Below are 144086 nucleotides of genomic sequence, written 5' to 3'. Positions count from 1 at the left end.
CCGGTCAATGCAGTGCCTATCACTGCTTGAGGTAGGGGTGGTTCATTTCTATGATTGACAAGACATTGTTGTCTTGTATAGAAAACGTCGCTTTTGCAATATCTCGTCTCATTCATGTAGGAGCAGTTTGTCCTGTATAAAAATCGTCATTTGCAATTTTCTTTCCCATGAATCAAGTTGCCCCGTTGTAATTTTGTACTCTCTTTCGTAATATAAGAGTGTTTTTGACACTACTTTAGTGTAAAAGAATGCTTTTATATTATAGGACGGAAGGAGTAGTATACTAGTGTCTAATTCACGCCTAGGCGCGCCTCTGTGAGACATGTGATGGATCACACGCTAAAATGTACTCCTTCTGTTTCTAAAAATAAGTCTTTTTAAAGATTTTAATATAAACGGCATACAAATGTATATAAACGTAATTTAAAGCGTACTGAAAAAGGGTTTCCTCCAGCTTTGTATTTCAAAGCACCAACACCGATCACAGAGCAAACGCTGGGGCGAACAACACAACAAGCCAAAGAAAAAGAAGAAGAAACAATGCCAACACCCGCAGGATGACAAAGCGCGGATGACCCACTACCGTTGCGCCCTCCGAAATCAACCCACCACGATCCAGGGCTCTGATCCTCCGCGTACCAAGCAGAACCTCCAAGAAGGAATGCGACGCCGACGACGCTGCTACCCGGACGTGTCCTAGGGTTTCCCCGACATGCGGAGCATAGTGGGGAATGAAGACCACCGACACCCTCTAGGGAGGAATGGTGGCACCCGCAGGTGTCACCGCATCGGAGCCGGAACACCCGGCAAGGATTTCTCCCAACTCCAAACACCACCGCCCAACCGGATCGGAGCCTACCAGCCAACTTGCCGTCCACCAGCATGCGCCACCACGGTCGCAACGCCACCCACGCTGCCTCACTGAGATCACCACCACGAGGACAAGAGAACGAGGAGAGGAGGCGTTGTTCGACGGGAGCAGCAGCGCCGTAGCCGCGCGGGAGGGAACCACCTCCACCGCCGTTGTGCAGGAGGCCCGTGCCTCCGGCACCGTCGCGGTCGCTGTCCGGACGCAGCAGCAGGCCATACCAGGCCACCCCTGGCCCGGCTAAACCCCACCGGCCACGATGTAGCAGGGCGGCGCCAGCACCGTCAGCACCCCAACGCCCATCGCCGCTCCCCTGCCTCCTGGAAGCCACACCGCCGAGCCGCCGCGCCGTCGGCCCGCCCAGACCCAGATGGGGCCCGAAGGGCCCAGATCTGGGCCGAGCGGGCGCCGCCTGGCCGTGCCACCCCACCGCCAACGGTGACGCCTCCGTCCAGCCGATCTCCCACGCCGCGCCAGGAAGCCCCGCTGCCACGCCGGACCGCCGCCGCCTAGGGAGCACCCCCCGGCGCCCTCCGCCCCACGCCGGAGAGCAACCGAGAGGGGAATGGCCAGGGGCCGCTGCCGCCAGCGTCGCCCGGGCCAGGCCTGGCGGTGGCGGCGGGGAGGGGGGGAGTGAGGGATAGCTGGCGGAGGAAGGACCGGAGCGCGGCCGGTCGCCCACGGGGGCGACGTGGTCGCGAGAGCCCGAGTCGCGGGTCGGCCGATTCATTTTAGAGCGTAGATTCACTTGTATTACTCCATACGTAGTTTATATTAAAAACTAAAAAAAAGATATATTTAGAAACGGAGGAAGTGCATCAGCTACGCCAACTGGTTTTGATTAGGTTTTTGGTTAAGATAAGCCTGTGCAATTGCTTGTTTGGACAACGAAAATAAGAGAATAGATTATGCTGTCCGCTCGGAATGACGACCGACGCTCGCGGCACACCCATCCTACGCCAACGACACCACAGCCCCCGCTACTTGTATCAACGCTGCCAAGTGCTTTCAGCCCGTCGCCGGTTGTCGTATACGGCCGGCGTCCTCGGGAAGAACCACGGGCTCGCGTAAGGAAGCGGCCGTCTCCACCTGTCTGGATTACACCGTTTTTCAGGGGCGGGCCTAGGATTTTAAGTGTGTGTATTTGAAATTTCAATGCAGCAGCTAATCTCTACTTTCCAGCATTTTGTCAACACGTGAGGAAGGGGTGGTGCTTCATTTTTGTGATTGACAAGACATTCTTGTCTTGTATAGATAGAAAACGCCGTTGTTGCAACCGTCTATCTTGTGCGCCCAGTTGCACAACATCTCGTCTCATTCATGCAGGAGCAGTTTGTCCTGTATAGAAATCGTCGTTTGTAATTTTCTGTCCTGTGACCCAAGTTGCCCAATTGTAACCGTGTGGTATATGGTTCATTTCCTCTGCATGCAGTTCTGGTCTATGCACTTTGTGTAACGGTGAATGCGAGCCGAGCCGAGAGCCTGCCTCGAGCTCGCTCGGCTCGAGCTTGGTGCAACATCCCCAATGTAGACATGGCCTGAAAGTAGTGGCATGCAGGTAGCACGTCAGCGTGGGTGGGCAACAGTCGAGCAAAGCTGGAGGCACCCAACCCTGGCGACGAATTTCCTTTTTGGGGTGAAACAAACTTTATTCAGCAAAAACAGAGAATGTGGAATAGTGTTCTGGCATGAGATTGGTCAAGCGAAATGTGACGTCCCTGTTGACGTATAATGTGCTGTCTAGTCTCTTCCATCATATCGGTCTTTTGGTTGCATTGGTTAGAGCATGCACTTCTACATGGTATCAGAGCCAAGAGGTCTTGATCAAGACCCGGCTGGCGCAATTAAAATTGCAGCCCGCTTTCGGTCCACGTTTAGGCCTGAGGGAGCCACACGTGAGGGGAGTGTTGACGTATAATGTGCTGCCTAGTCTCTTCCATCAGATCGGTCTTTTGGTTGCATTGGCTAGAGCATGCACTTCTACAGTCCCAGATTTGAATAAAGCGAAAATCTAGTTGGACTATGTGCTTCAGTATTAACAACACGACCCTTGAAGGAAAAAGGGTTGCTATACAGCCGACACTTTATTCACGACACCCAGCCGACATTTCACATGATTTGTTGATTTCCATCTTGTTTTCAATCTGCATGGTCCATTTCAGTGTCGTTCAAGAATCGTGTAGGGCAGTATCATGTGCACACCATTTTCGTGAAGGAAAAGATACAATCTGAAAAAGACCCTAGCGACGAGTGTGGAAGTGCTGGGTGGAGGACTTCGGCATCATGGGAGGGACTGATAGGAGAGGATACATGTTTCCGGCTTCTTGGGCTATTGCCAGCTAAACGCCTACGAGATGGCTCGGCCCATGGCAACAACCAGCCGAAGAAACTAAGTCAGCACGGATTCCTCACTTATCAGGCCAAGCCGTTCCGTGCTCGAGCCGACAGCAAAAGCCCGAGTGGGTAGAACCCTACGTTTCACGAGTTTCCTAAAAAAACTTATGTTCGTGAAAGCTATATCTCGCTTACTGCAACACTCGTGACTAGGCCAGCCCATTCAAGCGGTTTTAGGAACCTTACACATGAGCGCGGGGCTGGTTTTTGTTGAGGAACGCAGTAATTTCAAAAAAAAATCTACGCACACGCAACATCCATCTAGGTGATGCATAGCAACGAGAGGGGAGAGTGATGTTTACGTACACTTTTAGACCGAAAGCGGAAGTGTTATGACAACGCGGTTGATGTAGTCGTATGTCTTCACGATCCGACCGATCCTAGTACCGAAAGTACGGCACCTCCGTGATCTGCACACGTTCAGCTCGGTGACGTCCCACGAACTCTCGATCCAGCCGAGTGTCGAGGGAGAGCTTCATCAGCACGACGGCGTGAAGACAGTGATGATGAAGTTACCGGCGCAGGGCTTCGCCTAAGCACTGCAACGGTATGACCGAAGTGGATTATGGTGGAGGGGGGGCACCGCACACGGCTAAAACAATTCAACTAGTGTGTTCTAGGGTGCCCCCCTGCCCCCGTATATAAAGGAGCAAGGGGGGAGGCCGGCCGGCCCTTGGGGCGCCCAAGGAGGGGAGGAGTCCTCCTCCTAGTAGGAGTAGGACTCCCTTTTCCCTAGTCCTACTAGGAGGGGGAAAGGAAGGAGGAGAGGGAGAAGGAAAGGGGGGCGCCGCCCCTCCCCCTTCCCTAATCCAATTCGGACCCAAGGGGGGGGGGCCTGCCCTAGCTGGCCCTCTCTCTCTCCACTAAGGCCCATCTAGGCCCAATAGTTCCCGGGGGGGGGGGTCCGGTAACACTCCGGCACTCCGGTTTTCTCCGAAATCACCCGGAACACTTCTGGTGTCCGAATATAGCCGTCCAATATATCAATCTTTATGTCTCGACCATTTCGAAACTCCTCGTCATGTCCATGATCACATCTGGGACTCTGAACTTCCTTCGATACATCAAAACACATAAACTCATAATACCGATCGTCACCGAACGTTAAGCGTGCGGACCCTACGGGTTCGAGAACTATGTAGACATGATCGAGACACGTCTCCGATCAATAACCAATAGCGGAACCTGGATGTTCATATTGGCTCCTACATATTCTACGAAGATCTTTATCGGTCAAACCGCATAACAACATACGTTGTTCCCTTTGTCATCGGTATGTTACTTGCCCGAGATTCGATCGTCGGTATCTCAATATCTAGTTCAATCTCGTTACCGGCAAGTCTCTTTACTCGTTTCGTAATGCATCATCCCGTAACTAACTCATTAGTCACATTGCTTGCAAGGCTTATAGTGATGTGCATTACCGAGAGGGCCCAGAGATACCTCTCCGACAATCGGAGTGACAAATCCTAATCTCGATCTATGCCAACTCAACAAACACCATCGGAGACACCTGTAGAGCACCTTTATAATCACCCAGTTACGTTGTGATGTTTGGTAGCACACAAGGTGTTCCTCCGGTATTCGGGAGTTGCATAATATCATAGTCAGAGGAACATATATAAGTCATGAAGAAAGCAATAGCAATAAAACTCAACGATCATAATGCTAAGCTAACGCATGGGTCTTGTCCATCACATCATTCTCTAATGATGTGATCCCGTTCATCAAATGACAACACATGTCTATTGTCAGGAAACATAACCATCTTTGATTAACGAGCTAGTTAAGTAGAGGCATACTAGGAACACTCTGTTTTGTCTATGTATTCACACATGTACTAAGTTTCCGGTTAATACAATTCTATCATGAATAATAAACATTTATCATGATATAAGGAAATATAAATAACAACTTTATTATTGCCTCTAGGGCATATTTCCTTCAGTCTCCCGCTAGCACTAGAGTCAATAATCTAGTTCACATCGCCATGTGATTTAACACCAATAGTTCACATCACCATGTGATTAGTTCACATCGCCATGTGACTAATACCCAAAGGGTTTTACTAGAGTCAATAATCTAGTTCACATCGCTATGTGATTAACACCCAAAGAGTACTAACGTGTGATCATGTTTTTCTTGGGAGAGAAGCTTAGTCAATGGGTCTGCCACATTCAGATCCGTATGTATTTTGCAAATTTCTATGTCTAAAATGCTCTGCACGAAGCTACTCTAGCTAAATGCTCCCACTTTCAATATGTATCCAGATCGAGACTTAGAGTCATCCAAATTGGTGATAAAGCTTGCATCGACGCAACTCTTTACGACGAACTCTTTATCACCTCCATAACCGAGAAATATTTCCTTAGTCCTCTAAGGATAAATTTTGACCAATGTCCAGTGATCTACTCCTAGATCACTATTGTACTCCCTTGCCAAACTCGGGGCAGGGTATACAATAGGTCTGGTACACAGCATGGCATACTTTGTAGAACCTAGGGCTGAGGCATAGGGAATGACTTTCATTCTCTCTCTATCTTCTGCCGTGGTCGGGCTTTGAGTCTTACTCAACTTCACACCTTGCAACACACAAGAACTCCTTTTTTGACTGTTCCATTTTTGAACTACTTCAAAAACTTGTCAAGGTATGTACTCATTGAAAAAACTTATCAACCGTCTTGATCTATCTCTATAGATCTTGATGCTCAATATGTAAGCAGCTTCACCGATGTCATTCTTAAAAGAACTCCTTTCAAAGACTCCTTTATGCTTTCCAGAAAAATTCTACATCATTTCCAATCAACAATATGTCATACACATAACTTATCAGAAAAGCTGGAGCGCTCCCACTCACTTTCTTGTAAATACAGGCTTCACCGCAAGTCTGTATAGAACTATATGCTTTGATCAACTCATCAAAGCGTATATTCCAATTCCGAGATGCTTGCACCAGTCCATAGATGGATCGCTGGAGCTTGCACATTTTGTTAGCACCTTTAGGATTGACAAAACCTTTTTGGTTGCATCATATACAACTCTTCTTTAAGAAATCCATTAAAGAATGTAGTTTTGACATCCACTTGCCAGATTTCATAAAATGTGGAAATTGCTAGCATGATTCACACAGACTTAAGCATCGCTACGAGTGAGAAAATCTCATCGTAGTCAACACCTTGAACTGGTCAAAAACCTTTTTCGACAAGTCTAGCTTTGTAGATAGTAACACTACTATCAGCGTTCGTCTTCCTCTTGAAGATCCATTTATTTTCTATTGCTTGCCGATCATCGGGAAAGTCAACCAAAGTCCATACTTTGTTCTCATACATGGATCCCATCTCACATTTCATGGCCTCAAGCCATTTTGCGGAATCTAGGCTCATCATCGCTTCCTCATAGTTCATAGGTTTGTCATGGTCTAGTAACATGATTTTCAGAACAGGATTACCGTACCACTTTGGTGCAGAACGTATTCCGGTTGACCTACGAGATTCGGTAGTGACTTGATCTGAAGTTTCATGATCATTATCATTAACTTCCTCACTAATCGGTCTAGGCATCACTAGAACTGATTTCTGTGATGAACTACTTTCCAATTCGGGAGAAGGTACAATTACCTTATCAAGTTCTACTTTCCTCCCACTCACTTCTTTCGAGAGAAACTCCTTCTCTAGAAAGGATCCATTCTTAGCAACGAATATCTTGCCTTCGGATCTGTGATAGAAGGTGTACCCAACAGTTATTTTGGGTATCCTATGAAGACGCACTTCTCCGATTTGGGTTTGAGCTTATCAGGATGAAACTTTTTCACATAAGCATCGCAACCCCAAACTTTAAGAAACGACATCTTAGGTTTCTTGCTAAACCACAGTTTTTACGGTGTCGTCTCAACGGATTTAGATGGTGCCCTTTTTAACGTGAATGCAACTATCTCTAATGCATAATCCCAAAACGATAGTGGTAAATCGTTAAGAGACATCATAGATCGCACCATATCTAATAAAGTACGGTTATGACGTTGGGACACACCATTATGCTGTGGTGTTCCAGGTGGCGTGAAACTATTCCACATTGTTTCAAATGAAGACCAAACTCGTAACTCAAATATTCGTCTCCGCGGTCTGATCGTAGAAACTTTTTCTTGTTACGATGATTTTCCACTTCACTCTTAAATTCTTTGAACTTTTTAAATGTTTTAGACTTATGTTTCGTCAAGTAGATAAATCATCTGTGAAGGTCAGAAAATAACGATACCCGTCGCGAGCCTCAACACTCATCGGACCGCATACATCAGTATGTATTATTTCCAATAAGTCAGTTGCTCGCTCCATTGTTCCGGAGAACGGAGTCTTAGTCATCTTGCCCATGAGGCATGGTTCGTAAGCATCAAGTGATTCATAATCAAGTGATTCCAAATGCCCATCAGCATGGAGTTTCTTCATGCGCATTACACCAATATGACCTAAACGACAGTGCCACAAATAAGTTGCGCTATCAGTATTAACTTTGAATCTTTTGGCTTCAATATTATGAATATGTGCATCACTACGATCAAGATTCAACAAACCATTTATATTGAGTGTATGACCATAGAAGGTTTTATGCATTTAAATAGAACAACAATTATTCTTTGACTTAAATGAATAACCTTATTGCACTAAACATGATCCAATCATATTCATGCTCAACGTAAACACAAAATAACATTTATTTTAGGTTCAACACTAATCCCGAAGGTAAAGGGAGTGTGCGATGGTGATCTTATTAACCTTGGAATCACTTCCAACAGACATCATCACCTCGCCCTTAACTAGTCTATGTTTATTTTGCAACTCCCGATTTGAGTTACTACTCTTAGCAACTGAACCAGTATCAAATACCGAGGGGTTGCTCAAAACACTAGTAAAGTACACATCAATAACATGTATATCAAATATACCTTTGTTCACTTTGCCATCCTTCTTATCCGCCAAGTATCTAGGGCGGTTCCACTTCTAGTGACCATTTCCTTTGTAGTAGAAGCACTCAGTTTCAGGCTTGGGTCTAGCTTTGGGCTTCTTCACGGGAGTGACAACTTGTTTGTCATTCTTCTTGAAGTTCCCTTTCTATCCCTTTGCGCTTTTCTTGAAACTAGTGGTCTTGTTAACCATCAACACTTGATGCTTTTCTTGATTTCTACCTTCACCGATTTTAGCATCACGAAGAGCTCGGGAATCATTTTTGTCATCCCTTGCATATTATAGTTCATCACGAAGTTCCAATAACTTGCTGATAGTGACTAGAGAACTCTGTCAATCAATATTTTATCTGGAAGATTAAATCCCACTTGATTTAAGCGATTGTAGTACTCAGACAATCCGAGCACATGCTCACTCGTTGAGCTATTCTCCTCCATCCTGTAGGCGAAGTACTTGTCAGAGGTCTCATACATCTCGACTCGGGCATGAGTCTGAAATACCAATTTCAGCTCTTGGAACATCTCATATGCTCCATGGCGTTCAAAATGGTTTTGAAGTTCCGGTTCTAAGCCGTAAAGCATGGTGCACGATGTTGGGGAACGTAGTAATTTCAAAAAAAATCCTACGCACACGCAAGATCATGGTGATGCATAGCAACGAGAGGGGAGAGTGTTGTCCACGTAACCTCATAGACCGAAAGCGGAAGCGTTAGCACAACGCGGTTGATGTAGTCGTACATCTTCACGATCCGACCGATCAAGTACCGAACGCACGGCACCTCCGAGTTCAGCACACGTTCAGCCCTATGACGTCCCTCGAACTCCGATCCCGCCGAGTGTTGAGGGAGAGTTTCGTCAGCACGACGGCATGGTGACGATGATGATGTTTTACCGACACAGGGCTTCGCCTAAGCACCGCTATAGTATTATCGAGGTGGACTATGGTGGAGGGGGGCACCGCACACGGCTAAAAGATCAATCGATCAATTGTTGTGTCTCTAGGGTGCCCCCTTGCCCCCGTATATAAAGGAGCAAGGGGGGAGGTGCGGCCGGCCAGGAGGGGGCGCGCCAGGAGGAGTCCTACTCCCACCGGGAGTAGGACTCCCTCCCTTTTCCTTGTTGGATTAGGAGAAGAGGGGGAAAGAGGTGGAGGAGAAGAAGGAAAGGGGGGCGTCGCCCCCCTCTCCTTGTCCTATTCGGACTAGGGGGGAGGAGCACGCGGCCCTTGCCCTGGCCCCCTCTCCTCTTCTCCACTAAGGCCCACTATGGCCCATTAACCCCCGGGGGGTTCCGGTAACCCCTCCGGTACTCCGGTAAAATCCCGATTTCAGACGGAACACTTCCGATATCCAAATATAGGCTTCCAATATATCAATCTTCATGTCACGACCATTTCGAGACTCCTCGTCATGTCCGTGATCACATCCGGGACTCCGAACAACCTTCGGTACATCAAAACATATAAACTCATAATATAACTGTCATCGAAATGTTAAGCGTGCGGACCCTACGGGTTCGAGAACTACGTAGACATGACCGAGACACGTCTCCGGTCAATAACCAATAGACGAACCTGGATGCTCATATTGGTTCCTACATATTTTACGAAGATCTTTATCGGTCAGACCGCATAACAACATACGTTGTTCCCTTTGTCATCGGTATGTTACTTGCCCGAGATTCGATCGTCGGTATCTCAATACCTAGTTCAATCTAGTTACCGGCAAGTCTCTTTACTCGTTCCGTAATACATCATCCCGCAACTAACTCATTAGTTGCAATGCTTGCAAGGCTTAAGTGATGTGCATTACCGAGTGGGCCCAGAGATACCTCTCTGACAATCGGAGTGACAAATCCTAATATCGAAATACGCCAACCCAACAAGTACCTTCGGAGACACCTGTAGAGCACCTTTATAATCACCCAGTTACGTTGTGACGTTTGGTAGCACACAAAGTGTTCCTCCGGTAAACGGGAGTTGCATAATCTCATAGTCATAGGAACATGTATAAGTCATGAAGAAAGCAATAGCAACATACTAAACGATCAAGTGCTAAGCTAACGGAATGGGTCAAGTCAATCACATCATTCTCCTAATGATGTGATCCCGTTAATCAAATGACAACTCATGTCCATGGCTAGGAAACTCAACCATCTTTGATTGACGAGCTAGTCAAGTAGAGGCATACTAGTGACACTATGTTTGTCTATGTATTCACACATGTATCAAGTTTCCGGTTAATACAATTCTAGCATGAATAATAAACATTTATCATGAAATAAGGAAATAGATAATAACTTTATTATTGCCACTAGGGCATATTTCCTTCTGTCTCCCACTTGCACTAGAGTCAATAATCTAGTTCACATCGCCATGTGATTTAACACCAATAGTTCACATCACCATGTGATTAACACCCATAGTTCACATCGGCATGTGACCAACACCCAAAGGGTTTACTAGAGTCAATAATCTAGTTCACATCTCTATGTGATTAACACCCAAAGAGTACTAAGGTGTGATCATGTTTTGCTTGTGAGAGAAGTTTAGTCAACGGGTCTGCCACATTCAGAGCCGTATGTATTTTGCAAATATTCTGTGTCTACAATACTCTGCACGAAGCTACTCTAGCTAATTGCTCCCACTTTCAATATGTATCTAGATTGAGACTTAGAGTCATCTGGATCAGTGTCAAAACTTGCATCGACGTACCCTTTACGACGAACCTTTTGTCACCTCCATAATCGAGAAACATATCCTTATTCCACTAAGGATAATTTTGACCGCTGTCCAGTGATCTAATCCTAGATCACTATTGTACTCCCTTGCAAAACTCAGTGTAGGGTATACAATAGATCTGGTACACATCATGGCATACTTTATAGAACCTATGGCTGAGGCTTAGGGAATGACTTTCATTCTCTTTCTATCTTCTGCCATGGTCGGGCTTTGAGTCTTACTCAATTTCACACCTTGTAACACAGCAAGAACTCTTTCTTTGACTGTTCCATTTTGAACTACTTCAAAATCTTGTCAAGGTATGTACTCATTGAAAAAACTTATCAAGCGTTTTGATCTATCTCTATAGATCTTGATGCTCAATATGTAAGCAGCTTCACCGAGGTCTTTCTTTGAAAAACTCCTTTCAAACACTCCTTTATGCTTTGTAGAATAATTCTACATTATTTCCGATCAACAATATGTCATTCACATATACTTATCAGAAATGTTGTAGTGCTCCCACTCACTTTCTTGTAAATACACTCTTCATCGCAAGTCTGTATAAAACTATATGCTTTGATCAACTCATCAAAGTGTATATTCCAACTCCGAGATGCTTGCACCAGTCCATAGATGGATCGCTGGAGCTTGCACATTTTGTTAACACCTTTAGGATCGACAAAACCTTCTGGTTGCATCATATACAACTCTTCTTTAATAAATCCATTAAGGAATGCAGTTTTGTTTATCCATTTGCCAGATTTCATAAAATGCGGCAATTGCTAACATGATTCAGACAGACTTAAGCATAGATACGAGTAAGAAACTCTCATCGTAGTCAACACCTTGAACTTGTCGAAAACCTTTTGCAACAATTCTAGCTTTGTAGATAGTAACACTACTATCAGCGTCCATCTTCCTCTTGAAGATCCATTTAATCTCAATGGCTCGCCGATCATTTGGGCAAGTCAATCAAAGTCCATACTTTGTTCTCATACATGGATCCCATCTCAGATTTCATGGCCTCAAACCATTTCGCGGAATCTGGGCTCATCATCGCTTCCTCATAGTTTGTAGGTTCGTCATGGTCAAGTAACATGACCTCCAGAATAGGATTACCGTACCACTCTGGTGTGGATCTCACTCTCGTTGACCTACGAGGTTCGGTAGTAACTTAATCTGAAGTTACATGATCATCATCATTAGCTTCCTCACTAATTGGTGTAGGAGTCACAAGAACCGGTTTCTGTGATGAACTACTTTCCAATAAGGGAGCAGGTACAGTTACCTCATCAAGTTCTACTTTCCTCCCACTCACTTCTTTCGAGAGAGACTCCTTCTCTAGAAAGGATCCAAATTTAGCAATGAATATCTTGCCTTCGGATCTGTGATAGAAGGTGTACCCAACTGTCTCCTTTGGGTATTCTATGAAGACACATTTCTCCGATTTGGGTTTGAGCTTATCAGGATGAAACTTTTTCTTATAAGCATTGCAATCCCAAACATTAAGAAACGACAACTTTGGTTTCTTGCCAAACCACAGTTCATATGGTGTCGTCTCAATGGATTTAGATGGTGCCCTATTTAACGTGAATGCAGCTGTCTCTAATGCATCACCCCAAAATGATAGTGGTAAATCGGTAAGAGACATCATAGATTGCACTATATCCAATAAAGTACGGTTATGATGTTCGGACACACCATTATGCTGTGGTGTTCCAGGTGGCACGAATTTGTGAAACTATTCCACATTGTTTTAATTGAAGACCAAACTCGTAACTCAAATATTCGTCTCCGCGATCAGATCGTAGAAACCTTATTTTCTTGTCACGATGATTTTCCACTTCACTCTGAAATTCCTTGAACTTTTCAAATGTTTCACACTTATGTTTCATCAAGTAGATATACCCATATCTGCTCAAATCATCTGTGAAGGTCAGAAAATAACGATACCCGCCGCGAGCCTCAACACTCATCGGACCACATACATCAGTATGTATGATTTCCAACAAATCTGTTGCTTGCTTCATTGTTCCGGAGAACGGCATTTTAGTCATCTTGCCCAAGAGGCATGGTTCGCAAGCATCAAGTAATTCATAATCAAGTGATTCCAAAATCCCATCAGCATGGAGTTTCTTCATGCGTTTTACACCAATATGACCTAAACGGCAGTGCCACAAATAAGTTTCACTATCATTATTAACTTTGCATCTTTTTGGCTTCAATATTATGAATATGTGTATCACTACGATCGAGATCCAACAAACCATTTTCGTTGGTGTGTATGACCATAGAAGGTTTTATTCATGTAAACAGAACAACAATTGTTCTCTAACTTAAATGAATAACTGTATTGCAATAAACATGAACAAATCATATTCATGCTCAACGCAAACACCAAATAACACTTACTTAGGTTCAACACTAATCCCGAAAGTATAGGGAGTCTGCGATGATGATCATATCAATCTTGGAACCACTTCCAACACACATCGTCACTTCACCCTTAACTAGTCTCTGTTTATTCTGCAACTCCCATTTCGAGTTACTAATTATAGCAACTGAACTAGCATCAAATACTTAGGGGTTGCTATAAACACTAGTAAAGTACACATCAATAACATGTATATCAAATATACCTTTGTTCACTTTGCCATCCTTCTTATCCGCCAAATACTTGGGCAGTTCCGCTTCCAGTGACCAGTTCCTTTGCAGTAGAAGCACTCAGTCTCAGGCTTAGGTCTAGACTTGGGCTTCTTCACTTGAGCAGCAACTCGCTTGTCGTTCTTCTTGAAGTTCACCTTCTTCCCTTTGCCCTTTTCTTGAAACTAGTGGTCTTGTCAACCATCAACACTTGATGTTTTTCTTGATTTCTACCTACGTCGATTTCAGCATCACGATGAGCTTGGGAATCGTTTCCGTTATCCCTTGCATATTATAGTTCATCACGAAGTTCTAGTAACTTGGTGATAGTGACTAGAGAACTCTGTCAATCACTATCTTATCTGGAAGATTAACTCCCACTTGATTCAAGTGATTGTAGTACTCAGACATTCTGAGCATATGCTCACTAGCTGAGCAATTCTCCTCCATCTTGTAGGAAAAATATTGTCAGAGGTCAAATACCTCTCGACACGGGCATGAGTATGAAATACCAATTTCAACTCTTGGAACATCTTATATGTTTCGTGGCGTTTCAAAACATTTTTGAAGTCCTGGTTCTAAGCCGTAAAGCATGGTGCACTAAACTATCAAGTAGTCATCATACCGAGCTTTTGTCAAACATTCATAATGTCTGCGTCTGCTCCTGCAATAGGTCTATCACCTAGCGGTGCATCAAGAACATAATTCTTCTATGCAGCAATAAGGATAATCCTCAGATCACGGATCCAATCCGCATCATTGCTACTAACATCTTTCAACTCAGTTTTCTCTAGGAACATATCAAAATAAAATAGGGGAGCTAAACGCGAGCTATTATTCTACAACATAGATATGCTAATACTACCAGGACTAAGTTCATGATAAATTAAAGTTCAATTAATCATATTACTTAAGAACTCCCACTTAGATAGACATCCCTCTAATCCTCTAAGTGATCACGTGATCCAAATCAACTAAACCATGTCCGATCATCACGTGAGATGGAGTAGTTTCAATGGTGAACATCACTATGTTGATCATATCTACTATATGATTCAAGCTCGACCTTTCGGTCTCAGTGTTCCGAGGCCATATCTGTTATATGCTAGGCTCTTCAAGCTTAACCTGAGTATTCCACGTGTGCAACTGTTTTGCACCCGTTGTATTTGAACGTAGAGCCTATCACACCCGATCATCACATGGTGTCTCAGCACGAAGAACTTTCGCAACGGTGCATACTCAGGGAGAACACTTATTCCTTGATAATTCAGTGAGAGATCATCTTATAATGCTACCGTCAATCAAAGCAAGATAAGATGCATAAAAGATAAACATCACATGCAATCAATATAAGTGATATGATATGGCCATCATCATCTTGTGCTTGTGATCTCCATCTCCAAAGCACCGTCATGATCACCATCGTCACCGGCGCGACACCTTGATCTCCATCGTAGCATCGTTGTCGTCTCGCAAATCTTATGCTTCTATGACTATCGCTACCGCTTAGTGATAAAGTAAAGCATTACAGGGCGTTTGCATTGCATACAATAAAGCGACAACCATATGGCTCCTGCCTGTTGCCGATAACTCGGTTACAAAACATGATCATCTCATACAATAAAACTTAGCATCATGTCTTGACCATATCACATCACAACATGCCCTGCAAAAACAAGTTAGACGTCCTCTACTTTGTTGTTGCAAATTTTACGTGGCTGCTACGGGCTTAGCAAGAACCGTTCTTATCTACGCACCAAAACCACAACGATAGTTTGTCAAGTTGGTGCTGTTTTAACCTTCACAAGGACCGGGTGTAGCCACACTCGGTTCAACTAAAGTTGGAGAAACTGACACCCGCCAGCCACCTGTGTGCAAAGCACGTCAGTAGAACCAGTCACGCGTAAGCGTACGCGTAATGTCGGTCCGGGCCGCTTCATCCAACAATGCCGCCGAACCAAAGTATGACATGCTGGTAAGCAGTATGACTTATATCGCCCACAACTCACTTGTGTTCTACTCGTGCATATAACATCAACGCATAAAACCTGGCTCGGATGCCACTGTTGGGGAACGTAGTAGTTTAAAAAAAAATCCTACGCACACGCGAGATCATGGTGATGCATAGCAACGAGAGGGGAGAGTGTTGTCCACGTACCCTCATAGACCGAAAGCGGAAGCGTTAGCACAACGCGGTTGATGTAGTCGTACGTCTTCACGATCCGACCGATCAAGTACCGAACGCACGGCACCTCCGACTTCAGCACACGTTTAGCCCGATGACGTCCCTCGAACTCCGATCCAGCCATGTGTTTAGGGACAGTTTCGTCAGCACGACGGCGTGGTGACGATGATGATGTTCTACCGACGTAGGGCTTCGCCTAAGCACCGCTACAGTATTATCGAGGTGGACTATGGTGGAGGGGGGCACCGCACACGGCTAAAAGATCAAACGATCAATTGTTGTGTCTCTAGGGTGCCCCCTTGCCCCCGTATATAAAGGAGAAGGGGGGGTGCGGCCGGCCAGAAGGGGGCGCGCCAGGAGGGAGTCCTACTCTAGGACTCCCTCCCTTTTCCTTGTTGGATTAGGAGAAGAGGGGGAAAGAGGTCGAGGAGAAGAAGGAAAGGGGGGGCGCCGGCCCTCTCTCCTTGTCCTATTCGGACTAGGGGGGAGGGGCGCGCGGCCCTTGCCCTGCCGCCTCTCCTCTTCTCCACTAAGGCCCACTATGGCCCATTATCCCCCGGGGGGGTTCCGGTAACCCCTCCGGTACTCCGGTAAAAAATCCCGATTTCACCCGGAACACTTCCGATATCCCAATATAGGCTTCCAATATATCAATCTTCATGTCTCGACCATTTCGAGACTCCTCGTCATGTCCGTGATCACATCCGGGACTCCGAACAACCTTCGGTACATCAAAACGTATAAACTCATAATATAACTGTCATCGAAACGTTAAGCGTGCGGACCTACGGGTTCGAGAACTATGTAGACATGACCGAGACACGTCTCCGGTCAATAACCAATAGCGGAACCTGGATGCTCATATTGGCTCCCACATATTCTATGAAGATCTTTATCGGTCAAACCGCATAACAACATACGTTGTTCCCTTTGTCATCGGTATGTTACTTGCCCGAGATTCGATCGTCGGTATCTCAATACCTAGTTCAATCTCCTTACCGGCAAGTCTCTTTACTCGTTCCGTAATACGTCATCCCACAACTAACTGATTAGTTGCAATGATTGCAAGGCTTAGCTGATGTGCATTACCGAGTGGGCCCAGAGATACCTCTCCGACAATCGGAGTGACAAATCCTAATATCGAAATACGCCAACCCAACAAGTACCTTCGGAGACACCTGTAGAGCACCTTTATAATCACCCAGTTACGTTGTGACGTTTGGTAGCACACAAAGTGTTCCTCCGGTAAACGGGAGTTCCATAATCTCATAGTCATAGGACACATGTATAAGTCATGAAGAAAGCAATAGCAACATACTAAACGATCAAGTGCTAAGCTAACGGAATGGGTCAAGTCAATCACATCATTCTCCTAATGATGTGATCCCGTTAATCAAATGACAACTCATGTCTATGGCTAGGAAACTCAACCATCTTTGATTAACGAGCTAGTCAAGTAGAGGCATACTAGTGACAGTATGTTTGTCTATGTATTCACACATGTATCAAGTTTCCGGTTAATACAATTCTAGCATGAATAATAAACATTTATCATGAAATAAGGAAATAAATAATAACTTTATTATTGCCACTTGGGCATATTTCCTTCACATGAAACTATCAAGTAGTTATCATACCGAGCTTGCCAAACGTTCATAACATCTGCATCTGCTCCTGCAATATGTCCGTCACCTAGCGGTGCATCAAGGACATAATTCTTTTGTGGATTAATGAGGATAATCCTCAGATCACGGACCAAGTCCGCATTATTGCTACTATCATCTTTCAACTTATTTTTCTCTAGGAACATATCAAAAATAAACTGGAAGCTACATCACAAGCTATTGATCTATAACATAGATATGCAAATACTATCAGGACTAAGTTCATGATAAATTAAAGTTCAATTAATCATATTACTTAAGAACTCCCACTTAGATAGACATCCCTCGAGTCATCTAAGTGATCACGTGATCCATATCAACTAAACCATGTCCGATCATCACGTGAGATGGAGTAGCTTTCAATGGTGAGCATCACTATGTTGATCATATCTACTATATGATTCACGCTCGACCTTTCGGTCTCACTGTTCCGAGGCCATATCTGCATATGGTAGGCTCGTCAACTTTAACCCGAGTATTCCGCGTGTGCAAAACTGGCTTGCACCCGTTGTAAGTGAACGTAGAGCTTATCACACCCGATCATCACGTGGTGTCTCGGCATGACGAACTTTCGCAACGGTGCATACTCAGGGAGAACACTTGTACCTTGAAATTTAGTGAGAGATCATCTTATAATGCTACCGCCGAACGAAGCAAAATAAGATGCATAAAGGATAAACATCACATGCAATCAATATAAGTGATATGATATGGCTATCATCATCTTGTGCCCTTGATCTCCATCTCCAAAGCATCATCATGATCACCATCGTCACCGGCTTGACACCTTGATCTCCATCGAAGCATCGTTATCGTCTCGCCAACTATAGCTTCTACGATTATCGCTACCGCTTAGTGATAAAGTAAAGCAATTACATGGCGATTGCATTTCATACAATAAAGCGACAACCATATGGCTCCTACCAGTTGTCGATAACTCTGTTACAAAATATGATCATCTCATACAATAAAATTTAGCATCATGTCTTGACCATATCACATCACAACATGCCCTGCAAAAACAAGTTAGACATCCTCTACTTTGTTGTTGCAAGTTTTACGTGGCTGCTACGGGCTGAGCAAGAACCGTTCTTACCTACGCATCAAAACCACAATGATTTTTCGTCAAGTGTGTTGTTTTAACCTTCAAGAAGGCCCAGACGTAGCCACACTCAATTCAACTAAAGTTGGAGAAACAGACATCCACTAGCCACCTGTGTGCGAAGCACAGCGGTAGAACCAGTCTCATGAACGCGGTCATGTAATGTCGGTCTGGGCCGCTTCATCCAACAATACCGCCGAATCAAAGTATGACATGCTGGTAAGCAGTATGACTATTATCGCCCACAACTCTTTGTGTTCTACTCGTGCATATAACATCTACGCATAAACCTGGCTCTGATACCACTGTTGGGGAACGCAGTAATTTCAAAAATTATCCTACGCACACACAAGATCCATCTAGGTGATGCATAGCAACGAGAGGGGTGAGTGATGTCTACGTACCCTCATAGACAGAAAGCGGAAGCGTTATGACAACGCGGTTGATGTAGTCGTACGTCTTCACGATCCGACCGATCCTAGTACCGAAACTACGGCAGCTCCGCGATCTACACACGTTCAGCTCGGTGACGTCCCACGAACTCTCGATCCAGCTGAGTGTCCAGGGAGAGCTTTGTCAGCACGACGGCGTGATGACGGTGATGATAAAGTTACCGGTGCAGGGCTTCGCCTAAGCACTGCAACGGTACGACCGAGGTGGATTATGGTGGAGGGGGGCACCGCACACGACGAAAACAATTCAACTTTTGTGTTCTAGGGTGCCCCCGCCCCCGTATATAAAGGAGCAAGGGGGGAGGCCGGCCGGCCCTCGGGGCGCCCAAGGAGGGGAGGAGTCCTCCTCCTAGTAGGAGTAGGACTCCCCTTTTCCTAGTCCTACTAGGAGGGGAAAGGAAGGAGGAGAGGGAGAACTGGGAAGGAAAGGGCCTGTCGTGGTTCTAAGTTTGACAGTAGAATGGGGGGTAGGGATGTAGAGGCAAGATCCTAGCTATGGAGAAGCTGTACGCACGAGTTTTATGAGTTCAGGCCCTTCTCGGAGGAAGTAACAGCCCTACGTCTCGAAGCCCGGAGGCGGTCGACTGGATTATATGCGTGTGTGTTACAGGGGGTGCGAACCCTTGTGCATGTGGAGGGGGGTGGCTTATATAGAGTGCGCCAGCACCCCGGCCAGCCCACGTTACAAGGGATTTAAGGTACATCAAGAGGGGGGCGTTGCTGGTAACGTCCGTAATAAAGTGTTATAAATGGCTATTAAGTCTAGGAGTTAATGCTCGACCGTTGCTGTGTAGAGTGACTTTAGGTCTTCTGTCCGTCGAGTGTTTCTTGTTACGGTCGAGTGATCTTGACTCTTCCGAGTGGAAATGTTTCTGGTCGAGTGGGTGATGGTACCCCTCGAATGCTTCTGGCTTTAGAGTGATGTCCTTGGGGAAGGTATTTAGGTCAGGCCTGTGACCCTACCCTAGGTACATGTCTTCATCATTAGCCCCCGAATGGATTGGGGTTTGAGTGGAGAAGGAGTTGAAAATACTTCCGACTCATTTTTCGCGCTTCGGGTGTGTCTTCTTTTGGATCAACGAACCGAGGTGGTGACACCAACTTCTTTTTCAGTCGCCTTGATCCATTCCTGGATTTGTCGAGTGAACTTTTGCTGGAAGAGATCCGAGTGCTAATGTGGTGGCGATCTTCCGTCTGACAAGTTGTTCTGCTGCCCACGGATCTCGCGGGATTTGAATTTCGGGAAGCGCGCGGGGCGGAGGAGGCCGCAGTAATCGGGCTGGATAAGGCAAGGCCGCCTCAATTCCCGCGCTGCCTTTTTTGCCACGTATCACGCGCGCGACTGTTGCGGGATTTGATAAGATTGCCCGGGCCTACTGGTCAGTCACTCGGAAGCAACCCTATATAAGGCACCGGACCGGGGTTTTTGAACAGTGCGTCCTCATTCTTCTTCTTCCTTCTCAGTTTCCCCCCACTGCGCCTGCTTCTGCCCCAGCGCCGCCGCTCCGTTCGAGCTCCGCCCGCGGCGATGGGGAAAGACAAGACGGTGGCTCTGGAGCACGCGAAGAAGGCGACGGCGAAGGCGAAGGGGAAAAAGTCCAGCCGGGGCGGATCTTCGTCGCGGTCCGGTTTGCCGCGCGGCTGGATCCAGGGCGACTGGATCCGGTCGACGATCAGCCAGCACGACCTCGACGATCTGGCGGAGGAGGGGCTGATTACTCACGGATCAGCGCGGCTCCCGGAGGATGAGACCGAACCTCGACCGCGGGAGGGTGAGTGCGTCCTCCTTGCCACTCACATCGACCGTGGATTTTCTCTGCCTCCGCATCCTTTTTCCGGGCTTTCATGAATTTCTTTGGAGCACAACTTCATCACTTTTCCCCCAACACCATCATATATCTTGCTGCTTTCGTGTCTCTGTGCGAAAACTTCTTGGGTTGTCGACCACACTGGGGTCTCTTCAAGCACATTTTCACGTGTCGCTCCCAGTCGGTCAAAAAGGCTAACCCGAGTGACGAGAGGACTCAGGTGATCCAGATGTGTGGGGGTCTTGGGATTCAGCTGAGGGGTAAGAGCTCTTTCCCAGCCATAACTCTTCCTGAGTCAGTACGAGGATGGCAGTCGACCTGGTTTTACTGCAAAGATCAGCCGACTCCAGGTCAGTCGACTGGACTTCCTCCTTTTTCTATGGCTCGTGTAGAGAAGCCCTCCGCCTTGAAAGTGACTCCAGGGGAGAAAGCGGAGGTGAAAGTGCTGGTTGAGCGAGTGGTCTATCTCATCCGTGAGGGTGTAACTGGAATGGATCTGCTGGAAGTCTTCCTCAGATGACGCATTCAGCCACTTCAAGCCCGCGACCATCCGATGTGGATGTATTCGGGCATTGAAGATTCCACTCGGGTGCACCCAGAAGAAGTCGACGAGGATACGATGGAGAAGTGGTTGAGGAGCATCACTGGCAACAAGGATAACCCCAGAGGAGCCAGGAGAATCCCTCCACTTGACCAATCCTACGAACCAGACAAGGTCTGATTCTGAATTACCGAGTGGCATATTGATTTAACATGCAACTGTTTATGCTTCACCGATTGACTTTGTCTTGCTTGTTTTCTTCTAGGCCCTTACTGAAATGTATTCCATGCCCAACTAAGAGCAGGAGCAGGACCCGGAGGGGGAGGCAAGCGGAGGTGAAAGCGGCGAGTGGCATTCCAATGGAGAGGGGCACGAGGAGAGCGACGACCCAAGTGACGAAGAAGAAGTCGACTCTCCTCCCCGCAGGGAAAGGCGATCCAAACTTACTCACAACCCGGCGAGCGCCCGTGACAAGGCGACTGTTCGGACCGGGCAGTCGTCAAAGCGTCCTCGGACGTCCTCTCCGGCACCAACTGAAAAAGCTCCAAAGCAGTCCAAGGTTGTAGTGCAGAAGACTCGGAAGGCGCTGCCGAGAATCAAAATTGACGTTCCTGTTGCTTCTGCGTGGGTGTTCTTCTTTCGCTTTTACTCGACGTTCTCTGTTGTTTATTTTTCCCTTGGTTTGACCGAATTGTTGGGGAACGTAGTAATTTCAAAAAAAATCCTACGCACACGCAGGATCATGGTGATGCATAGCAACAAGAGGGAAGAGTGTTGTCCACGTACCCTCGTAGACCGAAAGCGGAAGCGTTAGCACAACGCGGTTGATGTAGTCGTACTTCTTCAAGATCCGACCGATCAAGTACCAAACGCACGGCACCTCCCAGTTCAGCACACGTTCAGCCCGATGATGTCCCTCGAACTCCGATCCGGCCGAGTGTTGAGGGAGAGTTTCGTCAGCACGACGGCCTGGTGACGATGATGATGTTCTACCGACGCAGGGCTTCGCCTAAGGACCGCTACAGTATTATCGAGGTGGACTATGGTGGAGGGGGGCACCGCACACGGCTAAAGGATAAAACGATCAATTGTTGTGTCTCTAGGGTGCCCCCTGCCCCCGTATATAAAGGAGCAAGGGGGGGAGGTGTTGCCGGCAAGGAGGGCGCGCCAGGTGGAGTCCTACTCCCACCGGGAGTAGGACTCCCTCCCTTTTCCTAGTTGGATTAGGAGTGGAGGGGGAAAGAGGAGGGAGAGAGGATGGAAAGGGGGGGCGCCGCCCCCTCTCCTTGTCCTATTCGGACTAGGGGGAGGGGCGTGCGGCCCTGCCCTGGCCGCCTCACCTCTTCTCCACAAAGGCCTACTATGGCCCATTAAGCCCCCGGGGACCCCTCGGTACTCCGGTAAAATCCCGATTTCACCCGAAACACTTCCGATATCCAAATATAGGCTTCCAATATATCAAGACTCATCGTCATGTCCGTGATCACATCCGGGACTCCGAACAACCCTCGGTACATCAAAACATATAAACTCATAATATAACTGTCATCGAAAAACGTTAAGCGTGCGGACCCTACGGGTTCGAGAACTATGTAGACATGACCGAGACACGTCTCTGGTGAATAACCAATAGCGGAACCTAGATGCTCATATTGGCTCCCACATATTCTACGAAGATCTTTATCGGTCAAACCGCATAATAACATACGTTGTTCCCTTTGTCATCGGTATGTTACTTGCCCGAGATTCGATCGTCGGTATCTCAATACCTAGTTCAATCTCGTTACCGGCAAGTCTCTTTACTCGTTCCGTAATACGTCATCCCGCAACTAACTCATTAGTTGCAATGTTTGCAAGGCTTATAGTGATGTGCATTACCGAGTGGGCCCAGAGATACCTCTCCGACAATCGGAGTGACAAATCCTAATCTCGAAATACGCCAACCCAACAAGTACCTTCGGAGACACCTGTAGAGCACCTTTATAATCACCCATTTACGTTGTGACGTTTGGTAGCACACAAAGTGTTCCTCCGGTAAACGGGAGTTGCATAATCTCATAGTCATAGGAACATGTATAAGTCATGAAGAAAGCAATAGCAGAATACTAAATGATCAAGTGCTAAGCTAACGGAATGGGTCAATTCAATCACATCATTCTCCTAATGATGTGATCCCGTTAATCAAATGACAACTCATGTCTATGGTTAGGAAACATAACCATCTTTAATTAACGAGCTAGTCAAGTAGAGGCATACTAGTGACACTCTATTTGTCTATGTATTCACACATGTATCATGTTTCCGGTTAATACAATTCTAGCATGAATACTAAACATTTATCATGATATAAGGAAATAAATAATAACTATATTATTGCCTCTAGGGCATATTTCCTTCAGTCTCCCACTTGCACTAGAGTCAATAATCTAGTTCACATCACCATGTGATTTAATACCAATAGTTCACATCACCATGTGATTAACACCCATAGTTCACATCGTCATGTGACCAAGACCCGAAGGGTTTACTAGAGTCAATAATCTAGTTCACATCGCTATGTGATTAACACCCAAAGAGTACTAAGGTGTGATCATGTTTTGCTTGTGAGAGAAGTTTAGTCAACGGGTCTGCCACATTCAGATCCGTATGTATTTTGCAAATTTCTATGTGAACAATGCTCTGCACGGAGCTACTCTAGCTAATAGCTCCCACTTTCAATATGTAACCAGATTGAGACTTAGAGTCATCTGGATCGGTGTCAAAAACTTGCATCGACGTAACCCTTTGCGACGAACCTTTTGTCACCTCCATAATCGAGAAACATATCCTTATTCCACTAAGGATAATTTTGACCGTTGTCCAGTGATCTAATCCTAGATCACTATTGTACTCCCTTGCCAAACTTAGTGGTAGGGTATACAATAGATCTGGTACACAGCATGGCATACTTTATAGAACCTATGGCCAAGGCATAGGGAATGACTTTCATTCTCCTTCGATCTTCTACCGTGGTCGGGCTTTGAGTCTTACTCAATTTCACACCTTGTAACACAGGCAAGAACTCTTTCTTTGACTATTCCATTTTGAACTACTTCAAAATCTTGTCAAGGTATGTACTCATTGAAAAACCTTATCAAGCGCTTTGATCTATCTCTATAGATCTTGATTCTCAATATGTAAGCAGCTTCACCGAGGTCTTTCTTTGAAAAAATCCTTTCAAACACTCCTTTATGCTTTGTAGAATAATTCTACATTATTTCCGATCAACAATATGTCATTCACATATACTTATCAGAAATGTTGTAGTGCTCCCACTCACTTTCTTGTAAATACAGGCTTCACCGCAAGTCTGTATAAAACTATGCTTTGATCAACTCATCAAAGCGTATATTCCAACTCCGAGATGCTTGCACCAGTCCATAGATGGATCGCTGGAGCTTGCACATTTTGTTAACACCTTTAGGATCGACAAAAACTTCTGGTTGCATCATATACAACTCTTCTTTAATAAATCCATTAAGGAATGTAGTTTTGTTTATCCATTTGCCAGATTTCATAAAATGCAGCAATTGCTAACATGATTCGGACAGACTTAAGCATAGATACGAGTGAGAAACTCTTATCGTAGTCAACACCTTGAACTTGTCGAAAACCTTTTGCGACAATTCTAGCCTTGTAGATAGTAACACTACTATCAACGTCCGTCTTCCTCTTGAAGATCCATTTAATCTCAATGGCTCGCCGATCATTTCGGCAAGTCAATCAAAGTCCATACTTTGTTCTCATACATGGATCCCATCTCAGATTTCATGGCCTCAAACCATTTCGCGGAATCTGGGCTCATCATCGCTTCCTCATAGTTCGTAGGTTCGCCATGGTCAAGTAACTTGACCTCCAGAATAGGATTACCGTACCACTCTGGTGCGGATCTCACTCTGGTTGACCTACGAGGTTCGGTAGTAACTTGATCTGAATTTACATGATCATCATCATTAGCTTCCTCACTAATTGGTGTAGGAGTCACATGAACAGGTTTCTGTGATGAACTACTTTCCAATAAGGGAGCAGGTACAGTTACCTAATCAAGTTCTACTTTCCTCCCACTCACTTCTTTCGAGAGAAACTCCTTCTCTAGAAAGGATCCATTCTTAGCAACGAATATCTTGCCTTCAGATCTGTGATAGAAGGTGTACCCAACAGTAACTTTTGGGTATCCTATGAAGACGCACTTTTCCGATTTGGGTTTGAGCTTATCAGGATGAAATTTTTTCACATAAGCATCGCAACCCCAAACTTTAAGAAATGACAGATTAGGTTTCTTGCCAAACCATAGTTCATACGGTGTCGTCTCAACGGATTAGACGGTGCCCTATTTAATGTGAATGCAGCTGTCTCTAATGCATAACCCCAGAACGTAGTGGTAAATCGGTAAGGGACATCATAGATTGCACTATATCCAATAAAGTACGGTTATGACATTCGGACACACCATTATGCTGTGGTGTTCCAGGTGGCACGAATTTGTGAAACTATTGCACATTGTTTTAATTGAAGACCAAACTCGTAACTCAAATATTTGTCTCCGCGATCAGATCGTAAAAACTTTATTTTCTTGTGACGATGATTTTCCACTTCACTGTGAAATTCTTTGAACTTTTCAAATGTTTCAGACTTATGTTTCATCAAGTAGATATACCCATATCTGCTCAAATCATTTGTGAAGGTCAGAAAATAACGATACCCTCCGCGAGCCTCAACACTCATCGGATTGCATACATCAGTATGTATTATTTCCAATAAGCCAGTTGCTTGCTCCATTGTTCCGGAGAACGGAGTTTTAGTCATCTTGCCCATAAGGCATGGTTCGCAAGCATCAAGTGATTCATAATGAAGTGATTCCAAAATCCCATCAGCATGGAGTTTCTTCATGCGCTTTACACCAATATGACCTAAACGGCAGTGCCACAAATAAGTTGCACTATCATTATTAACTTTGCATCTTTTGGCTTCAATATTATGAATATGTGTATCACTACGATCGAGATCCAACAAACCATTTTCGTTGGTGTGTATGACCAAGAAGGTTTTTATTCATGTAAACAGAACAACAATTGTTCTCTAACTTAAATGAATAACCGTATTGCAATAAACATGATCAAATAATATTCATGCTCAACGCAAACACCAAATAACACTTATTTAGGTTCAAATACTAATCCCGAAAGTATAGGGAGTCTGCGATGATGATCATATCAATCTTGGAACCACATCCAACACACATCGTCACTTCACCCTTAACTAGTCTCTGTTTATTCTGCAATTCCCGTTTCGAGTTACTAATCTTAGCAACTGAACTAGTATCAAATACTGAGGGGTTGCTATAAACACTAGTAAAGTACACATCAATAACATGTATATCAAATATATCTTTGTTCACTTTGCCATCCTTCTTATCCGCCAAATACTTGGGCAGTTCCACTTCCAGTGACCAGTTCCTTTGCAGTAGAAGCACTCGGTCTCAGGCTTAGGTCCAGACTTGGGCTTCTTCACTTGAGCAGCAACTCGCTTGCCGTTCTTCTTGAAGTTCCCCTTCTTCCCTTAGCCCTTTTATTGAAACTAGTGGTCTTGTCAACCATCAACACTTGATGTTTTTCTTGATTTCTACCTTCGTCGATTTCAGCATCACGAAGAGCTTGGGAATCATTTCCCTTATCCCTTGCATATTATAGTTCATCACGAAGTTCTAGTAACTTGGTGATAGTGCACTAGTAGGAAAAGGGGCTTTTACCCCGGTTTGTAAGGGCCTTTTGTCCCGGTTTTCGAACCGGGACTAAAGGGTCGTTACTAAAGCCCTAACCCTTTAGTCCCGGTTCTTACACGAATCGGGACAGAAGGTCCTCCACGTGTCCGCTGCTGCCAGCCCAGGCAGGGGGGCCTTTGGTCCCGGTTGGTGCCACCAACCGGGACCAATAGGCAGGGCCTTTTATCCCGGTTGTTGTCACCAACCCGGACCAATAGGCATCCACGCGTCAGCATTTCAGGGGCTGGGGTTTTTGTTTTTTTTTGAAGGGGGGGGGTTGGGGGGGTTAATTTAGGTGTTTCATATATTGTGTTAGCTAGCTAATTAATAGAGAGAAGTGTCCTCTCTTATCTCCGTGCTTGGTCGACGCTACGTACTATATACGTATGGAGAGGACTAGACACGCTAGCTAGTAAGCAAATGAAGGAAACGGAAGATCGTCATGAACATATGGATACAAAGAGAAGTGATATCGACCACCTCTCCTTCTCCGAGAGATTGGTCGAACAACAAGTTCTCGTATATCTATCTGACACTACCGGCTACATATATACAATAATTATCTCTTACAATATAATGTCCTAATTAAATTGTAAGAACACAGGGTCCACATAGTATTCTCCGTTTTCAGCGATCACGTGGTCAAGGAAGAATGCCACCAATTCCTCTTGAATTCCTCGCATACGATCTGGTGCTAGGAGTTCATCACGCATCTGAAAGATCTAATTTGAAGAAGGGGGTCAATACATATTAGTCCAGGTTATGAATAAATGAAACTCGACAAAAATAATGGTAATAAAATAAAATTGTGAATATTATTGCTTACGCACTTCATATTGTTCGTCAGAGTAGCCCCGCTCACAGGTCGTGTGGGGGATGGACTCGCAAACGTAGTATCCACAGTAACTATTCCCGGGTTCCTGCCACGACCACTTTACAAAAAATAGAGGTCAATCAAACTGATGAAACTAGCGCTTGAATCACTAGGAGATGCGCGGAACATGCTACTATAGTACTTACTTTCGGGTGTTTAAATTGCAGCTTCTTCGGCAGTCCCGGAGCTTTTGTGGTGAATTTTCTCCAAACCCTGCCAGACAAAGAAAACAATTACTTGATATCAGGAAATGAACAAAGTTGCTGATATGGTGGATAATGATCGATTTAACTTACTTCTCGAGCATTTGAGTCATGTTCGCATAGTCCTAGGGATCTTTTCGTCTCGAGTCTAAGACGGTTACTACTCCCTGCTCAAGCTTAATCTCTAGGAGAATATAGTGGAAGCTGCGCATGCATGCATAAGTCATCAATTACATTACCATAACCTGGACTAATAATGGAAACCGAATATGCACAAGACAGTAACACTCACTTGAAGTTGTAAGGAAAGAGTATTATATCTTTGTTTTGATTTAATACCAACGATCGTAGCAAGTTGGCCTCGGCTTCTTTGGCATGTTTTTCAACCGTATATGCATCTATGAGATTTGTGTTAATGAACCCAATATCACCGATTTGTCTTTTCTTCAATTCGGCGATCTTCAATCTGAATAATATAGTGAGGATAATTATAAATACATGCAATGAAAGAGCTGACCTATATAGAGAGACTTAATGACAGAAGTAGTACTACTTACAGACAGTAGCAAGTGATCGTTGTTTTATCGAGGGCCTTTTGATTGAAAAACTGGAAGAAATCCTCAAATGGAACATTCAGCAGTTCAATTCCAACGAGGTCATGCTCCGGTTTAACTCTCAGCGTCAAAGTATTCATCCCATCAGACTCTCCGCAGGTTTTCATGTACCAATCATGTAATCTTCGCATCATCGTTGTTAGAGATCTTTCATCTTTGACGAGAGGCTTCCCGTAATGGTATTTGTGTTCGTCCACCTCCATGATTTCATAATGTACATCATCGGGCAGGTAATCTCCAAGATTGCTATAACCGGCCACCATCCTCGGATCATTAGCGACGATGTCTTTTGACACCTTGAGCGGGGGGCACGATTGGTTCGCTTGTTCGCCGAGCTGGGCAATTTTTTTCCCAGCTCGTCGTTCTTTTAACCTTTGATCACTGACAGTACTTCCCGACCGCTCCGCTTCGGCATATGTCTTTGCAAGAATGCGCTCATAGTTGCCTCTCGGCGGAGACTTTGGTGGTTTTGTCAGGGCAGCCAGAGTGCGCTTTGCTTTCACCGGATCTACCTTCTCCTCCGGAGGTGGATGTTTCTTTGCTTTCACCCCTTCAAAGAAGTTTGTCACTTCGGCTCGCACGATCTTCCTGGTTTCCTCCTCGGTCCTCTCGTATGGTAACTTCTCTGGAGTCTTCAAAGAAGGACCGAATCTGTATTGCTGGCTGCTCTGGCGCGCCGGCGCAGGCGGAGAAGGAGGCGGACTGCCGCCACGCGCCGGAGAAGGAGGCTGAGTGCCCTGATCACTTGCCGGAGGAGGAGGCGGAGTGCCCTTACTCTCCGGAGCCGTCCAGTTCGGAAGGTTGATGAGCTCCTTCCGCCATAGGCATGGAGTCTTCAGAGCAGAACCCAGCCGAGTCTCCCCTTCACTGGTAGGGTGGTCAAGCTGGAGGTCCTCAAATCTCTCCGTTATTTCATCCACCATCACCCTAGCATATCCTTCTGGAATCGGCCGGCAGTGGTAGGTTGCGCCGGGTTCAGGAGGTAAAACAGAGCCAACAGCCGCCTTGACTTTGAAGTTCTGCCATTGCGCCATAAGGTGGCAATGTTGAGACTCCGTGATAGCATCCACAGGGTAGCTAGCAGGAGCCGTCAAGACATGCTCTGGCTGAAGCAGCTCGGTGGAAGCCACGCTGCTTCTCCGCTGAGATGGCGGTGTAGTTTCGGCATGTCGATTACCGTCTCGTTCCTCTAGCGCTTGAACCCTTTCGTGCAGCTTCCGAATTTGGATCTGCTCCACTTTTTTCCTCCTCTCCTGGCTTTTGTAACCGCCCGCGTCCGGAAAACCAGCCTTCCACGGAACGGAGCCTGGCGTGCCTCGTGTCCGTCCAGGGTGCTCAGTATTCCCGAGGGCCATTGTGAGCTTGTCGTTCTCTCTGTCTGGAACTAACGTCCCTTCCTGCGCTGCATCGATATATTGCTGAATCTTCTTGACTGGTATTCTCAAAAGCTCGTTCGTCCAAACGCACCTCCCTGATACAGGGTCCAAGGTTCCGCCAGCCCCAAAGAACCAAGTCTGGCAACGGTCTATCCAGTTCATTGTGTGTGGTTCGATCCCTTTTTCAAGCAGATCATTCTCAGCCTTGGCCCACTTAGGCCGGGCTTTGAGGTAGCCACCTGACCCCGTGCGATGGTGAAGCTTCTTCTTCACAGCATTCTTCTTGTTTGTTGCTGACATCTTCTTACTCTTTTCCGATGTCTTGTGGGCCACAAATGCGGGCCAGTGATCTCTGATCTTCTCATACCGGCCGATGAATTCTGGTGTCTCTTCTTTGTCGACAAACGTTTTCAGCTCATTCTTCCACCTCCTGAATAGGTCTGCCATCTTTTTAAGAGCATGAGACTTGATTAATTGCTCTTTAACTGGCTTCTCTGGATCCTCCTCTGGCGGTAGGGTGAAATTTGCCTTCAGCTCAGTCCAAAGATCTTCTTTCTGCATATCATTGACATAAGACACCTCAGGGTCTTCCTTCTTAGGCTTATACCATTGCTGGATGCTGATCGGGATCTTGTCCCTAACTAGAACCCCGCACTAAGCAGCAAATGCACCCTTTGTCTGGATGGGTTCAATCGGTTGGCCGTCGCGCGCGATTGCTGTGATCTCAAACCTTTCATCCGAGCGGAACTTTCTCTTCGGGCCTCATCTCTTTACCGAAGTTGTGCTCGATCTGGAGGGCTAGAAAAAAGAAGAAATACGAGTGTTAATTAATATGTGTACATACCAAAACAATGAATGCATCAATTAGCTAGTCAGCACAGGCTTAACTAATATATTTACCTAGCCGGACTCTGTTCGGTCACCGGAGCCGTCACCACGGGCTCCTTCTTGCACCAGCATTGGGTCACCGGAGCCATCATAATCATGTCTTTCCTCCTCCACTCTTCGATCACCGTAGCCTGCTTGTTCACCCTGTTCTTCCACACCATCATTGTCGTTAAGATACGACAAGATATCACCTCCGGCTAAGATTATGTCCCCCAACACCTCTTCTGCTTGCTCGTCTCGTCCGTGCTCCATTGTTTCTGCAAATATTACAACATGGCAATTATTACACAAACGTAGACCTAGCTTATTCCGGGTTTGGGGTGGCCTCGGCAGCGCTTCAAGGGTAGGGGCGCGGCGGGAGGGGGTAGGAGACCGACATCGTTTTTTTCTAGGGTTTGTGTGTCCTCGAGAGTTTTGGTCGAGCGAGAGGGCCGGGGGGTGCTCCCGTGGTATAAGTTATCACGGTCGAGAGGGGGTATAAATATCGACCGTCCATCATGTCGAAGTTATCTGGGAGGGAGTTATATATATCGACAACGACGACATACATACATGGGAAAATAATGTTATCGGGGAGGGGGTATATCGACCCCCCCCCCACGTGTTCAAGTTATCGGGAGGGGGTTATATCGACAACGACAATGAACGTACATGGGAAAATAATATTATCGGGGAGGGGGTATATCGACCCCCCCCTCGTGTTGAAGTTATCGGGAGAGGGGTATATCGACGACGACAGACCCGATAAAACATAAGAAAACGAAGAAGAAACAAAAAGAGGAGAAGAAGAAAGGAATAGAGGAGAAGATCGAAGAAAAAAAAGAAGAAAAAAAAGAGGAGAAGAAGAAAGGAATAGAAGAGAAGAAGAAAAAATAGAAAAAATTCCTTTCTTCTTCTCCTCTTCTTTATCTTCTTTTTTCCTCTTCTTATTTATTTCTCCTCTTCTTCCCCACTTCTTCTTCTCCTTTCTTCCTCTTCTTATTTTCCTTTTTCCTCTCATTCATAAAAAAATGTTCAAATAGAAAATTTCGAAAAAAATTAAAGGTTTTGCCTAATGCATTGTTCATATGAATATACAAACATTTGCATATTCTACAATAATTAATATCACCTAAAAAATCTATGAACAGGAAAAAATCCTAACTTTTCTAAATCTATCTTTTGCATATATACATGAACATATATATACACAGAGAACATATATACATACATATATACATTTTTATAAAAATGCAAAAAAAAAGACAAGGAGGAAGGGGGCAGTGCCGGCCCTGACCAAGGCGACGGCGGCGCGTCGGGGCAGGGGCAGAGGCGACGGCGGCGTGGTCGGGGCAGGGGCAGAGGCGTCGGCGGCGTGGTCGGGGCAGGGCGAGGCAGAGGCGACGGCGGCGTGGTCGGGGCAGCTGGGGCGACGACGACGTGGTCGGGGCAGGGGCGCGCGGTGTGGTCGGGGCGGGCCGCCGGCGGCGTGCTCGGGGAAGGGGCAGCTGCGCGTCGACGAGGCAGCAGAGGGCGCCGACGGGGCGAGCTCGGGCAGCCTGGCGGCGGCGTCGGGGCGGGGGAACTGATGCAGAGATGAATCTGAAAAACGCTAAGTGTTTTCTTATATACTCAGAGCATTGGTCCCGGTTCGTGGCACCAACCGGGACCAATGCCCCCCTTTAGTCCCGGTTGGTGCTACCAACCGGGACCAAAGGCCTCTTTTCAGCAGCCCAAAGGGCGGGAAGCGGCGGCCTTTGGTCCCGGTTGGTGGCACCAACCGGGGCTAAAGGGGGGCATTGGTTCCGGTTGGTGTCACGAACCGGTACCAAAGCACCCCTTTAGTCCCGGTTGGTGCCACCAACCGGGACCAAAGGCCTTGCACAGCGGGGTGGTGGTGGGAGTTTAGTCCCACCTCGCTAGTTGAGAGGGGCGCGCAGTGGTTTATAAGCCCCACTGCCGCACCCCACTCGAACTCCTCTCTATAGCAGGCTTCTGGGCCTAACTTTGGCGCGCTGCCTGTTGAGCCTTCTAGCCCTTCTAGGCCTGTATTTGCAAACCCGAGGGTTGGAAGGCCCAGGGGGCAGCGCCCCAACAATTTTTTTTGCTGTATTTAGTTTTTTTGTTTTCTTTTTTGCTTTATTTATTTTGTTTTGTTTCTACTTACAACAAAAACTTATTTATTTTATTTTATTTTGTTTCTTATTACTTATTTATTTTACTTTATGATAATTCTTTTTGCTATTAAAGTTTCTATCAAAAAAAGTTCTTTATGAAAATTCTTTTTGCTGTATTTAGTTTTTTGTTTTCTTTTTTGCTTTATTTATTTTGTTTTGTTTCTACTTACAACAAAAAACTTATTTATTTTATTTTACTTTGTTTCTAATTACTTATTTATTTTACTTTATGATAATTCTTTTTGCTATTAAAGTTTCTATCAAAAAAGTTCTTTATGAAAATTCCTTTTGCTTTTAATGATTTTGAACAGAAAATACTTCGATAATTTTAGTTGCATCAATTTTATATGATTTTAGTGTCCATAATACTAGAGGTTTCTTATAATGTTTTGAACAGAAAACACTTTGTTAATTTTAGTTTCATAAATTTTATTAAAGTTTGTTTTATTTTGTCGTAACACAAGAAGTCCGGAGTTGTAATAAGTTATTAAAAATAAAAAAGAGGCGCAATGCTCGTTGATTAGCTTCAAGCCTTTCGGAATAGTGTAGACTGCACTGCACATAGCTCCATGCAGTCTACCTTATTCCTCAAGGCTTGAAGCTAAGCAACGTGAAGGTGAGCATTGCGCCTCTTCTTCATCGTCTCTGCACTCAGGGCTTATAAACCGCTCCTAGTGCCTCTCAGCTAGCGAGGTGGGACTAAAAAACTGCTTAGTAAAAACTCTAGTACCGGTTCGTGCCACGAACCGGTACTAAAGGTGCTCGTGGGGCCACAGCCTCATTAGTACCGGTTCGTGGCACCAACCGGGACCAAAGGGTGGAATTGGTCCCGGTTCGTGCCACCAACCGGGACCAATGGCCTTGCACAGCGGCGTGGTGGTGGGAGTTTAGTCCCACCTCGCTAGCTGAGAGAGAGCCGCACCTGTTTATAAGGTGCGGTGCGCCTGAGCTGTCGAGCTCCTCTCTAAAGCAGGCTTACGGGCCTAACCTCTCTGTACATGCCTGTGGGCCTACTGGGCCTTCTGCGGGCCTGAATCCTGGCCCATGGATGGGTTTCTAATCGTATTCAGGCCGTGGTGGCCCAGTAGGTGGCATAATTTTTAATTTTTGGCCTGTTATTTTTCATGCATTTACTAATTATTTTGAGCTATAAGACCCTAAAATTGAAAAGCATTTCAAATGAACTCTGAAAAGGTTGAAAGTTGGCATGGTATCATCATTTCATCCACATAGCATGTGCAAGAAAGTTGAGAGGGTTACGGCAAAAACTAGATGCACTTCGTGTACAAAACGGACAATGGTATCATACTCGTCTGTTACAAAGTTGGCATGGTATCATCATAATAGTTGCGGGAGAAAGTCTTCACTTTTTCTTCGCTTGTGTCATTTGCTTATTGCGCCGTAACCATGGATAATCTTCATCGTTTATCAGGATGCTTGGGTCAGCCTTGACTTTGAAGGGAGGAATTTCATGAAACTTTTCATAATCTTCAGACATGTCTGTCTTGCCCTCCACTCCCACAATGTCCCTTTTTCCTGAAAGAACTATGTGGCGCTTTGGCTCATCGTATGATGTATTCGCTTCCTTATCTTTTCTTTTTCTCGGTCTGGTAGACATGTCCTTCACATAGATAACCTGTGCCACATCATTGGCTAGGACGAACGGTTCGTCAGTGTACCCAAGATTGTTCAGATCCACTGTTGTCATTCCGTACTGTGGGTCTACCTGTACCCCGCCTCCTGACAGATTGACCCATTTGCACTTAAACAAAGGGACCTTAAAATCATGTCCGTAGTCAAGTTCCCATATGTCCATTATGTAACCATAATATGTGTCCTTTCCCCTCTCGGTTGCTGCATCAAAGCGGACACCGCTGTTTTGGTTGGTGCTCTTTTGATCTTGGGCGATCGTGTAAAATGTATTCCCATTTATCTCGTATCCTTTGTAAATCAATACAGTCGAAGATGGTCCCCTGGACAACGAGTACAACTCATCACAAACAGTGGTGTCACCTCTGAGACGTGTTTCCAACCAACTGCTGAAAGTCCTGATGTGTTCACATGTAATCCAGTCGTCACACTGCTCCGGGTGTTTGGAGCGCAGACTGTTCTTGTGTTCATCGACATACGGGGTCACCAAGGTAGAGTTCTGTAGAACTGTGTAGTGTGCTTGAGACCAAGAATATCCGTCCCTGCATATTATTGAGTCCCCTCCAAGCGTGCCTTTTCCAGTCAGTCTCCCCTCATACCGCGATTTAGGGAGACCTATCTTCTTAAGGCCAGGAATGAAGTCAACACAAAACCCAATGACATCCTCTGTTTGATGGCCCATGGAGATGCTTCCTTCTGGCCTAGCGCGGTTACGGACATATTTCTTTAGGACTCCCATGAACCTCTCAAAGGGGAACATATTGTGTAGAAATACGGGCCCCAGAATGACAATCTCGTCGACTAGATGAACTAGGACGTGCGTCATGATATTGAAGAAGGATGGTGGGAACACCAGCTCGAAACTGACAAGACATTGCGCCACATCACTCCTTAGCCTTGGTATGATTTCTGGATCGATCACCTTCTGAGAGATTGCATTGAGGAATGCACATAGCTTCACAATGGCTAATCGGACGTTTTCCGGTAGAAGCCCCCTCAATGCAACCGGAAGCAGTTGCGTCATAATCACGTGGCAGTCATGAGACTTTAGGTTCTGGAACTTTTTCTCTGGCATATTTATTATTCCCTTTATATTCGACGAGAAGCCAGTCGGGACCTTCATACTGAGCAGGCATTCAAAGAAGATTTCTTTCTCTTCTTTCGTAAGAGCGTAGCTGGCAGGACCTTCATACTGCTTCGGAGGCATGCCGTCTTTTTCGTGCAAACGTTGCAGGTCCTCCCGTGCCTCAGGTGTATCTTTTGTCTTCCCATACACGCCCAAGAAGCCTAGCAGGTTCACGCAAAGGTTCTTCGTCACGTGCATCACGTCGATTGAAGAGCGGACCTCTAGCTCTTTCCAGTAGGGTAGGTCCCAAAATATAGATTTCTTCTTCCACATGGGTGCGTGTCCCTCAGCGTCATTCGGAACAGCTAGTCCGCCGGGACCCTTTCCAAAGATTACGTGTAAATCATTGACCATAGCAAGTACGTGATCACCGGTACGCATGGCGGGCTTCTTCCGGTGATCTGCCTCGCCTTTGAAATGCTTGCCTTTCTTTCGACATTGATGGTTGGTCGGAAGAAATCGACGATGGCCCAGGTACACATTCTTCCTGCATTTGTCCAGGTATATACTTTCAGTGTCATCTAAACAGTGCGTGCATGCGTGGTATCCCTTGTTTGTCTGTCCTGAAAGGTTACTGAGAGCGGGCCAATCGTTGATGGTTACAAACAGCAACGCGTGCAGGTTAAATTCCTCCTGTTTGTGCTCATCCCACGTACGTACACCGTTTCCATTCCACAGCTGTAAAAGTTCTTCAACTAATGGCCTTAGGTACACATCAATGTCGTTGCCGGGTTGCTTAGGGCCTTGGATGAGAACTGGCATCATAATGAACTTCCGCTTCATGCACATCCAAGGAGGAAGGTTATACATACATAGAGTCACGGGCCAGGTGCTGTGATTGCTGCTCTGCTCCCCGAAAGGATTAATGCCATCCGCGCTTAAACCAAACCATACGTTCCTTGGGTCAGCTGCAAACTCAGCCCAGTACTTTCTCTCGATTTTTCTCCACTGCGACCCGTCAGCGGGTGCTCTCAACTTCCCGTCTTTCTTACGGTCCTCACTGTGCCATCGCATCAACTTGGCATGCTCTTCGTTTCTGAACAGACGTTTCAACCGTGGTATTATAGGAGCATACCACATCACCTTCGCAGGAACCCTCTTCCTGGGGGGCTCGCCGTCAACATCACCAGGGTCATCTCGTCTGATCTTATACCGCAATGCACCGCATACCGGGCATGCGTTCAGATCCTTGTACGCACCGCGGTAGAGGATGCAGTCATTAGGGCATGCATGTATCTTCTGCACCTCCAATCCTAGAGGGCATACGACCTTCTTTGCTGCGTATGTACTGTCGGGCAATTCGTTATCCTTTGGAAGCTTCTTCTTCAATATTTTCAATAGCTTCTCAAATCCTTTGTCAGGCACAGCATTCTCTGCCTTCCACTGCAGCAATTCCAGTACGGTACCGAGCTTTGTGTTGCCATCTTCGCAATTGGGGTACAACCCTTTTTTGTGATCCTCTAACATGCGATCGAACTTCAGCTTCTCCTTTTGACTTTCGCATTGCGTCCTTGCATCGACAATGACCCGGCGGAGATCATCATCATCGGGCACTGGTTCCTCTTGATCTTCAGCAGCTTCCCCCCTTGCAGCATCATTGGGCACATCGTCTGGTTCCTCTTGATCTTCAGCAGCTTCCCCCGTTGCAGCATCACCGTATTCAGGGGGCACATAGTTGTCATCGTCCTCTTCTTCTTCGCCGTCTTCCATCATAACCCCTATTTCTCCGTGCCTCGTCCAAACATTATAGTGTGGCATGAAACCCTTGTAAAGCAGGTGGGTGTGAAGGATTTTCCGGTCAGAGTAAGACTTCGTATTCCCACATATAGGGCATGGACAACACATAAAACCATTCTGCTTGTTTGCCTCAGCCACTTCGAGAAAATCATGCACGCCCTTAATGTACTCGGAGGTGTGTCTGTCACCGTACATCCATTGCCGGTTCATCTGCGTGCATTATATATAATTAAGTGTGTCAAAAACCATTACAGAACATCATGAATAGATAATTAAGTGACCAAATTAATAGAAGTTCATCATCACATTAAAACCAAAGTACATACATAGTTCTCATCTAACAACATATATATAGCTCTCCAGAGCATCTAATTAATTAAACCATACATTGAAACTATGTAAAACATTTCAATGCGAAAACAAATGCGATCATAATCGCAACCAAGGTAACAATTGATCCAACGGCATAATGATACCAAGCCTCGGTATGAATGGCATATTTTCTAATCTTTCTAATCTTCAAGCGCATTGCATCCATCTTGATCTTGTGATCATCGACGACATCCGCAACATGCAACTCCAATATCATCTTCTCCTCCTCAATTTTTTTTATTTTTTCCTTCAAGTAATTGTTTTCTTCTTCAACTAAATTTAACCTCTCGACAATAGGGTCGGTTAGAATTTCCGGTTCAACCACCTCCTAGATAAATAAAATCTATGTCACGTTGGTCGGTATATTTGTCATAAACAATAAATGAACCAAATAGTTATAAAAAGATAATATATACCACATCCGAATCATAGACAGGACGAGGGCCGACGGGGGCGGATACCAAAACCATCGCACTATGTAATAAGAAGGAATAATAAAAGTAACAAAATTAGACAAGTATCTATCTAAAGTAAGAATTTTTTCCTTTCAGAAAGAAGATAAGAACAAGAGGCTCACCACGGTGGTGCTGGCGACGAGATCGGCGCGGGCGATCGACGGCGGTGAAGACGGGGACGGGACGTGACGGACCGCTAAACCTAGACAAATCTCGGGGAAAATGGAGCTCGGAGGTCGAGTTTCGAGAGGAGAAAGATTAACTAGTGTGGCTCAGACATTTCATCGAACACCTCATGTGCATAGGAGGTGAGCTAGAGCACCCAAATGCCCTCCCCTCGCCGGCCAGAAAAAACAGAGCACTGTGGAGTGCTCTGCTGTGGCGATGGGGTATATATAGGGAACTCATTGGTCCCGGTTCGTGGCACCAACCGGGACTAAAGGCCTTTGGTCCCGGTTGGTGCCACGAACCGGGACCAATGACCCCCTTTAGTCCCGGTTGGTGGCACCAACCGGGACCAAAGGCCTTGTGCTGCCCCGCGTCAAAAGTTTAGTCCCACCTCGCTAGTTGAGAGGGCTCGAGAGTGGTTTATAAGCGCTGCTGCGCCCACCCTCTCGAGCTCCTCTCAACTGCAGGCTTTCGGGCCTAACCGTTCTCTTTGCCTGTGGGGCCTACTGGGCCTTCTGCGGGCCTGAATCCTGGCCCATGGATGGGTTTCAAGTCGTATTCAGGCCGTGGTGGCCCAGTAGGTGGCATAATTTTTTTCTCTGTTTTTTGTTTCTCTTTTGCTTTATTTGTTTTGTTTTGTTTCTACTTACAACAAAAAACTTATTTATTTTATTTCTAATTACTTATGTATTTTACTTTAATTATTTTATTTTTATTTATTTTACTGCTGCTATTTTTATTTAATTTATTAAGGTTTATTTATTTTAGTTACTATAGTTTATTTTATTTTATTTTATTAAGGTTTATTTATTTTTATTTATTTTATTAAGGTTTATTTATTTATTTACTATAAAAAATGAACATAGATGCGCCTATAGAGAAAATTCAACCTAAATTCATAATAAATTTCTATGAAATTCAAAGAAATTTACTGTGAATTTAGGTCAAATTCCCTGTATAAGGGCATCTATTTTCACTTTGAGAGGAGCTCAACAAGGCAGAGAGGGACGGGCTTATAAACTGGTGTGAGCGCCCTTCGGTTGGCGAGGTGGGACTAAACACTGGCCGCAACTAGGACCAGCCCTTTAGTCCCGGTTTGTGGTATGAACCGGGACTAAAGGGCTGTGGGCCAGGAGCGTGGCCCATTGGTCCCGGTTTGTCCCACCAACCGGGACCAAAGGGTCCGGACGAACCGGGACCAATGCCCCCACGAGGCCCGGCAGGCCCCTGGCCGCACAAACCGGGACCAATGCTCACATTAGTCCCGGTTCGTGACTGAACCGGGACTAATGTGAATATTGCCCTGTGACCAAAGCCCAGTTTTCTACTAGTGGTGACTAGAGAACTCTGTCAATCACTATCTTATCTGGAAGATTAACTCCCACTTGATTCAAGTGATTGTAGTACTCAGACATTCTGAGCACACGCTCACTAGCTGAGCAATTCTCCTCCATCTTGTAGGCAAAGTACTGTCAGAGGTCTCATACCTCTCGACACAGGCATGAGTATGAAATACCAATTTTAACTCTTAGAACATCTTATATGCTCTGTGGCGTTCAAAATATTTTTGAAGTCCCGGTTCTAAGCCGTAAAGCATGGTGTACTAAACTATCAAGTAGTCATCATACCGAGCTTTTGGCAAACATTCATAACGTCTGCATCTACTCCTGCAATAGGTCTGTCACCTAGCGGTGCATCAAGGACATAATACTTCTGTGCAGCAATGAGGTAAATCCTCAGATCACGGACCAAGTCCGCATCATTGCTACTAACATCTTTCAACTTAGTTTTCTCTAGGAACATATCAAAATAAAACAGGGGCGCTAAACGCAAGCTATTGATCTACAACATAGATATGCTAATACTACCAGGACTAAGTTCATGATAAATTAAAGTTCAATTAATCATATTACTTAAGAACTCCCACTTAGATAGACATCCCTCTAATCCTCTAAGTGATCACGTGATCCATATCAACTAAACCATGTTCGATCATCACGTGAGATGGAGTAGTTTCAACGGTGAACATCACTATGTTGATCATATCTACTATATGATTCACGCTGGACCTTTCGGTCTCCGTGTTCCGAGGCCATATCTGTTATATGCTAGGCTCGTCAAGCTTAACCTGAGTATTCCGCGTGTGCAACTGTTTTGCACCCGTTGTATTTGAACGTAGAGCCTATCACACCCGATCATCACGTGGTGTCTCAGCACGAAGAACTTTCGCAACGGTGCATACTCAGGGAGAACACTTATAATTTGATAATTTAGTGAGGGATCATCTTATAATGCTACCGTCAATCAAAGCAAGATAATATGCATAAAAGATAAACATCACATGCAATCAATATAAGTGATATGATATGGCCATCATCATCTTGTGCTTGTGATCTCCATCTCCAAAGCACCGTCATGATCACCATCGTCACCGGCGCGACACCTTGATCTCCATCGTAGCATCGTTGTCGTCTCGCCAATCTTATGCTTCTACGACTATCGCTACCGCTTAGTGATAAAGTAAAGCATTACAGGGTGATTGCATTGCATACAATAAAGCGACAACCATATGGCTCCTGCCAGTTGCCGATAAGTCGGTTACAAAACATGATCATCTCATACAATAAAATCTAGCATCATGTCTTGACCATATCACATCACAACATGCCCTGCAAAAACAAGTTAGACGTCCTCTACTTGGTTGTTGCAAATTTTACGTGGCTGCTACGGGCTTAGCAAGAACCGTTCTTACCTACGCATCAAAACCATAACGATAGTTTGTCAAGTTGGTGCTGTTTTAACCTTCGCAAGGACTGGGCGTAGCCACACTCGGTTCAACTAAAGTTGGAGAAACTGACACCCGCCAGCCACCTATGTGCAAAGCATGTCGGTAGAACCAGTCTCGCGTAAACGTACGCGTAATATCAGTCCGGGCCGCTTCATCCAACAATACCGCCGAACCAAAGTATGACATGTAGGTAAGCAGTATGACTTATATCGCCCACAACTCACTTGTGTTATACTCGTGCATATAACATCAACGCATAAAACCTGGCTCTGATACCACTGTTGGGGAACGCAGTAATTTCAAAAAAATTCCTACGCACACGCAGGATCATGGTGATGCATAGCAACGAGAGGGTGAGTGTTGTCCACGTACCCTCGTAGACCGAAAGCGGAAGCGTTAGCACAACGCGGTTGATGTAGGCGTACGTCTTCACGATCCGACTGATCAAGCACTGAACGCACGGCACCTCCGAGTTCAGCACACGTTCAGCCTGATGACGTCCCTCGAACTCCGATCCAGCCGAGTGTTGAGGGAGAGTTTTGTCAGCACGACGGTGTGGTGACGATGATGATGTTCTACCGACGCAGGGCTTCGCCTAAGCACCGCTACAGTATTATCGAGGTGGACTATGGTGGAGGGGGGCACCGCACACGGCTAAAGGATCAAACGATCAATTGTTGTGTCTCTAGGGTGCTCCCCTGCCCCCGTATATAAAGGAGCAAGGGGGGAGGTGCGGCCGGCCAGGAGGGGCGCGCCAGGTGGAGTCCTACTCCCACCGGGAGTAGGACTCCCTCCCTTTTCCTAGTTGGATTAGGAGCGGAGGGGGAAAGAGGAGGGAGAGAGGAAGGAAAGGGGGGTGCCGCCCCCTCTCCTTGTCCTATTCGGACTAGGGGGGAGGGGCGCGCGGCCCTGCCCTGGCCGCCTCTCCTCTTCTCCACAAAGGCCCACTATGGCCCATTAAGCCCCCGGGGGGTTCTGGTAACCCCTCGGTACTCCGGTAAAATCCCGATTTCACCCGGAACACTTCCGATATCCAAATATAGGCTTCCAATATATCAATCTTCATGTCTCGACCATTTCGAGACTCCTCGTCATGTCCGTGATCACATCCGGGACTCCGAACAACCTTCGGTACATCAAAACATATAAACTCATAATATAATTGTCATCAAAAGGTTAAGCGTGCGGACCCAACGGGTTCGAGAACTATGTAGACATGACCAAGACACGTCTCCGGTCAATAACCAATAGGGGAACCTAGATGCTCATATTGGCTCCCACATATTCTACGAAGATCTTTATCGGTCAAACCGCATAACAACATACGTTGTTCCCTTTGTCATCGGTATGTTACTTGCCCGAGATTCGATCGTCGGTATCCCAATACCTAGTTCAATCTCGTTACCGACAAGTCTCTTTACTCGTTCTATAATACATCATCCCGCATTCATGAGCATTGGTCCCGGTTCGTGCGCTAAAGGCATTAGTCCCGGTTCAAATGAGCCCTTTAGTCCCGGGTTGAGACACGAACCGGGACTAAAGGGTGTGATGCCCTTTAGTCCCGCTTCGTATCTCAAACCGGGACTAAAGATTAGACCTTTAGTCCCGGTTTGAGACACGAAACGGGACTAAAGGGTGCAATGCCCTTTAGTCCCGGTTTGTGTCTCAAACCGGGACTAAAGGTCCCATTTTCAAACTCTACCTCCCCCCCGGTGGATCGCCTTTTCAGTTTTGTAAAAAGCAAAAGAAAATGATAAAAACTTCAAAAATTAAAATCCTTTGAGATGTAGTTATGTTACTACATCTACTAGTTAGGAAAATTTAAAAACTTAAATTTGGACATGTTTTGCAAAAAGTGTAGGGAAAATGTAAAACGGCTATAACTTTTGCATACGATGTCGGAAAAAAACGTATAATATATCAAAATGTTCAAAACGAAAATCCGCATCCAATTTTGATGGCCTACGGCCTGTTTGCAAATTTTTAGAATCCTCAAATTACAAAAGGAAACAAAGATATGCTCAAATTTCAGTTCTTTTGAATTTTGGTTAAATCTGGTCAAACTATGGTCAAACTACTTGTTCAAAAAGTATTAGTGTTATTAAATAATTATTCAAGAATATTAGTGTTACTAAATAATTATTTCAATTTTTTTGAATTTTGGTCAAATCTGGTCAAATTGTGGTCAAATTGTGGTCAAACTACTTACTCAAGAAATATTAGTGTTACTAAATAATTATTCAAGAATATTAGTGTTACTAAATAATTATTTCAATTTTTTTGAATTTTGGTCAAATCTGGTCAAACTATGGTCAACTAGTTATTCAAGAAGTATTAGTGTTAGTAAATAATTATTCAAGAATATTAGTGTTACTAAATAATTATTTCAAATTTTTTGAATTTTGGTCAGATCTAGTCAAACTGTGGTCAAACTATGGTCAGACTACTTACTCAAGAAATATTAGTGTTACTAAATAATTATTGTTTTTTAGATTAATAGTTTCAAACTCAAACAGTGAAACGTGTGACTTCATGCTCAAGCTAAACTTCTGAGGGTTAATACGATTGACATCTTACTATTGTCAGGAAAACAACAAGTGTAGACTTGGAAACGAGGGGGAATAGAACCCGGAAGTTAAGCGTGCTCAGGCTGGAGTAGTGAGAGGATGGGTGACCGTTCGAGAAGTTGGATGATTTGGAATGATGAGGGGTGATTAAGATTAGAGGTTAAATTGAGCAGTGATGAGGGGTGATTAGAGATTAGAGGTTAAAATAATTCAGAAATTTGATAATCGGGAAAAAAATTCAAAAAAAATCGTAAAATTTCCGAGACAAAATTTTAGAGATTAGAGGCTTTAGTAACGACCCTTTAGTCCCGGTTCAAGAATCGGGACTAAAGGCCCTTATGAACCGGGACAATGGGCATTTTTCTACTAGTGGTGTCCAACCCACTTCATGGTGTATTTAAGCACACATCCATTACTGAGTGCACGCATGCCTACCTTTGCACTAAGATCCACCATTCTCTCCCAGCTTCCACATATTCCACAATATCCAAATATTGATAATTCCCACCACCTTCTCCCCAGGCACGACAAGATCTACTCCACTGTTAGTAGGAGCCTCTCCAACGATCTTTATAAAATTCAAAGTAAAAAATAAATCCACAACTTCCCATCACAATAATGCCTTTGTCCAATCATACTAACTCACGTAGCACCACCATGACCTTACTAAACCGCACCAATACATATCACTCAAAATCACTATCTCAAAGTGTGAATGCTCTATACACTCATACAAACCTGTCATAAATAAGACGCAAAAATACAAGACCACTCTAGCGGATAAAAGTTCCACTGTATTCTTAGTTAACAGTCGAGTGGACTACCGTGTGCAAAAAAAAGACAGTTGAGTGGATTAGTTTTGGACGGTTTCGGAGTTGAAGAATGAAACTGTGCTCAGGCAATACTAGTTGAGATAACCGGAAATAATATAGTTTTCTCCTATGTTAAAATACAGAGGCCAATTATTTGTTCATCAGCAGTATGTGTTTTGAGTCTTAAGTTTCCCCGTGTGTAGCTAGCATTTGGATGTATAACCGCTAGTGTCACGGACATTCACAAGCTAGGTGGGGCAACCGGCCAACCACCATCTGTGCAATCTGCCCAGCCAGCCATGACCACGAGGCCTGGATATTCCATGAACGAGATCCATACTAGCTAGCGCCATATACACAAAATAATAAAAGTATCGCTAGTTGTTAGTTGGCCTCTAGCTTTAGTTTTTCCACACGAGCTGACAAAATTTGGTAATAGCACGCCGCACTACCAAACAAGCATTCGACAATAGGAGGGTTAATTGACATATTTGACTTTTTTAGTGGGAACTTTGCGGTTTATAATTTATTCATAACGTTCAGCGATTACAATATTGGATACACACTCTAATGGTTCATGCAACCATGATTTGCACAGATTATTGCCACAACACACTTTACCTAAGACATGTGTCACTTCATTTACCGTTTGCCCCTCCCACTTCACCTAAAGCCTTTCTCTGGACCTTAGCAAGTCCTTGATCTCCTCAATGAGCGGCTCGTAGACCGACCTGTTCAACTCCTCCTCCGTTAGGGATCTTGCCGCAATTTGTCATCTGTCTCCAGCACCACCATAGGCAGGCCAGTTCAAGCAATAACTAAATAGCCCACCTGCATGCCAACAAGTGAACTCCTGAGAAGAGACTAATGGGGAAAACTGACAAGCTCTCAATCTGCTCCATCCCCAGAACTCTTCCAACTGCGCCATCAACGTTAACCTTAATCCACTCCTCCTCCGGCGCACGCCAGAGCTGCCGAGGTTGGCCGGGACAAGCCTGTCTAGCCACTTTGACCACTCCTCCTACAGCCTTCGGGCCTGGTCAGGGACCTATGCAGGATCCTCTATACCGTTGCCATCTCTTGCATTGTTTCGAGCAAGCCACACTTGATATATGGTCATTATCATCATTGATCGCTCGTTTCACTTAGATGGTCCAAATACCAATTTCACATATAATATGCACTATGTTTCATAAGATTGAATTGTTTGGCGTTTATATAAGATTCAATTATTTGAATATTATTTGATATTTTTTTAAAGCGCTTGCTGCTTCGGCTGGTATCATTAAGAATTAACATGACCTCCGACACCAGCTGAAAAAATCAGGAAAACCTAGGTTTCTACGTGTTCCATCCACAACAGCATATATAAGAACTACATGCAACAGGAAATGAGATGATAGGGTTCTTTCCAAATTGACCCAACTCCTTAGATTTCTTAGCATTTGCGCGGTGAGACCTCATCAAAATCCAGGATTAGATCAGACTGGGTATCCTAATCCTTTACCATTTCTATTAGTCTGATTTTTTTTTAAAAGTATTCTGAATGAGCCCTACGAGGCAATTGGTCGCACATGACAGATAGTTGCAACCCAACCCACGGTTGCTATACAAGATAACTGCATAAATGAGAAGATATGCAACAAGTGGGCAACTAGGCGCACGGAACAAACGGTTGCAAGCGACGTTTTCTCTACAAGACAACAATGAGCTATTGGTGCAAGCACCCACAGCCCACAGGTAGTGATAGCTATTGCATTGACCCGCGTCTAGTCTTTTCCACACGTGTTGACAAATGCATGGATTTCTCTGTACTTTTTTTATCCAGTGACTGTCATCTCTACCTGCAGCTAGCCGTCGGTTTTGTGCCCGTGAGCGATGTAATTTTTCTGTAGCTGAGAGAAATGGCGGGCGTTGCTTGGTTTATTCATTGCTTTTGTGTGGGCGGGTCCCGAGTTGCCGCCACTAGTGAGCATTTATCTGATTGTCTCTTAGATTTAGGGGCAAGGGAGGTGTACCCAAGCATGGGTCTTCAGTGACAAGTTGTAGCTGATCGACTCGACCAGTCCAAGTCCAAGTTAGGCATGTATGCATGCTGCTATTGGCATTGCATATACCCCAATTTTGGTTGCACTATCGTACGGCTTGCTGTGCCTGCTGTCACAGTGTCACTTGCACAAAGAAAAATGTAGCACCTTCATCTTGCCGTTGGTCCCGGCTATAAATTCCAGCCCGCCTGTGATCATTCCCAACTCATCAGCTCGATCATCATCGTCTCCTCAAGGCCATAGCTAGCTAGCTCCACTATACAGACCACCGAGGGCGCATGGCGCTGACGAGTCACCTCCTGGTCGTCCTCCTCGGCATCGCAGTGCCGCTGCTCTTCTTCTCCCGTGCAGGTAATCGTCATGGAGACGTTATCCTGATTATCGTATGTTTTTCTGGAAACATATATACGCTGTAGGTGTACGATATAACTTTTTTATTTTTGAGAAAGAACGATAAACCCTTGCCTCTGCATCGAAGTGTACGACTTAATTGTGATGTTTCTTGTTGTACACGCACGTACTGCAGAGGGGGGCGAGGTAGGCGTGTGCTATGGGAGGATGGCGACTAACCTGCCTGACCCGGCGACCGTGGTGCAACTGCTCAAGAAGAACAGCATCACCATGGTGAGGATCTACGACACCGACCCGACGGTGCTGCGCTCGCTGGCCAACACCGGCATCAAGGTCACGGTGGAGCTAACCAACGAGGAGCTGCCCTCCGCTGCCACGGACCAAAATTTCGCTGATCAATGGGTGCAGAACAATGTCAAGGCGTACTACCCTGCCACACTGATCAATGGCGTGACGATCGGGAACGAGGTCTTCAAAGAGGCTAGTCAGTTGAACTCTCAGCTCGTCCCGGCCATGACGAAGGTGCAAGCGGCGCTGGCTCGCCTGGGCCTGGCGGACGCCGTGAAGGTGACCACGCCCATCGCGTTCGACGCGCTCAAGATGTCATTCCCGCCGTCTGAGGGCGCGTTCCGTGACGACATCGCGTTGTTGGTGATGAGCCCCATGGTCAACTTCTTGCAGGAAACCGGGTCGTACCTCATGATGAATATCTACCCGTACCTTGCGTACCTGAGTACTCCGGGCATGTCCATCGACTATCTCTTGTTCCGCCCCAACGTTGGCGTTGTTGACAAGAATAGCAAGCAAACGTACTTCAGCCTCCTCGACGCGCAGCTTGACGCTGTGTACTATGCGATGGAGAAGCTGCCGTCCTCCAGCCTGCGTGCTGGGGGGATGAGGAAGCTCACAGCAGGGGGCGGAATACTGGAGGTGAAGCTTGGTGAGAGTCACCACCCAACCAGAGGCCACCATGGCGTGGGAACAAGAGCCAACGCCCAAGCGTTCACCGATGGTCTCATGAGCAAAGTGCGTGGCGGTAACTCCGGCACCACCTCAAACAAATATAACCGGCTCGCCACCAGTGCTGTCGGCACCCCGCACCGTCCCAACGCCGATCTTGACGTGTACATCTTCGAACTCTTCAATGAGGACAACAAGCCCGAAGACGAGCAGGACTTCGGGTTGTTCTACCCAAACCAGCAGCCCGTGTACCAAGTCGACTTCGTCCATGGTGCCGGCCCCGTGCAACCGAGCTACTGCACCGCGAAGGCCACAGCCGGGGACGCGGCCCTGCAGGCGGCGCTGGACTACGCGTGCGGCCACGGGGCGGACTGCAGCGCCATCCAGCCAGGCAAGCCCTGCTACAAGCCCAACACCAAGCTTGCGCACGCGTCGTACGCCTTCAATGACTACTACCAGAAGAACGGCCGGGCCAGCAGCGCGTGCGACTTCGGCGGTGCCGGCACCATTGTCAACCAGGCACCATCAGGTGAGTCCTTTGGTACGACGACTATCCACTCTACAGTCTACACTAGTGGCCAGCCATGACGATTCCATTGCTTGCGTAGGCCGCTGCGACCTTAGCCCGAGCTGGTGTGTCGCGAACGCAGCGGTGGGCGCCGCACGGCTGCAGAACGCGCTGGACTACGCCTGCGGTCATGGCGCGGACTGCACTGACATCCAACCTGGAGCACGGTGCTTCGATCCCGACACCAAGGTCGCCCATGCGTCCTTCGCGTTCAATGACTATTACCAGCGCCATAACCAGGCCGCCGGAACGTGCGACTTCGCCGGTGCCGGTACCATTGTCCGGCAGGCACCAAGTAAGTTCTCTGCTTTGAATTTCTCGTTCTAGTTTCACGAAGCAAAATGTACGCGTCTGTTTGTTAATGGTGATTTCGTTCCACTCTTTACAGAGATAGGCAACTGCGTGCTGCCGTCAAGGGCCTGAACTGAAGAAACTGTAGCCAAAGCGAAGCTTTACTACCACGAGATTAAGCAATAATCCCGACAGATTATTGTCTGCTGCCGGCAAAGTCTAGTTTTCAAATGTAAAACTGCATGCTTTTCATCAGGTGCTTAGAGCAAGTACAATAATGGGCTTATAGCCTGGTTACGTGTCACTTTTGCCTATGTGAAAAGGAGTGATGTGGAAAAATAGTGGGAGAGGACTCTCATATAGAGCCTAGCTCTATGCTTACTCCTAGGCAATTGCAATAAATATGAAGAAAGTGATATAAAGAGATGAAAAAAAAATATTCTTATAGCTAACCTTATTGCATGAGTGACTATACAATAATGCTAAACATACAAAGAGTTACACGCAATTACATGCGGACTAGGATTCTTTCCTCCATGAAAAGAGCCAAACAATGAGGTTTATGCCTGCTATTGTAGGCAAGAGTATTATGAGAACCATGCCTGGAGCACTGTACTTTCTCCCTGTACAATTTGAGATGACTCATGTTATGCCAGACGAGTGTAGCAGACATGAACTGAAATATCACAAGATTACACCCTGCACAATTTGAAATGATTATAGGGAAATGGACACTGGTTGATTCTTTAGAGTTTGAATATAACAATTTTCAGGAATTTTTGTTTCATCTATGCCTAAATATATATAGAGGGAAGCAGAGCAATGAGCAGAGGAAATGTCCATATACTTTACTCAAAGTTAAGAGCTCACCCTCTGCTGTCGCCGATGCAGGAGGCATGGGCGCTCCAGAGCTCGGCGACGTTGCTGGCAGCTGCACCATCACGGGGCCATTGATGAAGGGCTTGGTCTCGTACTCGAAGCTGCATCGGGGACCAAGAAGCCTGCCCCCGATACTGTCGGTGAACTGCACCGGCAACTGCGCGATCAACTGAGCGAGGCAGTCCCGGCGTGAGGTCGGGGGTGCACTGCGCCCAGCTGTACACCTTGGGGAACTCCCGGTCGAGGTCGGCTTGGCCGGTGGCGTACCGGCGCGTGGAGTTGTACGCGGCGTAGTCGGCGGTGGCGTTCATGAGCGTGGCCACGGCGCGCTGGTACCGGGCCGGCTCCGACGTGGCATTGGCGTCGTTGCGGACCGTGTAGGTGAGCTCCACGCCCAGGGGTCCGGAGTCGTCGGCGGAGAGGAACTGGATGTCGGAGTAGCGGAGCATGCAGGCGTCGTAGTAGATGACGGCTTCCTTGGAGCCGGGGCAGACGTTGGGGAGGTTGGCGAAGGCGTTGGCGAGGCAGCTGGAGCAGGCCCTGGAGTTGGCGTCGCCGCGGCAGAGCGCGAGGGCCGTGACCTTCTCCGGGACGGCGCCGGCCTCGCCGGTGGCGAAGAGGTTGGGCGACGCCGAGGCGTTCTTGGGGAGCGCGGCGGCGACGAGGTTGAGCTTGGCCAGGTACTGGCTCTTGTCGTCGTATTCGCCGCTGTCGCCGCACACTGACCACGGCTCTCCTGCGACGAGGCCGCTGGGCGCGAGCAGTGGGACGGCAAGGATGAGAACAGACAAGGCGACATGGTGAGCCGCCATTGAGCAGAGCAGCACGGTGGACGAGCAAAGGTAGCTTTTGGAAACCGGGAAAATTAATAGCAATTGGAAGTCGCCATCCACTCGGTGCAACTAGGGAGGGTCGTGTTTAATGTCTCAACGTTTACATGTAGCCGCTTGACGTTTAATTTCCCTTGCTTTAACATCTTTTGCACAAATCATCTCATTTAACAGTTTTTAACTTAACTCAAACTATTCCATTTAGCAAAAGTTTTGCTGGTTTTTAACCCATTTAGGTCATGGTTTGCCAGTTTTTGCCTCATTTAATGATATATCACATGATTATCGTCCGTCAGGTACACTAGTGATCAAACCCTTTTCAAAAAACTAGTGATCAAACCCTACATTTGACCCTTCACTATCTCGCTGTTGCGGATTAATATTTCAGTAGGAGGCAATGTTTTACGTTGTAATCGTTGTTTCTACATTTCAAAATTCGAATCATGTATCAGTATTCGTGAACTCACGTCATGTAATTTTCAAAGGATACGACATTTGATATCATCGGAAAAAAATGATGGTAGATCTGATGACTATTCCGCTCGACAAATGTAATGTCTTCTACTATATTAGCAACAAAAGTTGGAAATTCTTCTGCATATTTCATGACATAGCTATCAACCTATTTTTTTAACTTGTTATTAGCATTCAGGAAGAAACCCTGAGACAAGGGAGTAACTAAACTTCAGCCGAAAACTGTAACCAATAGAAAAAGTGACACAATAAGGTGATCGATTTAAAACCACTCTAGCGGATTTGCCATGGTATCAATCGCCGTCCACTGTATGGAGTGCCCTTCATAATAATATAAAGGCTACCGAGGCGATGCACAAACCCATAATAGCTATAATTATACCCTCCAATTTATTTTACCATGTGAAACCTCTTTCTTGGCCACCCCAATAATTCAATTGTTTCCATACTAGATTTGCATTTGGATTACAATTAGGATTTGAACAACCATTTAACACAATTCTTAACTAGAATTTGAACTATGGGCTCTTCTTCCATTTGGAAGTGACCTCGCTCTTGGGGGAGGTTTCTACTGACGCGACTTAAGCCGCCACATGATCGACGAATACTTGTGCATCATGGCCGTGGGATAAGGCCATACTTTTACATCATGGCCGCGCTCCAGTGGGAAAATGGGGGCGAATTTCATGCACACGGGGTGGGAATCGAGTGTGAAATACGGCTGCAACAATTAATTGACGCCCTTCTCAGTGGAAAAGCGTCTACTCCATTGTGTTGCAGATGGAGGCCACTCCATATAAGCAGCCCCAACCTCCAGATGCAGGCACGATTTGAAGCGCCCTCCATAAATTATGCAGTCTGAGAGACATACAACAACTTTACTAGAACGTTTTTGTTTCCTTTTTACTGCAATCGTCATACAGATGATTATTCCGACAATCAATCTCATATGATAACTCTGCTAGAGTTGATTTTAGGTGATAAGGGCATCTCCAATGCGAATAGCCTACAATTGTCCAGACCACACGGTCTAGACATGTTTTGCCATCCAACGCAATTATATATCGGTCCACTGATTGGTTCAGACCTACTTTTTCCCGCAAACCGGAAACAAAGTGGGGGGGGGGGGGGGGGGGGGCTTTGCGGGCATCCCTACCGCTACCACGCAAGTGTTCAACAATCCTGACCCACCCAAAACCCTCTCCCTCACCCGCGTGCTTTCCCGCCTGACGCCAGCAACCCGCATTCATGCCGCTCTAGTATGGCCAATCCGCATTAACGTCGGCCCAAAGCGGACGTGACCTCACGCTGGCGCCAACATTGAAGCGGCTTGCTGGCCGAGGACGCGGCCCGCAGTGCATCCTCGGTGTCCGTGCTTGCTTGTTCAACACCGAAGAGATGTTTTCTAGACGGGACATGAAGGATATCTACCACGCCCATTCAATGCCCGTCCGTCCGTCCGCCGCCATCAAACAGGCTCCCCGGCTGAGGAACCAACTCTGGCTTCCACACATTGACGCACCCAGACGCTTGGCCTCATCGAAATCCACTATTTAAAGGTGGCCATACCAACTCTGTTGTTCCGTGAGCGCGAGTGGGAACATGTTGTGGGAGAGGCTGTCGACGGAGCAAAAGCACGAGGTGGCCGCCCTTATAGCTGCCTGGTAGAGCCGCAGGCAGATCGAGACCGACATGTCGGCCAGCTCGCCCGAGGTCTCCAACGACGACCCCACGAAGGAGACGGACTCCAATACCGTTCCTGTGCATGCCGACTTGACCATGGAGTAGGCGCAAACACACTTCGTCGCCATGGCAGAGGAACAGCCCGCGCCGGCACCTATGTCGGTGTTCTAGCAGGCACAGGAGGAGCAGTGGTACAACATGTTCTTCCTCGAGAAGAACCTGCTGGTAGAGGGCTAAATCTACGGCAAGCGCGTGAGCAGGGTGGTCGTGGCCGCCATGACCGCGGCGAACCCCAACATCGTCGCCGAGCAGTGGGCGCTCTACGAGGCCGCGCGTGCTCAAGTCGCTACTCGCAACGCAGAGGTGGCATAATCGGATGCGGAGGCGACGCTGGTGGCACAGGCGATCGAGGACGAGAACGCTGCCAGCTACGCGTCCTATGTGTCACCACCGAACTTTTGGGGGCGCATGTGGCAGGAGGACGACAGACAGACCAGCCACGTCCATCATCGACCTCACATCCACCGGCACCGGTGATGGACAGGTTGCAGACTCCGCCAAGAATGAGTAGGGCATGGGAGGCGGTGGGGGCTCGAATCCCAAGTGGGAAGGTTCGTCTCCTATGTTTTACTCTTCCTCCCGGTGACCACACCTTCACTTAATGGGTCTTGCCCCCGCCGCTCATTGAGACGATAGATGTGGACGTTGTCGCCAATGCGGAATAGAAAGGAAGTGGACGACGGGCGCCGCCATAGGCTAGATTTATGTCCAACCCCTTATTTTAATGAAAAATATCCGAAATATAATGAATGTACTCCACTTTATATGAAAATCATCTGGTTTGTATGAATTTGGTTCGGTTTGTTGAAATACACATTAAATTATACGGGGATAGTTTTAAATGACCGGCTTTCACATCAGTATTCGTGGACTGTCCCGTGTTCATGGACGGATGAGGAGTCTGATTGAGGTGTGGTTGGAGATGCCCTAAGGGTGTGTTTGGTTGCCTGGATGAGGCCCAACCAGACCCGTGCGGGAAGGAAACGGGCTGTTTGGCTGGCTGCATACACTGTTTGCCCTGTATAGCACGGAACTTCAATCACCTCTGGGCCTGACTCACTGGAAACACTCAGATCGACAGTTTCTTGTGAGCCAGGCCGAGGCGAGCGCAAGCGAGCGGGCCCTTGCACGAGTGGAGATGGGAGGGATGCGAGGTGATTACGTGAGGTCTTCTTCAACCTCGAGTAAGCTTCTCTCTAATCTCCTCACTTCCTGGTCGTCCCTCTGATCTACACAACGGTGTTTTGATTCGAGGTAAGCTCTACATGAAAAAGATGCACCTCGATGCTACATTTCCATTCACGTGATCGGTTCTTAGTTTCGTCGGCCGGAAGTTCTTTATTTCGTGTTCCCGTTTGGAGCTAATCTCAACGAATTTTGTCAGATTCGTCGCGCATGATCGATCGTTTGAAATTTCCTTTGACCAGCAGCCTAATCTCGCAGTTCCGCACAGCATTCGTATTGTAAGTTTTTGGTTTCGACGATCTTAGCTTCATCTCTCCTTGAATAGCAGTCTAGTGCACTCACGCTGCCGTGTCGAGCTCCTCTGTCCTCTGCTCAGAGCCCTCCTATTCGCCCCTCTCGACGCCGATGCCCTTCCCCTTGATTTCCTTGCCCGCGTCCTACTGCACTAGAGTCGTTTCCGGCGTCGCTCATCTCGGCCTACTCTCTGTCGTCCTCCTACTGCACTAACGCTGCAATGGCGCGCGCACTGCTTTCTTTTGTCCTCTGCCTCCGTGCACACTGCAGTTCGCCGCGCCGCCGACGGGGTCGATCATCTTGGCCTCCTCTCTCTCTCGTCCCACTACACTGGAGTCGTTTCCGGCGTCGATCATCTCGGCCTCCTCTCTCGTCCTACTGCACGGACGATACCATGGCGCGATCACTGCATTCTCCTCCTCTGTCCACTGACTTTGCGCGAGCACCGCAACTAGTTCGCCGACGGTGTCGCTCGTCGTGCCGCCGCCGGGGTCGCTCGCCCACGACTCCATGCTCGTCATGTCGGACACGGCACCACGGCCACTATCCACCGTAGTCGCCATGGTCCGGCGCACACTGCATTTCTTCTCCCCCTTCCTCTGCTAGCTCTTAACCCTGTGTGTTAAGTGCAAGTGCTAGCTCTTAATCATACCCCATGCGGGCAACCAAACAAGTGTAGTTGTATGCGCCGAGACAATGCAGGCAACCAAACAACGTGCCAAAGTTGATCCCCTAATGCAGGAAGTTCATATGCAGGCAATCAAACAACTTGCAGATGTCGCATATGAGGCTGTTTTTCTACAGCCAGGCTGAGTGGAGATGGGTATGCAACGCAGGTACTGTAGCCGACGGAAATATTCAATTAATGTTGTAACTACTTCAAATAATTCAATCTCATGAACTACTAGAAATATGCTCCAAAAGCAATAATAAATATTCAAATAATGTTGTAACTACTTCAAATAATTCAATCTCATGAACTACTAGAAATATGCTCCAAAAGCAATAATAAATATTATTATTTCCGTGCCTGTAATTAATATTTATTTTTTGTGCTATATGCAATGGTTCTTGATTCAGGATACAAACAAGATTCAGAGAAAAACCGTTGCATGTGTGGAACAATAAACACTAGTAGATCCCTTTTGTTGCCTCTAAAACTAGCACTTGTATGTTGATGATCTTGCATTCCTAATTTTTGGCCATTGTCAAAAGTAACAACGATGCCGACAATAGTGAACACATTTATATTGAATAATGGTGTTGGACAGACCCAACTTAATGACTAACTTTCTCCATTCCAATGAATAAGGCGTGCATGCATGCAAAATTTCAGCTTTGGCCATAAATTAGACATACCAAATGAGGATTTTGTGTGATAAAAATTATATCGTTAAATTTGTGTTCAAAAGAAGTTTTCAATGGCATAATTTTCAAGTCACAAAAGTATATACTATTAATCTAATTTACATTAAATTGGATTTTGGAAAGCGTGCGCATCTTATATACTGAAATGGAGGGAGTACTTCGATGTCACATCGTCAAATAGTTATAAGTATCATCATACAAATGTTTATGTATACTCACTTCCTTACACCATGAGAGTATCAAATACCATCATGCCAGACGGGTGTACTTTGGGATTCGTCAAATGTTACACGTAATAGGGTGATAATAATGGTAGCTTGAGGAGCTTGGGAGGTAGTCCAGGAGCGGATGCAGATTGTGGTCTGCATCGGCGGCATCTGGAAGATGGTGGATCGTGTGCTGGGTTCATGGTTCGCAGATGTGGTTTTCTCCTCCGGCGTCTTAGTCGTGTGGAGGTGCCGGATCTGGAGTTCGACGGCGTGTTCGGGGTGTTGCCCCGGTCTAATTTGTTCAACGGTAATTGTTTCGCTTTTGGTGAGCCACCTTGGAGATCCGCAAAGCTACTTATCAGCGATGGAGCCGCTTCGAGCTCGGGTGTGAAGGTGATCCGTCATTTTTTCCTTTGGTGGCTGCTATGTGGTCCGCAAAGTTAGACGATTTGGAATGACCGATCCACAATTAAGCAGTTAAGAGGGGTGATTAGAGACTAAATCATTAAATAATTCAGAAAATTAAAAAAATCAATTTTTTTACCAAAATTTTCAAAAAAAACTTTAGTAGTGGGCCTTTAGTGGCGGTTCGTGCTGAACCAGTACTAAAGGGTGGGGGGTTTTAGTCTCCATCCTTTAGTGCCGGTTGCAGAACCGGCACTAAAGGCCCTTACGAACCGATAATAAAGCTTCGTTATCTACTAGTGAAACATGCCTAAATATCTGCCTACGACCGTCGTGCTGCTGGTGTCTATCTAGCCATACCTTGAGCTTGGACTTTGGTCTTTGGAGTCCACGTAGTCCGCCGGACGAGCCGGCACGGCACGCTAGGAAACCATTGGAATTCCCAAGTGGCATTAGGTGTAGACGCAGAGCGGAGACCTGCGCGGTCAAAGTCCTCAAGGCAGGCGGCTACGAATCATCCGTCAGCCAAATATTCTCCCAAGTGTTGAGAAATCATCTTTGGCTGGACTTCACCGGCGACGACCTACACGACACCGCAATTGGCGATGAAATTTGACGTTTTCCATTTTGGCCATCTATGCAGAAATGGCCAGATCTTTGTTAAACAAGTCACATCATCCCGTTTGCGCCAAGACCACGGGCTGCATATATCTTGCCGAAACTTTGTTTTTACACGGATGAGTTTACCACTTGCGCGGGCGGCTGATCAACTTTGACTCGTCGTTTCTAATGGAAAACAAGCGCGTCGAGGATTGTGGTGGAGCCAGTGGACTGGTGCGAAAATGAATGAAACTGGCTCTTTTTTGAAACTTCAATACAAAATGGCTCCAATCTGAAAATATTTCTGGAACTGGCCCTTTTGCATGACACCAGGGGGTAGGGCACCATGGTATTTGGCATGACGCCCTAACCCGGGGCGCCATGCTATACGTCGGTACCATGGCGCCCTAGTCCGGGGCGTCATGCTATCTAGCATAGCGCCCCAGCCTTGGGCATCATGCAAAAAAAGAGCCAGTTTGTAAAATATTTTCGGATAGGGTTATTTTGTGTTGAAGTTTCAAAAAAGGGCCAGTTTCGTCGATTTTCATTGGACCGGTTGTGTGGCCAGGGTAGGGTGAGCATGGTGGTGGGGACATAAGAGCATCTTCAACTCGACTTTTCAAACCGTCTATATGTTTGGACGGATAGTCTGAACATTGATCTGTGTGCTCACTTCCAGTCCGTCGAGGCTCTCTTAAACAACTCTTACAACTCCCATCTCTCGAGTAGTTGTATATATGGTGGACACTCTCTCATTGGTATTTCGACTCTCGGTGATGGTCGAGCTGGTGAGCCCATCATGCGTCACCAAGGTATCACATGATGAACTCGCCCAGATCGACCGTCCATGTCAGAAGTCGATTTCTTTCCTTCGGGAACATTTCTTACAACTCTCATCTCTCATGTGGTTGTATATATGTTGAACACCCTCTCATTGATATTTTGACTGTCGGTGATGGTCGAGTTGGTGAGACCATCGTGCATTACCAAGGTATCACATGACGAACTCGCCCAGATAGACCGTCAATGTCAAAAGTCGATTTCTTTCCTTCCAGAACATCTCTTACAACTCTCATCTCTCAAGTCAACCATAAGCATAATTATGCAGTACATAGATAACCATTACATAATTAAGCAGTACTAGGATAGACCGTTGTTACTAGGGCATACTACTCTAGTAGATCATTACAAACCATAACCCATAAGGAACTCTCTCGGCCGAAATAGCCGCCTCCTCAGCGTCAGCGTCTGCCCTCTCGGCCGCAGCAGCCGCCGCCTCAGCGTCTACGGCCGCCCTCTCTGCCGCAACAGCTACCACCTCAGTGTCAGCGGCTACCCTCTCAGCGTCGGTGGTTGCGCTCTCGAGAGTTACAACCACCCTAGAGGGGGCCTCAATATCCCTAACAACTGTCTCGACGACCCCATTTTTGTCCTTCGCTAGTGAACACTCGGACCTAAGTAAATAACAACATTTTTGTCTCTCGTGCTCCTCACCTTTTCTATCCTACCACCTCCTATCAGTATGGGCCACACGCCAGATTATTGGGCTTTTGGCCCATCTCATGAACAAGACCGGAACAAACAAGACAAAAAATTTCCTGGCTCTCAGGATCTTTGGAGGAGTGATAACTCGCTTGGAGGAGCCGGAGCGCAGGATTCCGTGGAGCCGGAGGACTACCGAACATTCTCAAGATATAATTTAATTTCTTAATGCATACCTTAGGATTAGGTGGGTGTTAGAACAACACCTGACATTACTTGCAAGTTACTCTCCAAGAGCCACGATATTAGTGTTAGCACAAAGTTTGTGACATCTTCATTCTCTATTATGCACGTGCAAATAAAAAAAATCATGAATCTATGAGATCATGACACAAAGACACATTCTAGAATTAGTCGATAATACACAAAATTTAGCCAACACGGAATATGTGTGATATGCATAAAAACCTAGTTATAAAGAGCAACTACAAGAATAAATCCTTGAAGAATCAGATAACAATCGATAAGTTATTTCATGAAATATGGCACTATATACATGACATATTTAGATAGCAATTGGTAATCGAAGATTGTGAATCAAACTGCCAATTTAATTTTCATATGAAGACTAAAACTACAACTAACTGAAATATAGTTGTGAATTTCATAAATCAAATAATATCTGTTACATGTAAAGTTAAATATAAGTTGGATTTCTTAATGCATAGCTTAAGATTAGGTTGGTGATAGAACACCATTCAACATTAATTGCAATTTAGTCTCAAATGTCATGATATTGCTGATGCACAAATTTAGTTGCATTTCATTGTCGATTATGCAGGTTTAATGTAAAAGGGAAGCATGAGATTATGAGATGTTGACACACATACATATATTGTTTGCTCACAATTGCAAAGTGATCAAAATGAAATAGTATTTTTTATGTTCTAGATAATTAAGGTAAAAATGGTTAATATAAACTATAACACAATGGTCAAGAGAAACGGCATCACCATGGTGAGGATCTACGACACCGACCCAACGGTATTGCGCGCCTTTGCCAACACCGGCGTCAAGGTCATGGTGGAGCTAAACAACGAGGAGCACGCCGTGAAAGTGACCATGCTAATTGTGTTTCACGCGCTCAACACGTCGTTCCCACCGTCCGCAGGCATGTTCCGGGACAGCATGGCGCTGTTGGTGATGGCCACATGCTCGACTTCCTGGAACGGACCAAGTCGTACCTCATGATGAATATCTACCCGTACCTTGCATATCTGAGTACTCCAGGCATGTCTATCTATTGTGTGCCGAACTCGGCGGCCGGGGACGCGGCCTTGCAGGCTACGCTGGACTACGCATGTGGCAACGGGGCGGACTGCAGCGCCGTACAGCTAGGCAAGCCCTGACATGAGCCGAACACCAAGCTTGCGCATGCGTCGTACGCCTTCAACGACTACTACCAGAAGAACGGCCGGGCTACCAGCGCATGCGACTTCGGCAGTGCCGGAACGATTGTCAACCAGGCACCATCAGGCGAGTCCTTATATACTCCTAGTTGACGACGACTATCTGCTGTGCACAGGCACCCAGCCATGATGATTCCATTGCATGTGTAGGCCTCTGCGATCCAAGCCCGAGCTGGTGCCTGGCGAATGAGGCGGTCAGAGCCGTGCGGCTGCAGATGGGGCTGGACTACGCATGTGGCCACGGCGTGGACCGCACAGACATCCAGCCCGGTGCATGGTGCTTCGACCCTAACACCAAGGTCGCGCATGCGACCTTCGCATTCAATGACAATTAAAGTGTTGTGGCCGGCCGCCGGAATGTGCAACTTCGCCAGTGCCGGTTCCATTGTCCGGCAGGCACCAAATGAGTTCATTTCTGAGTTCCTGATTCTATTTTAAGAACAGAAAATAAAAGTTTATGTTTGTTAATGGTGATTTCGTTCCACTCTTTACGGAGATCGGCCACTGCATGCTGCCGTCAAGGTCCTGCCAAGACCAAGCTTGATATACGAGCTTAAGCAATAATCCCATATTATCCTCTGATGTATAGTTTTCAAATGTAAAACTAGATAAATAAATATCCATGTGCTTTTCATCTGGTGCTCACAATACTTTTGTATTTTTGAGAAGAAACAATAAGTAGAGGAGGAGATGCAGAAAGAAACAGACGCATTAAGATTTCCTTTTTCTTTCACCCTATGGACGATCATCATGTACTACTGGAAATCACTCTACACCGAGTGCCGAAAATACATGACGAAGGGCCAAATAAACTCGGCAAAGGCTTTGCCGAGAATTCCTCTCGGCAAAGAGTACTCGGCCTACACCTCTCAGGCAAACAGAATTTCGCCGAGAGCCATCTGTCGGGCACTCGACAAACTGTTTGCCAAGAACCAAATAGTAACTCTCGGCAAAATAAAGCGACTTGATGGCCAGTGGTGCCGTTAGGTCTTTGCCAAGAACTAACAAAGTACTCAACAAAGTTATGCACATTGCCGAGAGCCAGTGCTCGCCTTATCTAGAGTAAGTAGTTCCCAGCAACTCTCCTTTACCGAGTACCTTTCTCAGTCTCTCGGCAAAATGAAAACCAAGCTGCCAACGTATGCCACATGCCCACTATCCCAAGCGTTGTACTCGGAAAATGTAACTTTGCTGAGTGGTGCTCTTGGCAAAGATGGATTGTCAACATGATTTCTTCTTTTTCATGTAACCCTACAACAAAAACAAATATAACAGTAATATCCACTTAGAGAAACTTTGTATACTATATAAGGATCACATACATAACAACAAACTCACAAAAGCATTATATAGGGTCCACACAAGCTTCATATGAAGTCACTAAGTAGTTATTTAGCAAGAGTGCCTTCTCACTAAATAACAAAATGGTCAATGCATGTTTACATACGATCACCTGATAAAAGCAACACCATAACTTGGACGAACTGAAAGAGGATTATCAAGTTCATCAATCCACGAAACCCAATAAGCTGGTTTGCACCATTTCCTAATTCACGATTTCTCTTCTCACTGAACACATACTGATTGTAATGATTCTCAGCCTCCTCTCTACTATTGAACAAATCGAAGGAGCTACCATTGTAACGAAGCGCTTGTTCATTGCATGCGGACTATGAATCCTACACTCCTGGACACCTACCTCTGTACACTGCATACCACTTCACCTACAAAGAAAGAGAAAAAAAAGTCAAGAACGAATGCAAATTCAAAATAACACATGATACATAAGCCATGCAAGCATTCATCACTCATATACTGAAAAGCATCAAAAGTGCTATCCAAGTCCACATTAGCAGCTACATAACTATATCACTAAATCAAGGTCAAACTATCTAGGTGGACTCTGAGATGTAATCAGTGAAGCCAATGATCATGGAGTCGGAGCAGGTGGGGATAGCCCACACAGTGGAGGAGCAAGCGTAGTTAGGAATGATGGTCGGTGGACTCAATGGCATCGGAGCGTCGCTCTCCTTAGGTGGCGGGCCCTCGCTCACCTTAGTTGGCAGTTTCTTCTTGGTCAGATCCACAAAATACTTTAGTACGATGAGTAGTGGGTTCACTTGAATGAGCGCCGCCAACGGTTCCTTATTAGTGCGCTCCTCCTTGACCACAGAGTCGACCCTAACGGAAGCTGCGTCATCGGAGGAAGCCATAACTACGAGATCGATCGGTGTTAACACCTTTCAGCACACAATGAAAACAATAATATAAGAATCAAATATCAAAGAATACTTCTAATCTATTCATCGCAAGCCTACAAAGCGACCTTGGTAATGCACTTGGGAAAGAAGGAGAAGCGGCCATCATCGACAGTCGAAATACCAGTCAGAGAGTGGACCCTTCCTCCAAGAACATCGAGCAATCACAAAGGGAGCCCCATGGGACTACAAGTCAACATAAGCATAATTATGCAATACAAAGATAACCATTACACAATTCAAAAGTATTAGGATAGACCGCCGGTTCTAGGTCATACTACTCTAATAGATCATTAGAAACCATAACCCCTAAGGAACTCTCTCGGCCGCAGTAGTCGCCGCCTCAGCGCCAGCGTCTGCCCTCTCGGCCACAGCAGCCACCACCTCATCGTTAGCAGCTGCCCTTTCGGCCGCAGCAGCCGCCGCCTCAGTGTCAACGGCTGCCCTCTCGGCCGCAGAAGCTGCCGACTCAATGTCAGCGGCTGCCCTCTTAGCGTCGGCGGTTGCCCTCTCGAGAGCTGTAACCACCCTAAAGGGAGCCTCGGTCTCCCTAACAAAGCGTGGAGCTGGTGGATTACCGAACATGCTCTAGTTATAATTTAATTTTCTTAATGCATAGTTTAAGATTAGATGGGTGTTAGAACAAGACCTGACATTAGTTGCAAGTTACTCTCCAAGAGCCATGATATTAGTGTTAGCACAAAGTTTATCACATCTTCATTCTCGACTATCCACGTGCAAAGAAAAAATGAATCATGAATCTATGAGATCATGACACAAAGACACATTCTAAATGAGTAGATAATACACAAAATTTAGCCAACACGGAATATATCTGATGTACATAAAAACCTAATTATAAAGAGCAATTAAAAAACAAATCCTTGAAGAATTAGATAACATTCAATAAGTTATCTCGTGAAATATGGCACTATATACATGACATATTTAGATAGCAATTGGTAATTGAAGATTATGAATGAAACTGCCAGTTTAATTTTGAAATGAACATTAAACTATAACTAACTGAAATATAGTTATGAATTTCATAAATCAAATAATATATGTTACATGTAAAGTTAAATATAAGTTGGATTTTTTAATGCATAGTTTAAGATTAGGTGGGTGATAGAACAACATCCAACATTAAGTGCAAGTTAGTCTTAAATATCATGATATTGGTGATGCACAAATTTAGTTGCATTCCATTGTCGCTTATGCAGGTTTAATGCAAAAGGAGAGCATGTGGTTATGAGATGTTGACACAGACACATATATTGTTTGCTCACAACTGCAAAGCGATCAAAGTGGTTAATATAGACTATAACACAAATTTATAATAATATATGTGAGCCCGATGCTAAAAGTAACATGTATAAATTCTAGATTTTCTACGGTTGGTTTGAGTTCTTATGGAGGAGTAAATGATTACTAATAGTAGTTGTGAATTTTAAATAAAGATAAGAAGTACGTAGTCTTAAAAAATGCTCTTATATTATGGGACGGGGGGAGTAGAACATTGGGATGTTGCCTTCGCATGTGTGCGTGCTGCTGTGCTAGTTAAGATAAAATTGCCTTAATAACTAGTATATTTGTGCTGAGTGCTGATACATATCTGCCACCGGCACCAAATCAAAAAGAAAAAGAGGCAACAGTAATCATTGATTATGATGCTAACACTGCACCGCCAGCGTGCGACAAACAAACAAATCAATCCATCTGCACTGAAAAATAAGTGTACTACTCCCTCGGTTCCATAACGTAAGAGCGTTTTTGACACTGCACTATAAGACGGAGGGAGTATCATTCATCTTGAGCGGCTTAAGACAGTGATTACAAGACTCACTTTTTTTTCTTTTTTTGAAAAGGGGGGGGGGAGTCTGTCGTACCGGCATGGCCCCACTGATTTGTTTTCGATCGGAGCATCAAGCAGCGCAACCCGGGTCTTCGGCTTACCGAGAGGGGATAAGTCCACGCGAGTCACCCAGGGTCTCAAAAAGGTCTTAGCTAGAGTCCTTAGGGAGCTCCTACAGGGCTTCACATTATATCATGCATATATCATAAAGAAGGAGTATGGAGCCGGTAGTGGGAATCGAACCCGCAACCCCAAGGTTATGAGCCTTATGAGCTACCAAACTGCTCTATACTCTTAAACTAAAGAGGGGTAACTAGCTCCCCGGCCTCTGCATCAGAACGATGCATACGGTCAAATATATAAATAAGCAATTAGGTTCAACAAGGTCTTAAAGTCTCAAACGAAAGTAAAGGAAAGCTCACAAAGAGCCAAAGAGCCAATAACAAACTAACCAAAAAGCCACAACCGGCTGGCATAAGAAAGATAGGAGAACTAATTGCCTATCCTATTACATGACCGCCATCCAAACCGGTTGAAGATATCCCGTGCTGCCATCTCCCACCGGATAGATCCAGTAACCAAACGCTCCCTGGCCTCCGTCGGAGTGAGTAGGGACCACATACGGATTAACGCACTGGCTCGGAAGATAACCTGAAAAGAATGAATATTTGTTGTTCTGTTAAAAACCAAATCATTTCTGCAGTTCCAGACTGCCCACAATAAAGCACATACTCCTACGCGAATGTGTCTCACTGTTTCGGACTCTATCCCGTTAAGCCACGTTCCAAATAACGTGCTGACAGAATTCGGAGGAGTAATGTTAAAGGCTATGTGCACCGTCCGCCATAGAACTTTGGCCAACGGGCAATCAAGTAAAAGGTGTTTGATAGTTTCATTCCGATCACAAAAACTACACCTAGTAGGTCCTGTCCAGTTACGCTTTGTCAAGTTGTCCTTGGTTAAGATGACTTGTTTATGTACAAACCACATAAACACTTTAATTTTCAAAGAAACTTTGACTTTTCAAACATATTTGGAACTAGGAATGGAGCTGGAATTGATAACATCGAGATACATTGATTTAACTGTAAACCCTCCAGACCTAGTAAGATACATTGATTACAAGGCTCACGATGAAGATATAAACCTAATCCGGCCTACTGGCCTCCATTATGACAAAACATGACATGGCCACTTCAAGAATCCAAATCGTATGTCACCTAGGATATGGCTCAGTAATTGTAACCCCATTCCAAGATACGTCATCTTCCGGTACTAGATTAGATCGAGATCTGCCATGCATGTAGCGGCGTTGCCCATATCGTGGAGAAGCTGGAGATGGTGATTCTGTTCCAAAAAAGAATGCAGGTTGTGCCGGTGGCTGAAGCTCCATGGTGTCCCTTGTTAACATGAAAATGACGGTCGATATTTGAGGCCTGTCGTCAGGGTCCGGTTGGACACACAGTAGCCCGATGTGGATGCACCGTAGCGCTTGGCTTCGAGGGTATCCATTGAGTGATTCGTCCATCATTTGTGATATTGTTCCTTTTGTCCAGTAATTCCACACCTGGTAGATGGTTAACATGGATGATGCTTTTAGATACAATAATATAAATGTTACTGTGTTCAAAGACACTAACAACTGATGAAAATAAAGTAAATCCAGCACTTACATCACTAATGAGGTTCACGGTATCCCCATAATCTGAACTGCAGTTCCTTCTCCTGGTTATAATTTCAAAGACTAATACACCAAAACTGAAAATATCGATCTTGGTTGACACACTTCCGTGTATTGCGTACTCCGGTGCCATATAACCGCTGCAGAGGATGAGCAATTAGGCTTGGAAACGCACCTTCACTAAGTGAAATAGTTCATAATTACAAGTATCTTTTTTGTTCTTGCAAACTTCATTATACGCATTTGACTTACAGTGTTCCGGCAGCTCTAGTGGTTTGAGTATGAGTGTGACCTTCTTGTAGCAGCCTTGCCAATCCAAAGTCTGCGATCTTAGGATCCATCTCCTCGTCAAGAAGAATATTATTAGCTTTAAGGTCCCTGTGGATTATCCTTGGGCTGGAGTCCTCGTGAAGATACAGTATTCCCTTGGCTATTCCAAGAATGATGTTGTACTGTTGCTCCCAGTTTAGAGTATTAACCTCACTAGTATCTGTTGCCGAAAAGAATATGTTCAACTTACATTAATTGATGCCGAAAATAATCATAAATAAGGAACAATCATAAGAACTCACTTGGCTGAAGAAGTTTGGAAGAAAATAAAACGGTGTATGAATCTTAGTTGTGCAAAATTTTTTTGCTGGAAATACTACAGTAGTGATTTTATTTCAATATAAAGGACATTTTCACTCTCGATACAACCGCACCGAGCGCATATAACGACCCAGAGTAGTGAATGGAGGGGAAAATAAATACCGAATAGAAAGTTGTCGAGGCTCCCATTCTTGATATATTCATAAACAAGCAACGTATCGCCCCGATGCGAGCAAAACCCCTGTAATCTGACAAGATTCTTGTGCTGAAGCTCCGCCAATAGCAGCACCTCATTGCGCAACTGATGCAAACCATGCTCAGTCGCTCCCAAAAGCTTCTTCACTGCTATTTCTTGCCCATCCGGCAGTATTCCCTGAAAGAAATTGTTTTTTCAGAAGATGCCCAAATGCGCAATATATCCGACTCTTTTTTCACTCACTTTCTTGCTTGTTTTCATACTGTTTGCCCGTCTTAATTCATCAGTTCGGACTTTTGGATGAGCTGGCTTGAGCATAAATTCAATACGAGTATACGACATACCTTGTATACAATTCCATAACCACCTTCTCCAAGCTTATTCGCTTCTGAAAAGTTCTGGGTTGCCTCTTGCAGTGCCGTCAAATCGAAAATCAGGGCTCTCGCCATCTTCTGAAATGCTGGTTTCATATGAAAAGCAAGAATGTTGTCAGCAAACGGCAAGTCCAGCTCTAGAACGAACAGATGACTTTGCTAGATGCAAGATTCTACTCACGATTATCGTCCTCGGCGGCCTTAATTTTTCTCTTGAAGCGGATGAAAGCGAAAACTGATAGTAGAATCAATAACAAGACAACAGAAGAAGCAATGCCTGCATAGATTCCTGATGCATTCCTTGTCTTTGCTGAATGGCGAGAAAATAAAAGATTGATAAATGCTTTGTTCAGATAAGAAGAGAAATGTAAAGTGTGCTAGATACTACCTGCTCCATGCTTGGGAGTAGCCGAAGGAGATGGCGGTGGCGGCGCCTGAAGCTGAAGCATTGCCTGGCCGTCGTAGTCGTAGATGGGCCGCACGCTGTACCTCAGGATGCACCACGCTGAACCAGCCTCGATCCATCCGGGGTTAGTGCCGCCATCCAAGTAGGGCGTTGCCTCATCTTGGAGTCTCCGGAGGCAGCCGTCGCACTGCGCCGGCGCCAGGTTGGGCATGCACTGCGCGAGGCCGTAAATCCTGGGGTTGAAGGCCACCTCGCCCGTGGCGAAGAACTTGCTTCTGATTGTCGAATTGCTGCTCGCCGCCGGAGACGGCGACGACACCGCGTGGTCGGACACGGCGGCGAGGATCGCACTGACCGCGGCGCCGAACCAGGCGGCCGAAACCGCGACGCTGGCCCGATCAGCGACAACGGAGAAAGTGATCTCACGGACTTGCCACTGGTCCGCGCCGAGGAAGTCGAGGAACCGCTGGACGGAGAAGCGCAGGACGCAGCCGTCCTCGTACATGGCGGCGCCCGTGTCACCGGGGCAGCTCGCCTGCGCGTCGCCGAACGCCTTGGCCACGCACGCGCGGCAGGACGAGGCGTTGGTGCCGCCCCGGCAGAGGGCCATGCCGTAGACCAGGCCGGGCGCCGTGCCGACGACGGCGCTGGCGAAGCCGTTTGGGGAGGCGGAGGCGTTGCCGGGGAGTCCCGCGGCGAGCAGCTTCAGGGTCGAGGGAAAGGTGCTGTTGGACGTTTGGGGGTTGCCGTCGCACTCCATTGAGGCCGACTCAGCCGGCGCCAGCAGGTGGACCGCGATGATCATGGCGAGGACGGCGTAGCCGCCGGGGAGCATCGCCGTGGAAGCGCGTGGGTGGAAACCGGTGGACCGGCTCGCTTTTCTTTCGCACGACGACAGAGCGGCGACGGCGACGGCGACGGCGACGCACCATTTGTCATATTTTTTTCCACGAGTACGAGTGGGTGCGCCAAAGGAGTCAAAGTTGATTGGCCGCCCGCAGAGCCGCAATTTTGGGTGTGTGGTATCATGACTGGCAAGTGGACGAGTCATCAGCCCTATCCAACAGGACATTGCACACAAGATTGGGACCCGCATGACAGCTCTCGTCAGTGTGCCTAACCTGTCCCTGCCGGCGCCGCTGTCGGCGCCTCACCACGATGTCCTCTCTCCTCGTCACTCCAAGAGAGAAAGCCATGGCATGTCCTGATCTCCCCCTCTACCGACGGAAGATCACGTAGAGGGGGGTCTAGATTGAGATCAAATCCAGGGGCATGGACGATTCAAACCAATGCGGCGGGTCACGCGAGGGAGCGGCTCGCCGAGCGGGATTTGTCACAAGCAGATGTGGGAGGATTAGACAGTTGGTACATGAGACGAGGGCCCGAGCCAGGCAAACTGGAAGCGAGCGGGTCCCTTTGCATGCCGCCGCCGCCGCTAGTTCCCTCTCCGTTCGTCGGCCGCTCTGGCGGTGGGAGGGAGGGGGGGACCTCAGACCTATGGGTCGAGTGTGTTCTCAGTTTGGTTAGGATTGAGGGAGTTGTTGAAGCCATCGCGGTGGCGTCATGCCTGAATAAGTTGTCCTAGTCTCGGTTCGCAGTCAAACGGGGATCTTGCCTTGGTCTAGGAGCCAATGGGATGGGGGATCCCCGGAACTCGTTGAGGTCGCGGGCTATGTTGTCTGCAAATCGACCGACACTAGTTGGGTTGGTCATCGGAAGGGATGTGGTTGTGTGGAGAAGGAGATTATTCTTCCTCCTCGTCGGTATGATTTTTCTAATGTTGTTCTTCCTCCTTCTTTGTATTGCTGCTAGAGGGATGTCCTGCTTGGGCCGGATGATTGGCCCGGGCGACTGGCCCTGCCGTAGCATCGAAACTGTATCCTAGTTCACTTTCATATGGAAGGGGCACATCTAGCGGTACTCAAAGCCACATATGGTGAAGGGTTGTTCTCACAAGATTCATAGATGATGACACACATCTTCGTGTTTCAGGTTGTTTTAGGGTGCTCTTTGTTATTCTGTTAGGGTGTCCTTGTACAGGTTAAGAACTTTGCATTATTTCCTAATTTGAATACAAGCATACTTTTACAAAAAAAAAGAAGATGTGGGAGGACTGGCAGGCTACATTGCGCAGATAGTTCAAAATGCATGACGGATATTGCCTTGATACTTTGATACTAGCTCGATACAGTTCGATACGTATTCTTTTATTTACATTTTTTTAATAAACTAATATTTGATACACATGGGATACTGCTGTGCCACATTTTAGATAAGGAAAAGCATGATGTATCTAACTATTTCTTAATTTTATTTGTATTTACAACTAACTAATTTACTCTATTTTGATGCCATATTTCCATTTAGAATCTCATATGATCAAAATGAAACTTGGAGCATTAGCTGAAATACTTCATCACTTGAATAAAAGAGATACGCCTCTCATAAAAACTCCTTATTTTCGCATTTTTAATTTTTTTTTTGTATGGTAAAATGTGCCTCATTTATATTGTAAACGTATCCATGTATCCTAATTTTTTAAAAATTGACGTATCAGATGTGTCTCCTTATCGCGTATCCAGTACTTATCTAAGTATCCATGCAGCGTAGTTGGTAGTAACAAATCCCATTATCATCGAGGGTATACCGGATTCGTCAAGCAAAACAAAGAGAGGTGGAGCACGAAGCCAAAGAGAGGGCAAATCTGGCGAGGCTGGCGCTCTCTCAAACTATGGTGAAGGAGAGAGGGAGATTGTTTGCGAAGGGGCACCCATCCTTTGAGGAGACCCTGGTATGGGTGACGGCAGAACTAAAGTCATCGGTACCTCTGTCATGGGAGGGCATCATCATGCTCCACTTCGAGGGAAGCATGAAGATCAACTTCTATGCCGGAAAGAAGTTGCCCTGAATCTAGTAAGTACCTCCCCCCTCATCTCCTTGCGTGCTCTTGAGAAGTGTGGAAATCTTGCGCTTGTTCCTGGTGCGGTGATGATTTTGTTAGAAAGACTCGTCCTTGTATTTTTGCACCCATTGTTTGGCTCGATCCTTTGCATGGAGCTCTGACTAGGAGGGAGTGGCGGAGCTTGGCCCAAATAGTTGGGCAGGTCGACTAAAGGAAATAACTACCGAGCTTTTGTTCCATGGTCTAAAAATAGGTATTCACTTATCACTCCATTAGTCTCCTTGAACTCAATTACTACTATAAACCAAAGTCATTGAGCACAAATGATCGGGATATTCATAGTTTTGTCTAGAGTTTTGTGACTCTTTCATGATGGTGTACATGTCGATCTGCTCCATTTAATTATAGAGTTATATACTGTTATATCTGCTCCAAAACATATGGCACAGTTGATTATTCACAGTTTCCAGTTCACAATTTTAGCCGCAATATTTATTTATGATACATAAAAAATATAGTAAAATGGCGTATGGCATAAACGTATGAGAATGAAAGTTGATTTTACATGTCCAATCACTATACTTCTGCATATCTTATAGTGGTCAAAGTTTTAGGCATTGACAATATGTTTACTTATGTGCCTCATATTCGCAACAGTACAGCGTATTTATCTTATGTATGTACAATGTATATGCTTTCCCGTGTCCTTCTCGGGACTATTTTTTCATGAAGAATAGCTACTTTATACTGAAGAATTTGTATGCCTTAATTCTTGCCGTCGATATATTGAACTTCAACCATTGTAATTAGAACATACATGATCCATTACAAAAAAAATAACATACATCATGATTCATTACTACAAAATGCGAGAATGTAAATATAAATTATTTGCACTAAGAGATGTCCACGTATTTCTAGTTTGAGTTGTCCATGCATGATTTATTACTGGTAACATCTTTATTATTTTTAAATGAAAGTATTTTGCCAAAAAAACTGGCCCCACAGTTTTTGCTGTGTACATACACATTTATTTTTCTTTTTTAATCTGATAGAAAATATTTTATCCCATCGTGAAGCACTAACTAAAGAAAGAATCCGTGTTGTTTTTTTAACACAAAAAGGGAGTCCAGATGATGATGCGTATTGTGCTTGGACTTTCTTTTTGTTCTCGGACTGTTTTGGTGGGGTGTTGGGATTCTCACATGGGAGTAGTTGGCTGCTGTATTTTGCAATACCAAACTTATGCTTACGGATGATTGTCTCGTACACCTTTTTCTAAAGGGAAGGCATATGAGTCGTGTCAAACTTTTGGTTTTTGGAGGAGACATGTCAAACTGTTTGCGCATGATGATATTTGATATTTGTATGTAACACTACATATTTTAAATCTCAGTCGTCAATGTTTTAAACTAACGACTGAGATAATTTAATAATAATAATAATAATAGTAGTATTATTATTAATAATAACAATAGTAGTAGTAGTAGTAGTAGTAGTAGTAGTAGTAGTAGTATTAGTATGAGTATGTAGATAGATAGAACTTTGACTCGACGCATACACATTGGACTTTGACGCACGGTTTGGTCCATGGCTTTGCGGAATGATGAGTCATGTGCATCCAAACTGGTAAAATCCCTTCAATTCAACTGAACTCCAAGCCACCTTTTGCGACTACATTCAGTGGAATGGAAAAGGTTCACCCGTCCAGTTTTCTCCTTTCATTAACGGAAGATTGCTACTCTCGCCGTCCTATAATATAAAAGCGTTTTTTACACTAAGTACTTGCTTAGTTGCAGAAAACGGACAAGGACTTGCTTTGCCAGTTGCCATGGTCGTTCGACAAGGACGTTCACTAGGCAGGCACTAGGCACTAGCAAGTTTCATTCCCCCGTCTGCAAAACATACGTTCCAACATCTTGCTTAATTTTATACTATGCAGAAAACGGACACGGACTTGCTTTGCCAGTTTTTTTTTTTTTTTTTTTGAAAGACACTTGCTTTACCAGTTGCCGTGGTCGTCGAAAAGGACGTGCACTAGGCAGGCACTAGCAAGTTTAATCCCCCCGTCTTGCAAAACATACGTTCCAACATTTGCTCGTTCCACCATGCCCGCCACAAGGCCGAGGATGATGTCTCACCGGCTTGTCCTGTCCGTGGCCATCGTCGCCGTAGCCGCCCTGCTGGTGCACCACGCCGCGGGATACCCGTGGCAGGTTTGCGGCGACGACCAATTCGCGGCCGGCAGCAAGTACCTGGCCAACATCAACCTCCTCGCCGCCTCGCTCCCCAAGAACGCCTCGGCGTCCCCAGACCTCTTCGCCACCGCCGAGGCCGGCGCGGCCCCGGACAAGGTCTGGGGCCTCGCGCTCTGCCGCGGCGACGCCAACGCCACGTCCTGCCTCAGCTGCCTCGCCCAGGCCTTCCGGGACCTGCCCAACGTGTGCGACTACAGCAAAGTGGCCACCATGTACTACGACTCTTGCACGCTCCACTACTCCAACGCCTCCCAGGACCCCGCGCCGGTGGCGGCGCTGACGTATAGGTTCTGGGAGTACACGAATGTCACGTCGGAGAAGGGACAGTTCAACCGCCTCGTGGCCAGGCTCGTGAACGCCACCGCAGACTACGCCGCGTACAACTCCACGCGCCGGTACGCCTCCGGTGAGGCCGACTTCGACCTGGAGTTCCCCAAGATCTACAGCTGGGCGCAGTGCACGCCCGACCTCACCGCGCCGCAGTGCTGGCGGTGCCTCGCCAAGATCATGGTGTTGTTGCCGGAGGTGTTCGTGGACAGTACAGGAGCCAGAGCTCTTCAGGTCAGGTGCAGCTTCCGGTACCAGACCTATTCCTTCTTTGATGGCCCTGTCATGGTGCGCCTGCCAGCACCAGCACCGAGCACCCAAGCACCGGCGCCTGCTCCTGCGCCTGTTGCGGTACCCACGGGTTTGACGCCGGCGCCGGCGACGGCATCCACACAAGGTGAGCTTTAATTTTCACCCAGCCTGCTTGCATTTGCCTTGCCAACGATTTGGCACAGTGATCGACAACAAACAATTCAGTGTTGCCAAACTTTGGCAACGGACCAATCAGACTTCTATACTTTACGATTCATATTCTAACAAAAAAATGAAAAAGAATTGGCAAATTTTGGCAATGAACAAAAAAAAAACCCGCATTTATTTGTGTGTACTTTTGGAGGAGGTTAAATTAACTAGATGTTTTTTTATAGTACGCTATAATAACATTTCTGTACCTAGCTTCTAACAAAAGGAGCCATGTGGAAAATACTTTCAGGTTAGAGCGCCTAGAGAAAAAATGGTTCCAATTTACAAATCAAATGAGATAGCAATCCAAATTTAGAGAGAAGTATGAAGAAAAAAAATCCTCTTTCTAACACATTTTCCATTTGAGCTGACATTGTTCTTGTACATTGCTCAATTCACAGGGAGAAAATACAGTGTCCCTGGCATGGTTCTTATTATTCTGCTGCCTACTCTAGCTGCCATAAACTTTGTGGCTTGCTTCTTTTTCTGGAGAAGGAAGCGGCCACTACCAAAAACAAAACAGTCAGGTATGTGCAAAATTCACCAATTTATAACGGGAAAGATTTCAAAGGACCCAAAACGACCTAGACTATGTACTCGTTGTGACATTGTTATCCACCATTAAACAGATCCCAGTTATTTCGCCGACGAGGAGGACAATCAAAGTGTAGACTCGATGTTGATTGACATTTCAACCTTGCGGGTTGCAACCGGGGATTTTGCAGATAGCAACAAGCTTGGTGATGGCGGATTTGGTGCGGTGTACAAGGTGCTAAATAGACATATTTCTACTATATAAATTGCCAACCATCTTGAGAGTTCGTTAATTGAGCTTAACTCTGGTTTGATCTTTTAGGGTATTCTTCCAGACGGCGATGAAATAGCAGTGAAGAGACTATCGAAGAGCTCAACACAAGGAGTTGAGGAGCTCAAAAATGAACTCTCTTTGGTTGCAAAGCTTAGGCACAAGAACCTTGTAACACTTCTTGGCGTCTGCTTGGAGCAACAAGTGAGGTTGCTTGTCTACGAGTTTGTTCCTAACTGAAGCCTCGACCTCTTCCTTTTTGGTACTTGCAATTGAATCATGCTCAAAGTCAATTATGGCCTCCTTCTCTCTGCATATTAGACATTAATATATTCTATATCCATTTACTTTAATAATGAAAAGCAGATGTTGAGAAACATGTAGAACTGGATTGGGAAAAGAGGTACAAGATTATTAATGGAATTGCTCGAGGACTGCAATATCTCCATGAAGACTCCCAGCTCAGAGTGGTCCATCGTGATCTCAAAGCTAGCAACATCTTGCTTGATAAAGATATGAATCCGAAGATATCAGATTTTGGAATTGCGAGACTTTTTGGGCAAGACCAGACCCATGGAATAACGAAACATGTCGTCGGCACATAGTAAGTACTATAACACTCATATCAGGCTAATCCAAGTGGTATGTTGCTTAATAATCTAGTGGTAAGTAACCAAATATAATGTACCCCACCATGTTCTTACAGCGGATATATGGCGCCGGAGTACGTGATGCGTGGGAACTACTCCGTGAAATCTGATTCATTCAGCTTCGGCGTCATGGTTCTTGAGATTGTGACGGGAAGGAAGAACAATGACTACTGTAATTCTGAGAAATCTCAAGATCTTCTGAATGTGGTATGTGCTTGTTGTTCGAATATCTAATCACCATTATTACTAGAGAACAACGTGTTAACCACTTAGTAGGCCACAGTTTTTTTTCTAACGAGGCAAAGATTTATCCATTTCATTAATTAAGAAAAGAGCTTTCTGGTTAATTAGAGAAAAACGGGTGAAAACATGCACTTAGACTTTTAAGCTCATGGCTACTAAAAATGGTGCAGATATGGGAGCGTTGGATGGCCACAACGGTGTTGGGCATGATGGATCCGTGCATGAACACCAGCTTCTCAGAGAGCGGCGTACTAAGATGCATCCATATAGCGCTTCTGTGTGTTCAAGAAAACCCGGCTGATCGACCGCTTATGTCGTCTGTGGTCATGATGCTCGGAAGCGATACCGTGCCTCTCTCTGCCCCATCTAAGCCGGCGTTCTACGTCCAGAAGGCTAGCGACAACTTTGGCATCGCGTCAACTTAGCACAATTAACATGTTCTTGAGTTGAAAATTAAAGAGGTCGGCTCTCTGAGCAGTTTTAACACGGGCCCTCGTACCTTCTCTTTTACTAAAAGTGTATAATAGACCAGAGCTATTGATTTTATGAAGTAGTGATTCTGAGTAACTCTTACCTTCTTACCTCCCGTGTGAAAAGAAGAGGTTAGAGGGGTCATGTTAAAATTGCTCCGGCTCTAAAGTGGGTTTATTGAGTCAATGACTAAATAACATTGTGGTGCACTCGCTACATACATGCATTTCTGCTAAAGTGTGGTTTTTATTGACTCGCTGGACACGTGTGTGTTGGTATGTATGGATAAACATGTAGAGCCACCGTGTTCATTTTTTTAGAAAAAAGGCAGGAGCCCGACTTTATAAATAAAGACATTATGGCAAGGTTCAGAACAAGGTTCAACAGGAAGGCATAGATAAAAAAGTTCACGGCAAACAAGCCACGTACAAATCCTAAACGATCAAACCAAAGGATGCGTAGGCCTGAGAATAAACACATAAACTTTGCGACGGTTCTCCACGGGGGGTCATGGGTTAGAGGGTGTGACTTATTGGTTTAGTGACTTAAAAAAGTCCCTATAAGTCCCATCTAAACCAAACAGGAGGGACTTATAGGGACTTAAAGTGGGCATTTGGGACTTATGAAATAAGACTCTCAAGGAGAGTCTTATAGGGACTTATAGTTGTAATATGGTCTTTTAGTCCATGTTAAGTCCCAGGAACCAAACAGGTAGGGACTTTTTAAGGACTTGGGACTTATAAGTTGGGACTAAAAAAAGTCTTAGGACTTATGAACCAAACAGGGCCTTAATATAGGGTGATAGTGGAGGCGCGGATCTTGGAAACCATCAATGCAACACCATCAACATCCAAGGCTTTAGCGAGAGGACTCCACTACTGAATAAAGACAACCATTTAAAACAATTAGTTAGTATGACAGTTTGGAAAAGAAATGCTCAATCATAAATTTGTTACGAGTAGTCCATAAAGACAACCCAAGAGAAGCAAAAGCAATCCAAAATACCCTAGCAAACTATCCCGGGTAATTTCAAGGATGCGGCGGGGAGACTGGGAAGGGGAAGCGGGCTCCGGCTTGACAACACGGAGAAGCGTCTCCGGTTGCGCCGCCAGACCATGGATGTGGAGGAGTGAGCGACGGAGCATCAGCTTCATCTGCTCCTTGTAACTAGTATCCTTCATCGCATACACCGCGTCCTGCGAGAGGACGAGCGTCTGCGGCGGCGACACCGATGTTGCGGTGCTGGTCCTCCTCATCGCCGAACGAGATGACGATCTCCTCCTTTGCGGAGGAGCCGGCCGTGGAAGAGCAAGACGGTGTCGCCACGATCCTCCGGAGCCGTCTGTCGGTGTCGAGGCCCAAGACATGTGCATCAGAGTACTTTGTGCACGACATCGACGATGGGCTTAAATAGCCGTGGCCAAGGCAGCCGAACAGATGGTCAACCCGCTTCATTGTGGCGCAACAGCCAGAGTTGGTTTCTCAGGATGCTGCGTCCGCATTAAAGCGCCGTCGTCCGAGAGGTCGCGTCTGTCAGTGCCACCCTCACGTCCGGTCACATCACGCGGCATCAATGTCGGATGTTGCATGCTCTAAACCGGCATGAATGCGGGGTGAGAAGCGGCACGGGTGTTAGATAGAAAGCGTAGGAGATGGGGGTGGGGTGGGTGGGTGGGTGGGGCAGAGTTGTCGGACACGTGTGTGGCAGCGGTTCGGACGTCCGCAAAGCCCCTCCTCTGGTTTGCGAGAAAAAAAAAGACTTTCGGCCCCGCTGGCAGACGGATACAGGACCGTATGACAAAAACACGTCCGGACCACATGGTCTAAACATATACGGGCGGTTTAAAAGGGTCCGCATAGAGATTCCCTTATGTCCCCCACCACCATGCTCAACCTACCCGGCGAGACGAACCAGTCCATTGGCTTCACCACAATCCTCGACGCGCCAGTTTTCCACGAGTGGGTCCTCGAGTGGAAACCAAAGGACGAGTCAAAGTTGATCAGCCGCCCGCGCAAGTGGCAAAGCCATCCGTGTCAAAATTAAGCATCTTATGTGAAGACCAAGTACCGGCTAAAGAATTAGTAATCCATTGTTTGGCAAGATGCGCAGCCGTGCCCGTGGTCTAGTGGACGACGATGTGACTTGTTAAACAATGATCCGGCCGTTTCTGCATGGACGGCAAAACGGAACGCAACAACTTGCATCGCCAATTGCGTCGCGGTGTCGTATGGGTCGTCGCCGGTGAGGTTCAGCCAAAGATGATTTCTAAACACTTGTGAAAATATTTGGTTGACGCATGATTTCGTAGCCGCCTGCCTTGAGGACTTTGACCCCGCGGGATTCCGCTCTGTCTACACGATGATACGGACTGCCACTCGGGAATTCCATGGTTTCCTAGCGTCCCGGCTCGTCCGGCAGACTATGTGGACTTCAAAGTCAAGCTGAGAGGTATGGCTAGATAGACTCTAGCAGCACGTCGAGTATACGGTCGTAGGTAGATATTCTATCACGAGTACCTACAGGTGGTCGTCGCGGCGCCACTCAAACAGAACTCACGTACCCCCTCGCGTCGCTTCGGCGAGCAACCGAGGGGGCAAACCCTAGCCGCCGCCGGGGCTAGGCCTCCTCCAGCTCCCTCCCTCGCCGCCGCTAATGCGCGCCGCTGATCTGGTCGGCGTAGGCGGCGGCGGGGATCTCTCCTCTCCTCGTTCGATGTCGCGCGGCGCGGGACGACGGATTCAGCGATGGCGCCATCCTGATCCAAGCCACGGCGGCGCAGCGGCACTTGGCGGCGCGGGTGGAGTTTGGCTGGGCGTGATGTGGTGATCGGCTGGGTGTGATCAGAGGATGGTGGTGGGGCTGGGCATGGCCGACAGTGGCGGCGGCGGCTTCCGGCCTGGATCCGGTCTTGGCGGTTGCGATGGCAACGACTGGCCCGGATCCGGTCATGTTGGTGGCGGCGTCCCCTTCATCAGGGATGACGGGCCAGGTGGTGGGTCCTTGTGGCGGCACCGTTGGCAGCGGATCTTGGGATCCCGTTTCCGTGCTCGTCGCAGGACGCGCATGGCGGCCGGAGCTTCCTCCGGCGTCGACGGCGCTTGAAGCGGGATCGCGGCGGCGGCTGCCGTTGTATGGGCGACGACAGCGGCTGGCGCGACGGTGGGTGCTCCCTGTAGCACCCGGAATCAGGGCGGCGGCCCCTCTTCATGAACGTCGGCGGACTCCGGGGTCATGTGGCCGACTCAAGTCTGGATCTCGAGGTGGTGACGGCCTTCTGAGGCTGGTGGTGGTATGGGACGTCCCTTCCATCAACAGATCGGGTTCAATGCGGCTCAGCAGGTGATACATGTGACTCTTTTGGAGTTGACAGGCAATGCCTGTCGCCGGCAGGTAAAGCCACCGGTGGATGCGCTACCGGCGAATGTTATGCACGGCATCTTATGTGGAGACGTCAAGTCATGCCTGCTATCGGCAGGTGATGCACGGTGGCTTTGGTGGAGGGCTCATGTTTAGCCTGGTGTTGTTGGATCGAAGGTGGTGCGGCAGTAGCAGGAGGCAGGCGGTATGGGACATCTTTGTCTTCCATTGTCTTCTCCAGAGGTATCCGGCTATCGAGGCGTCGGTAGACGGATAAGGGCGGATGGTACAGGAGGCTTCATCGATGATTTTATGCACTTCGGTGGAAAGACAAGATCTCAGATCGGGCTATGTCGTTGCGCGCCTCCGTCGTGTCCTTGTTGAAGGTGATGAATTGAAGCTTGGCATTGGGGATGAGAATCTGAAGTTCAACCTTGTGGTGGACTCGCCATCATCGACGCACGTGCGGCGATTCCTTCTCGAAGGCATAGCCTAGGAGTTGTGTATTTTTTATCTCTGTTGTGTCTTGTAACATAGGGTTAGTGACTATCTGGGGAAATTACTGCCGCGAGGTATTCGGCCTTAGGGTTAGTTTTTCGTCTTATTTCCGAGTTGAGTTTGTTCGGCTGCTGGATTTTGCGTTTTTAATAATATATGGTTGCATGCATGATTCTGATGCAGAGGCCGGGGTTATCTTCCTTTTCAGAAAAAAAATCAACTCTAGCAACGATATCGTATCTGTTCGAGTATAATGTCCGTCCGCCACTCACAGTTCATACTTTTAGTTGCGTTGATTAGTGCATGAAGATTAACATGGTACCAGCCGCAAGTTTCTATACCTAGCTCCACCATCGTTTCCGCGCCGTGCCGCCTCCGGGGAGGTTGATCTCTATGATCTCCACCGAGGGCTGTGCGACCCATAGCTAGGATTCGTTTATCGATTATGTTGATTGGCTGTCCTAAAGAGTCTTTTTCTGATTCATTGATCAAGTAAGTATCGACGTGAGAGAGAGTGTTGGAGTATAATGTCCGGCCCTCCCTTACAGCTCGAACTTTTGGTTATGTTTGACTAATGTATGAAGATTAACAATATCGAAGCGACTGTCATAATAACCATCTGTGTGAGTTGTGACAATCACAATCAAAATGAAAAACGCTCTAGTAAAGTTGTCGTACGTCTGTCGAACTGCATAATTTATGAAGCGTGATTCAAACTGAGCGTGCAAGCTTCCATATTTGGAGCTTGGGGACGATGATATATAGTGGACTCAATCTGCAACCCGTGAATGGCAGAGCCACTTTTCCACTGAAAAGAGTGTCAATTAATAGCTTCCGCCGCGTTTCGCACACCGTAGCCTTTATATTATTATGAAGGGCATTCCATAGCACGGATGGTAATCGATATTATGAAGAATTTGCTAGAGTGTCTTAAATCGATCACCTCGTTGTGTTTCTACCTGAATGCTAATAACAAACAAAAAAATAGGTAGATGGCTAATGTATACTACTACTTTCGATTCATAATAAGTGTCGCGGTTTTAAACTAAGGTTGAAATAATCTTAGTTGAAAACAACTTTAGTTTAAAATTGTGACATTTATTTTGGATCGAAGGGAGTAGAAGCTATTTCATTTGTTGAACGAAATAGTCATTAGATCTACCTTCATTTTTTGTCGATGTTATCAAATTTTGTATCTCAGCCCCCCGCCGATGGGAGGGATCCCTTTCTCGTTGTTGTTAGATTATGCATCTTGGTTGGGTCTGTGTGGCGGCGGTGATGTCTCTCAGTAGGAATAATGTCTCTCATATACTATCCGCGTGCCGATGGCGCGTTCGACAGGCATGTGGAGGTGTGTCTCCATCGGATCTCGCGGGATTCGGTTGGAGCTGGTCTTTGGTGGATCTGTTTGGATCTGGTTTTTGTTCGTCTTTGTGTACATGTTTGATATTCTGATCTACAACTTTCTTGCTTGGCAATGGTTGTTGCTTTGGTGTGTTGGTCCTACAAGGCCTTAGCACGACGACTTTCTGGTTGTATACTATAACAAGGTTTGATTGGCTCCGGTGAGGTAGGGGTGATGACAACGGCATGCCTTCGGCTTGCTACAATGCGTGTAGTCGTCGCTAGGTGGTCCATGGATCTGATTGTAATTTTTATTACCTGTAGTGTTCTTTGTACCATCAAGATTGAAGATGAATAGATTAAAAATTTCTCTTGCAAATAAAAAAGAATACACTGATACTTATTTTTTTTGCGGGAAAGCCCTCAGCTCTATTCATCAGCAAACAACATTATAAAGAACACCTTGGGAAGATAAAAATTACAACGCAGACCCTGGAGGCCCGGTACTTATACTTGATTCAACTTTTGTAATGTAGAAACACCAATTACAACGTAAACATTGCCTTCTAAAACGTAATAGTGAGACACTTAAGTGTCAAATGTAGTGTATCTGACAAACGGTAATCATGTGATAGATCATTAAATGGGGTAAAAGCTGGCAACCCTTTCCCTAAATGTGGTAAATAAAGAACCAGCAAGCTAAATGGAAAAATCCGGATTAAAAACTGTTCAATGAGATAATTGGTGAAAAAATGTTAAATCAAGGAAAATTAAACATCCAGCTGCTACATGTAAACGTTGACAAATTAAGCACGACCCTTCCTAGTTTTCTTTGAACATCAGTACAGACACAAGCACTCATATACACACACGTACACCTTACCCCTATGAGCACCTTCGAAAGACTGAGCCGGCATATCATCTTGGGATTTACGAAGTCACCGTAGGCGCCTCATCGTCGACGAGAACGTCTCCTCCCATTGAATGCACATCGCCGGAAATCCTGAAATAAATCCAAAAATAAATGTGAGCATCAGGATTGAACTCCGATGGGTTAGGGATACCACAGTTTCTCTAACCGTCCAACCACAGATTGGTTCGACGACCCTCCTAGTTGCACTGAGTGGATGGCGGCTTCCGGTGCCAACTGCCATGGTCGGCAACTTGTGAGTGCTATTAAATTTTACCCCTCTTCAAAAGCTACATCCTCCTACCGTGCTGCTCAATGGCGGCCCACCGTCTAGCCCTGTCTGTGCTCATCGTTGCCTTCGCACTGCTCGCGCCCGGCGGCCACGCCGCAGGAGAGCCGTGGCATGTGTGCGGCGACAGCGGCGAATACGACGACAAGAGCGTGTACCAGGCGAACCTCAACCTCGTCGCCGCCGCGCTCCCCAAGAACGCCTCGGCGTCGCCCAACCTCTTCGCCACCGCCGAGGCCGGCGCCGTCCCGGAGAAGGTCACGGCTCTCGCGCTCTGCCGCGGGGACGCCAACTCCAGGGCCTGCTCCAGCTGCCTCGCCAACGCCTTCGCCAACCTCCCCAACGTCTGCCCCGGCTTCAAGGAAGCCGTCATCTACTACGACGCCTGCATGCTCCGCTACTCCGACGTGCAGTTCCTCTCCGCCGACGACTCCGGCCCCCTGGGCGTGGAGCTCACCTACACGGTCCGCAACGACGCCAACGCCACGTCGGAGCCGGGCCGGTACCAGCGCGCCGTGGCCACGCTCATGAACGCCACCGCGGACTACGCCGCGTACAACTCCACGCGCCGGTACGCCACCGGCCAAGCCGACCTCGACCGGGAGTTCCCCAAGGTGTACAGCTGGGCGCAGTGCACCCCCGACCTGACGCCGGGCCGGTGCCGGGACTGCCTCGCTCAGTTGATTGCGCAGTTGCCGGTGCAGTTTACGGACAGTATCGGGGGCAGGCTTCTTGGTCCCCGATGCAGCTTCGAGTACGAGACCAAGCCCTTCATCAATGGCCCGGTGATCGTGCAGCTGCCAGCAACGTCGGCGAGCTCTGGAGCGCCGGCGCCGGCCGTAGTGCCCACGCCTCCTGCATCCGCGACAGCAGAGGGTGAGCTCTTGATTTCTAGTACTACTACTACTATATTTCACCTTCGCATTCTTTTTTCTCCTCTCTTCTGCTCTGCTCTGCTTCATATGCTGCTCTGCTCGACGTGGGTGACACAACAATCAGTGAAAACTCTTATATTTGAACCCACAGATAGTGCTACATGTATGTAATGAATCAAGCAACATCCATTGCTCCCCAATCAATTTCAGCTCTTCATGTGTTGTCTCAAATTGTACAGGGAGAAAGTACAGTGTTCCTGGCATGGTTCTTATCATTCTGCTGCCTATGATAGCAGCCATAAACCTCGTCGCTTGGCTCTTTTCATGGAGGAGGCGGCAGGTATTGAGAAAGGCAAAGCAACCAGGTATGTATGTCACTTTGTCACTCAAAATTCTCTGGCTACATTACAGTGTCAACCCTAAAATGAAACAACTTATGAACTTGTGTCCTGTGGTTGCAATGGCATCTATGTTCAAACAGACCCAAATTATTCCACCGATGAAGCAGAGGGCATGGAAAGTGTGGAGTCAATGTTAATTGACATTTCAACTTTGCGAGCTGCGACCGAGGATTTTGCAGAAAGCAATAAACTCGGCGAAGGCGGATTTGGCCCGGTGTACAAGGTAGTCAACTAACCTATCTTGAAGCAAGTAGGCACGACATTGGAGAATTGGTGGTTGATCATAACTTTCTTGCTCAGGGTACTCTCCTAAGCGGCGATGAGATCGCGGTGAAGAGACTCTCCAAGAGCTCAACACAAGGAGTGGAGGAGCTGAAGAATGAGCTCGCCTTGGTTGCGAAACTGAAGCACAAGAACCTTGTTAGACTAATCGGTGTCTGCTTGGAGCAACAAGAGAGGCTGCTCATCTATGAGTTTATTCCTAACCGAAGCCTCGACCTGATCCTTTTCGGTAACTAGTTGAGCCATGATTCTATTGTCCATTTGCTCCACAGATTGAAATAAGAATGTAACATCACACTGATCTTAATTATACTATTTTCTAATTATTGATGGAAAATCAGATGAAGAAAAACGTCAAAAACTGGATTGGGAAACGAGGTACAAGATCATAAATGGAGTGGCTCGAGGCCTGCAGTACCTCCATGAAGACTCTCAGCTCAAAGTAGTACATCGTGACCTCAAAGCGAGCAACGTCTTGCTAGACATGAACATGAACCCGAAGATATCGGATTTTGGCCTTGCGAAGATTTTCGGGAGAGACCAGACCCAGGGTGTGACGAACCGCGTCGTCGGCACATAGTAAGTAGTAGCATGAAATATAGTGAGTTTTCCAGCAATAGGTAACTAACTAACTATGAACTTTTGTTGTTCGTTCAGTGGATACATGGCGCCAGAGTACGTGATGCGTGGGAACTACTCAGTCAAATCAGACGTGTTCAGCTTCGGCGTTTTGGTCCTGGAGATCGTGATGGGAAGGAAGAACAGTGATTGCTACAACTCCCATCAATCTCAAGATCTCTTGACCACAGTACGTGCTTGTTATTTGAATATGTAGATAACATGCAGTGCACCTTAGCTCATCGATGTTACACAATTGTGCAGGTATGGGAGCATTGGACGGCCGGAACGGTGTTGGAGATGGCAGATCCGTCCATGAACAAGAGCGATGCGTTGAGGTGCATCCATGTCGGGCTTTTGTGCATCCAGGGCAACCCGACTGACCGACCGATGATGTCGACGGTGGCCATGATGCTCGGCGGCGACACATTCTCACTCCCTGCTCCCTCGAAGCCGGCCTTCTACTCTACAAACGCTGGTGCCAATTCAAGCACCGGGTCCAGCATGTCGATCCCATCAGTGCAGGCCCGTTCATAGAATTTACTTAATAGCAACAATTTCAGTTGCCAGTTCAAGCACCGGGTCAAGCATGTCGATCCCATCAGTGCAGGCCCGATCATAGAGTTTACTTCATCGCAGCAATTTCAGCAGAAATAGCCAATGGGTTCTGGTCATATTGTCTTTCGTTCATACGAGGACTACAGGTTTGCTGTTCAGCAACTTATCGAGCATCTTATCCCATCTTAAAGTTGGTTTATTCGGCAGCCGCAAATGCTACTCATTATAGGGATTTCAACAAAGGAAATTTATTCATTACTAAAGCCAAAGTCAGCATGAGTACTATTATGAAAAAAATTCAGACATCATGCTCGAGGATAAATTTTTGCGGGAAACTGGTAGACAGTCACTCATTTTAATTTGGACAACAACCATGGTTGTGTTTCCCTAATGTGTGTTTAAATATATTCAGTGTGTATTAAAGAAATGTTGAATTTGCATTTTATAAAAGTTCAGCATATATTCGAATAAGTGTTCAACATGGATTGTTATTTTAAACGTGTGTTTGAGAAATGCTCAACTTGTACACAAAAAAGTTCTACGTTTATTTTAAAAAGTTAACATGTATTGGAAAATTGAAAAGGCTAAAAAAAAGTAAAATCAATAAATAAAATAAAATAAAAATCAAAATAAAACTGATAAAACTGCACATGAAAATAAATAAGAATAACAGAAAAAAGGGAAGAGAAGAAGTAGAACAAAAAATGAACGAAAATAAAAAAAACATAACCCACATAAATTTGAGAAACATATTAAAAACATAGACAAATCCAAAGAAAAAACTTGACGGAAAACTAGACGAAACGTTCCTAAAACTAAGAGCTCCTAAGTTACGCTTTTAGCGCCCGCCAGCTAATTGGCACTCACGGGGCAGCTCAAGCGGGCCGCGGCTCGATCGCTCGCGCTCACCCACCACTAATTGCCTGATTGGTTGACCCACTGACAGTTGACAGTTGACTTAAAATAAGTGCAAGGAATTATAAAAATATTGCAGATTTGAAAATAATCATGAACTCGACAAAACTTCATTGATTTTGATAAAAAAAAGTATCAAACATGTCAAAACTTCACAAATTCGAAAAAGAGTAAGGAATTTGAGAAAAAGTTTGTGGGTTTGAAAAAATCATGGACTCAAAAATAGTTCATGGATTTGAAAAAAGTTCTTGAATTTGACTTTTAACCAATGGCTAGTAGATCGTTGACTTGAAAAGTTCACAAATTTGAAAAAGTTCGAGCTTTAAAAAAGTCCATGAAAATGAAAAATAGTTTGTGAATTTTGAAAAATTAACAATTTTTCAAAAGTTCATGAATTTTAAATAAGTTAATAAGTTTGGAAAACTTCGCGAATTTTATAAAAGTTCACAAAAATTAGAAAAAGTTCATGAATTAAAATATACATGGATTTGGAAAAAAATTCACAATTTTTAAAAAACTCCTCTGTTGTCAGTCCCACCCACTTTTACCTCGCTTACTGTGAGACTGATGACTGGGCCAGCCCAGTCAAGCGGTTTTAGGAGCCTTCCACATGAGCGCAGGGCTGGTTTAAGAACCTTTCGTCTAGTTTTCTGTCTAGTTTTTGTTTTCCTTTTTGTCTTTTTCTATGTTTTTAATATGTTTCTCGATTTTTTGGGTTTTGAATATGCTGTTTTTTCTATTCATTTTTAGTTCTAATTTTTACCTTCTCCTTTTTTTCCCTGCGTGGTTTTATCAGTTTTCTTTGCTTTTTTATTTTTGTTTATTAGTTTACTTTAGTTTTCTCCCACTTTCAAATACATGTCAACTTTTTTAAGTACACGTTGAATAGTTAAACAGTTCTGCAATATGCGTTGAATTTTTTTTATCTATGTTGAACATTTATTCAAATATAATCATTTATAAAATGCACATTCAACATTTCTTTAATACACAACGAACATATTTAAACACACAATGAACATAATTCCTGTAGCTACTTTCCAGCATTTTGTCAACACGTGTGGAAAAGAGTGGGGAAGACGCGCAACAGCTATCACTTCTAGTATACTTGAGGCAGGGGTGCTTCAGTTTTATGATTGACAAGACGTTCTTGTCTTGTATAGAGAACGTCGCTTTTGCAACGTGCGCCCAGATGCACGGTATTTCGTCTCACTCATGCAGGAGCAGTGTGTCTTGTATAGAAATCGTCGTTTGTGTCCCGTGACCCAAGTTGCCCAGTTGTAACCTTGAAGTATATCGTCTCATTTCCTGCTGCATGCAGTTCTGGACTTCTGGTCTATGCTCTTTGTGTAATGGCATAATTATACATAAATGGCCGGTCAAACACAGGCCAAAGTTCACTTAAACATAACTAGAAAATAAAAAAAAACTCTAATAAACGCCCGCACGTTGCTCTAGTATACCGCCTTGCCCTTGCCCTTGCCCTTCCCGTCGTCGTCGCCGCCGGTGAGGTCAATGAAGACGGGGGGAGGCCAAGCCCACACGAATGCGGCCTGATAGGCCGCCAGGGCAGCCTCCTCCGACGTCTGCTGCGGCGGCGGCATAGCGGCCAGGCGGGCGCGCTCCTCCTCCTCCTTCTCAAGCCGCAAAACTTCCTCGCCGCGGCGCAGCATCTGCTCATATCGCATCTGCCGTTCGCTGTCGCCCCCCTCCTCGGCGAGCTAATGCGCCTTTCGGCGCTCAAGGTGGGCCGCCTCTTCTTCCGGCGTGCAGGCGAAGTAGCAGGGAGTTGACTCAAGGTGGGCCGCCACTTGCGGAGCTGGCCGGTCCACAAATAGGACTCCTCCGGTCAAGTGGAGGCGGTGGTAACCGCTTGCGCGCGGGAGTTGGCTCGCGCTCCGGCTCCGGCTCGGCCTTGGGCTCGACGAGGGCCGGCGCCGGCGACGGTGGCGACACGAAAGCCTGGACGGAGTCCCCCACCACGGACAAATCTAGGGCTTGCTCCAGCACATCCCAATGGGCATTCTCCTCGAGCTAGCTCGCCTCCAGCGCGTGCTGCAAGGCCTCCTCGAGGGCGGCTTGGTACTCCGCCTCCGCCTCCTCTTCCTCCGGCTTTACCTACAGGGGCGGCGGTGGAAGGCCGTGGTTGATGTGGACGCCGAGGCGGCGTTCCTCCTCGTGCTCTGGCGCAAACCAACGCTCCCGGTTGGGGGAGTCTGGCACGTAGTCACGCATGGCGCACTGCTCCAGCGTGAGGAGCTCGTGCCGCAGGTGAAGCTCCTCAGTGTGCGCCCGCGCGGACCGCGGCGCCGCCGGGATGGGGATGCGATGCGGGTCCAGATGCCAGCCATGTGGCAAGTTCACATTTGGATACGGCAAGGGCTGGCGGTACTGCCAGTGCCACCACGCCTGGTGGACTGTGATGTATAGCCGCTCCCGCTCCCGCGGTGGCGTGCCGCGCCTAGCCGGCGGCGACGTAGTAGGGTGCCCGTGGGAAGAGCTCGCTCCGGCACTAAACCTCCCCTTCTTCCCTCCCTTCCCGTTGAAGAATCCCATGGCTGGCTGGATGCTTGCTGGCTGGCTAGGGTTTGCAGCTGGCTGGCTAGGATTTCCTGGTCGCCGGCGAGAGAGCAAAGGTGGCCAGATGTGGGCGGGGGTTGTGGATGAGGCCAGCCCCGCCGCACGCGTCCATTAAAAAGGACGGGCACGCGGCCATTACACACACTGCTAGGCGGGCCCGGTGTCGGTGGTCGTCATAAATATAACCGCAGGCGGTAGTTGGGCGGCCGACATGCCGGCCCACGGCGGACACCGAGGGGACGCTCGGCGCATCCGCACCGCCGCATTTCAGGCACAATTTTGAGCCGGAAATGGGTGCATGCGGACGCGAAGCGGACGATTTTTGGGAATGGGTCGGCGCGTTGGGCCAGCGTTTTTGTCCGCGGCGACCAAAACGGACGTTGGCGGACGAAATGGGCCGCCCGGTTGGAGTTGCTCTGAGCACGTGCAATACATAAAAACAAAACATCTATGAACACATCATAAACGGCTAGTACATGAACGAGTAAACTAGGGATGAACGGATCATACCCTACGGTTGGCCAGGCCAACGCGGCGGCGGCAACAGAAGCCTCGGCGTCGTCCATGGCCTTCTTCGACCATGGTGTCGACGCAGGCGGAAGTAGTGGAAGCAGAGGAGGACGAAGACGAGGATGGATCAGGAGCAGTCGCGGAGACGCTCCTCAAAAACCTTATTGTCATTCTCCCAGGCAAGATCTCGAACGACAGGGTTTCGGAGGCACCTGCTCTCGCGTCCAACCGTGCACGCGGTGGTCGGGATGGAATCATCGGAAGGAGCACAGAGTGAGGAACAATAGATGACGACTAGGTTTGTGCAGGAGGGAGGGAGTGAGTTAGGGTTCATGATGTCTACTACACAACCTTCTTCTTGTAGACGTTGTTGGGCCTCCAAGTGCAGAGGTTTGTAGGATAGTAGCAAATTTCCCTCAAGTGGATGACCTAAGGTTTATCAATCCGTGGGAGGCGTAGGTTGAAGATGGTCTCTCGCAAACAACCCTGCAACAAAATAACAAAGAGTCTCTTGTGTCCCCAACACACCCAATACAATGGTAAATTATATAGGTGCACTAGTTTGGCGAAGAGATGGTGATACAAGTGCAGTATGGATGGTAGATATAGGTTTTTGTAATCTGAAAATATAAAAACAGCAAGGTAACTAATGATAAAAGTGAGCACAAACGATATTGCAATGCGTTGAAACAAGGCCTAGGGTTCATACTTTCACTAGTGCAAGTTCTCTCAACAATAATAACATAATTGGATCATATAACTATCCCTCAACATGCAACAAAGAGTCACTCCCAACTCACTAATAGCGGAGAACAAACGAAGAGATTATGGTAGGGTACGAAACCACCTCAAAGTTATCCTTTCTGATCGATCTATTCAAGAGTCCGTAGTAAAATAACACGAAGCTATTCTTTCCGTTCGATCTATCATAGAGTTCGTACTAGAATAACACCTTAAGACACAAATCAACCAAAACCCTAATGTCACCTAGATACTCCAATGTCACCTCAAGTATCCGTGGGTATGATTATATGATATGCATCACACAATCTCAGATTCATCTATTCAACCAACACAAAAGTACGTCAAAGAGTGCCCCAAAGTTTCTACCGGAGAGTCAAGACGAAAACGTGTGCCAACCCCTATGCATAGGTTCATAGGCGAAACCCGCAAGTTGATCACCAAAACATACATCAAGTGGATCACGTGATATCCCATTGTCACCACAGATAAGCACGGCAAGACATACATCAAGTGTTCTCAAATCCTTAAAGACTCAATCCGATCAGATAACTTCAAAGGGAAAACTCAATCCATTACAAGAGAGTAGAGGGGGAGAAACACCATAAGATCCAACTATAATTGCAAAGCTCGCGATACATCAAGATCGTACCACCTCAAGAACACGAGAGAGAGAGAGAGAGAGATCAAACACATAGCTACTGGTACATACCCTCAGCCCCGAGGGTGAACTACTCCCTTCTCGTCATGGAGAGCGCCGGGATGATGAAGATGGCCACAGGTGAGGGATCCCCCCTCCGGCAGGGTGCCGGAACAGGGTCCGATTGGTTTTCGGTGGCTAAAGAGGCTTGCGGCGGCGGAACTCCCGATCTATTATGTTCCCGATGTTTTTAGGGTATATGGATATATATATAGGCGAAAGAAGTCGGTCATGGGAGCCACGAGGGGCCCACGAGGGTGGAGGGCGCGTCCGGGGGTGGGCGCGCGCCCCTGCCTCATGCCTTCCTCGTTGCTTCCCTTACGTACACTCCAAGTCTTCTGGATTGCTTCCGTTCCAAAAATAACTCTCCCGAAGGTTTCATTCCGTTTGGACTCCGTTTGATATTCCTTTTCTGCGAAACACTGAAACAAGGAGAAAAACAGAAACTGGCACTGGGCTCTGGGTTAATAAGTTAGTCCCAAAAATAATATAAAAGTGCATAGTAAAGCCCATTAACATCCAAAACAGATAATATAATAGCATGGAACAATCAAAAATTATATATACGTTGGAGACGTATCAGTTCACTCCACTGGCCAGCGCATCCTTATATAGGTAGATAGACCTGGCTTTGGGCCCATGACCGAGTCAGCGAAATGCCCACGGTCCAACGTCTCAGACAGTGGCACTTCCGTTAGCGACTCATTAATTAATCCACCATTTAGTAACCATTCTTGACTGGCAAAAATAAGGCTCGGCTTGGCTCGGCTCATTCTTGCAACCCGCGGTGCGCGCATGTCGTGACGAGGTGTGCTGATCAGGCGAGGCGGGCGGCGAAGCAGGAAGAGCGCGCGTGTACAACTGCTCTTCCCAAGCTCGCAATAGCATGTGGCAGAGCAACCCTTATAAAGGGGTCCCACTCTTCTTACTATAGCAGTATGGTACTAAACTTCCCACCACTTGCCATGCACCTATATGGGCCTTAGAGATTAACCCGGGATTATTGTCTTATATGGGCCAAAGCCCATCTGTAAGCCAACAATCCCCCACCAGATCTCGAGGCACATAAGTTTGTCGGCTGTTCCAAGGGCCAGTTCTTTTGGGTCGCTTAAAAAATAAGCCGCCTCTCCCCAGCTTTTTCCATAAGCCGCTTCTTATATTCATTGGGGCTTATAAACTAATTATGAGATAACTAATTTAGAATTCTTAAGAAAATTTAGAGACGGCTTATTTTTTAAGCTGGGGAGAGGCAGCTTATTTTTTAAGCCGCCCAAAAGAACTGGCCCCAATAGTGTTTGATATATCATAATTTTCAGTGGAGACTATTAAGTTGAACTTCCATTCATTTAGAGCAACGGGATTAGACTTCTTCGCAACTGAACAATGAAGTATGCCTTGAATTATACGAAAAAGGGTTTCCCCCGCTTTAGATTATAAAGCAATGGACCAAGCATCCAACATCACAATACATAGAGTAGTCAACTCAAAGTCATGCTGGGGGCACAGCAAGACAAGCCCCAAAGAACGCTAAAAAGAAGCTAATCCGGCTCGGGAGGTGGCGGAGGAGGTGGTGGGGGCGGCGCGAAAGCCGATGCCGACGAACGAAGACCCGCTATGATGATGTCGATGGCGTCCTGATCTCTCCGCTTGCTAAGCGGTCTCCAAAGCTGTAGAAGGCCACACAATTTGTAGATAGCATCAGTCACACGCCGGGGGATCACGCGTTCTATGACTAGCTTATTACGATTACACCAGAGGGTCCATGCTAGGGAGCCCAACACCACCCACATGGATGGACGGCTAGAAACGGGGAGCCTAAGGACCTCCCCAAACAAGCCCGGGAGGTTGTTATGGCACCAGTTGCCACCGACCACCTCCCGGAGGCAGCTCCATAGGAATTGTGCCACCGGGCATTGGAAAAAGATGTGATTGCAGTCTTCCGGTACCAGAAAAATGGGCCATAGACCATCCCCAGGGCCATTACGTTTGCGAACCTCCGTACCCGAGGGTAGGCGACCGCGGACCCATTGCCAAAGGAAAATGCGGATCTTCAAGGGGAGTTTGATCTCCCAGAGCACTGAGAGTTCCACCGGGCCAGGGGTGGGGACAATCGCCTGATAAAGAGATCGCGTCGAGAAGCGGCCACTTGACTCAAGGTGCCAAGAAATCGAATCGGGCTCCAGGGAGGGGGGTGTAAGGCAATACACTCGAGCAATTCGTCCCATTGCTCACGTTCCACCACCCCAAAGGTACGGCGAAAGGCAATAGCACCCAAATCAGCTTATGCCACAACCACAGAAAGCTGTGGGCGGACGCATATCGTGAACAGCGCGGAAAAGCGGTCCGCAAAACGGCGGGACCCTGCCCAACGGTCTAGCCAGAACAGGGTGCCCGCGCCAGAGCCTATTTTAATGGAGGTCCCAATACGCAAAACCGGCATCAGACGAATCACCGATTGCCAGAATTGGGAGCCACCAGATCTATATGCAAACGCCAGTGGCTGCCCGCACAAGTATTTTGCGCGAATAATGTCAAGCCACAGACCTCCCTCAGCAGTCTGAATCCGCCAAAGCCATTTGGAGAGGAGGGCAATATTCATTCGCTTGGACGAAATAACCCCAAGACCTCCTTGGTCCTTCGGCTTGCAGATCTCAGACCACTTCACCATGTGGTACTTCTGTTTGTTGTTCTCTCCTGCCCAGAAGAATCTGGAGAGGAGTTTGGTGACCTCGTGATGAAGGGATTCGTGCAGACTATAGAATCCCATGATATACATCAGTAGGCTAATGAGGGAGGAGTTCATCAGAATTACTTGAGCGGCTTTGGATAGCCACCTCCCCTGCCATGGCTCCATCCTAGGTTGGAGCTTGGCGATTATTGGACGAAAGTCCTTCTCAAGTAAGCGAGTATCACTAAGAGGAACGCCAAGGTAGGTAGTCGGGAAGGTCCCCAAACGGCAGTTCAAGCGGTTGGCAATGCGCTGACCGTCCGTCGGGGTGTATCCCATGACCATCAGCTCACTCTTGGCGAAATTAATCTTGAGGCCCGACATTTCCTGAAAGCAGAGGAGGCGGAACTTGAGATTCCGAATGTCCTCATCCGAGCCTTCCACCATCATAATGGTGTCATCGGCATATTGGAGATGGGTCAGACCCCCATTCGCTACCAGGTGGGGGCGGATCCCCCTAATGTGACCGGCGCTCTTGGCTAAATCAAGGATTGAGGCAAGTGCATCAACCACGAGATTGAATAGAAAAGGGGATATTTGGTCCCCCTGACGGACCCCTTGGCCCGTCAAGAAGTACGGCCCAACCTCCCCAATTATGTTAACCGCAGTCCGGCCACTCGTGACCAACTGCATAACGCGCGCGACCCAGTGGTGATCAAACCCACGTTTGAGCAACACTTCCCGAAGGAAGGACCAATGAACAGTTTATGCCTTGAATTATCAGTTTAGCGTGTAGAAGTTTCGCCTATTCTTAAGACGTGGCTGCCGAAGGCTAAATCCCACGGGTGGCGCTTATTAGTCATACTCCTTACCTTATCATGAGCTTCCTAAAGATTACCCAATCTCGTTGACCGTGTCTAGCAGCCGGGCTCACATAGGTATGTTCCTCCAAAAAAATGTTGTGTAGGATAATATCTTACTTACACAAGCTTTGAAAACATTAAGACAAAAGTCAGTATGCCTTACATATTACAAGAGTCAAGTTCTGTTTTGGGGCTCATTGGAGCACCGAGCTCGAGCCGGCTCGGCCCCGCGAACTCGAAGCAAGGCTCTCGGCTTTGCTCGCGTCCAACTACTCCCTCTGTTTCATAATGTAGTGTATATAGATTTTCTAAAAAAAGTCAAACTAAGCAAACTTTGACCAAGTTTACAGAGAAAACTATTTATATATAGAATTCCAAACATATACAACATAAAAATATAACTTATGATGTATCTAATGATATACAATTGGTCTATTAAATATGCATATTTTGTCTATAAATATGATCAAAGTTTGTAATGTTTGACTTTAAAAAAAATCTATATATGCGCTACATTATGAAATGAAGGGAGTATTACACAAAGGGCATAGACAAGTAGTGCATGCAGCAGGAAATGAGACGATATACAATATTACAACTGGGCAACTTGGCGCACGGGACACATGATCGCAAATGACGTTTTCCTATACGAGACAAAGGTCATGAATGAGACGATAGACCGGGCAAGTAGGGGCGCACGGGACAGATGGTTGCAAAAGTGACGTTTTCCATACAAGACAAGGATGTGTCTATCATAAAAATGAAGCACCCTGCCTCAAGCAGCGTTATAGGTGCTGCATTGACCGGCGTCTTCCCTAATCTTTTCCACACGTGTTGACAAAATGGTGGAAAGTAGCAGGAAGCAAGAGCATGGGGTTCTCTGCGTTTGATCCAGACATGTACAGTCATCATACTGCCACTTGTTTCGTGCCGGCGAACATCGGGTGTAGAAGACAAGAGAAAGGGCCCCGTGGCCGGGATACTGCCACTAGTGAGCATTTTGTCTTTTGGATTTAGGGGAAGGGGGGGTGTGCCGGTCCAAGCTTGCATGTCTCTTCGGTGTATCAAGGCGTCCCGACTAGACCAGTCCAAGTCCAAGTTAGGCACGACCGGAATACATGCATGCATGCTGCGATTAGCCTCAAAAATTTGGTTGCAATATCGATCGTCTTACACAGAGAAATGTAGCAATATTTTTCTCCATGTTTTTAAGCTAGCGTTGGTGCCGGCTATAAATTCCACCACGCCCACGATCACTCACAACTCATCAGCTCGATCGTCGCCACATTTACACACTACCGAGAGCATCGATCGCGCTGATGACTCGCCTCCTCATCGTCCTCCTCGGTGCCGCATTGCCGCTGCTCTTCTCCCTTGCAGGTACGTAACCGGGCAGCCGAGCGTTATGAAATGAAATGTGTGTTTTCGAGGTTTCATATACGTGATAATGACGATGTTTGTTGGTGTAAACGTACTACCTGTAGAGGGGGGCGAGGTGGGCGTGTGCTACGGGAGGGTGGCGACTGATCTGCCGGATCCGGCGTCCGTGGTGCAACTACTCAAGAAAAACAGCATCACCATGGTGAGGATATACGACACCGACCCCACGGTGCTGCGCTCGCTGGCCAACACCAACATCAAGGTGACGGTGGAGCTGACCAACGAGGAGCTGCCGCTCGCGGCGGCCGACCAAAATAATTTCGCGCTCCGGTGGGTGCAGAGCAACGTGAAGGCCTACTACCCGGCCACGCTGATCAATGGCGTGACGATCGGGAACGAGGTCTTCAAAGAGGCTAGCCATCTAAACTCTCAGCTCGTCCCGGCCATGAAGAACGTGCAGGCGGCGTTGGCTAAGCTGGGCCTGGCGGACGCCGTGAAGGTGACAACGCCCATCGCGTTCGACGCGCTCAAGACGTCGTTCCCACCATCCGCCGGCGCGTTCAAGGATGACATCGCACTGTCGGTGATGAGCCCCATGGTCGACTTCTTGCAACAGACCGGGTCGTACCTCATGGTGAACTTCTATCCGTACCTTGCGTACCTGGATACCCCTGGCATGTCAATTAACTACCTCTTGTTCCGCCCCAATAACGGCGTGCCTGACACTGTTAGCGGGCAAACCTACTTCAGCCTCTTCGACGCCGAGCTCGACGCAGTCTACTATGCGATGGAGAAGCTCCCGTCGTCCAGCATGCACGTTGGGGGGATGAGGAAGCTCACGGCAGGAGGCGGAAGCCTAGACGTCCACCAAGGAGAGCACGGGCACCCAAACAAAGGCCACAAAGGGGTGGGAACCCCACAAAACGCCCAAGATTTCATGGCTGGTCTCACCCTCCAAGTGCTGCAGGGTAACTCTGCCACCGCCGCCGCAAACGGGCACAACCTGCTCGCCGCCAGCGCCGTCCGCGGCACCCCGCACCGGCCCAACGCCGATCTGAACGTGTACATCTTCGCCCTCTTCAACGAGAACAATAAGCCCGAAGACGAGCAGGACTTCGGGTTGTTCTACCCGAACCAGCAACCCGTGTACCCGAACCCGATCGACTTCGTTCATGGCGGCACCATCGGCGGGCCCTTGCAGGCAAGCTATTGCGTGGCGAACGCGGCGGTCGGGGACGTGGCCTTGCAGGCGGCGCTAGACTACGCGTGCGGCAACGGGGCGGACTGCAGCGCCATCCAGTCAGGCAAGCCCTGCTACGAGCCCAACACCAAGCTCGCGCACGCGTCCTACGCCTTCAACGACTACTACCAGAAGAACGGCCGGGTCAGGAGCGCTTGCGACTTCAGCGGCGCCGGCACCATTGTGAACCAGGCACCATCAGGTGCATGCGACCCGAGCCCGAGCTGGTGCGTGGCGAACGCGGCGGTGGGCGACACGCGTCTGCAGGCGGCGCTGGACTACGCCTGCGGCCGCGGCGGCGCGGACTGCACAGACATCCAGCCCGGAGCACGGTGCTTCGACCCCGACACCAAGGTCGCGCATGCGTCCTTCGCGTTCAACAGCTATTACCAGCGGCGTGGCAGGGCCACCGGAACGTGCGACTTCGCCGGCGCCGGTACCATTGTCCGGCAGGCACCAAGTAAGTTCACTTCTGAATTCGTACGTGATTCTTGTTTCAAGAAAAGAAAATGACCGTTTTTTTTTTGTTAATGGTGATTTCGTTCCACTCTTTACAGAGATCGGCAACTGCGTGCTGCCGTCAAGGGCCTGAGGTGAAGAATTAAACTAGCCAAGGCCAAGCTTTGCTACCCTACCTACGAGATTAAGCAATAATCATCTGCTGTCAACAAAGTCTAGTTTTCAAAGTTTTGTCTGGCTTGGTCCTTTGAGAACGTTGCCTTTTTGTTCCCTTAGCCCTGCGTGGCCAGTTTCAGGTTTTTATTTTTATTTTTTTGGCTTAGCTACTCTGGCATGGCCTTAACGCTATAAACTGTCATGGCTTTGGCTTGCTCCATTTTAATAAAAAAAAGGCAGGGGGGTTCATTAAAAAAGTCTACTTTTCAAATTTAAATAAAACTAGTTAAGTAAATTCATGCTTTTCATCAGGTGCTTATATTATAACAATAAATAATATAATTATAAGACTGTTCCTCAAATCACTTTAGCTACATTTTAGTCAGCTGACTTTTCATTTTGTGGTCAATCGATTTTCTGTTCGTTGGATGCGCTTTGAGATCTGTGTTGTTTCATTTTTTCCTGTTTAATTCTGTTCTTGGGTTGGGCTGTGTGGAATCAATTTACCCCTATTTTGGGTCAGTCGAATTGCTTCTTGGGATGTTTTTTTTCTTCTGGGTTACGTTGTTCTTTTTCCTTTTTCCCTTTTCTTTATTGGTTATTTTTTGTTTTTGTGGGCTTTTGGCTGAGTGTAATTATATACATACAAATACTATATAATATGTGACAAAAATTTATGATTATGATTATTTTTGCATATCATGATAAAGTGCAATTTCGGTGAAAAGTTGTGCGCTAGTTTTTTTTTTAATTTCTCTCTTCTTAAAGGAAATACCAACGGCACTAATTCATTCCTTTTCAGGAAAAAAATTCTTTTTATATTGTTTGTCTTCACTTCATTTTCATAACAAATGCCACTATTCATTTGTTCTTGGATTTTTTTTTGTGCAAAAGCTTCACTTTTGTATGCTTATTCTTGCATATTTTTAAAAAGCGCAATTTTTATGTATATTTCCTGCAAATTATGTCAGTTTTGTTTTAGATTCTGTTTTCCTATTTTCTTTGTTCTTAAATGGTAATAACAATACCACATATTCATTCTTTCTTTTATGAGTATTTTTGCTTTATTTTTTTATTCCGGTTTTCTGTTTCTATGCATTTTTTCTTTTTTATTTCCTTTTATTGGTTTTTTTTGTGTTTTAGCCTTTTTTTGTTGACTTTTCTTTTTTCTTTATGCGTTTTTTTTGGATGTTGAGTGTGTGTAAATATATGCACACAAGTACTACATGTATACTTTATGTTAGACTATGGAAATTTCACTACTATATGTTTCTTCTTACATATTATAAAAAGTGAATTTTTGTACGAATCTTGACGAAATTTTATTTTAAGTTTTTGTTTCCCTTTCTCTCTATTTAAAGATAATACCAATGACACTAATTCATTCCTTCTTTGAAACTTATTTTTTATGTAAATTCTACTAGTATATGTTAGTTCTTGCATAGCTATAAAATGTGCAATATATGTGCAAATTTTATCATGATTTATTTTTTCAATCCTTTCTTCTTAAAGGGTGGTACCAATGCCACTACTTCATTCTTTTTTAGAAAATATTATATTTCTGTGTGTTTAAATAAGTATACACGCAAGTACTATACAACATGTGTGTAAATTATAGTAGAGTGCCAAATTGCAATATTATATGTTCGTTGCTCGCATATTACTAAAAGTGCAATTTCAGTGCAAACTTGTGTGCATTTTTTTCTCTCTTTTTTTCTTTCTCAAAGGGGTTCATTATTCCCTAGAATTTTTTATTATTTTGATTATGGTTTAGTTTTTTTATTTTCTTTCTTCTTAAAGGGTTTCATTCTTCCATAGAAAACTTCATTATATTTATTTTGATTTTTTTATTTTTTTCTTTCTTTAGAGGCAATACCGATATCATTCCACTATTATTTTATTTTACAATTTATCAGAATGATTCTAATAATAAGTTGTCTTGTGTGATGATTACTAGACATAAATATGTTAGAAATATGGGTTTAAATAGCCTCTTCTCTTCCTTCAAAATGATATAGTCACTAACGATTGCGTTGTGTATAACACATTGTAAAAAAAATGATATATGTGCATATATGTATTGTATGCACTATGTAAAAAAAGGTGGAAGTGCACATATAGTCAGTAACAATTGCACTGCGTATAACACATCGTGTTGTCGTTCGGATAATGGCAGTGGCAGGTGATTAATTTACATGCTAATGGCCGGTGCTTAATAAGATTAGCGGTTGACTGTGCATGCATGTGTCCCACCCAGGGATCGACCCGTCCAGCGTTGTGTCCCCATTCCAGCTTGGCAGCAAATCGACTGAAACAAAATTTGTGCTCAGTCGATTGACACAAATTTTGTTTCAGTTGACTGATCTATAGTCTGTCCCTCCTCAAATTCGTTGTGCAAACCAATCAAAAATTACCCTAAAAACTCCCATACATATAGCCTGCACCAAAAAACAAAGGACCCAAATATCTGGGGCAAGTCAACTGAAGGGAAGTCGTTCGCCAGGATTGGTCCCCTGGCGAACGTTCACTGGATATCATTTCCGAATATAAAAGAAGAGACAAGTCCATATACAACACTCAATTATGATCAAAGTCTAAGAAACAACTCTAAACTTGAAAAGCATCTAAATTTCAGCCCCGAACTATCAAAACCGTGCAAGATTCTGTTGGCCCTGTCGAGATACATGCAACAACTACACACCATCCAGAAAAAAATGAACAAGTACACGCCATCGATGTATTCCCATTCTGTCCATGCTTCTCTAGACGAAGTACTTTCTCGTCGACAGGTAGCCGCTGGCAAAACATGAACGTAGGTAAGCAAAGCTAGGCTACGTACGCAAGCAACTCCATCGGGTTGATCTCCCGGCGACCTTGCACGCAACACACACAACTTATTGGTTGTTATAGGCACTTGACGTGCCTATTCTTTTCTTTATTTCTCAACAATCTAGGCTACTTTATTACGTACAACTTACAAGGGTTACACGGATATTCCATCACAACGCCAAACAAGCTGATCTGATCTACGTTCTTCCGATTTAACTGATGACGAAGACTATTGCACCATCTTCGAAAACGGAACAAGCGCAGCTGCCAAAGCAACGTTGCTGCGGCCGCTCCCTGGCTCGATGCCGACGTCCACGATGCTCTTCACTAAAAAAGTTCTTTTTTGCCGGAAAAACGATGCTCTTCACCTGGCGGTGCGTTCCGTTGATGATTCTCTCCGCTTTCCTCCATTCTCGTTGCGCCTGATGACGCCCCCCTCCTCGACGTGCCATGTGTGGTGGAAAGCCTCCTCAACTGCCGCCAGAACTCGCCGTAGTGGCCTAGTGGGCGAAGACGATGTTGGCACCACCTTGAAGAGCTTCGGCGAATTCATTCTGGGGACGCGAGGCAAAAACACATTCTTGTCTTTATACATAAACCCTTTTTTTCGTCTGAAATGAAAAAGCAGTGCTCCTGCCGATTTCTTGAAAAAAAAACACATTCTTGTGTGCAGGTCCGCATCAGCAGCGGCCGGGGCTGTGGCGACTAGGTGGGGTGGAAGTGAGCGATGAGAGAGGGAGCTTCCTCGGAGGGGATGACGGGGCGGGTTTTCCGTTTTCGCCATGGCGCAGTGCTGGTTCCTTGATTTCGTCTCCCTAATGCACTGGAATGCTCTAGGAGATGGGTCAATTCGAGCCGAGCCGGTTCACCAAATAGCGAGCTAAAGTGTGGCTCGGGCAAGAAAAGGCTTTACGATGTAGGTAGGAGTTGCTTGGAAAGATTAGACTACACTGTTGGAGCTACGGCCGCGGCAAGCGACGGTGATCACCGGAGACACACTCAGAGAGGAGGAGGAAGAACACAGAAAGTTTGCCGGCGCACGAACGGGATTTTCTATATTTCACCACGAGCTCGAACTCGTTCTCCTCTGCGATTACACAGGGGTGGAGTGGGTCTTATACCCGCGAGCTCCGACATGCCGGGCCGCGCTTGAAACGCACCGACCTGCCACTCGCCACGTCCCGCGCGCACCGGCTCGCGTGCTCCAATCGCGCACGCACGCGATCGCCGTGGCCATGCTGCGCCTGACGAAGTCCACTCCCCCTGATCCCTCGCGAGCTATCCAGCGCACATACACGCGCTGACACACGCACGCACACACATCTACACTTGGGCACGCACGCACACACCCACGCTCGCCCTGGCCCGAGTTCGACGCGGCCACCGCACGCGCTCGCGCACCGCACGTCGGGCTCGCCACGGCTTATTCCCAACATACACAACTGAGAAATTTTGAAATAATTAATTACTCGTTTTACAAAGACAAGAGCACAAAGGTGGTGGTTGGTGTTGTCGCCTGTTGCTACGGGCTGCCATTCGCTTCAGTTTATCCCTTGGTGTAGACATAACTTTGGTCTTGTATGACTTTGTTTTTTGGACGTATGTTTTTTTATGCTTGTGTGTTTGTGTTGATTACGTGCATCTTATTTATGCAGAGAATGAGTATATACTCATCATGATGGTTCTTGTTGATGCTATATTACGAGTGAATAAAAACGCTCTTTGTCGAAAAAAACAAAGAGCACAAATATTTAGCCACCAAGTTGGTCAAGTAATGTAGAAGGCATGATCATCTATCGAATTCCTCACGCAAAGAAAATACAAAATTCGTACGAGCAAAACGTAGTGCAGAATCAAGCGTCAGTTGCCAAGCGTCCGGCCGAAGGATCGATCTCTGGTTCTTTCTCACTCTCACTGGAACAGGCGTAGCTCAGCCAGACCACCGCATGCGCCACCGGGACGCTCAACCCGGCGAGGAGCACGCCTCGGGTCAATCCGCCGCCCGTGGCCACCCAGAAATCCTTGAACCCTCGTATCACCCGGTAAGCAGACCAGTCGGCGTCGTCGCGTTTGACGTGGGCGGTGAGCTCGGCGAGCAGCCACTTGTTCCTCTTGGCCTTGATATGTCGCCCTTGTTGACCGCCGCCACCATCAGATCGTACAGCTCCTCCTTCTCCTGGACCCGCTTCAACTCCCCTTCTTTCCGAGCGTTTGACAAAAAATATCACTTTAAGGGTTCTTGTCCCACAGAACTACCACTTTTTAAAAAGTGACTGAAAACTACCAAAAATTCTTAATTCTGTGACTAAAAACTACCACTTTTAGATAATAGCTAGTTTAAACGATTTAAACATGTTGACCATTTAGTTGACCGTTATTACGGGTGGGACCCGCACGTCATTCTTCTTCCTCCTCTCTCCATCCTTCTTTGGCATTTTCGCAAACAGGTTCTGTGCATGGGAGGGAAGGAGGTCCGTCAAACTCCGGTGACGCGTCCGCGCGTGCTGCATCCTCTCCCTTGCGCGCCCGCGCGTGCTGCGTCGCGGACCCTGCGGTCAACCGTCGCCGGCTACATCGCCCCGCCGCCGCCCTATGTTGCCTCCAGCCGGAGCCCAGCCGCCTCCTCATGCTGCTGTGGTGTTTGCCGCCCTGCGCCCGGTGGCCTCGGAGGAGAAGCCCGCCCAGCCGCACGCGAAGCCGAGGTACTGCGAGCTCTAGGCCCTGCTGCCGTCGCCCTCGTCGGCCTCCCTTCGAGCTGGAGCTCGTGGTTAGCGGCAAGGAGCAGCAGCACCACGGCTCCGGCCTTCCTCTCGCCTCCGGCGACGACTGCCGGGGAGTCGGAGCTCCGCAACACCCTCCTCCCATCCGCTGGATGGGACGTCGAGGCTCACGCCCGTCACGAGGCTCGGCCGCAGTGTGCGAGCACCACGGCGGGCAGCTCCTGAAGCGCGAGCACCTTGGCGAAGCACCTCGGGCAGGGGAGGCGCGCACCTCGCTGGCGTCCTTGGTGGTGTTCTGGGCGCGCGAGGATGGGGCGTCCCGTGGGCCATCTTCCTTGGTCAGCAGCAGCAGAGGCGTCTCCCCGGCGGGCGCGTCACCGGAGTTTGACCTCCTTCCCTCCCATGCACAGAACCTGTTTGTGAAAATGCCAAAGAAGGATAGAGAGAGGAGGAAGAAGAATGACGTGTGGGTCCCACCTGTAATAACGGTCAACTGAATGGTCAACATGTTTAAATCGTTTAAACTAGCTATTATCTGAAAGTGGTAGTTTTTAGTCACAGAATTAAGAATTTTTGGTAGTTTTCAGCCACTTTTTAAAAAGTGATAGTTCTGTGGGACAAAAACCCCTAAAGTGGTAGTTTTTTGTCAAACACTCCTTCTTTCCCAATGGCGACAGCCTCCGTGTGGGTGCGCCGAGGCAATACAGCCGTCTGCCGGAGCGTGCTGCCACCCCCGCCGCCAAGCCTCCTCGCCGCCAACCTTCCGAGCGCCGCCGCCATCGCCTCTTTTCTTGCTTCAGAAGTTACGATGTTTAGGGAAAACCGTACGTGTTTTCCGAGTCAGAGCCGGTCACGACTCATGAGCTATATATATCTCGCCTCCGTTTCTCATTCAAACTCCCATAGCCTCCAAATCGACCGAGAAAAAAGACGCTGCTAACGTGTGAGCGACCGCCCCATGTGTCCGGACTTAAAAAGAGAGAGAGAACGAGATAGGACATTTTTTTTGAAAACTTTCAATCTATTCATCTTCAATGGTAGTACAACGAACAGTAAAAATAATTAAAATTACATCAGATCCGTAGACCACCTAGCGACGACTACAAGCACTGAAGCGAGCCGAAGGCGCGTTGCTGTCATGGCCCCTCCCTCGCTTGAGCCGGGCAAACCCTGTTGTAGTACATAATCAGAAAGTCGTCGTGCTAAGACCCCATAGAACCAATGCATCAAAACAGCAACCGCCGCCGATGAAGAGTGTAGATCAGAAGAATCCAACCTGAAGACACAAGACCGTAGACGAACGGCGAACAGATCTGAGCAAATCCACCAAAGATAGATCTGTCGGAGACACACATCCACACGCCCACCAACGATCCTGGACGCATCAAGGAAACGGGGACTAGGCGGGGAGACATTTATTCCATCTTCAGGGAATCGCCGCCGTCTCGCCTTCCTGAGCAGGACACAAACCTTAACAAAACTCGACAAAGATGTAAAAACGGAGCCCTCTCACCGGCAAGGGTCGGGATCCACTCCACCCCCATGGCCCTAAGGCCACCGGAGATGGGGTGGACAGGTGCCAGCGCCGGCGCCAGCGGGAGGCAGAGGAACCCTAGCTTTTTGGGGAGGCGGCGGCTGGCTCTAATGGAGTACGTTCCATAGTACAATCGCAGATGCTATGCATATAGACTCATCCTTATAAACGTGATAGAGGCGCTCGATGGAAACTTCTCCTCTCACTTAACGAACATTGATGAAAAGCCTAAAAAATCAAATAAAATGCTAGGACTTAAACCTTGATGGTCTGGTTTCACCACAAGAAACCTAATCATCTGAATTACGCTCAGTCGCAATGGGGTAGGACCAGTTAGCTGCTTTTAACCTAAGTTGCCATACACACACCGTATTTGTGATAACAAGAAAAGAAGGCAAAAGGAATAAATTTGACAAGTGAACAAGTGAAAAAAACATAAGAATTGCCATCTCAAAAACTGTAACCAAAAAAGACAAAAATGCCTAAATTTGCAAAGAAAAAGTGCATATATTTTGCAAGGCACCACTAAAATTGCCATCTCAAACAATCTTGAGACCCCCCCCCCCCACCCCATAAAAACATGGCAAATCATTGTATTGCTGGACGGCAACTGTGAATGTTGCAGCATGATAATTCTATGTGCTGACATCATTGTTATGTCGTGTCGTAATATAGTCTCTGTTGGAAAAGGCGGTGCCTAGGAGGCTCTTATGCACGCTTAGACGCTAGGCGATGGCCAAACGCCTCGCCTAGAGCATAAATGAAAGTCTAGGCAAGGTAAGCAAGGAATTGTCTATCCAAGCGAGAAATCATGTCATATTGCACTGATATGCTAAATGAGCCATATTCCAATAGCAGTAGGTGGTAGTTAACTTATTTGTGTGCCCTAAGTTAGTATCCACACACATATAATAATTACAAATACACCCTGACAGGTAAAACTATATTACTGCCTAGGTCACGCCTAGGGCGCTTACGCACCGTCTAGGCACTAGGCGAGGGCCAACCGCCCCGCTTATGCCTACCGTTTTTTCCAACCTTGAATATAGTGATAAATTTTGTTTTAGTTACTCAACAAATATGGCAACTTTACTTTTCTACTCTGTTTTGACCTATGTGGAATTGGTAGATGCAAATACAAGTTCGTATGATTCGTGAGCTCATTCTGGTAGATAAAAATTTGTCATGTGGAATTGGTAGATGCAAATACCTAGTGCTTGTTATGTAAAAAAAAATATATAAATACAAGTTCGTATGATTCGTGAGCTCATTCTGGTGTGTTTTTCTCAATTTTCCATCATCTATAAAGCAAAATTTTCTAAAAGTCACGTTGTGACCAGTACAATTATTTTTGTAAAGTTGCAGTGATGTATCATAGAAAATTGCCATATATCAGAGAACAAAAATCCTAGATTTTCCAGGTGAACATTACAAAAGTTGCCATGATTTAAAAAAAATTATATATATTTTGCCATGGGACCAAAACAAAACTTATAGAATTTTGTCATGATTTAAAACAACAAGAAATTGCATAGTATGTAAAAATCTGCCTTGTTAGAAACAAAAAAATGTCATGTTCTAATATTTTCCATGGCTATAAATTTGTCATGATGTAGAGCAACAAAAAATTTGCATGGGTATAAAAATTTGCCATGTGAGCGGCAAAATTTTGGCCATCCTCTAACATTCCACATGGATGTTAAATTTGTCATGGTCGAAATATAACTATGGGGAGGTTGTAGTGAACAAATTTATAAAGTTGTGTGACTACTACAGAAGTTCTAAAATTTACATGGTTTAAGAAAACAATTTCCTAAAAGTTCCATGTGACAGGGGCTGGATCTCAGTGGCATGTGTGGTCATCTCCCCTGCAATCGCCGTACGGAAAGGAGGAGATTGGTGGCAGTGACGACCCAGGATACAGAGCAGTCGACGAAGCCGCGCACGCATATACACGAGGGAGAATGATGCGTTTCTGGACGGACAAGTGGCTAGAAAACGTCACTCTTCGAGAACAATATCCATCCTTATACCACATAGTACGCGATAAGAATAATACTCTTGCGCACGTTCTTAGCTCTTCCCCACTGAATATATCATTTAGGAGGGATTTGATTGGTCTCCGGCTTGTGTCATGGCAACACCTACTATCCCGTTTGGATTTGATTAACTTGACATAAGGGCGGGATGTGTTTCGCTGGAATCTAACTACATCGGGGTCTTTCACTGTTGACTCTATGTATCGTGCACTATCGCACTTAAGATTCCAGTGGACAATAATAAACTAATATGGAAATCGAAGATGCCACTAAAAGTTAGGATTTTCATGTGGTATCTTCGAAGAGGAGTTGTGCTAACTAAAGACAATCTTACTAGATGCAACTGGCAAGGAAGCGAGAAGTGTAGCTTTTGTACTCACGACGAGACAATCAAACACCTCTTCTTTCAATGCAAGTTTGCGCATTCTACATGGTCCGTCATCCAAATAGCGTTCAATTTGTATGCGCCGACAAGTGTTACCAATATATATGGTCACTGGCTTGACAAAATACCAAATACGATTAGTACGCTAATTCGGGTGGGAGCGTCTGCCTTAGTATGGTCGCCTTGGCTATGTAGAAATGATTGTGTTTTTAATGGCAAAATCTCCATTCCTATGCAGGTTATCTACCGTTGTACGCATTGGCTTCGTATGTGGTCTACGCTGCACCGAACGGAGTACCAATCACTGTTCAAGGTGGCGTGTATGCGGTTGGAGCAGGTGGCCCGAGAAGTTTTTACCCAACATGGGTGGCAGTATAATCTCCGGATCGGTTCACCTCCTTCGTCAACATAGGCATAGTTTTGGTCTCATATGGCTTTACCGTTGCCGAATTGTCGGGTTTATTTTACACACTTTGTCAGACGATTCTTTTTGTGGCTGTGTGAAATAAAAAGATCAAATTTGCATTCAATATATTTGGACACACGTTTTAATTATCCATATGGAACAACCAAAAATGCTCAAGATCCTTTCTAGTGGCCCCTTCTTGTTTTTCGGCAAAGTGTCTGTTTTTGTTCAAAATATTTTGTTGCCACATAAGTAGTCAAAAGCGAATCAAACAAACACCAAGAACGGCTCGAGCAAACGAGATAACGATGATCCTTGGCAATGCCAAACATAGCTGCAACATAAAAATTAGCGTGGAGGCGTGTCCAGATATTAGTAGCACCGGTAAAAGATTATCTAATACTGCTGTCAAGATTTCTCATCATCTGATCTATGTTCTTCTGATTTATGTGAAGATGTAAACTATTTCCCCATCTTCGAACTGGCAGAACACGTCCACTATGCTCTTCACCTGGCGGTGCGCCTTGTTGATAATGCCCTCCGCCTTGCTCAGGCGCCTCTCCAGCTTGGTCTTCATGCGGGAGCACTTGAGCTCCAGCAGCAGCTTCCTCACCAGGTTCCGCTTCTCGCCCTGGTGGGCCACGATGAGCCCCTGCAGGCGGAGGTGCCGGTCCTCCACGTCGTTCAGCGCGGCCTCGGCTTCCCTGAGATCCGTGCCGAGGCTGCCCAGCAGCTGATGATCTGCGTCGTCAAGAGTCTGGAGCACCGCCTGCGTGGCCAGCATCTTCCCCAGCTTCTCCAGCCTCTTGGATGCAGTTTCGTCAAGGAAGGGGCGGCCGATGAGCCTGGAGATGATGGCCAGGACGTCTGCGGCCGCGGCGGTCTCCTTGCCGCCGGCATCATCGTCAGTTGCCGCCACCGCCTCCTTCTTGTCCTCCGTCTTCGCCATGGCTACCGGCGATTCCTTACCCTGCACGCTCTCCGGTGAAGTAGCCATATCCATATCTATACCTACTATTAAATTAAGGTGATATTCTTAGTTTCGTCCCGCGGTAATTTTGTCTTCTATTTCTCGCGGTACGCAAGGTGGTACTTTTTCTCTTCCTTCTGTTTCTTTGTGCGTCGACTCAGGACCTCACTTTGAGTCCAAGAGGCTAGAGCCAACCGAGCCACTTCTTATTGTGTGGAAAATTGAGGTTTGCCAGCGTATTAATCCCACATCGCGTCTTTGCATCCAATTCAATTGGTTTATATACATTTTTGAGTTGTATACGGTTGACGTGCAACCTTAAGAATCAACTGAGGAGGATGAGCTGTGGGTCATGTATAACCTACCGAAACAAAGGATTAAAAATCCAGATTAGGAATGGAATAAATAAAGAGATTACGAGCTGCTCGTGGGATGCATGTAGCCATGGAATCCTGCCTAATGAGGAAATTATGAGCAGGACACGAAGGACGAGATAGATTAGGATCAGGAGGGTGTCACATCCAAGAAAGCATCTACTGCAAGGCAAGGATGCGGAAGCAGCAGCTTCACAAGGATGCGGAAATGCAAGCAAGGAAAGGAAAATACCAGGGTACAAGTGTGTGGGGGGTTCTTACAGCATGCTTATTAGGTTACGGTCGTATGTTGTTATTTTTTCTCCCGTTGCAACACACGGGCATGTTTGCTATATGCTCTAATAATATCAATTAGGAAAAATGCTTGAAACAATTGCACCGTGAATACTTGAAATAACCGACAGCAATATCTTGAATACATATGTTGTGTGAAATAGATGATTTTGTGCCAGCTAAAGTATTGACTTATGATGATTTAGCTTAGCTTCATCAGTAAGTTGTTCTTAATGCGCAAGAGAGTGGAGAGAGAGAGAGAGAGAGAGAGAGAGAGAGAGAGAGAGCACCGGAAAAGAGAGTGATTCGATGATTAAAAAAAGTCCAAAATGCCACAATGTGCATGGACCATCGGAATAGATCGACCCGCGGCAACTAACTAGCCCGGCAAAGAAAGGAAGACTATTTGTCATGCGAGTTTTCTAAAAAGTTATAATCAGTGTTTTTCCAGCTTGGGCTAAACTTATTAGTGTTTGTCCAGCTTGGGCTGAAATTTTAATCAGTCCAGCTAGCTCTTGCTATGTACTTGATCCGGTGTACAGATCAATTAAGGCATTTCTCTGAATTAGCTTTGCATGTACCGCAAAGTAATTCTGTTGATGTGTTTCATCGTCCAAAAGTATCGACTGCTGGGGTCACACATTATGCTCGTCAAAACGTATATTGCGTGTTCAGGTGTGCGCCAACACTAACCCAACACGTACTACAACACCGACACCACCTTGTAAGATTCGAGGACCCGGTGAAATCAAGCAGATACCGCCATGCAGCGGCGATGTCGCATGAAGTCCATCATGATTTGGTGCATTGTGTATGTGTGCTTCTACTCACCAAAAAAAGATAGCTTGGCATACTAGCTAGGATGCCTCTCAGAAAATTCATCCATTTGCCTGCTTCCAAATCATGTACACGTGTGTACATTGTTGTGGCCAAAAGTATCGACCAGCAAGTTTGTCCGGGATAAAGGATAGCCACGATGATGGTTGGATGCGGTGTTGAAGATATATTTTTTTCTCCCGTTGTAACGCACGGGCCCTTTTGCTAGTCTCTCGACCTACGTAACATGGATGATTCCTCAAATCACGTACGGCCTGCTGCAGCTGCCAGCGGCATATATGGAGATAGACATATACGAGTACTAAAAGATTGGTCTCTTCTAGTACGATTCGGTTCCTCTGATCCGACTGCAGGTCGGTACGTGTCCGGATCGAATCTCTGAACTGCTGCTTGGAGTTGGAAGTCCACGTCAGGGTATTAGCGTCATTTTTCCTTGCTTCTTGTAATTTCCTTAGAATATTCAGCAACGACGCTTCGACAAACATCAACGTTTCTTCACGCATATCAGCATTGTTGCTGCTAACAACCAGGAACCGATCAACTCCTCCTTTCATTCATCATCATCATGCGGGGGGTGTGCCTCGGCGATGGACACATGTTGGTAGACGTGCGCAAGTGGTGGCGTTGTCTAGCGTCGACGGCAGTATGGCTTGGCAAGGTGAATGCACTAATTGCTCTTGAAGGTGGGACGATTGAAAATGGCGGCGGCCGATTCCAGAGTGTGTGCATGTGGTTCACACAGAGGGTCTGCTAGACCAGTTGGTGCTCTCGGCTGGCCGACATGCAGCTTGATGAGGCTACCGGATTATATGGTGTGTGTTTATGCAAGGTCAAAACACATGATGATGGTGTACTGACTATGATTACCAGAAAGGTAACTTTGGTTTGATCGATGTACTTGTTTTGTCGGGTTCTGTTGAATAATATAATAAAAATACTTGTGTGCATCGCTTGATGCAGGGCCGGGGTTACCCTTCTTTTCAAAAGAAATCATGCGGTGGTATGCATAAGTTGGGCGTGACCAAAAGACGGATTTACAAACGCTAGCAAAGTGTGCGTGCAGCTATCCTGTGCTAGAGCGATAATGAAACAAAAAAAATCTGTACTAATCTCTCTTTCTTCGGTTTTGCTATTTATCAAGTACCTGAAAAAATTCATGCGTCACTCACACCTTCTTCCTTCCTTCCATCAAACCTCACCGGAGAAGAAGAAAACTAGCCGAGAAGACATTGCCTCACCATCTATCTTAGGGGGGAGCCATTGCCCCACCATCTATCTAAGGAGGGAGCCATTGCCCTATTATCTATCTTAGGGGTGGTGGGGTGTAGGAGATTGTCGGAGTTCTTCTCTATTGTGGCAGGGCTTAGAGGGATGACTGGAGCGGTGGCCAACGAGCACGGTGGGGGAAGGTCGAGGGGAGGGCGGGGCGGCGAGGCGGTGCGTGGTAGCGCCTGCCGGCTGTGGGTGGTGGAGGCTAGCGTTTAGGGCGGGGCAGGCTGGAGGCTGCGGGAAGAGGATCGTGCGGGAGGAAGAAGCGGAGGAAGAAGATAAACGGAGGTAGAAGATAAACAGTGATGACACGTTTCTAAGCGTTTGATATTAATCTGATGGTCTAAATAGTAACTGACAGGCGTGAACAGTTATTTTAGGAGTCTGATCAATAGACGGTCCCCTCTTTCTTGCACCTGCATTACATATATGGAAACTCTATCGACGAAAAAACTGTCAAGCACAAGACGGGCAATACTATATGGCATGTTATCATCTTATCCATTCGCTCCGTCCCACGATATAAGTTCACCGTGTCGTATCAATGAATCAGCCCAAGGCGGAGAACTCGTATTTCTCTTTGTGCCACTTCCTCACCGTGTCGTCCAGCTCTGGGAACACAGAGGAGCTCCATGAGTTCGAACGCTAGCTGCTGCAGGCAATGAAATCAACCAAGAAACGGAACTGCCCCCGTGTCGTCCGTGTGGGTGACAGGGGAGGCGATCCGATATGCTTTTCCCGGGCCTCCACCCTGTGCTTCCCCTCGCCGTTGCCGCCAGCCAGCTCCGTCGGGATTGCCCTTGCGGCGCCGACAAGGAGGCATGGCGCCATGGATCTAGCCATGACGGCAATGACTGAGCTTGTGGCGGCACATGATGGTGTTTTCTAATACAGATAAGCCATTGGTCGGCACTTGGAGGATGGTGCATGGCCTCCGGAGCGTTCCCTCAAGATTTCGGCGATGTCGGTGACCTTCCTCCCTCGTCTATGCGGGTTTGCAACTGTTGCGATCGTGGCAAGTGGAGGAAATAGCGCATGATGAATTCGATTGGGTGGTGCATCTCGAGTACCCAGTCTTGAGCTCCAGGGTCAAAACCCTAGGTCTGACCTCTTATTGTTTATACCTGGCAATGGCAGCGTTTTTGGCGGTGTTAGCCTGGTGAAGGCGTTGCTCAAAGATTGCTCAGACTTGAACTTCAGGGTGAAAACCCATGATTTGACCTCCGGATGTTGGATCCGACGACGGCGTCACTTGCATATATCATTTCCTTTCTGGAAGCGTCGCTTTTGAAGAACCTCTCTAATCATTGTTTTATCGCTTCGGGTTTTTTTTATTCTCTCCCCCTAGGCATAGCTTTGGTCTTGCATGACTTAGCTCCTTGCCATCAAGATATTTTATGTGTGTGTTGGTTGTGTGCATCTTAGCTATGCAAAGGCCTGCTATTGCTCATTGTAATTGTATCCTTCAATGCTATATTATGAGTCAATAAAATGCCATTTATCCAAAAAAAACTACTTCAGCAAACTAGGAACTGTAGGGCAAGCCAATTATTGATATCAGTCTAAGGATCATGACATCGATAATTCTGAAGCTTTTGTTTATCTTAGTGTTGTCATCCTACGGTAGAATTTACAAAGTATGTCGAAGGACCGTATGGGCTTCCGGGCAAGAATAACATGGCTTCCCAAACTTCCCATTGATATAAAACAACTAACACATAGATGAAGGGAATTTCACTCTTTAAGAAACCCGAACAGATGATCACTAGTAGAAAACGGGGCAAAGGTCACAGGGCAGTTTTCACATTAGCCCCGGTTCAGTCACGAACCGGGACCCATGGGGGCATTCGTCCCGGTTCGTGAGCCCAGGGGGCCGGCCGGGGCCTCGTGGGCATTGGTCCCGGTTCGTATGGAACCATTTGTCCCGGTTCGAGCCACGAACCGGGACTAATGGTCCTCGCTCCTGGCCCACAACCATTGGTCCCGGTTCTTGGCATGAACCGGGACAGAAGGCCCGGATTTAGTACCGGTTCATGCCACGAACCGGGACCAATGAGGTGCCTATATATACCCCATCGCCACGGTAGAGCACTCCACAGTGCTCTGTTTTTCTCTGGCCAGCGAGGGGAGGGCTTTGTGGTGCTCTAGCTCACCTCCTATGCACATGAGGTGTTCGATGAAATGCCCGAGCCACACTAGTTAATCTTTCTCCTCTCGAAACTCGACCTCCGAGCTCCATTTTCCTCGAGATTTGTCTAGGTTTAGCGGCCCGTCACGTCCCATTCCCGTCTTCACCGCCGTCGACCGCCCGTGCCGATCTCGTCGCCGGCAACACCGTGGTGAGCCTCTTGTTCTTATCTTCTTTTTGAAAGAAAAAAATTCTTACTTTAGATAGATACTTGTCTAATTTTCTTACTATTTTATTCCTTCTTATTACATAGTGCGATGGTTTTGGTATCCGCCCCCGTCGGCCCTCGTCCTGTCTATGATTCGGATGTGGTATATATTATCTTTTTATAACTATTTGATTCATTTATTGTTTATGACAAATATACCGACCAGCGTGACATAGATTTTATTTATCTAGGAGGTGGTTGAACCGGAAATTCTAACCGACCCTATTGTCGAGAGGTTAAATTTAGTTGAAGAAGAAAACAATTACTTGAAGGAAAAAATAAAAAAAATTGAGGAGGAGAAGATGATATTGGAGTTGCATGTTGCGGATGTCGTCGATGATCACAAGATCAAGATGGATGCAATGCGCTTGAAGATTAGAAAGATTAGAAAATATGCCATTCATACCGAGGCTTGGTATCATTATGCCGTTGGATCAATTGTTACCTTGGTTGCGATTATGATCGCATTTGTTTTCGCATTGAAATGTTTTACATAGTTTCAATGTATGGTTTAATTAATTAGATGCTCTGGAGAGCTATATATATGTTGTTAGATGAGAACTATGTATGTACTTTGGTTCTAATGTGATGATGAACTTCTATTAATTTGGTCACTTAATTATCTATTCATGATGTTCTGTAATGGTTTTTGACACACTTAATTATATATAATGCACGCAGATGAACCGGCAATGGATGTACGGTGACAGACACACCTCCGAGTACATTAAGGGCGTGCATGATTTTCTCGAAGTGGCTGAGGCAAACAAGCAGAATGGTTTTATGTGTTGTCCATGCCCTACATGTGGGAATACGAAGTCTTACTCTGACCGGAAAATCCTTCATGCCCACCTGCTTTACAAGGGTTTCATGCCACACTATAATGTTTGGACGAGGCACGGAGAAATGGGGGTTATGATGGAAGACGGCGAAGAAGAAGAGGACGATGACAACTATGTGCCCCCTGAATACGGTGATGCTGCAACGGGGGAAGCTGCTGAAGATCAAGAGGAACCAGACGATGTGCCCAATGATGCTGCAAGGGGGGAAGCTGCTGAAGATGAAGAGGAACCAGTGCCCGATGATGATGATCTCCGCCGGGTCATTGTCGATGCAAGGACGCAATGCGAAAGTCAAAAGGAGAAGCTGAAGTTCGATCGCATGTTAGAGGATCACAAAAAAGGGTTGTACCCCAATTGCGAAGATGGCAACACAAAGCTCGGTACCGTACTGGAATTGCTGCAGTGGAAGGCAGAGAATGCTGTGCCTGACAAAGGATTTGAGAAGCTATTGAAAATATTGAAGAAGAAGCTTCCAAAGGATAACGAATTGCCCGACAGTACATACGCAGCAAAGAAGGTCGTATGCCCTCTAGGATTGGAGGTGCAGAAGATACATGCATGCCCTAATGACTGCATCCTCTACCGCGGTGCGTACAAGGATCTGAACGCATGCCCGGTATGCGGTGCATTGCGGTATAAGATCAGACGAGATGACCCTGGTGATGTTGACGGCGAGCCCCCCAGGAAGAGGGTTCCTGCGAAGGTGATGTGGTATGCTCCTATAATACCACGGTTGAAACGTCTGTTCAGAAACGAAGAGCATGCCAAGTTGATGCGATGGCACAGTGAGGACCGTAAGAAAGACGGGAAGTTGAGAGCACCCGCTGACGGGTCGCAGTGGAGAAAAATCGAGAGAAAGTACTGGGCTGAGTTTGCAGCTGACCCAAGGAACGTATGGTTTGGTTTAAGCGCGGATGGCATTAATCCTTTCGGGGAGCAGAGCAGCAATCACAGCACCTGGCCCGTGACTCTATGTATGTATAACCTTCCTCCTTGGATGTGCATGAAGCGGAAGTTCATTATGATGCCAGTTCTCATCCAAGGCCCTAAGCAACCCGGCAACGACATTGATGTGTACCTAAGGCCATTAGTTGAAGAACTTTTACAGCTGTGGACTGGAAACGGTGTACGTACGTGGGATGAGCACAAACAGGAGGAATTTAACCTGCACGCGTTGCTGTTTGTAACCATCAACGATTGGCCCGCTCTCAGTAACCTTTCAGGACAGACAAACAAGGGATACCACGCATGCACGCACTGTTTAGATGACACTGAAAGTATATACCTGGACAAAAGCAGGAAGAATGTGTACCTGGGCCATCGTCGATTTCTTCCGACCAACCATCAATGTCGAAAGAAAGGCAAGCATTTCAAAGGCGAGGCAGATCACCGGAAGAAGCCCGCCATGCGTACCGGTGATCACGTACTTGCTATGGTCAATGATTTACACGTAATCTTTGGAAAGGGTCCCGGCGGACTAGCTGTTCCGAATGACGTTGAGGGACACGCACCCATGTGGAAGAAGAAATCTATATTTTGGGACCTACCCTACTGGAAAGAGCTAGAGGTCCGCTCTTCAATCGACGTGATGCACGTGACGAAGAACCTTTGCGTGAACCTGCTAGGCTTCTTGGGCGTGTATGGGAAGACAAAAGATACACCTGAGGCACGGGAGGACCTGCAACGTTTGCACGAAAAAGACGGCATGCCTCCGAAGCAGGATGAAGGTCCTGCCAGCTACGCTCTTACGAAAGAAGAGAAAGAAATCTTTTTTGAATGCCTGCTCACTATGAAGGTCCCGACTGGCTTCTCGTCGAATATAAAGGGAATAATAAATATGCCAGAGTAAAAGTTCCAGAACCTAAAGTCTCATGACTGCCACGTGATTATGACGCAACTGCTTCCGGTTGCATTGAGGGGGCTTCTACCGGAAAACGTCCGATTAGCCATTGTGAAGCTATGTGCATTCCTCGATGCAATCTCTCAGAAGGTGATCGATCCAGAAATCATACCAAGGCTAAGGAGTGATGTGGCGCAATGTCTTGTCAGTTTCGAGCTGGTGTGCCCACCATCCTTCTTCAATATCATGACGCACGTCCTAGTTCATCTAGTCGACGAGATTGTCATTCTGGGGCCCGTATTTCTACACAATATGTTCCCCTTTGAGAGGTTCATGGGAGTCCTAAAGAAATATGTTCGTAACCGCGCTAGGCCAGAAGGAAGCATCTCCATGGGCCATCAAACAGAGGATGTCATTGGGTTTTGTGTTGACTTCATTCCTGGCCTTGAGAAGATAGGTCTCCCTAAATCGCGGTATGAGGGGAGACTGACTGGAAAAGGCACGCTTGGAGGGGGGAACTCAATAATATGCAGGGACGGATATTCTTGGTCTGAAGCACACTACACAGTTCTACAGAACTCTACCTTGGTGACCCCGTATGTCGATGAACACAAGAACAGTCTGCGCTCCAAACACCCGGAGCAGTGTGACGACTGGATTACATGTGAACACATCAGGACTTTCAGCAGTTGGTTGGAAACACGTCTCAGAGGTGACACCACTGTTTGTGATGAGTTGTACTCGTTGTCCAGGGGACCATCTTCGACTGTATTGACTTACAAAGGATACGAGATAAATGGGAATACATTTTACACGATCGCCCAAGATCAAAAGAGCACCAACCAAAACAGCGGTGTCCGCTTTGATGCAGCAACCGAGAGGGGAAAGGACACATATTATGGTTACATAATGGACATATGGGAACTTGACTACGGACATGATTTTAAGGTCCCTTTGTTTAAGTGCAAATGGGTCAATCTGTCAGGAGGCGGGGTACAGGTAGACCCACAGTACGGAATGACAACAGTGGATCTGAACAATCTTGGGTACACTGACGAACCGTTCGTCCTAGCCAATGATGTGGCACAGGTTATCTATGTGAAGGACATGTCTACCAGACCGAGGAAAAGAAAAGATAAGGAAGCGAATACAGCATACGATGAGCCAAAGCGGCACATAGTTCTTTCAGGAAAAAGGGACATTGTGGGAGTGGAGGGCAAGACAGACATGTCTGAAGATTATGAAAAGTTTCATGAAATTCCTCCCTTCAAAGTCAAGGCTGACCCAAGCATCCTGATAAACGATGAAGATTATCCATGGTTACGGCGCAATAAGCAAATGACACAAGCGAAGAAAAAGTGAAGACTTTCTCCCGCAACTATTATGATGATAGCATGCCAACTTTGTAATAGACGAGTATGATACCATTGTCCGTTTTGTACAAGAAGTGCATCTAGTTTTTGCCGTAACCCTCTCAACTTTCTTGCACATGCTATGTGGATGAAATGATGATACCATGCCAACTTTCAACCTTTTCAGAGTTCATTTGAAATGCTTTATAAGCCCTGAGTGCAGAGAGGTTAGGCCCGTAAGCCTGCTTTAGAGAGGAGCTCGACAGCTCAGGCGCACCGCAGCTTATAAACAGGTGCGGCTCTCTCTTAGCTAGCGAGGTGAGACAAAACTCACCACCACGCCGCTGTGCAAGGCCATTGGTCCCGGTTGGTGGCACGAACCGGGACCAATTCCACCCTTTGGTCCCTGTTGGTGCCACGAACCAGTTTTTTAGTCCCACCTCGCTAGCTGAGAGGCACTAGGAGCGGTTTATAAGCCCTGAGTGCAGAGACGATGAAGAAAAGGCGCAATGCTCACGTTGCTTAGCTTCAAGCCTTGAGGAATAAGGTAGACTGCATCGAGCTATGTGCAGTGCAGTCTACACTATTCCGAAAGGCTTGAAGCAAATCAACGCGCATTGCGCCTCTTTTTTATTTTTAATCATTAAAAGCAAAAAGAATTTTCATAAAGAACTTTTTTTGATAGAAACTTTAATAGCAGAAAGAATTATCATAAAGTAAAATAAATAAGTAATTAGAAACAAAATAAAATAAAATAAATAAGTTTTTTGTTGTAAGTAGAAATAAAACAAAATAAATATAGCAAAAAAGAACATAAAAAAACTAAATACAGCAAAAAGAATTTTCATAAAGAACTAATGGCACTAATAGAAAGTAAAATAAATAAGTAATTAGAAACAAAATAAAATAAAATAAATAAGTTTTTTGTTGTAAGTAGAAATAAAACAAAATAAATATAGCAAAAAAGAAAATAAAGAAACTAAATACAACAAAAAGAATTTTCATAAAGAACTAATGGCACTAATAGAAAGTTTATATGTTTTCTAAAACTAATGGCACTAACAGACAGTTTATAATTTTGCTGACCTAAAAGCAAAAAGAATTAAAAAATAAAGCAAAAAACAAAAGAAAATAAATAATGCAAAAAAATTTAAAAACCGCCACCTATTGGGCCACCACGGCCTGAATACGACTAGAAACCCAACCTGGGCCAGGATTCAGGCCCGCGGAAGGCCCAATAGGCCAACAGACAGCATAGTGTGAGATTAGGCCCGTAAGCCTGCATTTGAGAGGAGCTCGAGAGGGCAGCTGCAGCGGGGATTATAAACCACTCCGAGCCCCTCTCAACTAGCGAGGTGGGACTAAACTTTTGGCTGCGACGCGGGCAGCAAGAGGCCTTTGGTCCCGGTTGGTGGCACCAACCGGGACTAATGCCTACCTTTAATCCCGGTTGGTGCCACGAACCGGGACTAAAGGATTTGCTATATAAGTCCACACTTAGGAAATTTTCGACATACCTCGCCAGTTGCCCCCGACGCCGCCAGGCTGCCCGTGCTCGCCGTCGCCGACCGCTCCTCATCGCCGTCGCCCCGCGCCCTTGCCTCGACGGGTCGCCGCCCGGTGCTCGTCGCCGTCGCCCTGCCCCCACGCGCCGCCCCGCCTCGTGCTCCCCTGCTCGCGCGCGCCGCCTCGGCGCCCCGACCCCCCTGCCCGGCCCGCGCGTGCTCGCCGGCGCCCTTGCCGCCCCCGCCCCGTCCGGGCTCCGTGCGCCGGCGCCCTCGCCGCCCCCGCCCCCGCCGTCGCCATCGTCCTAGCCGCCCCCGCTGTGAGAGCCGCCGCCCCGGCTCTGTTTTTTTATTTTTATTAGTTTTATTTTTTTGTTCATATGTGATGTATATGTGTATGTGGCTATAATGTATATGTGAACAAAAAAAATTGTATGTATGTAGATGTTCAAAATGTATGAATATATATGTCAAAAATGTTTTTTTGTTCATAGAAAGTTTTTTGTTCATATATAGAAAGTTTTTATATATGACAATGGATATATATTCGATATATATGAGAAATGATGATCCACATGGAAAAGTTTTATATATGCAAAAGTTACAATTTTAGAAAAGTTTTATATATCTAGCTAGGAAGGGAAGAAGAAGAAAAAGAAGGATAGGAAAGAAGAAAATAAGAAGAGGAAAGAAAGAAGAAGAGGAGAGGGAGAAGAGGAGATATAAATAAGAAGAGGAAAAAAGAAGAAAAAGAAGAGGAGAAGAAGAAAGGAATAGAGGAGAAGAAGAAAAAATAGAAAATATTCTATTTTTTCTTCTTCTTCTCCTCTTTTTTTTCTTCTTTTTTTCTTCAATCCTCTCCTCTATTCCTTTCTTCTTCTCTCCTCTTTTTATTTCTTCTTCGATATATACCCCTCCCGATAACTTCAACACGAGGGGGGGTCGATATACCCCCTCCCCGATAACATTATTTTCCCGTGTATATATGTCGTCGTTGTCGATATAACCCCCTCCTGATAACTTCAACACGTGGGGGGGGGTCGATATACCCCCTCCCCGATAACATTATTTTCCCGTGTATGTATGTTGTCGTTGTCGATATTACCCCCTCCCGATAACTTCAACATGAGGGGGGATAACTTCAACACGAGGGGGGGTCGATATACCCCCTCCTCGATAACATTATTTTCCCGTGTATGTATGTCGTCGTTGTCGATATAAAACCCCCTCCCGATAACTTCAACACGTGGGGGGGGGTCGATATATACCCCCTCCCCAATAACATTATTTTCCCGTGTATGTATGTCGTCGTTGTCGATATATATAACTCCCTCCCAGATAACTTCGACATGATGGACGGTCGATATGTATACCCCCTCTCGACCGTGATAACTTATACCACGGGAGCACCCCCCGGCCCTCTCGCTCGACCAAAACTCTCGAGGACACCCAAACCCTAGAAAAAACGATGTCGGTCTCCTACCCCCTCCCGCTGCGCCCCTACCCTTGAAGCGTTGCCTATAGGCCACCCCAAACCCGGAATAAGCTAGGTCTACGTTTGCACTAATATATCCACCTGCTGTCATGTTTGTGTAATAATTGCCATGTTGTAATATTTGCAGAAACAATGGAGCACGGACGAGATGAGCAAGCAGAAGAGGTGTTGGGGGACATAATCTTAGCCGGAGGTGATATCTTGTCGTATCTTAACGACAATGATGGTCTGGAAGAACAGGGTGAAGAAGCAGGCTGCGGTGATCGAAGAGTGGAGGAGGAAAGACATGATTATGATGGCTCCGGTGACCCAATGCTGGTGCAAGAAGGAGCCCGTGGTGACGGCTCCGGTGACCGAACAGAGTCCGGCCAGGTAAATATATTAGTTAAGCCTGTGCTGACTAGCTAATTGATGCATTCATTGTTTTGGTATATACACATATTAATTAACACTCGTCTTTCTTGTTTTTTCTAGCCCTCCGGATCGAGCACAACTGCGGTAAAGAGACGAGGCCCGAAGAGAAAGTTGCGCTCGGATGAAAGGTTTGAGATCACAGCAATCGCGCGTGACGGCCAACCGATTGAACCCATCCGGACAAAGGATGCATTTGCTGCTCAGTGCGGGGTTCTAGTTAGGGACAAGATCCCGATCAGCATCCACCAATGGTATAAGCCTAAGAAGGAAGACCCTGAGGTGTCTTATGTCAATGATATGCAGAAAGATGATCTTTGGACTGAGCTGAAGGCAAATTTCACCCTACCGCCAGAGGAGGATCCGGAGAAGCCAATTAAAGAGCAATTAATCAAGTCTCATGCTCTTAAGAAGATGGCAGACCTATTCAGGAGGTGGAAGAATGAGCTGAAAACGTTTGTCGACAAAGAAGAGACACCTGAATTCATCGGCCGGTATGAGAAGATCAGAGATCACTGGCCCGCATTTGTGGCCCACAAGACATCGGAAAAGAGTAAGAAGATGTCAGCGACAAACAAGATGAATGCTGCGAAGAAGAAGCTTCACCATCGCACGGGGTCAGGTGGCTACCTCAAAGCCCGGCCTAAGTGGGCCAAGTCTGAGAGGGATCTGCTTGATAAAGGGATCGAACCACAGACAATGAACTGGCCAGACCGTTGCCGGACTTGGTTCTTCGGGGCTGGCGGAACCTTGGACCCTGTATCAGGGAGGTGTCGTTGGACGGACGAGCAACTTGCAATACCCGTCAAGAAGATTCAGCACTATATCGATGCAGCGCAGCAAGGGACGTTCATTCCAGACAGAGAGAACGACGAGCTCACAATGGCCCTCGGGAATCCTGAGCATCCTGGACGGACACGAGGCACGCCAGGCTCCGTTCCGTGGAAGGCTGGTTTTCCGGACGCGGGCGGTTACAAAACCAAAGAGAGGAGGAAAAAAGTGGAGCAGATCCAAATTCAGCGTCTGCACGAAAGGGTTCAAGTGCTAGAGGAACGAGACAGCAATAGAGATGCCGAAACTGCCCCCGAAGCTACACCGCCATCTCAGCGTAGAAGCAGCGTGGCTTCCACCGAGCTGCCCCAGCTGGAGCATGCGGCTACTCCTAGCTACCCCGTGGATGCTATCACGGAGTCTCAACATTGCCACCTTATGGCGGAATGGCAGAACTTGAAAGTCAAGGCGGCTGTTGGCTCTGTTTTACCTACTGAACCCGGCGCAACCTACCACTGCCGGCCGATTCCTGAAGGATATGCTAGGGTGATGGTGGATGAAATAACGGAGGGATTTGAGGACCTCCAGCTTGACCACCCTACCGGTGAAGGGGAGACTCGGCTGGGTTTAGCTCTGAAGACTCCATGCCTATGGCGGAAGGAGCTCATCAAGCTTCCGAACTGGACGGCTCCGGCGAGTAAGGGCACTCCGCCTCCTCCTCCGCCTCCTCCTCCGGCGAGTGATCAGGGCACTCAGCCTCCTTCTCCGGTGCGTGGCGGCACTCCGCCTCCTTCTCCGCCAGCGCCGGCGCGCCAGAGCAGCCAGCCTCCTCCTTCTCCGCCTCGTCAGCAAGGGCGGAAGAGACCCGCCACTGCTGCGGCTGCTCCGGCGCGTCGTAGTCCTTCTCCTCCGCCTCGTAAGCAAGGAAAGAAGACAGCCGCAGCCGCTCCGTCTGCTCTGTCAGCGTCTAGCAGTACAGCTGCCAGAGGCGGGAGGCAATACAGATTCGGTCCTTCTGTGAAGACTCCAGAGAAGTTACCATATGAGAGGACCGAGGAGGAGAACGCGAAGATCGTGCGAGCCGAAGTGAAAAACTTCTTTGAAGGGGACAAAGCAAAGAAACATCCACCTCCGGAGGAGAAGGTAGATCCGGTGAAAGCAAAGCGCACTCTGGCTGCCCTGACAAAACCACCAAAGTCTCCGCCAAAAGGCAACTATGAGCGCGTTCTTGCAAAGGCATATGCCGAAGCGGAGCGGTCGGGAAGTACTGTCAGTGATAAAAGGATGAAAGAGCGACGAGCTGGGAAAAAAATTGCCCAGCTCGGCGAACAAGAGAACCAATCGTGCCCCCGCTCAAGGTGTCAAAAGACATCGTCGCTAATGATCCGGATATGGTGCCCGGTTATACCGATCTTGGAGATTACCTGCCCGACGATGTACATTATGAAATCATGGAGGTGGGCGAACACAAATACCATTACGGGAAGCCTCTCGTCAAAGATGTCAAATCTCTAAGCACGATGATGCGAAGACTACATGATTGGTACATGAAAACCTGCAGAGAGTCTGATGGGATGAGTACTTTAACGCTAAGAGTTAAACCGGAGCATGACCTCGTTGGAATTGAACTGCTGAATGTTCCATTTGAGGATTTCTTCCAGTTTTACAATCTAATGTCCCTCGATAAAACAACGATCACTTGCTACTGTCTGTAAGTAGTACTACTTCTGTCATTAAGTCTCTCTATATAGGTCAGCTCTTTCATTGCATGTATTTATACTTATCCTCACTATATTATGCAGATTGAAGATCGCCGAATTGAAGAAAAGACAAATCGGTGATATTGGGTTCATTAACACAAATCTCATAGATGATTATCAGGTTAAATTTCATGCCAAAGAAGCCGAGGCCAACTTGGTACAATCTTTGGTAATAAATCAAAACAAAGATATAATACTCTTTCCTTACAACTTCAAGTGAGTGTTACTGTCTTCTGCATATTCGGTTTCCCTTTATTAGTCCAGGTTATGGTAATGTAATCGATGACTTATGCATGCATGCGCAGCTTCCACTATATTCTCCTAGAGATTAAGCTTGAGCCGGGAGTAGTAACCGTCTTAGACTCGAGACGAAGATCCCCAGGACTATGCGAACATGACTCAAATGCTCCAGAAGTAAGTTAAATCGATCATTATCCACCATATCAGCAACTTTGTTCATTTCCTGATATCAAGTAATTGTTTTCTTTGTCTGGCAGGGTTTGGAGAAAATTCACCTCAAAAGCCCCGGGACTGCCGAACCAGCTGCAATTTAGACACCCAAAAGTAAGTACTATAGTAGCATGTTCCGCGCATCTCCTAGTGATTCAAGCGCTAGTTTGATCAATACCATTTAGCATGCTTGCTTATCAGTTTGATTGACCTCTATTTCTTGTAAAGTGGTTGTGGCAGCAACCCGGGAATAATTACTGTGGATACTACATTTGCGAGTCCATCCGCTACCATACCTGTGAGCGGGGCTACACTGAAGAACAATATGAAGTGCGTAAGCAATAATATTCACAATTTTATTTTATTACCATCATTTGTGTTGAGTTTCATTTATTCATATATATATGTATTGACCCCCTTCTTCAAATTAGATTTTTCGGAAGCGGGATGAACTCCTAGCACCAGCTCGTATGCGAGGAATTCAAGAGGAATTGGCGGCATTCTTCCTTGACCACGTGATCGCTGAAAACGGAGAATACTATGTGGACCCTGTGTTCCTACAATATAATTAGGAGATTGTATTGTAAGAGATAATTATTGTATATATGTAGCCGGTAGTGTCGGATAGATATACGAGAACTTGTTGTTCGACCAATATCTCGGAGAAGGAGAGGTGGTCGATATCACTTCTCTCTCTGTATGCATATATATATGTTCATGACGATCTTCTGTTTCCTTCATTTGATTACTAGCTAGCGTGTCTACTCCTCTCCATACGTATATAGTACGTAGCGTCGACAAAGCACGGAGATAAGAGAGGACACTTCTCTCTATTAATTAGCTAGCTAACACAATATATGAAACACCTAAATTAACCCCCCAAAACCCCTAAACCACCCCCTTTCAAAAAAAACAAAAACCTCAGCTCCTGCCAGGTGCTAACGCGTGGATGCCTATTGGTCCCGGTTGGTGGCACCAACCGGGACCAAAGGCCCTCCTGCCTGGGCTCCCCGCACCGGCCACGTGGACGGCCTTTAGTCCCGGTTCGTGTAAGAACCAGGACTAAAGGGCTAGGGCATTAGTAACGACCCTTTAGTCCCGGTTCCAGAACCGGGACTAAAGGCCCTTATGAACCGGGGTAAAAGCCCCTTTTCCTACTAGTGGATATTCCACAAGTCACAGCTAAAGATAATGAAATCCTCACGTCACCTTTCTCTCAAGAGGAGGGGAGAACTGTGGTGTTCCAAATGAAACATAACAAAGCTCTAGGCCCTTATGGTTTCCCCGCAAAATTCTACTAGAACTTATGGGATGTCATCAAGACTGACCTATTGAAATTGTTCAATTGTCTTCATGCCAAGCCAACTTACCTATCTAAGATTAAATTTGGTGAGATCATTTTGTTGCCAAAAATTAAGGAGACTGAGCGGATAGAACAATATAGTCTCATATGTCTTCTTAATGTCAGCTTCAAGAGTTTCACCAAAGTGGCTATTAATAGGCTCAACATAGTTGGTGACCATGTCGTCCAACCATCTCAAACGGCTTTCATGCAAGGAAGAAATATACTTGATAGAGTATTAATCCTACATGAGACTGTCCACGAGATGCACAGGAAAAACATGAGTGGGGTAGTTTTCAATATTTACTTTGAAAATGCATATGATAAGGTCAAATGGTCGTTCCTTCAACATGCCCTGAGAATGAAAGGATTCTCCGATAAATGGGGCAATGTATCCAAAATTTTATTACTGAAGGTAGTGTGGCTATCAAAATCAATGATGATGCAGGCCATTACTTTCGGACAAAACAAGGCCTACATCAGGTTGACCCCATTTTTTTGAAAAGGAGGATGTCCCACGGCCTCTGCATCTGGGCGATGCATGCAGCCATTTTTTTAATTATTCACAAAGCCCTTACAAGGTAATACATCAGTAAGCCTGAAGCCACCATCTTGGCAACACATGTCGCTACTCCTATCCCCCTGATGAAGGGGTGCCAATAGTCCGAGCCTAATACCAAACAGACATTGCACAAACACCTAACACCTAATGTTGGATGCCCCATCCAAGCCACAATACCTGGACTGGGTTACACACCGGTCCGGTGCACTTTCAGTGAGCACCACATGCGCACGCTGCAAGGGTTGTCACCTCCTTTCATCCATCGATCCATCCTCAGATCAGATACTGACGCATGGACCTTGCCAGGCCTCTCTGCCATCGACGCCACCACGGCGCCAGGCAGCGCCGTCCTCCTGCACGAGTCCATCGCCACTCATCGGACACCGAGTATCCACTGCGCCATGTCGCCGAGATCTGCCGCCATCGACGTGTAGGATGAAGTGCCGCTCCACCACCTACCGATGCCCAACCACCAACCGTCCACATGTCCATCCAGCCGATGAATGTCTCCAAAGATGATGCCCCCACGGGGGTGATGACGAAGACGTCGCCATCATCCGATCCAGGAGGCCCCTCAACGCCTCAAACGAGGGCTATGACGCCCACATGCGCTGCCGTCAATGGTAGCCTCCTCCAGATCTGAGGTTTTCCATGGAAACAATGGAGCGAGGGACGCCCCCACCTTCACCTCCAACGAGGAAAACGACACCCACGGGCGCCGCCAACAGTGGTGGCATCCTCACCCACTTCAGCAACTAGGCCACCATCTCCTCCTCCACTTGATCCACCGCCGGGAAGCCATCGCGAGGCAACACCCACTGACCAGATCCCTTTGGACCGATGATAAAGACAGCCAAAGGTAGAGGAGGTCACAACGCTGCGTGACCGGCGCCATGGCCACACACACGTCGTCCCGAGGCGCCCGCTCAAGATCCACCGTCACAGCCACGCCTCCAAGCCGCGACGGAGGGACGTCCCACCGCCGCCATCATCCCCCCGCGCGGGCTTTGCCCGGCCGGGATCCGGCGGCGACGGGAGGGGAGGGGAGGCGGAGGCGGAGAGAAAGAGAGAGATCTGGATCGGTAGGGGAGGCGGAGGCGGAGGGATCAAGATCGGGAGGACCCCATGTCTCCAATATTATTTAACATTCTTGATGACATGTTAGCTATTCTTATTGATCGTAACAAGCAGGACGGTCAGATTGTAGGAATGGTTCGACACTTTGTGGATAGTGACCTCTCTATTCTGCAATATGCTCACGGTACGATTCTTTTTACGGATGGCACCAAATGCCCGCTGACACGTCCGGAAATGTCCACGGACAGTGGATGGGGCGCTGGCCATCCAACCGTGATCACCAAATGCCTGGCCCATCAATTTTATTTTCCTATACTACAAGTACTGAAGATAATCAAAGATAAATAGCACAATGCATCCATAATTTACAGATAAATATTCCAATGCAACAATATAATTCAAATATAAATATTACAACTCAAACATAAGTTTTGAAACAAAATGTTCTTGTTGTCTATATATGGAATATCCACAAATGCTCAACATCCAAGAAAATATCCAAGAACAGGTCGAGCAAACGAGATTACGACGACCCTTGGCGACGCCAAACAGAGCTGCAACATAAAAATTAGCGCAGACGCGTGTCCAGATCATCTAATATTGATGTCAAGATTTCCTATCATCCAGAACAAAGCTGATGTATGCTGTTCTGCTTTAACTCAAGAAACTATTCTGCCGCCTTGAACTGGCGGAGGAAGCAGGAACGAGCGATCTTCTCCGGCGGTCGACGTCGACGATGCTCTTGACCTGGCGGTGCGCTCTGCCGACGATGCCCTCCGCCTTGCTCAGGCGCCTCTCCAGCTTGGCCTTCATGCGGGAGCACTTGAGCTCCAGCAGCAGCTTCCTCACCAGGCTCCGCCTCTCGCCGGCCCTTGTGGGCCACGATGAGCCCCTGCAGGCGGAGGTGCCGGTCCTCCACGTCGTCCAGCGCCGCCTCCGCCTCCCGGAGGTCCGCGGCGAGGCTGCCCAGCAGCCGACGGTCGGCGCCGCGGAGAAGGGTCTCGAGGACCGCCTCCGTCGCCAGCATCCTCCCGAGCTTCTCCAGCCGCTTGGACGCGGTTTCGTCGAGGAAGGGGCGGCCGACGAGCCTGCCGATCACGGCCAGCACGTCCGCGGTGGTCTCCTTGCCGCCGGCACCATCGTCGGTCGCTGCCTGCGCCTTCTTCTTCTCCTCCGTCTTCGCCATGGCGTCCGGCGATTGCCTCCCCTGCACGCTCACGCTCTCCGGTGAAGTAGCCATAGATGCGTCCGGCTCCGCCTCTTGCTCGACCTACGTAACATGGAAGATTCCCTCCTCAAATCACGTACGGGCTGCTGCCGCTGCTGCCAGGGGCATATATGGATCGGATGGATAGATCATACTTAAGTAGATTAGAGAGATGCACCGCCCGGGATGAAGATTGGCCTCTTCTACTACGATTCGGTTACTCTCAATCTGATTGTACCAACAGACGCGTACTGGTGGAGGTACGATCTATCAACTGCCAAAACTGGAGTTGATAGTCCTTTTTCTATAATATTCAGCAACGACACGCTCGATCGACTCCTCATACATGAAGCATCTTATCACACAGATGTTGGCATTGTTGTTGCTAACCAGGAACCGATCGACTCCATTCATTCATTCATTCATTCATCATCATCATCATCATCATCATCATGCAGATAAGTTTGGTGTGACCAAAACGGCCGGTTTACAAACGCACGCTAGCACAGTGTGTGCACAGGGCGGAACCAAAAAACCTGTACCAATCTCTCTTTCTTTTCGACCTGCATTACGTATACGGAAACCCTATCGGCGAAAAAAGTGTCAAGCACAAAAACCGGCATACTGTATGGCATGACCATCCTACCCATGCTAGTTGCTAACTACTCGTATTCACACTGCGCAGAGCCGTCACCATCTAAACCGGCATGCCAAGAACCAGCAGCACTCTTATTTACAGCGAAACAGATCGACACCAAGACACAACCGTCCGAAAGAATCAGTCCATGGCGGAGAACTCGTGCTTGTCTTCGTGCCACTTCCTCACCGTGCCGTCCAGCTCTGGGAACGCGGCTAGGACAAGGAGCTCCACGAGTTCGAACGCTAGCTGTTTCAAGCAAACCGGGGACTGCACGGGAAACAAATTGTTAAATATCAGTCTAAGGATCATTCCATTGATAATTCCAATGTTTTGTTTATCCTAGAGTAAAATTTACAGCATTAGCATAATGACCAGTATGATCTTCCGAACAAACTGATATTAAAAGGATAAACTCACAATACTGGAAGTATGTGGAGCTGAATGCAAAAATGAGATGAAGATGACTATGATATAATGGTGATGTTTCAAGAGTGTTCCGTTGGAGAAAACTAGGAGCTTTCATGCTAGCTAAAACAACCGGAAATGTGTGTGCAGACTGTTGATGAAATGGCAGATTTTCATTCAATATGAACTGAATCCACCAATAATGTTTTACCTGAAGAAAGAAGTAGATATCCTGAGCACATCTTTCGTACTCCTTCCGACCAACCAGACTCACTAGGGCTGATGGTGCTTTATCTGTGCACATAAAACAGTAAAAAAAACTGAAAGCTAATAGAAGAACTCTGAAAAACTAGCTAGAAATCACAGAGGCGACAGTCTGATAGCAGAGGATCATTACGCCTCTAGAAATACATCAGCAAACCAACGGGAAAGGCAGTAGAAAGTTCACCTATTATCAGTTCACGAACAAATTCTGCACGATGAGCATCTTCTAATCGTTGTTGTTCAATCAGATAGTTTGTCCTGCTATCATTCTGGGAACCAGGAGAAGGAGCAGCTGGTTTTCTGTCAGGATGCTTTGTCATGAAAATTCCATCTGGCCAGAGTATCTGTACATTGAGAAAATTGGAAGATACAGCCTTAATCAGGGAGGCGATCACGAACCAAGATTTGACAAAGAGAATTCATCTAATTGGCTAATTGCGTTAAACAGTTCCCTTTGCAAACTGTTGGTTGTTGGCACTTGGCAACTGCTTTGCTAAAGATGTAATATGAGACTTACTTGTTCAACACGCTTGACTGCAAAAGCAATTATCCTCCCCTTCCTAAGTAACTGGATTTTCTCAACAAGCCAATCATCAAATGTGTCTCCCATTCCCAATTGCAGTATTTGCTTCGCTACCCAAAATGCTTGACGCCTACAAAAACAAAAAGATCAAGATCAAACGGGTTCAATAAAAAAAAGTGCAAATCCCAAGGTCAGTCTTACAGTAGCCAAATATTAGAATTCATAATCATGGGTGTAAAATTAACTCACCTGATCCAGCCTCCATCTTGGAGCTGGAAAATCACATCGACCAGATGAAATATGGGGGCACTAAGATTTGGGGCCAACCACTGCATTAAAGTAGGTATAAAGTTGTCAGTCAGGCAGCTATCACATACGAATAAAAACAAAAGAAATATAGCTTGAGCAGACATAAAGAATTGATGACGAGAATTTGTAGAAACAACCAGAACTTACTTCATTAGGACTCACTGAGTATCCATCAGATTCCAAAATTTGAGATATATAATCAGTTTGAGCTGACTGCTTTTTCTTATCATTTCCTGAATTTATCAAAAACGAGTGATCGTTCTGTTCAGGATCACTTCCAGAGTGGTCTTGATAAATATTGGCACTTGAGTTGCTAACACTAGGTCCTAAATTCTGTTCCGTATTTCCCTTCCTCAATCTCAAACCACCATCAACAGCAGCGAAGTAGTTATCCTTCTGATCATTATCATTTTGAGATGCACTTAAAGTTTGTCTCGGAGAGGCCAAATTTCCATCCAAAGCTTTGGCAGAATTCAATGGTTTTGCACCCCTCTCATTTGATCTTACATCTAAATTGACTGCATGAAATAAGGACGAGGGCAGAAAATTTAGCACAAGGAATTAGAAAGAGCAACCAGCTACTCAACTAAAGGGAAATTGCTCACCTGACAGTGCCTGGATAACTGACAGAGAATCGGTGAAAATGTATGTCTGCAATGAGAAAATTTCACAGTTATATACATACAAGTTTGGAAAAAGGTAGGGCAATGATTTAATACACTGACCTGTGAATCGACACTTAGAAAATCCCAGACTTCAATACAGCTTGAAACAGTTGGAATCTGAAGAAGATTCTGTAGAATTAACAGGCGGAGTTACTATATATTCAGAATTTAACCATTTCATGAACAGATAACAGATCGCTACGGAAAGCAAACATGACAAAAGATAAAATGTCGATTTTAAAGTTTACAGACCACATAGCAATCGTAGAACAGAAAGAAAAAAAAACTGACTGATGTTATAAGCATGCAAAGTAACATGGATCACACGTAATGAATATTCATGCTTGCAGAGATTTTGACCGCTAGTCAAGCTGATACTGAACTATGACTTGAATTAAGTACATTCCAAGAAATTGTTTCTTGCTTAGACGTCTCAATGCCAATACTCAAACTTATGGAACAAATGAAAAATATCTTCAGATAGGGCAAAGAAATGCACCTTCAAATATATGTCAAGCAAGTTGCATCTCTCTCGAACAACAGAAACCTCTAACCCTGATGAGAGGAAATGCTTCGGAGGCAAGTGAAGACTGTACTGAGGATATTCTTTCAGACGCCGATGTAGCTCTTCAAAATGACGAAACCTGATTACAATGCACAGCAAACCACATGGGAATTAGAATGCAACTAACATACTCGAATAATCATTCATATTTCGTAGGCAGCGTCTGTTTTTGTCTTTGTTTCGAGGTATAGGCATTGTATCTGCTGTGGGCTTATAGCTGACATAATCAAGTGAGAAAATATAGCATAATCACCTCCTCTTGATGGACCAACTATTACTGTTGGCATCAGTTACCGAGACAGAATACACAGCAAACATGCCAGACCCACTTTTTACGATGCTGGCTCCTACCACCTGAATAAGGAAATCTAATAAGGATATGCACCACCAGTAGTTACAAGGATCAAAGAATAATCAACAGGAAGTTTGTTACCTCACATCTTAACTTCAAATACGAGTCTTCCAACACATTGGTGCTAGATGAATAGGAAGAGTCACTTGATGCCAACGACAATGATGAGGTATTTGCACGACTAAGCATCCTAGTCATGCTTTCCACCTCAGTGTCATCATACAGTCCATCCGTCCTTGAATCATTCGCTGATGTATTTAGTATGCCAAAATCACCACCCGCCAAAAAAGATCTATCTGCCTCTTGCCACAATGGAATCTTTTGAACATTTGACCTTGTCCTTTTCCTTCCTGATGAAGTTCTTGCCATTTTCAACTTGCTCGCATGACTTCTATTTGTCCTTGATTTATGGAAACCAGACATTTCAAGTGGATGGTGTATATGAGATGATGTCCCATTTCCTTTACTTTTACTGTCCCAAACTCTGGTTACAGGAGAGTCCAAGCCAGTTACATTGTTATTTTCGTCCTCCTCGGTGCAATATGAACTCTCACTGTCCAATGCAGAATCTTCTTGGCTGGCATGACCTGCCATTTCTCCAGCTAAACTTTTTGGCAGGTGGTTAGTGCCATTTGAATATGCTGGAGTAGCTGAGTGTTTTATCAAATGATGATGCTCAGAATTAGACAATGTTGTTTGCCTTTGTGGAACAGGAGGAGGATGACGAATTGAAGTGCTGAAGGGAACTGGCTCCTGCACTGAAGAATGGGTGACCAAAGAAGATCTAACAGGTGCTTTAGCAACATGTTTTGCAATTTCTGATTTGTAATTCTTCCCTATAGTCCACATATTCTCAAGGTGCTCAGGTGCCACGACTCGAATTTTTCTGTGGGAGCTGAAATCCAATATTTGTGCTGACTCTCCTTCATAACTCTCTGCAGCTATCTTGCCACAAGGTTGGGGGTGTACAGAAATACCGGTATCTGGATAGATGTGGGAATTGGACGGTAAACTGCCTGACTCAAGTGGATGTGAATCATTGATCATAGAAGAATTAAGGGCTTTTGGTTTGATACTAGATGTACTTTTAGTTTTGCTTAGTTGCATATCGGAAGCAGTTTTGGACTGGCCCTGACTGAATCTAACAAGTTCAACCCCAGGACTTGAGTGGTCTGCTAGTGCAGAAAGTTCATCCACAGATGGCATAGGAGGCTCCCTTTGCTTCACCATTGTAGCATCCTCCAAGGATCCTTCAACTCCTTTATCTGCCTTGTTGGCGCGAGAAAGAACCAAAGATTCAATCCTTTCATTAATAAACCTGCAAATTTTACATCTCAATATGATGGCACTAGAAAATACCATGTGCAGTAGACCAGATACGGTATGTTATTACCTTGGATTTGCCAAGTTTATGACAGGCCTCAAAACTGTGCATGCAAGAAGTTCTCGTGCAGTATAATGGAAGAACGAGCACTGTAGATTCTCAGGCTTTACTGTGATTGAGAGCAAACCATCAGCAAGACTTTGCAAGACCTATAAATAAAAATAAACATATAGTATGCATCAGATAATCATATAACTTTGATCCTTACACAGATACAGACATGTTGCCAAGATGCTCAACTCGTCAATAATCATATGCAAGTGCTAAATGAACACATGAACTATGAGATAGTGTGTGTTGTCAAAGTTATAAATACACCAGGAACAAAACAGATGTGAATGCCATATCTCACAAACAGTTTATGGAGGAAGTATTTAACATTCAGATATGCATGTTTAAATATGTGTTGACCTAGCAGGCTTGCAATAGCGGCACCTAATTATCCTACATAAGTAATGCATGAAGCTTATGATGCACATGTGCCGGGGAAAGGAGCCAAGTTACTTATGAAACATAATCCAAATTCCAGTTCCAAACCAAAGTGTTCATCAAGGTGCCAACATTATCTTGGATATTTTGCAGCTAAGCAGCTTACTATAAGCAATAACCAAAAGCTTAAACATCAACAAAGTCTTTACCTTGTATTCAGCACTGGCTGAAAATAAAGCCGGATGCAACTTGCTTTGAGCTACAAGGGCGAGTTTCAGTTCAGCATCACGACGCTCCGTCGGGAGTCTAACAAACTTCTCTTTTCCAATCTTAGCTTCACAGGAATGATAAAGCTCCAAATTATTGCATATGAGATCGACCAGGTCCCTGCATAAGGTAGATAAAGTCTTTGTAAGACACCCAATGTTCTGAAAAGAAAAAGATACAACTGTTCGTGCATTTGATGAGATAAAACAAACTTTCTAACCTGGTTAGCAGAGTGATGATGTTAATGCTTCTTCCCCGGTTAGAAATCTCTCCAAGGACAGAATTAACTATGCTGATGAGTTCCTCTGGTCCGTCCTTATCAGGTGTAATACGGGAGTACCAAAGATCTGTTACCCACTCCGTGACAAGATGCCTTGTGAACTGTTCAAATGCTGCTTCAACTGGAGGTGAGTTCACCTTGCTCCTCCAACTGGAATTTCCATTCTTCTGGGTAAGTGAAGGTTTGCTTAATTCAATACTTTTTGTTTTGGCAAGTGGGCGACTGGCTTCACGATCTGTGGTTGTTGTGCTCTTTCTACGGAAGTCGTAGTCAAGTGATAGGTAGCGAAACAGAACTATCAAAGATATGGCGAATGGGAAGTTAATCCAGACTGAAGAGCTTGTCACTGCAATGGAGAAAATCAGTCATTCAGCACAGCCATGAGCGAGCAACAATATTTAAACAGAATTAAAAAAATGGTGTGACTGCAATATAAATCAGCCTTGATATGTATAGCCTTTCTCTTTTGGCAACTTTCGGAAAGACTTCATAAAATTGCTGGCCATATTTCAATTTAACATCGAACTTGCATGTCTAGCTCGTATATTTACCTTGTCTTTAGACTACACCATGATGTATTCCATGGTATAATCCGACTACAACCATCGGCCAATAATATACTCTACCTTGTACAATTTCATCGCAAACTTGAATCATCCTGGGGTCACAGTAAAATTTCTGATGCCCTGAAGAATTCACCAACCATTTAAAATGGAAGCAAACAACCTACTGGGAGCTAAGTCCAGTCTTTTAGGGTATCCTATGAAGACGCATTTTTCCGATTTGGGTTCGAGCTTTTCAGGTTGAAGTTTCTTGACATAAGCATCGCATCCCCAAACTTTTAGAAACGACAGCTTAGGTTTCTTCCCAAACCATAATTCATACGGTGTCGTCTCAACGGATTTAGACGGTGCCCTATTTAAAGTGAATGCGGCAGTCTCTAAAGCATAACCCCAAAATGAGAGCGGTAAATCGGTAAGAGACATCATAGATCGCACCATATCCAATAGAGTGCGATTACGACGTTCGGACACACCATTTCTCTGAGGTGTTCCAGGCGGCGTGAGTTGTGAAACTATTCCACATTTCCTTAAGTGTGTACCAAATTCGTGACTTAAATATTCTCCACCACGATCTGATCGTAAGAATTTTATTTTCCTGTCACGTTGATTCTCGACTTCACTCTGAAATTCCTTGAACTTTTCAAAGGTTTCAGATTTGTGTTTCATTAGGTAGACATACCCATATCTACTTAAATCATCAGTGAGAGTGAGAACATAACGATATCCTCCGCGAGCCTCAACGCTCATTGGACCGCACACATCGGTATGTATGATTTCCAATAAGTTGGTCGCTTGCTCCATTGTTCCGGAGAACGGAGTCTTGGTCATCTTACCCATGAGGCATGGTTCGCACGTGTCAAATGATTCGTAATCAAGAGACTCCAAAAGTCCATCTGCATGGAGCTTCTTCATGCGCTTGACACCAATGTGACCAAGGCGGCAGTGCCACAAGTATGTGGGACTATCGTTATCAACTTTACATCTTTTGGTATTCACACTATGAACATGTGTAGCATCACGTTCGAGATTCATCAAGAATAAACCATTGACCAGCGGGGCATGACCATAAAACATATCTCTCAAATAAATAGAACAACCATTATTCTCAGATTTAAATGAGTAGCCATCTCGAATTAAACGAGATCCAGATACAATGTTCATGCTCAAAGCTGGCACTAAATAACAATTATTGAGGTTTATAACTAATCCCGTGGGTAGATGCAGAGGTAGCGTGCCGACGGCGATCACATCGACCTTGGAACCATTCCCGACGCGCATCGTCACCTCGTCTTTTGCCAGTCTCCGTTTATTCCGTAGTTCCTGATTTGAGTTACAAATATGAGCAACCGCACCGGTATCAAATACCCATGAGCTACTACGAGTACTGGTAAGGTACACATCAATTACTTGTATATCACATATACCTTGGGTGTTGCCGGCCTTCTTCTTGTCCGCTAAATATTTGGGGCAGTTCCGCTTCCAGTGACCACTTCCCTTGCAATAAAAGCACTCAGTCTCGGGCTTGGGTCCATTCTTTGACTTCTTCCCGGTAACTGGCTTACCGGGCGCGGCAACTCCCTTGCCGTCCTTCTTGAAGTTCTTCTTACCCTTGCCCTTCTTGAACTTAGTGGTTTTATTCACCATCAACACTTGATGTTCTTTTCTGATCTCTACCTCAGCTGATTTCAGCATTGAATATACCTCGGGAATGGTCTTTTCCATCCCCTGCATATTGTAGTTCATCACAAAGCTCTTGTAGCTAGGTGGAAGCGACTGGAGGATTCTGTCAATGACCGCGTCATCCGGGAGATTAACTCCCAGCTGAGACAAGCGGTTGTGCAACCCAGACATTCTGAGTATGTGCTCACTAACAGAACTGTTCTCCTCCATTTTACAGCTGAAGAACTTGTCGGAGACATCATATCTCTCGACCCGGGCATGAGCTTGAAAAACCAGTTTCAGCTCCTCGAACATCTCATATGCTCCATGTTTCTCAAAACGCTTTTGGAGACCCGGTTCTAAGCTGTAAAGCATGCCGCACTGAACGAGGGAGTAATCATCAGCACGCTGCTGCCAAGCGTTCATAACGTCTTGGTTCTCAGGGATTGGTGCTTCACCTAGCGGTGCTTCTAAGACATAATCTTTCTTGGCTGCTATGAGGATGATCCTCAGGTTCCGGACCCAGTCCGTGTAGTTGCTGCCATCATCTTTCAGCTTGGTTTTCTCTAGGAACGCGTTGAAATTGAGGACAACGTGGGCCATTTGATCTACAATACATAGTGTAAAGATTTAGACTAAGTTCATGATAATTAAGTTCATATAATCAAATTATTTAATGAACTCCCACTCAGATAGACATCCCTCTAGTCATCTAAGTGAAACATGATCCGAACTCAACTAGGCCGTGTCCGATCATCACGTGAGACGGACTAGTCAAGATCGGTGAACATCTCCATGTTGATCGTATCTTCTATACGACTCATGCTCGACCTTTCGGTCCTCCGTGTTCCGAGGCCATGTCTGTACATGCTAGGCTCGTCAAGTCAACCTAAGTGTATTGCGTGTGTTCCGAGGCCATGTCTGTACATGCTAGGCTCGTCAACACCCGTTGTATTCGAACATAAGAATCTATCACACCCGATCATCACGTGGTGCTTCGAAACGACGAACCTTCGCAACGGTGCACAGTTAGGGTGAACACTTTCTTGAAATTATTATAAGGGATCATCCTACTTGCTACCGTCGTTCTAAGCAAATAAGATGCAAAAACATGATAAACATCACATGCAATCAAATAGTGACATGATATGGCCAATATCATCATGCTCCTTTGATCTCCATCTTCGGGGCACCATGATCATCTTTGTCACCGGCATGACACCATGATCTCCATCATTGTGTCTTCATGAAGTTGTCACGCCAACGATTACTTCTACTTCTATGGCCAACTCGTTTAGCAACAAAGTAAAGTAATTTACATGGCGTTATTCAATGACTCGCAGGTCATGCAAAATAATAAAGACAACTCCTATGGCTCCTGCCGGTTGTCATACTCATCGACATGCAAGTCGTGATTCCTATTACAAGAATATGATCAATCTCATACATCACATATATCATTCATCACATCTTCTGGCCATATCACATCACATAGCACTTGCTGCAAAAACAAGTTAGACGTCCTCTAATTGTTGTTGCATGTTTTTACGTGGTTTGTAGGTTTCTAGCAAGAACGTTTCTTACCTACGTATGACCACAACGTGATTTGCCAATTTCTATTTACCCTTCATAAGGACCCTTTTCATCGAATCCGTTCCGACTAAAGTAGGAGAGACAGACACCCGCTAGCCACCTTATGCATCTAGTGCATGTCAGTCGGTGGAACCTGTCTCACGTAAGCGTACGTGTAAGGTCGGTCCGGGCCGCTTCATCCTACAATGCCGCCGAAACAAGAAATGACTAGTAGCGGCAAGAAGAATTGGCAACATCAACGCCCACAACTTCTTTGTGTTCTACTCGTGCATAGTAACTACGCATAGGCCTGGCTCATGATGCCACTGTTGGGAATCGTAGCATAATTTAAAATTTTCCTACGCTCACCAAGATGCATCTATGGAGTCTACTAGCAACGAGGGGAAAGGAGTGGATCTACATACCCTTGTAGATCGCGAGCGGAAGCGTTCCAATGAACGTGGATGACGGAGTCGTACTCGCCGTGATCCAAATCACCGATGACCGAGTGCCGAACGGACGGCACCTCCGCGTTCAACACACGTACGGTGCAGCGACGTCTCCTCCTTTCTTGATCCAGCAAGGGGGGAGGAGAGGTTGATGGAGATCCAACAGCACGACGGCGTGGTGGTGGATGTAGCGGCTCTCTGGCAGGGCTTCGCCGAGCTTCTGCGCGCGAGAGAGAGGTGTTGCAGGGGAGGAGGGAGGCGCCAAAGGCTGTGGTGTGCTGCCCTCCCTCCCCCCCCCTTTATATAGGCCCCCAAGGGGGGTGCGCAGCCCTTGGAGATGGGATCTCCAAGGGGGGGGCGGCGGCCAAGGGGGGAAGGGGTTGCCTTGCCCCCCAAGGCAAGGGGAAACTCCCCCCCTAGGGTTCCCAACCCTAGGCGCATGGGGGGGAGGCCCAAAGTGGCGCCCCAGCCCATTAGGGGCTGGTTCCCCTCCACTTTCAGCCCACGGGGCCCTCCGGGACAGGTGGCCCCACCCGGTGGACCCCCGGGACCCTTCCGGTGGTCCCGGTACAATACCGATAACCCCCGAAACTTTCCCGGTGGCCAAAACTGGACTTCCTATATATAATTCTTCACCTCCGGACCATTCCGGAACCTCTCGTGACGTCCGGGATCTCATCCGGGACTCCGAACAACTTTCGGGTTTCCGCATACATATATCTCTACAACCCTAGCGTCACCGGACCTTAAGTGTGTAGACCCTACGGGTTCGGGAGACATGCAGACATGACCGAGACGCCTCTCCGGTCAATAACCAACAGCGGGATCTGGATACCCATGTTGGCTCCCACATGTTCCACGATGATATCATCGGGTGAACCACGGTGTCGAGGATTCAATCAATCCGTATGCAATTCCCTTTGTCAATCGGTATGTTACTTGCCCGAGATTCGATCGTCGGTATCCCAATACCTAGTTCAATCTCGTTACCGGCAAGTCTCTTTACTCGTACCGCAATGCATGATCCCGTGACTAACGCCTTAGTAACATTGAGCTCATTATGATGATGCATTACCGAGTGGGCCCAGAGATACCTCTCCGTCACACGGAGTGATAAATCCCAGTCTCGATCCGTGCCAACCCAACAGACACTTTCGGAGATACCCGTAATGCACCTTTATAGTCACCCAGTTACGTTGTGACGTTTGGCACACCCAAAGCACTCCTACGGTATCCGGGAGTTGCACGATCTCATGGTCTAAGGAAAAGATACTTGACATTGGAAAAGCTCTAGCAAACGAAACTACACGATCTTTTATGCTATGCTTAAGTTGGGTCTTGTCCATCACATCATTCTCCTAATGATGTGATCCCGTTATCAATGACATCCTATGTCCATAGTCAGGAAACCATGACTATCTGTTGATCAACGAGCTAGTCAACTAGAGGCTTACTAGGGACAGGTTGTGGTCTATGTATTCACACATGTATTACGATTTCCGGACAATACAATTATAGCATGAATAATAGACTATTATCATGAACACAGAAATATAATAATAACCATTTATTATTGCCTCTAGGGCATATTTCCAACACATACATCGATCCCACCTCTAAGGACTAAATATGGTATCCGAAATAGCAGGTCTAGACTTCAAGACCCTGCCAACGCAGTATTGAAAAAAGATTCTGAGCTACCTACCTAAAAGGATTCAGCGACGCTTCACCAAACATGTGATGTGTATGCGTGCATGCATGCAGAACGGACACCAGATCCACGTATGTGATGGGCGCTTTGGTTGATCTGAAAGGGTAGCAAACAACGGGAAAATATCTGGTGCTCCGGGAGCACCTAAGCTTAGGTGCTCCCGTGCGACCTCAGCCGTTGGATCTCAAATCCAACAGCTCCTGTGAGATGGTGAACATTTTTGCAAGAAAGCCCACATAGAATCTGAAAAATGCGCGCAAGTACAACAGCTAAATTTGTCATTTTTGTATCTCGAGCAATGTTCCGAATTTTGATTTGAATTTTTGTGACAAGAGACATCGATGTTCCGTCGATGTGCTGCATTTTTTTCAGAATTTTTTGAACATTTAAAAAATGTTTTTCGGACATTTGGAGCACCGGGAGCACCCCAAGCCTGGGAGGCACTAGATATTTTCCCAGCAAACAACAGCTTCATCATCCGTCGGCATGGGCTAGATCTAGACCAGTTAAACTAAACCATGGCCTCGGCAGCCGTGAGGGGTTCTGACCCTGCCACGACAAGCTCCCTGCAGAGCGGGCAGGTGCTCTTGCTCTTGATCCACAGCGCGAGGCAGCCCCGGTGGAACACGTGCCGGCACGCCGGCACCTCGCTGCACTCCGCCCCGCCGACCAGCGCCTCCAGGCAGATGGCGCACACCACCACCGACCCTGCGGCCGTCCCTCCGCCGCCCTCCGCGTCGGGCGCTGCGGGGTACGAGAAGTAGACCAGCTGCTGCGGCTTCCCCACGACGACCCGCGCCGCCGGCGCCGGCCTTCGCGGCTGCGAGCCCGGCCACCTCCCCCTCCTTCGACCCATGGGGGGCACGTTATGTCCTTGCTCCACCTCTGCAGCTGGTGCCATGCACCAGATTAGGCAGACGCCCAATGCCGCGACGAGGATAGCAACGAGGGCCATGATGTCCTCCCACATCATCGTGCTCGTTCGTTCGGCGCGGGAAAGCTGCGGGACGCCCCAGCTAGCGTGGTGAATCTGGATGTACGTACTACGTGGAGATTGGCTCCTCCGCCTCTTGTGTGTTTGTTTCTACGGATTTAGTTGGCCGGAGATTTCTTTCTTGCAATACAATATAGGAGCAGTTTTCCATCAGGAGTATATATATCAGCAACAACGGCCGGTGGTCAGGATCTGATTTGTAGGCGGAGTCACATGTTAACTCGATCTGTATCTGGAACGGAAAACAGCGTCGGCACTTTAGCAATCTCACACGTAGTGTTTTTTTTTTCTTTGCGAGGGCACACGTAGTGGAGTATATTACTACATTGTCAACTTTTTACTATTTCTTGTGGGTTTTGTAAGGTATATGCACCAATTCTGTTTTCGGGCTTGCTAAAAATCAGTCGACTGAGATTTAACGAAGTCTCAGTCGACCTTGTTGCAGCATTTTGTTCCATTGTTTGCAACATTTTTTCTTGCCGGTTGCAACATCTGTCTTGCTGGTTGTAGCATGTCGTCCCTCATCGATTGCAGCACATCACCTCATCGGCCGCAACCTCCTTTTTTGACGGTTGTAGCATTTTTACCAAAATAATTGTTACATATGTTGTCGTTGATTGCAGTATCGTTGCAACATTTTTCATCGCCGTTTGCAACATCCAGCCATGCTGCTTGCAGCACCACAGCTACGCTGACGTCACTCGACTGAGACTTCGTTCTAAGTTCTAGACAGACCCTTCTATTTTATTTTGGGGTCTATCTGATGTGACATCTAGTAGTAGTTAACATGTTTTTAACAAACACATAATTTATTTTGGGATCTGTCTAGGGCTCGTTTAGTTTGGACGTACGCACCAATTTTATTTTATTTTGGGGACATTATCCCACGTCAGCAGAGAAATAAGCTCACCCATTGTCCGTTATTTGTTAGTTTTTGTCTCGATTTCGTGCTATTTGTGTGTTTGTGGTGAGCCAAGCGCCCAACCCATAACAACACAAGTATCCTTTCACTCTTCATTAAGTTGCCATAAGTGGAAAAATTAGCCAGCGCATATGCATGTGTCTCCCGGCCTAGTTCCCATCCTGGTGGTGTTTCTAGCATCGTCGGAGGGCATGTGCAGGTTTGTCTCCGTTCAATCTCAAAGGATTCGATCGGCGTTTGTCTTCGGTGGATCCACGTGGATCCTGTCTTTTTTCGTCTGTGTTCGTGTGTCTACATGTTGGATCCTTCCGATATACGTTTCTCTTCATTGGCGGCGATTGTTGTTTTGGTGTGCTGGAGCTATGAGGCCTTAGCACGATGACTTTCCGACTATCTATTACAATAAGGTTTTCCTGACTCCGATGAGGGAGGAGCGAAGACAATAGCGCACCTTTGTCTCGCACCAGTGCTTGTAGTAGTTGCTAGGTGGTCTACGGACCGGAATGTATTTTTTACTTCTAGTGTTATTTGTACTACCTTGACAGTTGATGAATAAATTGAAAGTTTCTCTCAAAAAAGCATACGCGTGTGTGGACTCCTGTAGCTTTAGTCAGGTGTACTAATAACAGTTGCTCATCACGTACTAATAACACAAGAAATTAGGGAGAAAATTGACAGATGTGCATGGAGGAGTATCCCTATGGAATGCATGCATGGTTTGTGTACCGTGGGGTGGTGTGTGGTTGACACACAAGTTATACTCCTCGTGTTTTTTAACAAGTCAATTGTCTTTGTTTTTTTTTTTTGAACTTGTGGCACACTTTATTCAACTCAAATAAGGAATACATCAGAAACAAGTTCAGCTAGAATAAACTGTGGAGGATCCTTATCCGACGAGATTACAAAATTAGAATCGTAACAACGTCTAGCTAACTTGTGTGCCACTTGGTTTGCCCCTCTTGAACAATGAGCATAAGATACTGGCCCAATTATTTGAGCTAATAAAAAGCAGTCACTCAAAATCGCCGAATAAGGACTCGGAATGTCCACTCCACCTTGCATGCTAAGATAATTTCGAGACAGTCTGATTCGAAAGTGATATTGGAACATCCAAGTTGGTCTGCAAGCATCATACCATTTTTCAATGCCATCGCCTCGGCGGAAGGGGCATCGAGAACGTGACTAACCAGGGATGATGAACCAGCCAAAGCCTGTCCATGGTGGTTCCGAAGAACGGTCGCAGTAGCCCCGCATCCATCCTCCATAAAGCATGTGTCCACGTTCATCTTATACATGTTGTGACAAGGTTTAGACCACTTCCCTTAAGTAATTTGGCCAGCACTCGAAGCCCCCGCATAATTCATTGTTATCGCATGTATAGCCAGTGCCGATTTAGGAGGACTCGCCACCACTTCCCCCTTCACGGATTCCCTTCGTTGCCACCATATGCACCAGGCACCAACCAATATGATCTCTTGGAAGTCAATTGTCTTTGTTCATCTACGGATCTACCAAGCTTTGTCTGGTTCAAAGAAGAAAAGAAAAAGTCTTTTGGTGTGTTGGGTTGCCCTTTCACGTCATTTATCAGCCTTGGGCATCAACGCCATTTGGGCTGGGCTTTAGTGCGTTGGCTTCTTTTGCGTGGGTGTTACCACTAAGGATTACAGTGTAAATCCACTAAAGAATCCACCACCAAATGAAAAACGAGGAACTAACCTATAGCACTGTAAATCCACTAAGAATTACACTACAAGATGCAGTGTAAAATCGCTTACAGAACACTAAAATTACACTAACAAATAACCAGGGAAGTCCAGAAGAGCAATCTCACATTTACATAGTAAAAACCAGACAAGAATGACATGGACAATCTATAGCAATCTCACAGTTACACAAGAACATAGCTGAATTTACAAAAATAGATAGACAAGAGAGCTAGGATATTCACACTAAACCACTAAACAACCCACCTCACTCCAAAAACAGCCCACATCAAACCCCCTCGAATGAACGAACGAAATTCCCACTAAACCTAAGCTTGGAAAAGGAACTACAGAGGCAAACCTAAGCTTGTTCACTTGCTATTCCCGCCGAACACAAAGAACAATACATAACAAACGGCACATGGGATATATAACCTACATCCACAAACAAAGATACTAGTGAATCTAAGGCGACCAGGGGACTTAAGTCACTAAATACGTTCCAGCATGTTCGAATTGAACATTAGGGCATGACAACCCACCGAATTCGAACAACTAACCAGATAACAGATCAATCAAACTACAAGTGGAACCCTAAACTAGCTCACACAACAGATGAGATTCAAATCCACTAACAATGGTACCCGAATACTCCGTTTGTTCTAAATATAAGCCTTTTTAGAGATTCCAATACTGACTACATATGGAGCAAAATGAGTGAATCTACACTCTAAAATATGTCTATATACATCCATATGTTGTCCCTATTGAAATCTCTAAAAAGTTTTATATTTAGAAATAGAGGGAGTACATCTAAGACTAGGTGGGGGGAATTACCACACGCAACAGAGAAAGGGGATAGACACGTTAGCATATCTGACC

General features: G+C 46.4%; 8 protein-coding genes and 1 pseudogene across 10 annotated transcripts; 5 read left to right on the top strand and 4 right to left on the bottom strand.

The window, feature by feature from the left end:
- Positions 1-47068: 47068 nt before the first annotated feature.
- LOC123183280 (glucan endo-1,3-beta-glucosidase 13) lies at positions 47069-49592 on the top strand. Its single transcript, XM_044596055.1, has 4 exons — positions 47069-47321; positions 47497-48810; positions 48890-49144; positions 49238-49592. Exons 1-4 carry the CDS (start codon positions 47249-47251, stop codon positions 49270-49272), a joined length of 1677 nt encoding a protein of 558 aa, XP_044451990.1. The 5' UTR covers positions 47069-47248; the 3' UTR covers positions 49273-49592.
- A 9537-nt stretch (positions 49593-59129) lies between these two features.
- LOC123183279 (glucan endo-1,3-beta-glucosidase-like) lies at positions 59130-60492 on the top strand. The gene is made up of 2 exons (XM_044596054.1): positions 59130-59809; positions 60195-60492. The coding sequence occupies exons 1-2, from the start codon at positions 59576-59578 to the stop codon at positions 60411-60413; spliced, it is 453 nt and encodes a 150-aa protein (XP_044451989.1). The 5' UTR covers positions 59130-59575; the 3' UTR covers positions 60414-60492.
- Positions 60493-65227: 4735 nt separating this feature from the next.
- Positions 65228-68416, bottom strand: LOC123183278 (putative receptor-like protein kinase At4g00960). Its single transcript, XM_044596052.1, has 7 exons — positions 67422-68416; positions 67215-67343; positions 67004-67119; positions 66626-66836; positions 66125-66362; positions 65865-66012; positions 65228-65758 (listed from the first exon to the last, which is right to left on the bottom strand). Exons 1-7 carry the CDS (start codon positions 68272-68274, stop codon positions 65408-65410), a joined length of 2046 nt encoding a protein of 681 aa, XP_044451987.1. The 5' UTR covers positions 68275-68416; the 3' UTR covers positions 65228-65407.
- Positions 68417-72420: 4004 nt separating this feature from the next.
- Positions 72421-75767, top strand: LOC123183277 (cysteine-rich receptor-like protein kinase 6; annotated as a pseudogene). The gene is made up of 7 exons (XR_006492478.1): positions 72421-73323; positions 73790-73915; positions 74018-74157; positions 74245-74455; positions 74560-74797; positions 74900-75050; positions 75257-75767. The product of XR_006492478.1 is annotated as a cysteine-rich receptor-like protein kinase 6 (transcript).
- A 6179-nt stretch (positions 75768-81946) lies between these two features.
- On the top strand, positions 81947-84806 carry LOC123183276 (cysteine-rich receptor-like protein kinase 6). The gene is made up of 7 exons (XM_044596051.1): positions 81947-82832; positions 83071-83196; positions 83313-83455; positions 83533-83743; positions 83856-84093; positions 84172-84322; positions 84397-84806. Exons 1-7 carry the CDS (start codon positions 81983-81985, stop codon positions 84667-84669), a joined length of 1992 nt encoding a protein of 663 aa, XP_044451986.1. The 5' UTR covers positions 81947-81982; the 3' UTR covers positions 84670-84806.
- A 9983-nt stretch (positions 84807-94789) lies between these two features.
- LOC123183275 (glucan endo-1,3-beta-glucosidase 13) lies at positions 94790-98207 on the top strand. Its single transcript, XM_044596050.1, has 3 exons — positions 94790-95047; positions 95152-96747; positions 96845-98207. The coding sequence occupies exons 1-3, from the start codon at positions 94987-94989 to the stop codon at positions 96877-96879; spliced, it is 1692 nt and encodes a 563-aa protein (XP_044451985.1). The 5' UTR covers positions 94790-94986; the 3' UTR covers positions 96880-98207.
- A 28588-nt stretch (positions 98208-126795) lies between these two features.
- LOC123183273 (uncharacterized) lies at positions 126796-127881 on the bottom strand. Its single transcript, XM_044596048.1, has one exon. It carries the CDS (start codon positions 127579-127581, stop codon positions 127009-127011), a length of 573 nt encoding a protein of 190 aa, XP_044451983.1. The 5' UTR covers positions 127582-127881; the 3' UTR covers positions 126796-127008.
- Positions 127882-128085: 204 nt separating this feature from the next.
- LOC123183272 (uncharacterized) lies at positions 128086-133471 on the bottom strand. 2 transcript variants are annotated; one of them, XM_044596045.1, is made up of 13 exons: positions 133294-133471; positions 132665-132764; positions 131353-132589; positions 131173-131273; positions 130854-130998; positions 130415-130483; positions 130295-130340; positions 129837-130207; positions 129630-129709; positions 129375-129510; positions 129042-129201; positions 128805-128887; positions 128086-128455 (listed from the first exon to the last, which is right to left on the bottom strand). In XM_044596045.1, exons 3-13 carry the CDS (start codon positions 132499-132501, stop codon positions 128327-128329), a joined length of 2469 nt encoding a protein of 822 aa, XP_044451980.1. In that variant the 5' UTR covers positions 132502-132589; positions 132665-132764; positions 133294-133471; the 3' UTR covers positions 128086-128326. The 2 variants fall into 2 exon arrangements, with proteins under 2 accessions (XP_044451980.1, XP_044451982.1); XM_044596047.1 differs by lacking the exons at positions 132665-132764; positions 133294-133471 and having other exon boundaries at positions 131358-131649.
- A 6228-nt stretch (positions 133472-139699) lies between these two features.
- LOC123183274 (RING-H2 finger protein ATL8-like) lies at positions 139700-140690 on the bottom strand. The gene has a single exon (XM_044596049.1). It carries the CDS (start codon positions 140556-140558, stop codon positions 140097-140099), a length of 462 nt encoding a protein of 153 aa, XP_044451984.1. The 5' UTR covers positions 140559-140690; the 3' UTR covers positions 139700-140096.
- Positions 140691-144086: the final 3396 nt, after the last annotated feature.

Source organism: Triticum aestivum, chromosome 1D (assembly GCF_018294505.1).
Source record: "Triticum aestivum cultivar Chinese Spring chromosome 1D, IWGSC CS RefSeq v2.1, whole genome shotgun sequence".
Taxonomy (NCBI): domain Eukaryota; kingdom Viridiplantae; phylum Streptophyta; class Magnoliopsida; order Poales; family Poaceae; genus Triticum; species Triticum aestivum.
Note: the sequence above shows the minus strand (reverse complement) of the source record. Positions and strands in the feature narration are given on the sequence as shown.

Excerpts from the sequence above, each read along its gene's own strand:
- LOC123183280 (XM_044596055.1), top strand. The coding sequence starts at position 47,249 with ATGGCGCTGACGAGTCACCTCCTGGTCGTCCTCCTCGGCATCGCAGTG. Across the intron at positions 48,811-48,889 it reads TGTCAACCAGGCACCATCAG|GCCGCTGCGACCTTAGCCCG; the intron begins GTGAGTCCTTTG and ends TTGCTTGCGTAG. Across the intron at positions 49,145-49,237 it reads CATTGTCCGGCAGGCACCAA|AGATAGGCAACTGCGTGCTG; the intron begins GTAAGTTCTCTG and ends CACTCTTTACAG.
- LOC123183279 (XM_044596054.1), top strand. The coding sequence starts at position 59,576 with ATGGTTAATATAAACTATAACACAATGGTCAAGAGAAACGGCATCACC. Across the intron at positions 59,810-60,194 it reads GGGACAGCATGGCGCTGTTG|GCACCCAGCCATGATGATTC; the intron begins GTGATGGCCACA and ends TGCTGTGCACAG.
- LOC123183278 (XM_044596052.1), bottom strand. The coding sequence starts at position 68,274 with ATGCTCCCCGGCGGCTACGCCGTCCTCGCCATGATCATCGCGGTCCAC. Across the intron at positions 66,837-67,003 it reads GTTATGGAATTGTATACAAG|GGAATACTGCCGGATGGGCA; the intron begins GTATGTCGTATA and ends AATTTCTTTCAG. Across the intron at positions 66,363-66,625 it reads CCTCGACAACTTTCTATTCG|ATACTAGTGAGGTTAATACT; the intron begins GTATTTATTTTC and ends TTTCGGCAACAG.
- LOC123183276 (XM_044596051.1), top strand. The coding sequence starts at position 81,983 with ATGGCGGCCCACCGTCTAGCCCTGTCTGTGCTCATCGTTGCCTTCGCA. Across the intron at positions 83,744-83,855 it reads CCTCGACCTGATCCTTTTCG|ATGAAGAAAAACGTCAAAAA; the intron begins GTAACTAGTTGA and ends ATGGAAAATCAG. Across the intron at positions 84,323-84,396 it reads CTCAAGATCTCTTGACCACA|GTATGGGAGCATTGGACGGC; the intron begins GTACGTGCTTGT and ends ACAATTGTGCAG.
- LOC123183275 (XM_044596050.1), top strand. The coding sequence starts at position 94,987 with ATGACTCGCCTCCTCATCGTCCTCCTCGGTGCCGCATTGCCGCTGCTC. Across the intron at positions 95,048-95,151 it reads GCTGCTCTTCTCCCTTGCAG|AGGGGGGCGAGGTGGGCGTG; the intron begins GTACGTAACCGG and ends TACTACCTGTAG. Across the intron at positions 96,748-96,844 it reads CATTGTCCGGCAGGCACCAA|AGATCGGCAACTGCGTGCTG; the intron begins GTAAGTTCACTT and ends CACTCTTTACAG.
- LOC123183273 (XM_044596048.1), bottom strand. The coding sequence starts at position 127,581 with ATGGCTACTTCACCGGAGAGCGTGAGCGTGCAGGGGAGGCAATCGCCG.
- LOC123183272 (XM_044596045.1), bottom strand. The coding sequence starts at position 132,501 with ATGGTGAAGCAAAGGGAGCCTCCTATGCCATCTGTGGATGAACTTTCT. Across the intron at positions 130,999-131,172 it reads AGTTGGTCCATCAAGAGGAG|GTTTCGTCATTTTGAAGAGC; the intron begins GTGATTATGCTA and ends CATTGTAATCAG. Across the intron at positions 128,456-128,804 it reads ATATCTACTTCTTTCTTCAG|TCCCCGGTTTGCTTGAAACA; the intron begins GTAAAACATTAT and ends TTTCCCGTGCAG.
- LOC123183274 (XM_044596049.1), bottom strand. The coding sequence starts at position 140,558 with ATGATGTGGGAGGACATCATGGCCCTCGTTGCTATCCTCGTCGCGGCA.